The 143,507-nt window shown below is 44.0% G+C and overlaps 4 protein-coding genes and 1 long non-coding RNA gene across 7 annotated transcripts; 2 read left to right on the top strand and 3 right to left on the bottom strand.

The window, feature by feature from the left end:
• Positions 1–6,532: 6,532 nt before the first annotated feature.
• On the top strand, positions 6,533–11,080 carry CHADL (chondroadherin like). Its single transcript, XM_038155847.1, has 5 exons — positions 6,533–6,591; positions 7,613–7,783; positions 7,875–9,536; positions 10,216–10,382; positions 10,721–11,080. Exons 2-5 carry the CDS (start codon positions 7,631–7,633, stop codon positions 10,944–10,946), a joined length of 2,208 nt encoding a protein of 735 aa, XP_038011775.1. The 5' UTR covers positions 6,533–6,591; positions 7,613–7,630; the 3' UTR covers positions 10,947–11,080.
• A 121-nt stretch (positions 11,081–11,201) lies between these two features.
• L3MBTL2 (L3MBTL histone methyl-lysine binding protein 2) lies at positions 11,202–32,065 on the bottom strand. 3 transcript variants are annotated; one of them, XM_038155849.1, is made up of 17 exons: positions 31,954–32,065; positions 30,258–30,525; positions 29,910–30,043; positions 29,081–29,195; positions 28,042–28,121; positions 26,613–26,730; positions 26,160–26,294; positions 25,402–25,490; positions 23,576–23,807; positions 22,784–22,863; positions 22,101–22,205; positions 20,129–20,276; positions 19,221–19,303; positions 17,358–17,592; positions 16,594–16,659; positions 15,541–15,663; positions 11,202–14,739 (listed from the first exon to the last, which is right to left on the bottom strand). In XM_038155849.1, exons 1-17 carry the CDS (start codon positions 32,002–32,004, stop codon positions 14,630–14,632), a joined length of 2,172 nt encoding a protein of 723 aa, XP_038011777.1. In that variant the 5' UTR covers positions 32,005–32,065; the 3' UTR covers positions 11,202–14,629. The 3 variants fall into 3 exon arrangements, with proteins under 3 accessions (XP_038011777.1, XP_038011776.1, XP_038011779.1); XM_038155848.1 differs by having other exon boundaries at positions 29,072–29,195; XM_038155851.1 differs by lacking the exon at positions 16,594–16,659 and having other exon boundaries at positions 29,072–29,195.
• Positions 32,066–37,033: 4,968 nt separating this feature from the next.
• On the bottom strand, positions 37,034–96,883 carry EP300 (E1A binding protein p300). The gene is made up of 31 exons (XM_038155846.1): positions 96,790–96,883; positions 82,253–82,908; positions 73,391–73,567; positions 70,987–71,248; positions 70,105–70,218; positions 68,952–69,188; positions 66,360–66,453; positions 65,896–66,030; positions 65,392–65,509; positions 64,713–64,887; positions 64,243–64,320; positions 63,287–63,396; positions 62,632–62,787; positions 61,133–61,576; positions 60,452–60,640; positions 59,390–59,546; positions 58,722–58,840; positions 57,278–57,517; positions 56,639–56,727; positions 54,143–54,223; positions 51,960–52,016; positions 50,486–50,563; positions 49,375–49,442; positions 48,562–48,712; positions 47,864–48,010; positions 47,331–47,444; positions 45,531–45,696; positions 44,723–44,887; positions 42,520–42,681; positions 41,780–42,061; positions 37,034–40,425 (listed from the first exon to the last, which is right to left on the bottom strand). Exons 1-31 carry the CDS (start codon positions 96,881–96,883, stop codon positions 38,203–38,205), a joined length of 7,338 nt encoding a protein of 2,445 aa, XP_038011774.1. The 3' UTR covers positions 37,034–38,202.
• A 5,273-nt stretch (positions 96,884–102,156) lies between these two features.
• LOC119708887 lies at positions 102,157–112,366 on the top strand. The gene is made up of 5 exons (XR_005259236.1): positions 102,157–103,982; positions 106,103–106,864; positions 107,404–107,742; positions 108,488–108,584; positions 110,804–112,366. It is a non-coding gene; the product is annotated as an uncharacterized LOC119708887 (long non-coding RNA).
• A 13,734-nt stretch (positions 112,367–126,100) lies between these two features.
• On the bottom strand, positions 126,101–136,893 carry RBX1 (ring-box 1). The gene is made up of 5 exons (XM_038155852.1): positions 136,737–136,893; positions 134,361–134,439; positions 128,748–128,818; positions 127,576–127,661; positions 126,101–126,280 (listed from the first exon to the last, which is right to left on the bottom strand). The coding sequence occupies exons 1-5, from the start codon at positions 136,812–136,814 to the stop codon at positions 126,268–126,270; spliced, it is 327 nt and encodes a 108-aa protein (XP_038011780.1). The 5' UTR covers positions 136,815–136,893; the 3' UTR covers positions 126,101–126,267.
• Positions 136,894–143,507: the final 6,614 nt, after the last annotated feature.

Consider the following 143,507-nt stretch of genomic DNA (forward strand, 5'->3'; position numbering starts at 1 on the left):
GCAGGACTATGTCCTGCTGTTCCACACACAATGGCTCCTTTATGGGCTACTTCCTGCTCTCTGTGCTAAGCCCGAGCTCTGACAGGACAGGTATGCCTTGGACTCTTGCAGATTTTAAATGTTGGGTTGTTTGGCTTTTTTAAACACACTTCAGATCTCCTGAGCAACACAAAAGCTTAGCTTGTTCTAAACCCAGGATTTTAAAATTCCCCTCAAGTATAAAGAGGAAAAATTCGTACTTCACTACCTGATACACAAATAAAGCATCCTTTGACTACAGTTTTTGTACGCTGGCAAAATATTAAGATGGGTAATCTGATGCTATTTCCGTGCTAAACAGCACTCAAGCCCTACTATGGTCATCCGGAAACTTGCGGGCTGAAGCAGGGGGTGTGTGAGGGGGAATTACTGCTCATGATCAAAGCAAAGGAGTGCAGTCAAGCAGCAAGAAAGGAAAACAGGAAATTTATGTATTTCCCTTGTTGTTTTAACAAAGCCTGTTTGCTGTGGAAGAAGGAAGGTCTTCGAATTAGGAAATCTCACTTCTGCATTAGGAAACAGCCTCCATCACATCCAGAAGCCTTTCCCAGGATATATTGTTAGATTTTGCCTTGTAATAAATAGAAGAATAAATTTGTGCTTATAGGAGGATATGTATGAAATAAAATATATCTGTGGGATGCCTGTCTGGGATAGTTCCGAGGTTTACCAATCACACACAGGGGCTCGAGAGAAGATTACCTCACTACCTTGTGAAATCACAGGTGGTCACTGAATGGAGTTCTAAATTAGCAGGGGAAGGGACTAGCCACTGTGGAAACCTTGGGCGATTTTGGAACACCCAAGCCGTCAACGGCTGATGACGACTCAAGATCGAGATAACCCAGAACCCGCCTCCCAATGTCTAGTTCCTGTAACCCGAAATTTAACATTCATCTTTTCCTGGAGACTTGTCCATCCAGAGATGGCTTTGTCCGCCTGGAGACAGGCTTCTTCCAACACTGGACAGAGAAAAGAGACTGCATGAATATTCGAAGGAAAAGAAAAGAACAAGAGGAACTTTGCTCTGGGCAAGAAAAATAGTATAAAACCTGGGCTCACCAGACAGACTTTGTGAACATTGGGAGTTCCGATGCAATAGAGGTCAGAACTACGTTCACCCAGCGCTGAGACCCGGGCTCCCCTTTGATTGTGGCTGTCAGAAATTGTATTTCGATTCGCGAAATAAATTCTTTTTCTTTAATTTTAATTTGGCTCTCTCAATTATCAATCAGGCCTTATCGGTTACTAACTATAACACAGGGATTGGAAACCCGTGGGGTGGGAATGAAAGAACTATAAGAAATGTCACACTGGGGAGAAATGGTTGTGAACAATTGAAAAACCAAGAACAGGGATTTTATGGTAAAAAATGGACGGGCCTGCACCATCACAGGACTGCATGGCGTTTCAGTTTGTGGGGGGAAATGCTGAGGTAACTCAGAGGTGACAGCAAGAACTTCAGAGAGGAGGAATGCTGGAATTCCCTGGCATCACCTGGACAGTGCAGGATGAACATTTTGGGGTAAAGTTGAGTTTTATTCCCACTGGACTGTGGCAACAAAAGACGCAGTAATCTGTGGAGGACATTTCTGGTGGGAAAATATGAGGCGATCTCTAGAGGGAAAAACTGTTTGTGGTAAAAGGCGGGAAAAGCCTGAGGTAACTTGGGGAGGACAGGCAGACAAAATTTTGTGATAAAACCTGAGGTAATTTTTAAGGGCCAGAAAGACATTTTTGAGATAAAATCTCAGGTAATCTGCAAGGGACTGGATGAATATTTTTGAGGCAAAATATGAGGTAATCTGTATGGAACAAATAGGGAAGAATTGTGAGGGAAAATCTGAAAGAAATCAGTAGGGACAAAAAGGACATTGGGCATATGTTTTGGAGGTTCTTTTAAGGGCATTGGACATGTTGATATCATCATCATACTTGGCAGTTTGGTTATGGGATATTGGAGCTGCTTTTTTTTGGTGGCATTTCTTCTCTGAGTCTTGTTGTCTTTTAATTTCAGCACCCATTATGCCAGAGCAGTAGTAGATTTTTCTGTCTCATCTCTTCATGCTTTTTCTGTTATCACATAGGAAGAACTTCAGCTTAGCTCGTGGGGTGTACCTTCTCTCCTCATCTAGGGAATGTTTAGGGTTTAGGTTCTAGAATTTCTGATTTGTATTATTGAGATTTGGAGAAGGTCTTCTTTAATTTCTTCCTTGAGTTTCTTGTGATTCTCTTCTATTTTGTTTTCTAATTTTGTATATGTCTTTTTTTAAAGTTGCAATTTTTGCATGTGTTGGGCTATGCACATCATTTACACGTGTTCAGAGCTTTTTTGCTATTTCAAGTTTGGTCTCTTCCTTGTCATCTTGCTTCATTATTGTTAAAGCAGAAATGTATTTTTGTGGCTTAAGTTGTATAAGATTTTGCTACATTACGGATGTACATAGTATTAAGTCCGGATTTACAATGTCTAGGTCATCTGATAAGATAATCTTTGCTATTGCTACTTTTCTTAAGTGTTGAAGCTCTTGTTCTGTGGTTTTTCATTGGGTTTGTTGCATACAGAGACTGCACATAGATATCATTGTGAAACACCTCTCAGGACTCGTGCTCAGAGACTGTGAGAGTTAGCTTCCTTCATTATTCTTTGGTCAATAATTGGATTATGTGACAAGGATCTTAAATGCTTTGCTTCAGTACTCTTCAGAATTGTAGCTTTTTTATAGCATTTTTAAAGATGGACTAACTAACTAACTATTTATTAGGTTGTTGAATGTAATACTTTTTTAGGCTATGAAGGTCCTTTAGGGAAAAGGACTCAATAGTCCTCAATAGACTCTTGATTTTGCGCCAATTTTTGGCTTTGAGGGTCTTTTTTTTTGGATTATTATCATTATTGTCTATTGGTTGATTGGTTTTAAAAGTGTGGTTTTTGTTTGTTGTGGTAGGAGTAACAGTTTTTGGCTGAGGCTCACTGTTTGGTTTAGCTGTGGCTTTAGGCTTACTGTTTGGTTTGGTAACAACTTGAGTAGCTGGAGTGTTGGTTGCAGCTTGAGTGATTGGGGTAGCTGCAGATTTATCTCTCTGCCCCCCTGCTTTTATTTGTTGCTTTACAGTACTTAGCAGTGTGTGATAAGCATAGGATAGGGCTCAGCTTGTTGCAATGTTTTTTTTTCTTTTTGGAGTCATAGTAGTACTTCTTTTTTAGGTATTTCTCCACTTCAGTTGGGTTTTGTATTTGTTTAAGTGGAAAATCTCAGGCTACAGGGTCAGAAAATGATTTCAGGGTTTGGCCTATATCTTCTTATTTTTTACACTAAGAATTTCCTACGCTTGGGACTACTGTTGGGTTAGGAGTCTCATGAGCTCCTCTGGAAATCTCAGTTCTTACTCTAGAGAAGCTGTAGACTGTATAGAGGAAGCTTATAAGATTAAATACTCGGAAGGTGGTATCTTTGGTATTTAGGGGAAATTGAACACTCTCAAAAAGTGATTTAATAGATTTTAAAGGAGAAGAAGGAAAGGAAAGGCTGAAAAGCCTCATCCCCTGCTTTTCTTCTAACAAACTGGGTGCAATTACTACTAAACCTCCAAAGCATGCTATTGGAATTGGGACGCAGAGTAGGGCTAATAAACTATGAACCATACTTAATTTGAAAAGACTTCAGTACCTTTGTAAACTCCCTATAAACCATTATCACTGGGCTCAGTGCAATAGCTATTTTAATCTGTAACCCCCTCTATTATAAAAATTATGTGTTAGGGACAATATTGGAGTTATTTTTGAATAATAATCTTAGGGACCAGAAAGGTATTAAAACTTTAAAAAAGCTTAGGGACAACAAACACACGAAGGCCTTTACTCTGGGAGACATGAATTTAAGCAACATGGCTACTGACTGCTGTATCTTAATACAGAGTAAGCACAGCTAAAATGTAAGCAGTATAGGTTTTTTTTACTTTCTGAGCCACATGTTGGGCAACAAAAATTGTATTTTTTCTGGTTTAGTGCAAATTTGGGACAGAACTTCTGAAGGTTTTTTTTTTAGAAAATAGATTTAAGTGGTTTTAAGTGGTTTGGGAAAGTATTTCTTTAGAGAAAAGTGGAAAAAATTGTTTAACAGGTAAAGCATTTACTAGCATTAAACCCAAATAATATTAAACAATAAAACTTTTTGTTGCTCTAAAAGAGATGACAAATTTAGAAAGTCACTTTTGTGGATTGTAAAGTTTACTCACTCTCTTATTAGTTTCTCTCTGGTGCTGGAAATGCTGCAGACCAGGCTCATCTGGGTGGGCTACAGGTGTGAGCTGCTGATCCTCTTCTGGGTGTTCAGTCTAGAATTGATTTAAATAGGTCTAAGGAAAAGAAAAACTACAGTCTAGGGAAGTTGTCTGCTTTAAATAGCAAAAAACTATCTAAAAGCAAAGCAAAGTCTTGTTTTGCTTTCTGTCTGTCTGCAGACAACACAGTCAAGAAGCAGGAAGGCAAAGGAGGGAGTGCAGTTTCTGAAAACAAACTGCGCACTTTTTCTCTTCTCTTTGCTCTTAGAACTAGTCTTAAAGGTGTAAAACTTATTTCGGGGCTAAAGAGATAAATGGGGATATGAACATTATAAAGTCGTTCTAAGACAATGGCACGGCGAGGGCATCTTCCGGGTGCCGCGGCCGCTTTTGCGCTGGGTGACCTCGCTGGAAGCAAGGTGTGTCTTTGCTGTCGTTGGCCCTTTGCCGTTGCGCTCCTTTGGCTGCCCGGAGAGAGGGGCAACCCCGTGAGGAGAGGGAGAGCCCCTCTCTCCGCACCTCAGGGGGGACATTGAGCTCTGCCGGTCCCCAGCCCAGCCACCCGCCCTGTCAGCAGGCGGGGTCTTTTGCCCAGCCTCGGCAGCTTCCTGCCAGCCGCTGAGCCCTGCCCAGCGTGACCCGCTGTACTCGGGGCACGTCACAGCCCGTGTCCCGGTGCCGGCCCAGGAGCAGCGCGTCGGGGCCCCCGTGCGTTCACCGCAGCGCTGCGGGGGCAGGGCCCATGCTTTCCCCTCCCACTCAGCGGCAGGGATGGCTCCCTAGAGCAGGCTGATCGCACAGAACTTCTCCCTCTTCCCCTCCCTTCCCTGTCGTCCCCTCAGTTGGTGTGAGTGAGCAAGTGCGTTTGCCCCGCGCTTAGTCCCGCTTTAGAAATAGAGCAGGGTAGCTTAGACTTCCCAGGAGGGAAAGAGGAGCTCTGTGTGGTCGCAGGGAGGTCCCTAAAAAATGCACGGGTGGGGAAGGTGCCCAGCCTTGCCCCTGCCGTCTGAGGACGGCACGGAGCCGCTTAGCGGTAGCGTGGGCACCGTGACCCGCCTGTAGCCAGGGTCTGTGCCTAAGCTGCCGGTCCTGCTGGTGACCTGCCAGCGTGCCGGCCCTGTACTCGGGGCACGTGTCACTTCAAAGTCCAGTGTTGAACAGTGAGGTAAGAGCAGCAGGGATGTGTGGCAGGTCTTGGAAGATGCCAGTGTCTCTACTGGGACATATTGGTTCTGGCAGCTGAGATTGTTGTCGGGAGATGGCCACTCTGCTCTCTCTGATGGGGCATGGGACATGAAGGTAGCACACCTGAACTTCCACTCTGGCTGCTGCCCAGCCTACCCTGCTGCCTTCTGCCTGGCTCTTCCATCATCTACTGTGTCCAGGAGCCCCTTTCCCTGGCTTGTCAATGGCCTGTAGAGCAAAACCTCCCTGGTGGTGGCCTGGGCTCTGCTGGAGAACCATGGAGAGGCTAAGGTCTTGTACCAGGCAATGAATGTCACATGTGGCCCTTCCCCAGCCTCCTATTTTGCTCATTTACCCAGCAATGATCTCAGTTGCTTCAACTTCTACCAAGGCTGCTGCATAGGAGAAGGGCTTGAAGTGGAATGAGATACTAGTATCAAATCTTTCAATATTTTTGTAAGGCTGCAGATCTATTCCCATTCCCTGGGAGAGTAAAATAACAGTCTGGAAGGAAAATTAATGCCTCCATGTCCTTCTGTAAGCTAATGATGTCTCATGCAGGCAATGCCAATCCAGCCTCTTCTAAACAAGCAAAAAACCAAAATCAGGAGAGTGGAGGGCTGTAAATGTGGCAGGACTGGTCAGCTGCCTCTCCTTTTGCTCAGGCTTACAACTGCCATTGCAATTCATCTTTGAATTTGGCTGGAAGTCATCTTTCTGCCCTGCAGCTCTGTAGCTCCTGTGAGTAACACAGCCTGGAAAATGAAGGCAGAGCCCTGGAAACAGTGAATGCAAACCCCACATGGGCTTTGCCGGGTTGGTGCTCTCAGCCCCTGGTGAATCGAGGGGGAGGTAATGTCTGGGTTGCTGCCCTCTCTCCAGGGGTGGCTTACCCTTCCTCCCCCCTCCTTTTCCTCCTCCCACGTTTGTGGCTCTGCCTGGTGAGAGCTGCTGGGAAAGCAACACAACGGGGCCCATTCAGTTCTCACTTCTGCAAGGAGAGCAAACACCAGTGCAGGAGCTCGGCAGCTGCTAGACAGGGCAGGGGACACTCTCCTCTCTTCGACACATCTTGAAGTCCAGGTACTCCAAACTCCGGGTGTGTGAACTCTCCAGGTGTGAGGAAGTGATAGCATGATGTCTGGCATGTGGCAGTGCTCCAGGCACAGCATGGGGACTGAGTTTAGGGACATTACATTGGAGGCAGTGGGCAGTGGGTGTGCAGGAGAGGGCTGCCCCAATGTGTGTGTGTGTGTGTGTGTGGGGGGTGGGTGGGTGGGCTGCAGCTGGACTAGATGGGGTGACAGCAGGAGAGCAGTGTTGGTGTCTGGGACCACAGGGGACGATAAGCTACAGTGGGCATGAGGCTGTGCACTACAGTGGCTCCACAAATTTAAGCCTTGCAGACCCCACTGATGCTGTCTCAGAGCTTAGCAGGATGTATTGGTCATATCTGCAGCCTGCTGCCTCCTCTGTATTTCTCCCAGCCTTGGCCTCTCTCTGATACCTTCACCCCAGGGGCTCACTCCTGCCCAGCCAAAACCAACCTCTCCTTCCTGCAGCTAAACAGTGGAGTTCTATTCCAAACACTGCTATGAATAGCTCAGGAGGGAAGCGGGGAGCTTGCAGGGTGGGAGGCAGATGACCAGGATGGTGGAGACATGGGACATTTGCCATTTAAAGAAAGGTAGCAGCTCAGAAATTTGTGTGATCACATTCTCTGGATGGCTACACCTGCTTGCCTTGCAAAAAGAATTGTAGGAGAGATATTGATAGCTTGCACAGACCAAGGCAATCTGAAGTTAGTGATATTTGAAGAAAATGCAGGGCTGGGCTGGGTGTCTGTTTCAAGCCAGCTCCTTGTGAGTGACTGGCTAGCTGTGACGTTCACTTTTCATTCCAAGAATTCCTCCTCTCTTTTTTCCACTCTTGCTCATTTATAACTTGTGAAATCATAGTGTGAGAGCAAGAGAAAGTGAGACAGTGTCACCCACTAGGTGACAGCAGCAGCCCTCTTGGCACATGGGGTTCCAAGCAGGCGATGCTGTTTGGGGATGCATGGGAGCCTTGCCTCTCTCCTGGCCTTACATCTGTCTCTCCCCAGCCACAGGTGTCCTCCAATATGGGGCCATCCTGGGGGCTCCTCCTGCTTGCAGCGGCCTTGGGGGCGACAGCTGCTGCCCGCTGCCCTGCACCCTGTGTCTGCGATAACCTCCGTGCCCATGTCCTGTGTCTCAATGGGAGCCTGACTGCCATCCCTGACACCATCCCAGAGGTGGGGAAGGGGAAGAAAGGTCAAGGGATGGGGAGAAAGATAGGCATGGCAGCCCTGGGGTAATTTGGTGTTTTATTTGTGTGACTGACAGCTCACCAGAAAACTAGACCTTCGGGGCAACAGTTTCACGGTCATCCCAGCGGAAGCCTTCCTTGCTACCCCCTACCTGACACACTTAGACCTGCAGCATTGCAAGGTGGAGAGGCTGGAGGAAGGGGCTTTCCGGGGTCTGGGGAGGCTTGTCTACCTCAACCTGGCCTCCAATGGCATAGCCCTCCTCTACCAGGAATCCCTGGATGGGCTCTTTTCCCTCCAGCAGCTCATTCTGGAGGGGAATCGCATTGAGGAGATACAGCCGGGTGCTTTTGGCCATCTGGGGTCCCTCACTGTCCTCGACCTGAGGGCAAATGCTTTGGTCTACCTCCCAGACATGGTCTTCCAGGGTCTGCAGGTTCTTAGGTGGCTCCGGCTGTCTCACAATGCCCTCCATGTGCTGGGCAGTGAGGCCTTCGCTGCTCTGCCTGCCCTGCGCAGGCTGAGCCTGGACCACAATGAGCTGCAGGCACTACCGGCTGAGGCCCTTGCCAGGCTGGATGGGGCTACTCGGCTAGATCTGGGCCACAACCCCATCACCTATGTGGCTGAGGAAGCCCTGGCCATGGCCTCGCTGAGGCACCTCTTTCTGGACCATGCCTCCCTCCAGGATGTGGCACCCGATGCCTTTGCCCGCAGTCCCCAGCTCCGTATTCTGGACCTCCGGGAAAACCAGCTGCAGGGGCTGCCACCCCTGGCTGGGGCAGGGGGGCTGGTAAGGGTCAGCCTGGATGGGAACCCTCTTCTCTGCTCCTGCCTCCTGCGTCCCTTCCACAAGTGGCTGGCAAGGGCACGAGTACAGGCTGAAGGTGCCTGTGCTGCACCCCCTGCCCTCCGTGGCCGGTCCCTCAACTCCCTGAAGTCCCCTGAGATGAGATGCAGTCGCCTCCGGCCATCCCCTAGCCCCACCGCACCGCCAGAGCAGCCAAGTTCAGCTGGCAGCAGGCGGTGTCCCCGGGGATGCGTCTGCTCCCCTGATTTCCATCATGGGTCCTGTGAGAATAGGGACCTGCAGGAGATCCCTCGGAACTTCCCTGAGGACACCCGCCTTCTCGACCTGCGCCGAAACCCCTTCAGGACAGTGCCACCGGATGCCTTCCCTGGCCTGAAGGAGCTGGTGTCGCTCCACCTACAGAGGTGCAGCATCAGAGTGCTGCACCCCGGGGCACTCCGGGGCCTGGAGAGCCTGGTCTACCTGTACCTCACCAACAACCACCTCTCCACCCTGACGGCTGCTGCCTTTGAGGGGGCCCCACAGCTGGCCTACCTTGACCTGGACCACAACGCCTTCACCCGTGTGCCTGCAGGCACCTTCCGGCTCTTGCCCAACCTCATCTCCCTCCATCTGCAGCACAACGCCATCAGGGAACTGGTGGAGGGCGACCTGGCCGGAGCCAGGGGGCTCCGCTGGCTCTACCTAGCTGGGAATGCCATCAGGCACATTGCCCCAGCTGCCCTGGCTCCCACCAAGATGCTGGAAAAGCTGCAGCTGGAGGGAAACCACTTGTCAGAGGTGCCCACAGCAGCCCTGCGAGGCCTGCCTGCCCTGAGTGAGTTGAAGCTGTCCCAGAACCCCATCAAGCACATGGGGGATGGTGTGTTCCTACCAGTGGCCTCCAGCCTGCAGCACCTCTACCTGGACAACATGGGCCTGGAGCGGGTGAGTGTGTTATGGGACTCCCAAGGGGCAGTGGCACCAAAGGGCATATTACAGGTTAACACTGCCCAGGGCTGGTGGCCCCTACAGGGTCATCCAAACAGACATCCTTGAATTCCCAGGCCTTCAGGAGATGTTCCATAGCCTGGCTGGGAAGCCAGATTTTTTCAGGCTCATCTGTAGCATTCCCTTGCTTCAACCTTGTTCCTGGCTCCCTTGGGAGAAGCTTAGTCCCTCCAGTCCTTAAACACCCAATTTCATTGGGGTCCTCCATTCCCTAAATCGCCTCCTTCCCCCAGCTCTGGCCAGATTTGTATTGCAAGCTGTCCTGCAGGCCTCTCCACTGCTATTATCCTGAATATTTCCATTCTCTCAAGGAAGTGGTGTTAGCAGCACCCTCATAAAAATTGTGTATCTTAACAGCACCCAGGGATCACACTGAGACCTCCTGCATGTGACATTCGTTCTAAGACTGAACAAGAGTCTAATGAGTTCCAAAATGTGATTGAAACTACTTGAATTAATTAACAGTAGTCCCTATTTAAAGAAGCTCTTTTGTGGGGCCACCAGCTTCAGGACAGGTTGTCAGGCCCCCCAAGATGATCAGAAGTGCAGGGGCAGGGGCTGATCTGTTCCCCTGCCTTGATCAGCATGCCCCTGACTAACCCTTTTTCCATTGCAGATTTCCCCTCATGCCTTCACTGGCCTCGGTCCCAAGATCAGAAGCCTCTACCTGGAGAGCAACAAAATGAGAAACATACCTGACATGAGCAACTTCACGGGGTTGGAGATCCTCAACCTGCAGGATGTGCCTTTCCACTGTGACTGCCAGCTCCTTCCGCTGCACAGGTGAGTGCCACAAGGGGGGAGCAGCCTCAGGGATCTGCCTGGGGAGCAGCTGAACCTCCTATGATAAAGGCACAAACTCACAGCACACTGGCCATTTTTGGTCTTTTCCCGTGGTGGTGAGATGTAGCACACATCTGTGTGCAAGGATGGAAGCTGCCTGGGCTTTCTGGGTGTAGGGAAAGCAGCCACAAGCTGGGGTGGGCAAATACTGAGATATTCAGAGGTCACCCAGGTTACCTTGCCTTACTTTGAAGTGATCATCCACTTACGGCCATAGACCTTTGCCCTTTCTTACGCCCTTCCTCATTTCTTTCCCTGATCTTCTACCACATTTCCAGGTGGATCAACAAACTCAACCTCTGCGTAGGGGCCACCTGCGATTCCCCTGCAGAAGCCCAGGGGTTGAAGGTGAAGCTTTCCACCACTTTCCAAACTTGTTCTGGCTGGGGACAAGGCAAGGCTGGGGAAAACAATCCTAACAAGACTAAGGCTGCAAGCAAGCCCAGCAAGAAAAAGAGGTCGGGAAAATCTCCAGCCAGAGGCTTCAGTAAGAGCAGAGCTTAGGGTTTCTTAAGGTGTATAGGACATGTGCTGGACACAACAGGGCCATACCTACAGTCTGGCTAGAGCAGTTTTCCTAGACTCGTCCCCACTATGGAGACATGAATATTGCCCAAGGTGCACAGGAGAGCCTGGTGCCACCAAAACAATGCTGATTTGCCAAAGATGCAGGGTTTGCTTTTGCAGGACACAAAGGCACGTTCCATAGAGTCTGCAGCATGCTTTGGTGATGCAAACAATGAAGCCAAATACTTGCTTCTTCTTTCCAAGGCTTCATCCAGCCATGTGGAAAAGCTGCTATCCAGAAGTTTGGTTTCATTTTGTTTTTGAGAGCATGTTCACAGCTGCCAAAATCATAGAAGAACCCAGAGTGGGACTGCAACCAGCACCATCCTGTAAGGTCCTGCACTGGCACAAATCTTATGCTAGAAAGCTTAAAAATTATTAGTGAAAATGTTGCCCTAATTTCCAGAAGTTCCTCAGAATTAAACCAGATGCACATGGAAGCCTTTTTATTTCCTGCAGAATTCGATCAGTGATCCGTAAGTGATCCCATGATAAACAATGTGCTCAACCTGTTCCCCATGACTGCATAGGTTGGGACCCCCAGACCCCAGAAATTTGCTTACATTGAAAAGGCTCTGAAGGATAAATGTACAGATAAAGATATGTTTTGACTAACTCTGGATTTTGGTGGCCTGGAAAGCAATATGCAAGCCTTGGGCCTCTTCCTGAAGTTGGTCACAGGGCTTTAGGGTACTGATCGTAGACCAAATTTACAGTACAACTGTTAAAAAAATTAAAAACTCAAACCATGCTCCAAGTCCTCTGCAATTCTGGGTTCAAAAGCAAGGAATTACAGAAGCAGACACATAGTGCAGATGTATATCTGTTTTGGAGGCCAGTGCCATAGAGGTTTTGGATTTTGTGACAATGGTGTGTACTTTAATGATTGCAACGTTAGATGGATGGGATCCACCTGTCTGTAACGGGTAAGAGAATCTTTGGCAGCAGCCTGCCTAATTTGGTGAGATGGGCCTTAAACTAAAGAACTCAGTGTAGGTGAGGTCTGAAGTGCTATGGCTTCCTCTGGGGAGTAGATCACACCAATCAGTGCAGTGAAAGATGTTCCTTGACTGTACCACTGAAGGCATTCATGGTTGTGGGTGAATCCTCCTAAAGTCTTTCTTGGGTAATCCAATTGCTTGCTTAAACCAGATGTGAGGGGGACAATTTCAGGTTCTTCCCTGGCAAGCTGCAGGATAGTGAAAAGGTTAGAGGGACAGGGTGGTAGTGAGTCCCTGTGCAGGTGACTTGAAGACACAGGGTAGCAGACACAGTGGAGCACACCTGGAGTCTTACAGAGGTGAGCCAGGGACTCTTGAGGTAACAGAAGCCAGCAGGGATACCAGCAGGGAAATATCTCAAAGGAATTAAGGGGTGTTCCTCTGGGAAGGTGATGCAGCCAACAGCCTGGCCAAGGTGCCTTTACACCAAAGCACACAGAATGGGCAACAAACCAGAGGAGGGGCTGGATGCCACCATGCTGCTGGAAAGTTATGACCTTGTTGCCATTACTGAAACTTGGTGGGACATACTGTGTGACTGGAGTGTGACTATCAATGGCTACGAGCTGCTCAGGAAACAGAAAGGAGGGAGAGGTGGAGGGGTTGCCCTCTGTGTAAAGAGGAGCACTGAGTGTGAAGAGCTCTCTGAAGAACAGCCATGAGCAGGTTGAATGACTGGGGGTAAAAATCAGACACTGAGGCAACAAAAGGAACCTTGCAGCTGGGGTCTGCTACAGCTGCCTGACCAAGGGGAGCCTATTGACAGAGCCTTCTTGCCCCGGTTACAGGAGGCGTCGAGCTCACACGCTCCAGTCCTGCTGGGGGACTTCAGCCACCTTGACATCTACTGGGGAAGTACCAAGAGAGACTTCTGCAATGCATGGAAGATAGCTTTTTTAATTTTTTGAGCCTGGTGGACTTCTGTAAAGCTTTTGACACAGTCCCCCACAACTATTCCCTCCAAACTGGAGTGATGGGTTCCATGGGTGGACTGTTTGGTGGATTAGGAATTGTTTTGATGGTTGCCTGCAGAGGGTGGTCAACAGCTGAGAGTCCCAGTGGTCATCAGTGACCAGCGGTGTCCCTCAGGGGTCTGTATTGGGACCAGTGTTTTTTAATGTCTTCATTACTGACACAGACAAAAGGATCAGGTGTACCCTCAGCAAGCTTGCAGACAGCACCAAGCCGATTGGTGCTCTTCACTCACCTGAAGGATGGGATGCCAGCCATAGGGATCTGGACAGACTCAAAAGTGGGCACATGGAGATCTCATGAGGCTTAACAAGACCCAGTGCAAGGTGCTGCACCTGGGTTGGGGCAAACCCCAGTATCGACACAAGCTGGGGGATGAAGGGATCAATAGGAGTCCTGCCAAGGATTTGGGGATACAGGTGGATGAGAGGCTGGACATGACCCAGCAAGGTGCACTCACAGCACAGAAAGCCAATCAAGCATCAGGAGATCAGTGAAAGCATCAAAAGCAGCATGGCCAGCAGAGTAAGGGAGGGGATTCTCCCCCTCAGCTCTGGTGAGACCCCACCTGCAGTGCTGCATCCAGCTCTGAGGTCCTCTGCACAGAAGAGGACAAAGCTGTTGGAGCAAGTCCAGAGGAGGCCACCAAAATGATTAAAGGGACAGAGCACCTCTCCTATGAAGAAATGCTGATAGAATTGGGATTGTTCAGTCTGGAAAAGAGAAAGCTTCGAGGTAACCTAACTGCAGTCTCTTGCTACCTCAAGGGTACAGAGAAGATGAGACAAGAGCATGTAGGGACAGCACAAGGAGGAATTCACACACAAGGGTTTAAACTGAAAGACAGTAGTTTTAGATTATGTGAGGAAAAAATTCTTTACTGCGAGGGTGGTGAGGAACTGGAACAGGTTGCCTGGGAAGGTTGTGGATTCTTCATCCCTGGAAGTGTTCAAGGCCAGGTCGGATGGGGCTCTGGGCAACTTGGTCTAGTGGAAGGTGCCCCTGCCCACAGCAGGGGTATTGAAACTAGATGAGGATCTTGAAATCTTTAAGGTCCTCTTCCAACCCAAACCATTCTATGATTCTATGAAAAAAGGTCTCACTTCTTCAGCAGGCATCATCATCTCTTTTTGTTTCTTCACCTCTTTCCACTCTTCCTGTCTTGATTTTCTGGGGGTTCACAGCACTCAGACCAGAGAGCACAGCACCAAAGTCCTACTTTGGTGGGAAAGGAGGGGCAGCTCCTTTCCTGATACATCCTGCTCATCATGTTAAACAGCTTGTCACCTCCAGCCAAAGCTAAGAACCCAAACTGGCCTTTTGTACTCTGGCAGCCTCTTTCCTTGTTTCAAGCTCCTGATCCAAAAGGTGTCTTTAAGATCAGGCATGTACAACTACAGCAGCCACCCTGGTCATGCTCTGCAGCACGCCTGCAGTCTTTCTGCTGCTTCCTAGGGCTTATTATTACAAGTCTGCTTATTATTACAAGTCTGGGGGAAATTTTCTTGCACACCAGGAAAGCAGATGCCACAGGGTGGTCTGTTTTAAAGAAGGAAGGCCCTTTTGGTCCTCTGTTTCCCTTTGCCAGGACCTTCCCTAAAGAGCCACAAGGTGAAGCTCCTGTGGGCAGCTGTGGAATGCTCCAGATCAGTCTGTGTCCTCCTGCTTTATGCTGCTGATGGGAATGGGAAGCTCTGTCTCTCCAAATTCTGCATCTGAAGGGTCAATGGTTTCTTCTTTCACCCGCACAGCAATGACTAGCAAGAGACAGAAATTGAGAGGGAAAAATAAGTAAATAAAATCAACCCCAGCATTACCTGCAGCAGCTCCAAACCATCTCTGTCCATGCAGGTACTCAAAATGCCCCAGGCCCTGGGCCAGCCCACTTCCTGAGGGTAACTCACCTCAGGCAGCCCTGTCATGCCACTGCAAATCTATCCACGGTCACAGCAGCAATCAGGATGGGACTAAACCCTAGCAGCATTCAGCTGCTGGCTTCCCAGAACAACTCCTAAGGGATGATGACATCCAAAGCTGATGTCATTAATTTTCAGTCTGCCTGGGTTCACACAAGGGAACTTAAATGAACAGGAGGGACCTTCATGACTCTCCAATCCCCATGCACACAAGGCACCTCACCCACCCTCCTTCCCCCTACTCACGAGGGTTGGCAGGTGACCCAGCTGCTGTTCTGGTCACCACAGCATGAGAGGCTGTGTTTACATGCTGCAACAGCTCTTATGGGGATTGGGATGTGACAGCCACCCCAACATACCCAATTTGCGTCTCCTCCCTGACCTCACACTACCAGGCCCTCAGCAGGCATTAGCAGCATTGAGATTTTGAGCAGTACTTGTCCCATCAAACCTTCTCTGGAGGCAAACCTTTCCAGGGAAAGGAAGCAAATGCTTTCTTCTACTCTCTGGAGGAGTACAGAAGGACATTTGACATGCTGCTGCCTTTTCCTGCCTGGGGGCGCCCATGACTTATTGGCCAAGAGGGTGTACGAGGAGAGAGAGGTGGATGTGGCTGCAGGGTAGAATAACTCATTCCCTTACTCTCATCAGGTGCTGGCTCTGGCAAAGCCTGGCTGGCAGCTTTTGCTTCTCGTTTTGAATTCATGGCAGAAGGCTTCTTGACAGTCTGCTTGACACTGCGGGCTTTGGCAGGTAACTTTTTTCCTTAACAAAGAGATAACAGAGTATGAGCAAAAGTGTATTTCTTTTCCCCTGGAAAATCAGCAACCCTGCTCCTCTGAGAAACCACAGGCCAGGGACCAGCACAACTGAACAGAAAGCTACATGGTCATTAGCTGCCAACTGGTTATGCAACAGAAATGGCCTACTGGAGAAAAATTCTATAGTCATCATCTCAAAATATGCTCCTTCATGTTCTCCTTCATTAACGGCAAGGCACTTCAGCATGTGTTTAACTTCCAAGGAGCAGGTCCTCTTGGAATCAGTGTGGAGTCAGCTTTGCTTACCTGTCTGAGTCTAGTCCTAGGCAATGAGCACATTTGCTGCCAGGTACAGACATTGTAACCGTAATGTTCTGGTTTTTAGCTGACCTTTTTATTTAGGTTGAAAATCTTTATATTCTTTGTATGTTCTTTCCCCTCCACCCCCCCAAGAAGGAATTTCTTGTCTGTCTACATGATTTGCCACAGCTACTGCAACAATGACAACAACAATGACAAGATGAAACAATAAAAGTATTTCTACTGGCCTCTTCAGCCATCTTAAGGCTTTCTTTTCCTCAGCACAAAGCAGGGTTGCTCTCCAGCTACCCTCCAGCTGCAGCAAACATCTCCCTCCAACCATGGACACAGTAGTGAAAGCAGCACAACCTCACACCTGGAAGCAAGTGCCATATGTACCTCGGCCAACAGAAAACAGAGTGCAAAACAGATCCTTCCTGCACACAGCTCTCTGCTCTTTAGGTAACAGGGCAGGTAAGAAGGGTGAAGCTGTGTTGGTAAACCCACAGCCGACTGAGGGCATCCACAGCAAGACAAGGCCTCTCTCTCCTGCTCTGATGGGACATGGACAAGGTTCCTCTAACTGGGCCCAGCCTGCGAGCGAGCGGGAGGGCACTAATCAAACATCACTCACTCTTCTTTCCATAGGGTTTCTTCCTCTTCTTGGGCACCTCCTTGGCCTTCGCTGGAGTTGTGGGCTCTGTCATGGAGACGAGAGGGAAACGAAAGCCAAGTCCCATAACCAGTAGGTAACTGGGATGAAGTGACATAAGCGAGAAACAGATATACCCGTCCCCCCAAGCCAAAGCCCTCTTCCCAAGACAAACAGCTGAGGGGAAAGCAAGGCTCTAGTGCAGTTGCTGTCTGTGCTTCCAGGTGAGGGCCTAGAGTGGCAGGCTGGGGCAGCACAGGGGAGAGAGGCCCAGTACAGACTTGGTAGGGGCAGTCAAGAAACAAGATTCGTAGTTTGAAACTAGAAGGAAAACATCTGCAAAGGTGAGGCAGTGGCCTCCCTGTGACAAGGGAAGGAATGAACTCTTGAGAGGATGCTCTTACCTTTTATAACCAGAGTTAAAGAGTTGATGAGAAAAGGCAGCATGGGGCGAGGTCCTGCTGCTATCTGGCTAAGGTTATAGTTATGCTTAATAAAAGGGAGCTGTGCAGGGATAGGACCACCTGGAACTCTACCCAACTTCCTCAGGAACAATTAATTCTCTGTTGGTGTGGGGGAACAGAACCAATCTCAAAACTCAGGCTGTTTTCTCCCCATCAAGGCGCTTCCCTCTGCCAGCTGCTAGAATGTGGCAACAGAGGAAGATTTCTGGTAGCCAGTGCAAATCAAGGAGGAAGGAAATCTTTATCTCTAACATTAGAATCCACAGTAAAATCTTCACTCACCTGGAACCACTGGTGGTTGAAGCTGGTAGCCTGTCAGCTCACACCACCCCACAGGATAAATGTCTGGAGACTCGCAGTCCACCCACTGGTCATACTCGTTGTCCCAGCCATCAAAATGGATGCTAAGGAGACGTTGGACTACACGCTTCACCGTGGCCACACAGATGAGCCGGGGTTCCATCAGGTCCACTGCCTCCACCTTCATGCCTGCCTTGAAGCCATGGTTGGGACAGTCCTGGGTGCATGAAAATTAAAAAATTAAAAAAGAAAAGCCAAGGCCATTGCACTCAGTCCAAACCCATATCTGGCCAACACCACTCTCACACAGGCTGGCCTCTAGCCTAAAGCAAGCAGACAACAGGCCTGTAGATCCAAAAACCGATCCAAGGCCAGCAATGTCCTCAGTCAATTTCAGCTCAGCCTTTGGAAGCAAGATCCGGATGTGGGGGGAGCAGCAGTTCAGGAACACAGTCAAACAATTACCTGACATACTCCTGGGAAATCAGAAAGACCAGCATAGGCCCAGGTGCTGCAGCAGTTTTGTTGATCTAAAGCAGCTCCCACCCTCCACCCAACACGCCAGCCACACATCCACAGCCACACTAGGGAATCACAGGTGACACTCAGAGGGAACCACAAAAGGCAGGACACTGATGTCCCAACTTGGAGAGTACATACTCCTGGGCCTTTGAGCTCTCCTTAAAGTGCTGTCAGCAAACTGCAGCCCACTAGAGACTGCATGTATTGCATGTACTGCATATTGTCTGTCCTGACTTCAGGAAGACTTTTGACACTCTGCCATAAGAACCTCATAGAGAAGATGATTGAACTATACAGGCTGGGTGCAGATGCAGCAAGATAGACTGAAAACTGGCTGAGTGACTGGGCCAAGAGGATGGTTATTAGTAGCATGAAGTGTAGTTGGAGGCTAGTAAATAGCAGTGTACCCCAGGGGTCAATACTGGATTCACTCCTATTGAACATCTTAATTAATTGTCCGGGTGACATGTCAGAGTATCATGTCAAACCAAGCAGGCTTGCCTGCAGTAGAAAACTGGGAGGAGAGACAGAATATACTAGAGGGTTGTGCTGCCCTCTAGAGGCACCTTGACAAGATGGAATCCCGTATCTGCAGAGGAAGAAGCCCAGGTACCAGCACAAGCTAGGGGAAGACTGACTGGAAAGCAGTGTGGCAGAAAAGGGCCTGGGAATCCCAGTGGACATGAAGATGAACATGGGCCAGGGATGTGCCCTTGGGACAAAGAAGGCTAATGGTAAGCTGTTCTCTGCAGATCAGTGGAAATGATCCTTCCCCTCTGCTTGGCACTGACAAGGCCACACCTGAATTGTTCCCTGGTACAAGGGAGACAGTGGAGAGAGTCCAGCAAAGAGCCAGGAAGATGATGAGGGAACTGGAGCATCTTTTGCATGAGAAAAGGCTGACAGAGTTGTGACTGTTCATCCTGGAGGAGAAAAGGCTCAGGGGTACCTTATTTATGTGTATAAATGCCTAAAATGAGGGTGCAAAGATGGAGCCAGATTCCTCTCAGTGGCTCCCAGTACCTGGACCAGAGTTAACAGGCACAAACTGAAACACAGGAGTTTCTCTGTGAACATCAGGAGACAAGTTCTACCATGAGTGCCAATGAGCACCGACACAGGTTGCTCTCATGGCTGTGGAGTCTCCATCCATCCATCCATCACATGGTCCTGAGCAACATGCTACAGGTGACCCTACTGTAGCAGGGGTGTTATACAAGAAATCATTTCCATCTCTGTGATCTTTTGACAGCCAGAGCAATTGCACTCCTCCTTGCTTATTCCAAGCATCCCTACACATTGTTTCCTCCTGGCAGCACTCACAGTGTTGAAGAGCCGTGATGGAGCAGGTCTTGATTTGGTCTCTTCCAGGTAACGTTCCCAGCTGAATGTCTTTGCTTCATGCCCTGCAGAAGGAAGAAACACTAAGAGGTAAAAAGGCCACTGGTCACTGGGTAGACCAGCTGGGACAAAAGGCAGAGTAGGCAGGAAGGAGGCATAGCAACCAGTTGCAGAACAGGTCAATGAACTTGCATGTACAGCCTGATCTTGGACATGAACCTAGTGCATGGATTCCATGGAGTCCTGCACCCCTCTCTGCAGGCAAATAAAGAAAAAAGCAAGTTGCAGCTCTGAACATCTGTGTCAGCCATAGACCCAGACAACAGAGAAAGGCAAGGACCAGCATCAAGTAGGAAGTAGTATGTTCAAAACACACCACTTAGACCAATCCTTCTTTCTCCATCAGCAGGAACATCGAATGAAGATGGAACAACACTGCACAGAAATGCTGCAACACAGAAATTCAGAGCAGGCCTTTTTGGGTATGGCTAAATGAGGCAGCAAAAACACTCCTAGGGTGATTGTCTCTTAGGAGTTTGAAGAATTACTCATGTCAGATCTATTCATAGAGAAAATAATAGAGATGACTGTGGACACTTAAGTACTGATTCCTGCAGCAATGGCTCTACTTATCCCTTCCTCCTTGTCCTTTAAAAGCTTTTATTCTGTTCAGTTTGGAGATCATATGCCTCTGCCACTGATCTGCCAGGAGCTAACCAAGACTTGGTATATGGGCAAAGCTTAAACAGCCTGGCTCTCTGAATTAGCCGTCTCCCTGAAAAACAAGCAGCCTGGGACCTTGTTTTCATTTATCTGAACCTGACCCCTCTCAGAAACGCACTTAAATTCTGCGTGCAGGTTTGTACCACAGAGCAGAGTCCAAATCTCACCTTTTGGAGGGGTCAGTTCAATGTTGTTCCTCTTACAGAAGTTGGCAGGGAAAATGGCGTGTGAGGAGGCGTGATAGCAGAACCAGTCAGAGCCATCATCAGATGTTGCTCCATCAATGCTGATCATGAGATACCCATCCAAGAGAACCTAGATGGGAGTGAAGGCATGAGTATAGAGCTCTACTTGCTCTGAAGCCTCTCCTCCTCACAAAAGATTCTCTCAGGAGTCCCCACATATCAATCACAATTGCCACTAGATAGTAAAATCCAATGTTACATGCCCCTAACTTCTCCTAATATGTTAGCTAATCCCCAAAGCAGCAAGCTAATCCCTAAAGCAGCAAGTTCTGCAGGACTGCGACCAACACTAAGAGCCTTGTGAAACGACTGTGTGAAAAGCCTTAAATGGTCAGGTGTTTAGGTTCGAATTTATTTTATTGATTCCTTGTTAAGTGGTTCGTTCTGTTGTACCCCATGTTCTCCCATAGTTTACCCCTGGGTTTTACCCTCCCTCAAAGCTGTCCCTCATGCCATTCCCCGCCCCTTGTTCCAGCTCCTTCCCTGCCTGTCAAGGCAACCCAGCCCCTTTTGTTCCCAAACCCTCTCTGCCACTTTAACCTCGGGCCAATCCCTGACTGCAATACCCTTTTGGAATTCCCCCTACTCCTGGAAGCCCCATTGGCCCATGTGACCCATCCTCTCCACCCTCCTACCTCAACTGGCCCCAGACACTGGATGTAATCCCCTCAACTCCTCCTCTCAAGAGACACTATTTTTTAGTTAGTTGATTGCATCCACCCACGGATTTGCATCTGTATAAAACCGTGTATCTGTACACGTGTATCTGCACACTGAAATGCCCAGGGCTCTTTGTTTCTGATCCCTTTTCTTGGAATAAACCCTTCCTTGTGGAACCTCAAGACAAAGAGCCTCCTACTTTCTCCTCTGCCTGGTCCCTGTCACAGCTTGTGTCTGGCACGTAGAGCAAGTGGCTCTAAAGGTTCTGCCTCTGGTAAATCCCCATACCGAGGCAGTTCCCCACTCCTGGTGTGGCGCCGGAGTTCTAAGAGCTAGCCCAGGCTCCGGTAATATGGCACTCAGGAGCTCTGTTCTCCCCCAGAAACACTTAATTAGCAGCCCAAAAACCCTCTCCACCAGCCAGATCATGAATTTTTTACTGGGTAGAAAGGAAGGAGCATCATCCTTGCATTTGCTACTTCATACAGCAACAAGACTTGTCCCATCCTGTCACTCACTGGTAATTAGTGCCTACCAAAGGCGATAGGCATGCCTGTCCCAAACTCTTCCATTTCCAAACCGTGGCTGAAGAGAACATTTCACAGACACAAACAGCTCTCGTAGCATCCCACTGCCAAACTCCAAGTGTCACAGTCCTCAGCTTGGGTTCTGTGAGGGCAAACAGCTTCTTGAGGAAGCAGGAAACGCCCAGATGAATGCTATACTTTCAACATTCAACACACTTCGCTGAGGAAAGCTGGGCAAGGAATTTACTTCTCAACACTAGCGCAAGAGTAGAGCTTACAACCATCAAGAGAGACTAGAGGTAACACGTCCATCCTCATGCCATTCCCCACATGGAGGTTACCTCACAACTCTTCCCTTCTTTCCACAGGGGCCTCTCTATGCACTCTCAGAACTGGAGAACAAATCTTCCCTACTGCATGCCCAAGGGTGGAGAGGGTGGTTGCCAGTCATACACATTGGGCACTAGCTTGCAGACCAAGCATGCTCATCTTCATGCTGTCTGTTAAAGTCACATGGATAACAGCTTGTCAGAACTCTGAGGTAACCCCCCAGTTCCCTCCACACATCAGCTGTCCACCTCTACTGACAGCCCTCTCTGCTCCCCTATGCAAAATCCTACCCAATCTTATTAATTTGAAAAGACCGGAGGAGAAGCTGCATTATCCCAAGCAAACATAGCAGACCCCCTAAGGCTCACTGAACTTACCTTGCAAACAGTGGCCACACAGATGTTGCCCAGATTGAGGGGGTCAATGGCTTCCAGTTTCATGCCTCGCTCAAACCATCCACCTTCAGAATAGACAGCTCGTACCTAAGGGAGACTCTGGTATACCACATGCTGCCAGGGGTATAGGACAGTCCCATGCTGACACCAAGCACCGCAAATGCAAATAGGATTAGAACTTCTTCACTTGGCTCAGCTTGGGAGGGAAAACCAAAAATATTACAAGAAATACAAAGAGGCTGCCAAACCAACACTATGTTTGTGTCAGCAACCTCTTGCCATGGCTCTGGTCAGTCAGAGAGCCAAGCCCAACTGCTGCTCCACAACAAAGCAAGCTTCCTTTTCATCTCAGTCCTTACCAGCATGATCCAGTTCCTTTTTGGAACTGATCTCTCCCATGCAATCCTCTTCCCTCTCCAACTCAAAGCTCCCTTGTTTGCCCTTCAATTGAGTGCTTCAATCTGTCACTGTCCTTTAATTCTTTCAGCTTTCTAGTTTGACATGCTCCTTTTAACAATAGCCTTGACACCCCAAAGACCTTACTGCCCTTAGGTATAAGAAAGACCACCCTCAGCAACCCACATGGCAGCATGTATGCCCAAGCAAGGAAGTGCTATCACTGCTTCCTTCTTTGTAACCCCCACAGAAAGGCAGACTTGTCCTACCTTCTTAAACAGATAGGGCACAGCATCACAGTAAATCTTCCTGAAGGTGGGATGGTTTGCCATGTCATTACGTTTTTCTTCTGCGAGGAATGGAAGAAACACAGAGAGGTAAAGAACCTGCAGCAACTGCAGTAAGGAAATAGACTGGTGATTAACTTTCCTGTGAGAGCTTAGCTGCTATAAAACCTCTCAATATGAGACCATTTAATAAAAAGAACAGGTCAGTCCCTCTACACTACTTATAAAATGGGCTGTGATGAAGGTCTTATTCAAAAGCAGACAGCTCAGCTTCCTGAGAACTACTGATAACACATGCAGCTATAATCACCAGGGAGAGGCAGGAATAGAGACACAACTAAAAGAATCAGCAGAGCTCAAGTCTTGCTTTTTACTTTGTCTTTTACTTTGCCAGAGTAAGCCGATCAACAATTCCTCTTGGTAAAGTCCAGAAAAACACATCCTGATGGCATCCAGTGTTACAGAAGCCACCATGAATTTCCTCAAAAAAGACTACAAACATCTGTCATGTGGCAAAGTCCGCATTCTCACACTAAGGGGACAGACTGTCTGCTTCAGGTAAGAAACCCTACAGTCCCCTGTTGTGACCTGTTATCACAGGGCTTTTATCTATCCAGATAAAAAACAGGAGACACAAAACTAAGCAGACTTCACCTGTTAGGTCTTGAGGCAACTGCCTCACTCCCAGCATGTCAAGGCTGGTGTTAACAGCAGGGTGCAGGCAGCTCCCAGCAAATCAGAAGGTGGCTGCAGTGGTTGATGGCTGATCCTTACCTGTCTTCTTTATGTCATGGCCGACTCTCCGTGACCAGCCCACAGGATGGATGAGGGGGCTCCACATGTGGCACCAAAAGTCATCATCACTGTCACCGTCCTCATAGAGGAGTCTCAGTCTGCCCCCAATCACTGTGTCCACCACTGCCATGCGTGTCTGGGACACATGGTTCTTATCCACCACTTCGACCCGCATGCCCTGCCGGAACGGGTACTTCATGCTCTCTGCCATCTGGCAACAACCAACAGAAGAGGGGAGATCAACCACAGTTCTCCAAACACTTCAGAGAACAGCCTTCCCCACAGACATGCACCCTGGCACTGCCCAAAGCTGACTAGGAAGGGATGCATAGGAGTGGATTCTTTGGGGGGACAGGTAGCTGCCAGCCCTAGACAGGACAGTGTGGTTGGGCACACAAACCCTGGGTCTCCCTTTTGTCATGTGGCCTCATAAGAGCTGCCCCACTCCAGCCCAGCAGCAATGCCCAGCCACCACCTTGTGTGAATGTTCCCAGTGAGAACTTCTGTTCATGAGGAAATGAGTAAGGAATTGTGTGTGCCTTTTTCAGTCATGAAAGAGATCACAAGGGTTTTGAGGCTGCAATTAGTTAGATGTTTAGCTTCCCAAAGTGCAACAGGATTTTCAGTTGACTTCAAAAGAGGTGAGGTTCTTATTTTCACCTTTTTATTCTGATCAGAGGTTGAACTACATGATGATCTATCTCCCACCTCCATATCCAAAGCCAGTTACTCTGCAGACTGACCCAAAGGCACAGGTATGTGGAGTCACTGGCTGCTTTCTGACTTTCTTTGAGACCTTTGGTTTGCTCATGCAGCCTTGTCCTACTCATCCAAAATGTCCAGTGGTGTTTATAGAACCCCTGATATTTTGGAACTGTGATCCCAAGACGCCATGCAGCAACTAGGAAACACAAAATAGATACCCAAACCAGCCTACACCTGAATCCAGAAGAACTTTTAAGCTAAGGTCTTCCCCTTCCACTTCCTGTTTATTAGGTGGAAGTGGAGATACTGAGGGGAGAAAGACAAAAGCAATGTCTGTTTCCCTCCACCACTTCCCTTTCAGCTACAAGCTGGGGCCCAGAAACAAGCAGCTACAAACACCCTCTTAACTTTCTGAGAAGTAACATGGGAAGCACTAACTACATCCAGATCTCCAGCTCAGTATCACCACTTACCTTGCACACAAAAAACCCTATCACCTCCCTTCCTGCCTGCTGTCTCTGGGACTGTCTTCCTTATCTGCCATTTACAAAGCTCCAGGCACAGGAGACCCTCTTCCCTCTAACAAGGGCTAATCTCAGCGCAGGCTACACAAAAACAATCACAAGAGCTAGAGAGATGCCAAGGCCATGGCACTTAAAGGAAGCCCATGCCCTTCTCAGTCTCTGCAGGCTGCTTTGCTACCTGAAGGCAAAGTTTTTTGACTCTCAGAGTTATTCCAAGGCACTGAAACAGGGCAGGGAAACGCCAGGTTGGAGCTGCACTGGCCTCTCCCTTCAGCAAAATGCCAAACCTCATCCCCAGTATTTCCCAGCAGACCATGTGACAACAGCTTTTAAAGCCTGCCTATGACCCAAAGCAGAAACTGTTGTGCTGAGAGGGCATGGAGGCTGTGCCATCCCTTACCCACAGCATCATGAAAGGTATCTTAGGAGCATGTGGAAGCACTCACTGCCCCTGCCCTGCCCAGGTTTCAAGGCACACAAAAGTTGCACAGATCAGAACCAGAAGAGACATGGTGAGCACATGTCTTGACTTCAGCTTCATTTCCCCCATGCAAAACGACAGCCTCCCACGGTTACCTTTATATGGAAATCCACTGGGATGGTCCTAGCTCCCACCAGCTTTTTCATGAGGTAACTCCTCCAGTCAGTGTACTTGGCATGGATAGCTACATATGAGCAGGGAAAAAGTCCACCTTTACGACCAAAATAATTACAGCACCACACCTTTCATCTCTCTGACAGCCCATTAGCACTAAAAGGCCTTCTTCACACTCAGATTCTGTACTCTGTTTTGCCGGCTTGCCCCCACATCTGGCTGAAGGGATCACCATTACAGAACGAACTGGGCAAGCAGACACTCAACTCCACTGATCTAGATGAGGAAGTGGTAATAGAGCAAACACATGAGCCATACCAAGCAAATCTCAGCTTGCCAGAATTCCACTAAACTGGCATCCCTCTCTGAACTGCTAGCTGTGCAGGGACTGGAATCACTGCACTTACCAGAGATGCTGCCCAGGATATAGGACCAAAAAGTTCCCCCAAAGGTCCAGTCACCACGTGGATTAGAAGGAGGAAAAGCTACCTGCATTAGCCCCCACAGGTCTGACATCAGCTCTGCATGCAGCAGCCCCAGGTCAATAATAGGGAGATGCAGAGGGAGCAATCCAAGCAGTCTCCAGCTTCCCAAGCTCAAACTGCTGCTTGTAACTCAAAGCACAAATGGAACCGTAGTCCTCCATGCAGTGGAAACATCTGTCCCTCTGTGCTAGGTATAAACCAAAGCTTCTCCATGCCCAGGCTTATACCAAGGACTCCTCTTGCCCCACACTCACTTTGTGGTGGTACCAGGATTTTGCTGTTGATGGCACACCAGCCAATGGGGTGAATATCCACTGTGCCCAAATTGCACCAGAAGTCATGACCAGCATCATTCTCAAAGCCCTCATATCGCAGAAGGGCCCTGTATCCTGCCAGGACAGAGCAGACAAACAAAGGCATTAGAGGCCAAGAATTTGGCACCACAGGCTTAGTACCCACAGCACGGCCTTCATAGGTTACCAGAGCTTCTCCAGCAACTATTCCTGCAAATTGACCAGCAACCAGAAGAGGAACCACGTGCTGGTTTCCTCTCACTCCTGCACCAGGGTATTTCCTGTTCCAAAATCTCTCAGCAGTTTTAGAGCTCCAAAGAGTGCTGTTTTGCTTCACCAGCTACCCTCAGCTCTCTAAAGCTTCCCTCAGAGCTTAGCTATATCCAGCTGTCAAAGATTACTTTGGAGACTTACCTACAATCTGGATGACAGATGCAATCCAGTACACACGACTGGGGAGCACAGCATCACTGTTCAGCACTTCCACTTTCATACCTTTCACCACATCATCCCACTGATCGAAGAGCGGCACCTGAAAGATTGAGGCAGCCATTGAGGCAGGGAGAGGGAAGTGGAAATCAGAGCAGGGTTTAGGCCCTTCTAGCTTTCAGAGACACGTCTTAGGCAGCTACACCTTCACCTTAGACACAGGCTTGCATGCCTTACCCCTCCTAGATTTGCCAACCTCATGAAATACAGGTGAACTGTCCCACACATCTCACTGGGATGTTCACTAAGGATCCCAAAAGGCAGAATACCATATAGCAATACTTAACTGTTTCACTGCCAGATGTCCTATTATTCCAAAGTAGCTGCTGCCATTCCTCTATGGCATAAAGATACCTAACAATGAGGTACCTAACAATGAGGATACCTAACATGTCTGCCTCACCTATCCTCAAGAAAAAGGAAATGTTATCAGTATTATCAGACAACAACTCAAAAGGATAACAAGTCTTATAAAAATTTGACATGTTGGAGGTGCAGCTACTGCCAGGCCCACATAAACTGAATTCCTCTCTGCACATCACCCCGGGCTGTACTCAGCCATAAAAACTGCAAAATTATCTTCCCACTCTCATCCCTAGTCAGAACTAATTCTGTTTCCAGTCAGCACTAAGCCATCGCTACTGATGCCTGGAAAACAGAACAGATCTTCCCAACAATGTTAAGAGTGAATATAAAAGCAAACCTTTACTTGAAAGCTTTCAGGTACACAATATGGCAAAAATCACATGTGGTATAGTAATTCTACAATTTTTATAAGATTAGTCGATTAGTATACTTATCATATACGGTCCAATTAAAATATTAGTTGGTTAGGTAATAATTCCTGGGGTTCTGACCCACTGGAAGCAGTCCAGAGGTTTTGTTTGCCCCACTTTTGTTATGTCTTGTTCAGATTTTGGCTGGAAAACAGAATGTCCTTGTAGTTGGTTCTGTTCTTGGAATAAGACTACAATATTTCTGAATGTGTTTATAAGGTTAGCTTATTGTTCTACATGCAGGGAAGAAAAATAGGAAAAATACTAGAAGCTATAGCCATGCTTTATCAATCTACAAAGCTACAAATATATGAAAAACATAAAAAGCTAAAAATCATAGGCATCACTACCAGCAGACTTTCTACCAAGTCCCACTCTGCTTCCTTCCCAAAAAACTCCTGGACCTTTTGTGAGACTCCCATTCTCAGCTGCCAGAAACCCCAGTTTCTTTCCTCACATCACCTGGTCTCAATAACCCCCTGCTGGGCCTCTGCTCACCACCTGTCACGGGAGCATGGGGGCCCCATGCCTATGACATGCCCTGTGCGCCCTGCCACGCACAGCAAAGTACAACTCACGTGTTTGAAGCAACTGACAGGAGCTGCCTTGTAGCCGTGCTCCTGCAGGTACTTTCCCCAGTCAAAGCCCAGGACGAGTGCTGCAAGCAGACATGAGAGCAGAAAATCAGACGAGATCACAGAACAGGTACAGAGATCAGTTACCTCTGGACTACAGCCTACAGCCTCCAGGCACTAGGACACAACACACAGGGATTATGCATTCCATGCATTTTCTCTGGTGGGAAACCAGACCCTATGTGAGTGCATGGTCACTAATCCCCACAAAAGGCAAAATATATTATTAATCAGTATTTGCTGTCACTTGCTTTTGGGGGAGCAGAAAGGGCAATAAAAGGGGTCAAATCCAGCCCAGGGCTAAAGCACTCCAGGGAGAGTGCATTCTTTCAGGGTTAAACCACTTCACATTTTGCCTCTCAGCAGCAACACTGCAGGGTCATATCAGCAGCACTTGCTTTCACAGAGGGTGCTGGGAAAATCAGAGATACTAATACGAAAGATTAATCCCACAGTCACTCCTGGTTGCAGGCTACAGCTTTTCTCCAGCAGCAGTCTGCTTGGGGATCATTCCCTGCTGCTGCCATGCCCAGCCCTCCCCTTTTCTCTAACACAGTAAGTTGCTGCTTCTTCAGCTGCAGTGACAGGTTATTGCTCAAAGTGATCAGTGACTGACTCGGGGCAAATATAACTCCCCATGAGCAGTGAAGCAGCAAATGGCTGGGGGAAGCAGGACACCTTTAAGTCACCTTTGCCAGCAGAAGTCAGCACCTCATGGGACTGGGATCACAGAGTTTACACTCCAGGTCAAGTCTTACAGGGAGTGAGGATGAGGCTACAATAGTGGATGGGCAGGAAGAGGAAAAAAAGACATGCCCTGTGTTCTGCCAGCTTGTGTCAGAGCGATCCACACACATAGTACAAGGCAGTGTACCAGAGAGGAGGAGGAGGACTGCAGAGCTTACAGCCCTCAAGGTGTCCCCATTTCTGTGACTCCAGCAGCTGCACCTCCTCACACCTCACCTACACTCACCATCCTGACCTGTCAGTGTCCCATCTGCCAGCTGTCCCGTGCCCTGCGAATGGAGGAAGGCCCCGATCTTGGCTGACCAGGATGCCTTGTGCAAAACTTTAGCTTTCTTTGTTGGTGGTTTCCCCTACAAAAGAAGGAACATTAGAAACATTAATGGCACAGGAGACTAAGCCATCTCCTGCAACTGGGCATTCATCTCTTCCTTGGGACAATTTTCAGGCTACTACAATATTTATTAATGCTCACAGGAACAAGAAACAGCAGGTAAAATACCAGTGTGCCCTTTCTCAGCTGTTAGGGAGCACCACCTTTGGAGCTGTCATGCCTTCTCTGGGGACTTCAGGCAGGAAGAACAAGCCACTGGGAAAATCAGTTTGATATTTAATTAGAGAGGAACCACCTACTCCTACATACAGGCACATCCTGTTTCATCCCCAGGAAATCTCACAGAATTATGGACTCTCTCTGAAGAGCTGGAAGCCTGCCTTCCTAAAGATCAGGAGCACGACTTTACTCCTTAGCTGACCTATACTCCTCAAGATTGCAAATTCCACCAACGCATGACCACTGCAATTGGAGCCACTGCCTCCAGTCTTGGCCTCCCCAATCAGTTCACTTACCTTGGTGACCATCAAATCTACTGTTGTGTTCCCTGTGCTACAGCTGTCTATTCCCTGGCTTAAGAAATTATCCCCCATGCACTCCAGGAGTCTCCTGGACTACCTGCAGCTTGCCATGCTACTTTTTGTAGGTATAGGGGTGGTTGAAGTCCCCCAGCATGACAAGAGCCTGTGAGCACGATGGAGCCTGAGAGCCAGCTGGAAAGGTTTTAACGCACCTGCAGTCTGGCCAGGATGCTGGCCTTTTTGGAATTTGAGGAGTAGCTTCTGGAGCAGGAGACGCTGCAGAAACGTTTGGTCTTGGAGAAGAAAGCCTCCCTGGTGCCCACAATCCCACACATTTCGCACACAGCTGTGAGAAGGAAGGCCAAAAATGTGAGGATTTAGCAGAGTCAATTCACTACAACAACAGAGCTGAGACCAGCTAACCGTCATTGTACAGAGCAGATCCCCCACACAGCCCAGAAAATGCAGTCTGAATCCAAAGCTGCTCCCAAAGCATCCCCAAGGGGCAGCCACGTGCCCTTCACTGCCCCTGAACATGTTTCGGGCAGCACAGGCAGTACCTGGCTCAGAGCCACTGTCTTCTGTGAGCCGGCCTGTGGATGGCTGGTGCATCGGAGAGGTGGAGAGCTCTCCAGCTTCCCGGTCTGCCACCTCATCATCGCTAGACTCCTCCAGACAGGAGCTGCTGTCACTGCCCATGCTGCTGTTGTAGCACGTGAGGCTGTCGTAACCCCCAAAGATGTCCAATTCATCATCCTCCTCATCGTCATCACCTTCCGCCTCCACCCGCTCCAAAGACGAAGTTTTGTGGCAGAAGGCAGACACCAGCTAGAAAAAGAGCCAGTTTGCTTTAGTCATTTTACACGCCACTGCACAATAAACCTGCCTTTGCTGCTGGAGGAGGCCCTCTTGGGCCAGGGAGTGGCCTCAGGGCAGGCAAGGAGTGCACATAACCCCAAAGGCAGGACTCTGAACACCTTCCCCCCACAGGTCCTTTACTGGTATTCCACATGCTGCATTCTGCTTCCCAAGAGGAAAGTGCCACAGGGCTGTTGCTAGATAGAAAGCAGTTTGAGGAGCATAGAAAAATACAGGGCAAAGCACTGCCTCGCTGATGAAGGACAGATGAGACTGTGTCCTTCCAGGCAGTGTTCCTCCCAACACAGCTGCACAGCACGGCAGTGCCACCGTCACAGTAAAGCCAGCAGAGACCTCCAGAATGGAGCACAGGCTGCACATTCCTGCCACCACAGCTCACAAGCCCAGCACAGCCTGGAAGTCAGCAGGACCAACTCAGTCCTGGAGACAGCTCATGTCCTCTGAAAACTGCACAGTCCGCAGCTGACCTCGGTTCAGAAACTACACCAGCAGGATGGCAGAATGTTTGCTAGAGGTTTTCGCCTAAACCCAGATGCCTCCACAGCTAAACATCTTCACTGGCTCTTTGTACTTGCTGTTACAGCAGGAGAGGTGCAAGGCAGAGACTGAAGAAAGAGCACTGAAAAACAGGGTGTCTCAGACTAGAAGAATCTTGAACCAGACTCCAAATAAGCAAAAAAGAAGCTGGGAAAATATGCTAGCAACTCATGAAGGAGCAGTAAGAACTCAGCATCAGCACAGCAAGTGATGGAACAGAAAGGCAGATTCAAACAGCTACATGAGGCAGGAGGATACCGTTGTTCCTCCAAGTGGGCAACAACAAAAAATCAGCAGCAAGCCCATCACCTTCCAGTGCTAAACTCCCTCTGATCCCTGGCTCCTAGCTATCATTATAGACACGTGGACAGGAGGATCAGACTTCATTCACTCACTGCTGTCTCCCCGCATCCTCCCTGGCTTTCACCTAAAACAGACCCAAGGTTCCCAGGTTACTCCCTGAACAAAGAGTTGCTCTCCTGCGGACCCAGGCCCCCAGACAACATTCCTGACGTCTGAAAGGCCTGAATTCCTCTAAAAATGAAAGATTTTCATCGCCTTTTAGTCCCTGTGTGGGTGCATTTTACACCAGCTCGTAGGACGTGAGCTCCATTGCATCGTTACTCTCCCACAACAGGTGAGTGAAACTTGCGGACACGCTGCAAGTCCCCAGGGCTGCCAAGCAAGGGCGGCATCACCCGGAGCCTCCTCGGGAAGCTGAGGGGGACGCAGGGGCCCATCCCGCTGGGATCAGACGGACCCACCGCCGCCCCCAGGAGCAGCCCAGCCCGGGCCCCAGAGAAGCCCACGTCCCGTCCCGTCCCGTCCCGTCCCGCTCACCTCTGCCCGCTCCCCCTCCATGGCTCCCGGGACGCCGCCAGCCCGCCTCATGCGCGTGGAGAGCGGCCCCCGTGAGCTGTGCGTCTGATTGGCGGGAGCAGCGGAAAGCACAGCAAATCAGCGGGGAGCTTGTTCGCGCCGCGCTGCCCGCGGGGCACGACGGGAGCCGTAGTTCTTTCCCCGCAGCCATGGCGCCTCGTGGCGGTCCCGCCCAGGAACGGGCTGGGCCCCGCTGCCGTCTCCCCGGCTCCGTTCCTGCTTTTGGTTCGGGAGTAGCCCACTCGGTCCCAGAATAGCTTGGATTGGACGGTACTCTAAAGATCATCCAATTCGAATCCCCTGCGGAGGGCAAGGTCATTTTCACTAGAGCAGGTTGCCCGGAGGCCCATCCAACCTGGCCTTGAACACTCCCAGGGATGGGACATCCACAGTTTCTCTATGCGGCCTGTGCCAGGGCCTCACCGCCCTCACAGTAAAGAATTTCTTCCTGTATCTAATCTCAATCTGCCCTCCTTCTGTCTAAAACCACTACCCCTTGTTCTGTCACTACCTGCTCGTATGAAAAGTCAATTTTCCTCCTTTTTATAATCCCCCTCCGGGTACTGGAAGGCTGCAGTGAGGTATCTCCAGAGCCTTCTCTTCTCCAGGCTGAACAACCCGAGCTCTATCAGCCTGTCAAGAAGCTTATGTAAAGGTAAGCCCCTGGAGGCAGTTCTATTTTCCACCCTTTTATTTTGCAGTGACTGTCACTGTGTTGATGTTATAGAAAAAAAAAAAAGTAAATAAAAAAAGGGCTGTACTGAGCATTTCTGGTCTTGTATGGGCTTTGTAGTGAGTGGCTGAACAAATGATGTGTGAAGCACAACTGTACAGTCTTAGCTGCAGGTGGGAGTAAAGCAGCATGAAAAAGGTTCATTCCAAAGGCTCACCTTATCCATGGCTTGCTCTTCCAGACAATCCAAAGGCTTTATTTAATATGAGGCTACAGCCTGTTGATATAAACACAAAGGAGTGCCACTATCCATATGAAACACACTGAGAATCCAGGGTAGTGGTCACAGCCAAATTACAGAGGGACAGGTTTGGGGAGCTGGCAAAGCCTGTCTGAAACTTGATCAGCAAATTTCCATAGCATCAGGGATCCTCCACATTCTGGCTTTCCAAACTGTCCTCCAGCAATGTTAAAAATAGAAAATTGCTTTAAAATAATATAGTTAATAATGAAATAAATAATAATGACTATTATTCCCTTGTACATACTGCTAGACATTGCACGGCACGGCAGACAGCAAAGCTGTTTCCAGAAAAGACACAATACAAAATTAAAGGCTCATTAAGTCTTTCTACTGCAATAATCTTTCATGGAACACATTGAGAGCTATAGCTGGTGTGCATCCCCTGCTCCCTTCCCAGAGTGGAACAAGCAGCACTGCTGCCTTGGGTCACACACAGGCTGGCTCAAGGCTTCTTGAAGACTTCAGTAGAAACCACTCCTGTGTTAACACAGAAGCTTAGTCCCCACACCACAGCTCTTCATTTTTCATTGCAGTTCTAAACAAGCATTTTCAATAAATAATAGCATTTAAATGAATTAATTTTAATGTGAATCAAGTTCAACTTGATTGAGGAATACTTCTATTATTTTCAATAATAAAAACTCTGTTATGTAACAATAATCATAACAGTTCTGTAAAGCCAACTCCTTTCTTTAGGGAGAGAACATCACTGACAATCTCAGGTAGCTTAAATCCAACACTTAGATTAGACTTCACTTTCCCATCTCCTTCCCTAGTGCTGTTCTGGGCTTGGTCTGTGTTTTAACATAATCTGCAATAAATATTTTAGAAATATCAGTATCAAAGGGCTGCTGTCAGGTGCAATGACAGAAGGAGCCCCAGCTGCAGTGGGAGGGATTACTGCTGCAGGACAGGGGGCCAGGCTGCTTCCTCAGGCACTCAGCTCCAAGGTGTGCAGCTCTTGTACTTCAGCATCTGCTCTGTCCCTCATTACCACAACATCTTTGAGGAGCCTTGTCTCACTGGCTCTTTGTGCTTGTCTACTGGGACTGTCCTCTCCCCCATGCTCTGGGATGCAGAGCTCATGTTCCACGTCCCCAGGCTTCATAAATTCATCTGCTGCTTATCCAGAGCCTCCTTTTTCAGCTTTCTACTCTGTTATTTCAAAGAGCTCATGAGAATCCTGGTGCTCCAGGGGCCTTTTTTCACTTCCAGCACTAAGTGGCAGCCATTTGGTCACAGGCCTTCCAAATGCTTGTGTGCAGTGGGAAGTGGCACGTGGCTTTAGTAAGGCTCCTCCTAGCTGACACTGTGAAAAACCAGAAGACTTTGAAGGGTTTAATTTTTGTCATGAGCACTGGGAAAGCAACCATTTTGAAGAAAAAGTATTTATAGACATGTAAGCCTTGGCTATACATTCATGGTACTGTCTTTGAAAAATGAAAATAGAGTAGATGAGCTTGGAAAACCAACAAAGAAACAGATGGAATAATAGAAGAAAACCTATTCTGCTTAACCTTTGGCAGAATAATTTTACCAAGGGAACTGTGAAATGAAGAGAGGTGTGTCCTGCACTATGTAAGAACAGGCAACAGCCTACTCACAGGTGGGAGACTTGAGCAGTTGCTGTTTTCCAGATCTCTCTTGTGGGCTGAGGAACTTGCAGAAAACCTTTGTCAGATCATCCTTAACGCTACACTAACGTTCTTCCACATCTACAGCCACTTGCCACTATCACGGTAATTGAGCAGTTTGTACAGTGAGCAAATAATCCCACCCCAGACCCAACAGGCAACCCAGTTAAGGGCACAAATGCTAAGTTAGCCTGTTCTTCCTTGCTATTTTACTACCACATTAAATCTGTCAATATATGTCAACACAACTGTACATATAAATACTAATGAAACAGTAAATAATTTTTGTCCAAATTAAAAAAACTCAAACAAACAAATAAAAAAACCCCAAACCAAAACAAAACCCCAAAAAGCAGCTACAGCCAGTTCCAAGGCTATCCTGACAAGACGAGGGAAGAGTTAACTGCCTAGGACATAAATCTCAGTTTGAAGTGCTTATCCCATCCCAGACTCCCAGGAAATCTGGCTTTTGAGAGCTGAGCTGTGCTGCCTCTCGATCCCTCTACAAGCTTTTCAAGGAAGACATGGGGCACCACCATGTCCTGCCAGGTCACCTTCCGCAGCAGAAAGGGCAGCCTGGACTAGTGAGTTCAGCTCATGGCAGAAGATGTTACACCATCCACAAGGCCTGACACATAATATGCAGTTTACCAAGGTGGAAATCCCTTTACATATCCTTTCCCAAGTCACAATTAAGGGCTCTCTCTCACTGTTCGTGGTGACAGGGGAGAACTGGGCCCACCTGACAGAACAAAAGGCTTGAAATCCTTCAATACAAGCTTAAACTGAGATAACAGCAGGCAGCCTGAGGTATTTTTTCTTTTTTTAACTCATGAGTTTGGAGTTCTTATTTCTGGTGGCTGTAACTCAGGCCGTGTGGTTACAAGCCCCGGCAGTGTGGGTGGTGGTAGACCCAGGTCACGCCTCAGGCTGCCCTGGCTTTCCATCAGCAGGCCTGGTGAGATATCCACTGTATGGCTGCCAAAGCTCTGGTCACCACGACATCGTACTGGGAGCTTGTTTCAGTGCCACACTGGTGTGGGACAGCACAGACACTGAAAAGCAAAAGTGAAGAGGAAATGGAATGAAAGACTCCTTGCTTTCAGGGCAGCAGAAGCTCTGCACTTCCAGCCAAAGGATCAGGGTTGGCAAAGAGCTTTCTTCTGGTAATGACCTTTCAATTCCCGCTACTGCCTTTAGGTCAGGAGCAGTCCATCCCAATGCACCAGGGTAACTGCAGCTGGGTGCAGAGCTGATCTGCACCGTGCCAGCGTGAGTAGTATGAGGTTTAGCCAAGGCCGAATACCAGAGCCCAGGGCTGCTTTCCTTAAGCCGGTCACAAATTTTCCACCCTCTTGTTGAAGGCTTGCCACCACCCCTTTTAAAATACAAGATTCATTGTCCTAATTGTGTTTATATCCAAAGCCCAAGCATTTTACTCCCACGTTTGAAGATCTCCAACACCCATTCACATCGTAATACACCATTACTTTTATTTGGCACTTACCCCCTCCATCATCTTCTACCAGCAGTTTCCTGAGATCAGCTTGTTTGTTTTATCTATCTGGGATCTGCAGATGCGCTGCTGTTCCCAACACAGCTGGCATTACAGTCGTGCTCTGGTCACATCCTTGGTCCCATCTGGGTCTTCCAGGTGCGTAACGCCCCAGTGGTGAGTTACTCCCTAGGCAGCCAGCACTGTATGCCCATGCACATCATAAGGCTGGATTTTGGGAGGCCCTCAATGAACCAGCCACATCCAGCACAACCAGCTTGAGCACAACACGCGGCGTGACCGGATTAACTCCATGTGAGCGCAGCTGTGGGCAGCCCCCAGCTGGGGTCACTGCCCGCGCGCTCCATGGTGACAGCACCTGTGTTCCGGAATGCCTCTGCGTCCGGCAGGTCACCAGATGTGACACAGGGTGACTGGGCACCCGCGCACCATCCCGGTGCAGCACCTGCCTGCAGGACATCCACACAAGCTTACCTCACAAGCTCGCACTTCAGTGCCAAAAGGCGCACAATATACTCCAAGTGAAATAGGATCTTTTAATATCACATATCCAAACAAATAGTTCTCATTTCAAAATGCAAAATAGGTCCTTTGAAGATCAGCTGCTCCCGGGCTGTGTGAGCAGGGCGGGGCACAACTGACTGGCACAACTGTTGAGGTCAGACCTCATTTCTTTGGTAAGATACATGCCGGGAACAACGCGAATGTAGAGTTGTACCAAAAGAGTCCATTTAGAAGACTAATTATTACTCCATACCCCTTATTAGAGATTTGCATTTTAAAACAGTCATATACATTAAATAGCTCTCCGACGTCTAGATAGCAAACATTTGAAGTAGCACATATTCTGCTACCCCCACCATTTTAAGAACAAGCAACACATGTGGGAGAGAAGGGAAACATTAAAAACAGGCTGTCTGTCTCACACAGTTTATTTAACAATAGGTAATAAGAAATCAATTTTAACAGTCTATACAGTGATCGAAAGTTCTTATTTATAAGTAACCAACTTTAATTGCATGATATACAACATTTGAGGGTTTTTTGCTTTCTATTTTCAAGTTTTACAGAAAATGGAAGAGGGTGGGAAGGGGGCATGGGAGAGAGAAAGCAAGCATAAAGAAGAAACCCCAGGGACTTTTTCTCAGGTTGAAATAATCCCGTTGGAATTGTTTCTTACCCTCTTTTTTATGTTTTTTTTTCTTTGTTAGATGTAAAAATAACAAAAAAATTCTTTCAAGAAAACAGAAACCACAATATATATACTACATCCATTTGGCAGCTGCCCCTGTGTATTTCCAAAAATGTTGTCTTCTCTCTACATGTACAAATTACTTTAATACTTGAAGTTTTTTTTTAAGCTCAGACTCTTGTATAGAAAATTCTTGGAGGACAAAAGTAGACTTCAGGAGGGAACTGAGTTATTTAATATTTTTACATTTTTCAAAGAATTGACATATTTCCAACCAAAGAGGAAAAGACTGGTATTTATTTTTATATATATATATTTATATATGTAATGTAGTTTTAAAGCAACATTAACCCCTTTTGTCCTCCGGTTTTAGGAAAGGTTCTCCTGTGTTTTTCTGTTGTTCTGTTTTTTGTGGTGGTTTTTATCGCAGTGACATGAAGAAAAACCAGAATAGGGAAAATGTTTACCATCTGCCTCAGTAAATAATAACTATCAATATTACATATTTTCATTAATTTAAAAAAAAAATAAAACCTATTGGAGGCATGAGCAGGGCATCCTTTGGTGAGCAACCAAAAGACCACCTTACTCCCCCGACCTCCCCAATGCACACGAGGAAAAAAAAAAGCCAAGAAAAAGGACTGGTTATGATTCCAGCCATAACAAAAATATATTCTTTGTACTCTACTGTCCCTCAGGTTCGTTGTCGGTTTGTTTTTAAAACCACAAACTACTGCTGCAGAGTTCAGATGTGTTCCAGGGAAAAACGTCGTTTTAGCTAAGAAAGATTCAAAAAAATTTGTCTTCAGTACAAAAAGTCTTGCGAAAATAAGTTTTTTTAATTTTCTTTGTTTTTTAATTTTTTTTTGCTCCCAAAATGCTACAACGTGTCTAGTGTATGTCTAGTGTACTCTGTGAAAGGTTTGAATTCAAGTCTGAGTTCTCGGAGCTGAGCCCCAGTTCCGTGGCGCTTGTACCATGGAGGCCTGCCATGCCGGCATTGCTAGCAAGCTGGGAAAGCATTGCACTCTGGTCCGGGCTGGCAAAGTGCCCTTGATCCATGGGGTTAGCCTGGGCAGCTACCAGTCCTGGATGTGGGGAGCTGGTCTGCGGGGAGACGTGGTGTGGAGAAGGCTGAGGCTGCATCCGAGGGGATGGGCTGGAATGAGGGGGCTGGGACTGGGGCCGCGGTGAGGGTACAGGCTGTGGAGAACGCACTTGATTGGTGAGCGATGAAGGGAGCTGCTGGCCCTGGAGGTGCGGGGACTGGGCCTGATTGGGGAGCATGTGCTGTTGGGGGCTCATAGGATTGGGCTGAGCTGGGGATCCCATCTGCTGCTGAAGCAGCCTTTGCTGGAAAGCCTGTTGCAAACTGGCTCCTGTCTCTGCACTCATGGCCTGTGGAAGCTGGCTTATTTGTCCCATGTTTCCTTGCTGCATCTGCTGCATGTGGTGCTGCATTCGCTGCTGCTGCTGCTGGGGATACCCGACACCCTGGGGCTGCTGAAACTGGTTGTGGTTGGCCATCCCTGGCCCCAGCGTCGGTCCCGCTCCCTGCTGCTGCTGCTGCTGGTGGCGCTGCTGCTCCATCATCTGGTGCCGTCTCATCAGGAGATCTCGGAACTGGGGAGCCATCCCCGAGTGATTCATATTCATCTGCTGTGCCTGAGGATTCATCCCAGCCATGGCCTGCTGCGGCTGCTGCTGCGGCTGCTGCTGGGGCATGCTGGGTCTCTGCACTCCTGCTTGCATGGGGTTCATGTTCTGCATGGCCGGGTTGGGGTGCACCCCTCCTTGCTGCCCTTGCATGGCCTGCTGCGGCTGGAGCCCCGGCTGGCCCTGCGGGACGCCAGGCTGCCCCGCCATGCCCTGCGGGTTCTGGGACCCCGCGTACTTGGCCGCCCGCTGCTTGATGAAAGCAGCCAGCAGCTGAGGGTTGGAGTGGAGGATGTTAAGCACCTGCTGCTGCTGCATGGGTGAGCTGGGAGACCTGAGAGTCCGCAGTAGGTTTTGTAAGGCCGCCTGGGGCAGAGGTTGTTTGGGCTGAGCGGCGCCAGGTACCTGGCCCATCCCTGGCTGAGGGGCCATATTCATCGGCTGACCTGGCTGAGCTACTGACATCATGGATGGCCTCTGCATTCCTGGCTGCAGCTGAGCTTGGGGCAAGGCTCCCTGCACCCATGGTGGCTGCTGCTGAATTCCTGCTGGCCCCATACCTTGATCTATATGGCCACCGGGACCTCTGCCTATCTGTGGAGGGTTCATTCCCATCGGTGGCATCTGGGGCATCTGGTGCTGAATCGGCCTTTGGAAGATCTGAACCTGTGCCATCTGGCGCTGGGTCTCTGCCGCCCGCTGGATCTGCATGGCCATTTCCACTGCTGCCGGAGGAGGACCCTGAACTGGTGGCTGCGGTGGCTGAGGTGGAGTTGGAGGCGTCACCTGGCCACCTGCCTTGCCCTGGGACACAGCGCTGGGGGGCTGAGTTCTTGGCATGGTGTAGGGTGGCATGCTGTTGGGAGGCGCGGGCTGAGGCTGTGACACAGGCTGGGGCGGAGGCTGGGGTTGCGGGGTCTGCGGCGTCGGGGGCTGCTGGCCCGTCGGAGTCGTCGGCGTGGCCGGCGTGGGCGAGGGCAATCCTTGCTGCTGGCCCGCCACGCCCGTGCGCTGCATGCTCGCCATCCTCCTTCGGAGCATCTGCGCCTGCTGCAGGCGGTGCTGGAGCTGCTGCTGACGGAGCTTGTGTTTGATGTTGAGGCAGAAGGGCACGGGGCATTTGTTCTCCTGGCAGTGCTTTGCGTGGTAGCAGCAGAGAGCAATGAGTTGCTTGCAGATGGGGCACCCTCCGTTGGTCTTGCGTTTGCAGCCTTTGGTGTGTTGGACAACCCGTTTCATCTTCTGACAGGACGGCAGTGAGCAGTTGGCATTGCGACACTGGCAGGCGTGGACCAGAGACTGGATACAGCGCTGGATGCTCAGGCGGCGCGAGTCTCCGGGGCTCTGCGTCGTGGCTGTCTGCTGGTTGTTGCTCTCATCATCAAGACCGAGACCTAATTTTTCCATCTTGTGGTCATGGTTTTTAGTGTTATAGCAGGTGATGCACAGGTCATAATCCTGAAAAGACAACAACGGATGAGTTATCAGTGTTCCTGAAACTCCATATGATAAATGAATGAATGATGTCCTGCCACCTCAACAATTACTCCCAGTCTGTTCCAGGCAAATTATTGCTCTAGGGAAAAATTCAATCTTTTGTGCCATGTTGAGGTACTAGAGAAGGAATAAATCCAAATTATAGCCAGGGAAAGTGCGTGGTGTAAGGGTGTCTGAAAGCTACACAAATATATAAACCTTGAATAACAAGTCGGCTCTGAGCTAGTAAGTCACACATTATTCAGCTGGGCCAGAAAAATCCCAGAAAAATCTCCTTTCCCAAAGGAAAGGAGAAGAACTAAGCAGAGGACAAATAGCTGCTCATCTGCTCCTACTTCAAAAGAAGAGAGCAGGAGTGGCAGAAGCGGTACCAGCTTTCAAAAAAGAATGAAAACTGCATTTTCAGTTTGCAGATGTGAGTTAAACAACAGAATGCTGAAAGAACAGAACACGTTCCGTGAGAGCAACAGCACATAAGTTTGGGTTCCATAACTGATCTTTAAGAAAAAGACCTAAGTTCTTAGGATTGACTAAACCATAGGAAATTTAGAATTTACTTTCCGGTACATACCAAGAAGGTAAAAGCACATGTGTGTGCATTTTTACATATACATATATATATGTAACCAGAGGAAATGGAAGTATCAAATTGTAATTAGGACCAAATCTGAGTCAGTCATTCACTTCCAGCAGGCTAGAAAACTAAGTTAGAAGTCAGATACAATGATAATCCAAGCTTCCAGTGGGCATTGAACCAAACCCCTGGACTCGATCTTCAAACGCACTGCTTTTTGAAACACTTCTGAAGATACAAATGCTGTTTGCAGCATTCTACAGAAACAACAGAGTAGTGAGGGAGTCTCAGGGGTATTGGGATCTGACTTGCAGCACAGCAAAACCTCTGTGCCAGCAAACCAAAAGAGAGCCCTCTTTACAGAAATACTGCTGCCCTACACTTCTGACTCTGGAAGGAAGATGTACACATTGCTCTTCAGAAAAATCAGCCGATCCTACCATTCCAGCTCAAGTCATGGCTACAGTTCCCAATTTGTCAGGCAGCAGCACCTTAAATAAACTACAGAAAACACAACTCTATTTCAGCACTCCACAAGGCAAAAATCACACCAAGCAGCACATTAGCAGAACCACTTGTTAAGGAAAATGTTTTCCCTCCTTTCTGAACTGCCAGCAGATGAGCTGCAGAGATCTTTTTCCATCAGTTAATAACGAGAGATTTGAGAGATCAGTTCAGGTAAAGAGCACTCTGGGCACAAAGATACAGGGGCAGAAGCAGGGAAAACTTTACCAAACATACCTCACAGACAGTGCAATGCCATCTGGTCTCCACATGATGTTTGCACTCGTTGCAGGTGTAAACAAAGCGGTCTTGGCTCTGGGTATGCAGTTCCACCAGCATGCACATGGTTGACCACTGAGCCCTTCGTAGTGAGGAGAACTCCAGGTGCTTGTCTCTAGCAAGGGTTAGGAAAGCATCACGCCCATCCATCAGGTCACATGGAATGAGCGGGTCAGGCTCAATGATGGGGGGCAGGGAGTTGGCTGCAGGGCCAGCAATGAGACGGATGACAAAGAAGACCTGAAAAATAACAAGGCTTAATATGCTAGCACTTATCAAGGTGTTTTGCTCACCAAACTTCATTACAGAGTGTACAGTTCCAGGATCAGCTAACATTCGAATGACGGGCTGCCAGGTGGGGTGCTTGTGAGGCCTGGGAAATCTCAGAATTCTGGGTGCCCTGCAGATTCACTTTCCTCTGAAGAAATAGGAAAGGGGCACTGGACTGAACAGTAACAGTAGAACTGCTGTGGCAATCTAGACTGTTAGGAAGTTCTGCATGAGCACAGCTGCATTTATTCCCACTGCCCTTGCGGCAAAGAGCAGCCAGACTTACTGGTACTGGTCTGTCTGGGTGAGCCACTCAATTCTCTGGCCAAACCCGTATAATTTACAGGGCATGACTCTGTTTGAAGTATCAAAACTCTGTACACTCCTTTACTGAAATAAAAAACATTCCTCATTCAATCAACTCTTACCTCCTTGTGCTTCTCCATAGTGGCATACAGCTTTTGGGAGAGGTCATTGGACACATTGGGCATGCCAGGCTTCTTCTTATTGCCACGACTCAAGCTACTCTTGTTTTTACTTGTCTTCTTATTGTTCTTCTTTTTGGCATTTTTGCTGTCTCCCTTGCTCACCTAGCAATTTTAAAGACATTTTGTGTCAGGTATCTAAGCAACACCACGTCACAATTTTATTATTTTTATATATTCTATAACTGTAGGACAAACCACACTTCACAATCATTTACTCTGAAGACACGTACTAGTGCCCTCAGAAACATTAAATTAACTCTATTAGAATTACTCCAAAAGATATCAAGATCAGCAAAACATACCTCCAAAAATATCAAAAGCATTAGATGCTCAGGATGTAGAAGCAAAACAATATATAATGAAACTTGTTTGTCCATTACAGCTACACACTCTTGGACAATCACCAAGGGGTTCAGTAGATGAATTCTCAATGCAATTCACAAGTAAAAATAACAGCAAGGTGCAATTGATATCACACTAAATAAAGGTAAGGAAGACTTAAACCACTTAGATTTAGTTTGCTACAGCTCTGACAGATTTACTTTTAACAGACTGCATTAAACTGATTTTGGTATGAAGCTGTTGTTCTGAGTCCAAAATGCATTAGTAGTGCAGCTTCTAGAGTGCATCTGTCATACCCTGCAACACTCAAACCAAACAGGTCATCTTAATTTCAGCTATATTCTGTTAGCAATGAACAGTTTATTGCTCGCTGGGATGCTTAGAGAGCCCCTCAAAACCCCACAGCATAAGATGATCAAAGTAACTGTTAGCCAAACAAGCATTTTTCCGAAGCTTAAAATAACTTTGTCAGAATGGAAATTCCCAGTGAACTTGGATGACTATCACATCACTTGACAGTACAGTTTATTATTGCCCCTTCTTCAAGTATGAAACACAGAATCAATAAAGAGTTACAAATATTTGTAATAATAATAAAGTTAAATAGTAATTTACTGCAAGTTGGCTGTATGTCAGGATTTTGGGGCCAAACTGCTGTGAAGTCTCAACTAAATATTGACCAACCTCACACAGACAGTGAAATGATCCTTCACTAGTGGTTTCTGGGTATATTACAGAGATGAGGACTTGAAGCTATACCTTGTGGAAAGCAAACAATACCTTCCTAAAAAATATGTTACTTAATGCAAATTTGATATCATGTTGCCTAATTTCCTGCACTTTGTTTAATCAAAGTCCTTGAAAGAAGGTATTTCAAAGAGCAGCACAGCGGTATCCCATTTTTTAATTGTAACATCAAACCTAACTTTTTTTTGATCCAAAGACCTTCCAGCAAAAAAATTCTAATCCCCCCACAAAAATCTAGTCGCTGATAAGGTGACGAAGCAGCAGCATTTAAAGAGTTAACTAACAAGTACTACTGCATGAGCAAAACTACTACCCTTACCCTAGATTCACCACTTCTTCCATGAAAGTTCAGAGCATCCAAGGATAGGCAGATGCAAGAATTCTATATCTGTTCACTTTCAAACTTATTGCTGAATTATGAGACATCTCTTATTTTTGAGGGTTTTTTGGTTGAACTTGATAACACAGTTGTACATTCTCAAAAATAATTACACAAGACACCAGCAAGAAATTTCTCTAGTTTAAAGTAGCCCAGCAACAGTTCAGCAGTAATTTGTGCTTCAGATCCTCAATGCCTTAAAGCTACCAAACAAACCTATTGAGAGCCAAGTACTAACTCACAGCATTCCATTACTCTCTCAGAACATTCTGCTAAGATTTGTGTTATATCAGCTAAGTTAGAAAGAGTGAGCCACTATTTAAAAGCTAATGCTTAAGGAAAAAACTTCCAAATCAGGCTAAGGTGGCAACATGATCATTGATAACAACTGGATTTCAGCAACAAAATTTTTAACTAGCAGCTGTTTCAACAGAATTGCCTTTGGTAATTAGATAGTTTATAGCCCTGTGAACACCCACTATTCATCCAGATGTACCTTAGTCGTATTTTACCAGCTCTAGTCTATAACTGTAAAATTGAAATTTATTTTAGAGTGAAGAGTGAAAAATGAAAACCTCAGTTAACCAAAGTGCCTTGCGCCCCTCTGTTTTTAATAATTAGCCTTATCTAATCAGAACTTTTACATTAGATCATGAAAAGCAGAAGTATCCTTACATCTGTGCTTTCATTACTAGTGTTTTCCTCTCTCTTCCGTTCTTCTTCCTCTTGCTCTAGTTCCTTAATGCTCTCCTCCAGAACATTAGGCCAGAAGTCCCCTTCAAAGTAAGGGAGCTCCTTTGCACTTGTTAGACGGTCTTCTGTTGCCTGCTTAAATATATCCTAAAAGAGAGCAAGCCCACTTTTGGTTATCACTATTACAAGTCACATAATGAAAGGCAACGTTCTCAATGAGTGAAAAGGCATCAGCAGACTAAACAAATAAAAGCTTAATATTATAATTCATTTTATGAGAACACATTCTAAGTGCAAATTTAAATGTAGCTGTATCCCTTACAGTTTGTCAGATACATTTCAAATATTCCCACTCAGAAGAAAGAAATCATTACTGTGTGCTAGACTTCAATATGCATTCTTACCAACTGGGACAATGTAATCACCATAACCTCAATGTTCATTTAAATCCTTATAATTCCAAAGATTTTACATACTTCTAACTGCATGAGCATCCTAACCCTGCAATTTGATCTCACACAAGAAGATTTTAAGACTCATATATGTTCTTTTGCTCTTTTACAGTATTCCTCAAGAATTTAGCTTGTTCTAAGGAACCATTTCAAGTCTTTTGCTAGAACGATTTCAGAAGCTACATGTTTTGAAGACAGTATGCTTTAACTCTAAACTTATGGTGCTCAATTCACTTAAATCTAATGCAGTAAACACCAAGAATCAAGCACAGTGCGTAGGGCAAGGAAAAAATCAAGACAAGATTGACCAATCTCCCTCAAGAGCACACTTAACACACCTTGTAATCGTGGACGATGCGCTCCGACACAGACTTGTCCAGCATCTTTTTGTACCACTCTTGCAGTCGCTTGGGTTTGGGTATCTTTTGGTCAGGAGGATGGCAGTGGAAGATGTAGTCATCTCCTTCGCTGGGCGGGCACGCCCAGATGTGTCCAGTAGTATACCTGCCGCGGTCAGACAAAACCGGGACATGTGGGCGCTGACAATGGACTCGCGCGCGCTCTCCGCTCTGACACCAGGTGGCGCCACCACCGAGGCTGGCAGCTGTTCCCGGACCTCACATTTCCATCTTTTCACTAATTTTCTAAAATCCAGCGCTGTATATGGAGCACTTACGAGTAAAAGGTGCACATTTTACAGCCTACCTAAAAAACAAGGCCTGACACAACCTGCAACTACTATCTCCCAATTAACTAATGGAAGAAAGACTGAGTCTAGGTGTTTCAGTAGTGAAATCTTGAGACAGAGCAGCAATATTTTTCCTAGCAACATTTTAAAAACAGATTTACTTAAAGAAAGAATTCACTTTTCTATTGTAAATCTTCTGGTTTTTGAGAATCGGTTTGAAAAAAGTTTTAGAATTTTATCTGGGAATAAACAGGCACTGCCAACCTGAGGTATTGGGTCCACAATCAAGAGTACTATTAAGATAGATGACAGCCAATTAGTAGCAGCTGCAGCAAATGTAACACCTAAGATCACTTCTCTATTCTCAGTTCTTCTCTATTAGTTTTTGAAGACAACTCTAGTAGGAAGAATAACCAGTTAGAGAAAAATAACCATCCTTGCCCCACTGAGGAACAGCTCTGCAGAACCCTCCCCAAGCCCTGGGAGCTGTAGCCAGCTGTCATTCCTTCTGCCTGAGGATGGAGACATGACACTGCAAGACCAAGACTGTTCTCCCAAAATGAGAACCTGATGTTGCCCATTAGCACAGAAAATAGCATTAAGTAAAGCTGAGGCTTGAGCTCTATGCAGCAAATGTACAGACTCACAGATAGAAAATAGACAATAAAAAAAGCAGAAAGAGGCCTAATGTATGCTTTTGAAGTAATAAAGAACACACCACCTCACTGAGGTACTGGAGATAGTACTGCTTACCTGCACTTCACCTTCTCTATCTTTTCTCATCAACTGCTTTAAACATAGTCCCTAACAATTTCTCCACAAATAACTTCACCAACTTACACTAGGTACCTTCACAATAGAGTGATGGTTACTTCACTGGCCTTTCTACTTCAGTAATCAGGGTAATTTAATTTCCACCTTTCTTGCTACTGCAATTGTTCTGTGTTCTGTTGTGCTGTCCAAGTATATTTTCCTCTTTCTTTCCTAACTCTTCAGTTTCTCACATTTATAGCTACTCAAGATCTCTTTAGTGGCCATCTACATTTGTTACAGAGTTAGCCAGTACAGACAAAACACACAACTTTCTCCTTATAAACAAGGGTAAGAACTTACTTGCTGGCCCAAAGGAATGACCTAATTAAACCCGTGGCATTACACAATGACAACAACATTTTATGGACCAGAGAAGGGGCTCACTGTTTCTACTTAGACTTAAAAAAGTTTTACATAAATTTGGAAATATCAAAATAGCTGAAGCAGAGGCCTCCCCTGAAAAGCCTGCAATCCCTTCTTCTCGTTTCCTTTTCAACTGTACACAGTTGTTGTGTTATTCTATCAAGGTTTGATACTTGGGCACCATATTCTTTACTACAGGATGTAGTAATTTAATTGGCAGCAAGAACTATTCAGCACAAATGCTGTACAGAAGAAAATGTTATAAGATACTTACCCTAGTTTCTTAACATACTCTAGATATCCAATCAGTATTTCATGATAGACAGCAGTCCTCAAGCATTTAGGGCGGAAGAAATGAACACTGTCAAGGTACGATATATACACTCGCCTAAAAAAAACCCAACAAAAACAGGCATGAGAAAGAGGAGAGATTTTGAAGTAATTCTAGAAGTTTATTAATGTTATTTTATACATCTCATGCATCCATTACAACAGCAATCTGCAATGCATCTGCTCCCAATTTACCTCTAGAAACTTGGCCTTCTTTTGATATCCTAGCCTTATCTCCCTAAAACTATTCAATCCCTTCCTTGAAAACACAGATCAGTGATCCTTGAGGCAACTCTGCCTTCCAGCCAGCATGCCCAGTAAGAAACAACTCAAACATTACAGAAGCTACTTCGTTTCTGGAACATAACAGCACTAAGGGTCTCATATAAGCAACAGAGAAGCTCTATACAGAACTACAGGAGGTTCATCCAAGGGAGAGAGTACCAAGGTAAAACAGACTTTTGTGGGGTTCCTCACCTTTGATTGGGTGGAGGGCAGTCTGAGCCATACTCCTGCACGTGCATCCCAAAGAAGCACAAGTCTACGCCATCAATCTCCTCAAAGGCAAAAAGCGCTTTTGTTCGGTATGGGAAAGACTCTGCCATCTCTCCACTGTCCACGAACCTGCAGAGCAGAGGGTAAAGTGGAACACCAAATATATTCACATATCAGAGACTGCATGTTACTAGGTGAAGGCAACAAAGACAGGGCTACTCTAAGCATAATTTCAGTGTCATTTGAAAGTTAAATGTTTACAGACTACTCAAATATGAGGCACCCACTTTTTACTATGGAAAAGACACTCGTCACAAAAAATTATGATGCTGCTGGAACACCTGTTTGTCACTACTTGGCTGGTGATGAGGTTTTGAATGCAAAAGTCTTTTTTGAGTGGATATTAGAAAAAAAAATCTTCATGAAAAGGACTGTCAAGTATTGAAGCAGGCTGCCCAGGGAAGTGTTTGAGTCACCATCCCTGGAGATATTTAGAACATCTGTAGATGTAGCACTTGGAGACATGGTTTAGCAGCAGCCTTGTCAATGCTAGGGTAACAGCTGGACTCAAGCTTAGAACTATTTTCCAACCTAAATGATTTTATTTAATCAAGTGTATCATGTAAGTACAAACAGCTCCCACTTCTGCAAAAAGAAAGCAAAATTAGAAACGAACATACCTTGCTTTCATTCCTGGTTTTACTTCGACAGTTTTGTCAGATGCGTGTACCACCCTAACTGTGACCTCTCCTGCCTCAGGGTGATTCTGTCGTCTTAGGAACTCATTGACTCTGTTCTCCAGGAAGGTACCAAGTCTTGTAGCTGGTAATCCTGCAGGAGGAAAATACAGCTCTAAACATATACAAAACTGAACTGTTCATATGTAATTTCTCTACTCAGATTTTAGATGAAAAATGACTTTTAACACATGCAGTATGCTAACATAAATTACAGCTTTATCTTTAAACCCTGCCACTTCTAGATGGGGTGAGCTGCTTTTCCCCTGCAGGCACATTTAAGGCTTATACATTATTTAAATGAATAAAGAATCTGTATTTCAACCCAATTTCTACCTTGTCTTAAAAGTCAATCACAATTAAGGTTTCTCCTGAACAGATGTTATTTATTACTTAAACTGGATTACAAAACACTGCTTTCAGACATCTTCACAAGCAGACATGGCATTTGGAAGTATATTCTGTCTAAAAACCCATACTAGCCAAGTTAGTATATCTCCACTTACCAAAAGAATGTACTTCAATAATGAAAGTGCTCTAAAACAGTTTTTTAGCCCTCTAAAACAGAATGTTAACTAACACTACCACCTGTGAATGCAAAGACTTTGAACATTACGGAACTGATGGTCAAAATTGACCAAAAGTATCCTCCTTGAGCTCTTAAAAAACTTAAATAAAAAACAAGCATAAAAAGCCACCTCTTCCCCATTCTTAACATATTATTTAATTTTTTTGGTGCAAGTGTCAGAATCTTACTTTTAGCAGAGAATTTGTTCTCTTTCCTGGTTCGTCCTGTTTTCTTTAGGCAGCCATCACAGACGAAGCTGAAGCAAAAAAAAAGAGCAAGTGAAGTCACCCCAAGTCAGACCACCAAGTTCTCTAGCATCCTACCATTAGAAGCAAAATCTTCCACCAGATCTTATCTGATCTGGAAAATACCATAACTGAAATTTAAAATTAAAGCACAAAGAACAGCCTAACTGTTTCAGAGCTGCAGAGGAGGATCTAAGCTCGAGGTGCTGCATGTCCTATCAGTTGCTCACATCACCACTGGAAAGCCCAGGGAAGTCTCCACTGGCAGGTCTGAGAGTATCAGCTCAAATATGCTTGGTGCAAATAGGCTCAAACTTCTCTCTCTGATGATAAGACACTGCAACACCAAGCATAAGGCTGATTTTTTCCTAAATGCCCAAATACACTGTAGAGGGAAATGATTCTATGACTCTTCTTCACTTACAGGACATCCACCCACTTCTGCAGCCATGTGGATGGGACAACAGAACGCTAAACTGACACTCTTTGGGGACAAGAAACGGGACATTTAAGCTGTTATAAAACTTAATCAACATATAATTTGTCATTATTTGAAAAGTTTTTAAATGAATCAGAAGAAAACACATGTTGATCAAGAACTGTGGAGCATCTAAAGAGAACTATATTTTTTAAATTTAAATTTAATCTGATCACTGAGGTCAAAAAAGTTGATTCACCTGTTAAATCCCTGTTACAAAATTCTTTGAAGATGATGAAGCAGTATGATTTGTAAAGAAAATAGATCAATCTGAAACTGTTACCAGAAGTAAAAACCATCTTTTCATGAAGGGCTAGCATCTCTAAACATAAAAGGCTGAAATGCGCTTTTCCACATGAAGAAGCATTGGAAACAAAAGATGAGAAAACTTGATACACAACACTGTAGGATATACTGTCTAAATTTGATATTATCCTAAAGACTTTAGAAAATTTTCAGGGAATGTAATTTCTTCCATTAAACAGTCTTTTAAATATAACCAATATAAGGAAGTTTACACATGAGCTCTACCAAATAGTAAATATGCTATCTACTTAATAAGGAGAAATTCCTCACCCAGAAGGCCAGATTATCTCATTATGAAGAACACAGATCTGGTGCATTTTTCTTCCACACTCTATACATTCAACAAATCTGTACAAGGCAAAAAAGGCAAAGGGAAGCAAAGGTTAGTAGTATCATTGCTTACTTGTGTATTTTGTAGTACTTTATTAGAGCACTTCTAGCATTTAGGCTTTTGAGTCTATTTAACACAGAGGGAACATCTATGCTGAGAACAGCCTTCAGAACAAATTAAAAACCTGCCAGCTCAAGTCAGGCAGACTGTGCAGGGACACTTTATTACCATTTGCTTGTCTTACCGCCATCCACTCATTTTTTTTCAAGTGAAGCCCTTTTAAGGACAAGATCTCTAAACTGCTTGCTGCTGTAGAGAGTAGAGGAAAATGGATTCACCCATGTCAGAAAGGAAGAACCAGGTGAAATACTTGGCTCTTAGTTGCCCCACTATGCTTGAATCCTGGGGTATATTGCAAATATACTGCAGAAAGGTGGGAAGGAAGAACCAGAAGCAAATACCAAAGTCACCTTCAGAAAATTAGCAGAGATTTAAGGACAATTGAGATGTCACATGATGTAGTTTCCAGATGTTGGTGAATATAATTACCCAAAATATCTAAGGTTGCTTCAGGTATTGGGAAATCTGACTCCTTTTGAATATGCCTGTCTAAGAGTTTGAGACTTTGAATGAATAGCTGTCATCTATGTAGAGCATGTGGTACCACACTGTAAGTTAGGCTTATATTCTAGCTTCACTTTAACAAAGGGAAAGAAAAGTTATGAATCAAGCTACTATTCTCTCCTTCCCACAGCCCTTGTAAAACAGAACTGGCTGACCCTTGTGCCTTTAGAAAGATGGTGTGGGAACAATAAATATCCTTTCTCCTCGTTCATTTGAGAACTGAGATAATGTTTGCAAAACAGCAGCATAGGTGTATGATGCAGGACCATGTAAAACAGCTTCAAAAAACTGCTCAGGAATATCAAGAAAAGCAGCTGAGTCACCATGATCTTAATGTCACTGAATGACTACAGTTCTGCTTTCACAGCAGTACAGAATAACTGGCTGATTCAAAATACAGCAACTTTTCCTTCTACTAAACAGCAACAGCCCTAAGAGCTACTGCCAAATGACTCTAATCAGTTCTGAGATTTGACCATTCACCACAACAGTTTCAAAGCAGAGCTATCTGCATTCATCCTTCTGTTGAATCTACGTGCAAGAAAACAAAATGGAGTCATTTCAGCTCATACATCCAGCGTTAGGTGTTTCTCAAGCACAGCCACAGTGGTTTGCATTCCCAGCACTGAATGCCAGATCTGCTGATTACTGAGCCGCCCCTACCAACTAACAGAGCTACACGAAATGGAAAATATTCAAAGACAAAGCCGATGGTGAATGAATAACATGTATCTTAAAAAGTATTTATAATAAAATGAGGACCATTCAAAGATTGACAGCAATACTTACAGCTCAGGATCCAGTGTATCATTTTTCCTTTTTGAAAACTGTTCTTTGTTTATTGTGCTATGGAGAAACAGGCAATAAAACTCAGTTTTAACACAAGACAACAAACATTCATGCAATACCACATCTATCCACAAACCAAGACAACTTACAAGCAGAGTTTTTATACACTCACTGGCACTACAAGGAAAGTAATTATATTTTACACAGTGACAGACAACTGAAGTGTATGCCACTCCACTTTGTCTGTGGAAAACATTATTTTTCTCTTGTAGAGAGCAACATTGTTCCCTTATTCAGTTTTACTACAGGATAAATATTAAAGCGTGCTGACAATTTAAGTTTTGGATAGGTCTGATCAGTATTTATTGGTGAAAAGACTACTTGATATGCCTCTCGTATTCTGTAGGCAGAATTCCAATTATCTTTGATTACTGAGAAAGGTAGGTTGTCTTTTTCAGATTCCCCTAGCCCTCCTCCTACATCAACTCCAAAGGATAAATTTCAGCTTCTGAACCCTGCAAGCCCAGCCCAGCCACCACTAAACATTATTTCTGCCTTCTCTCTATCAATTTCAAGGCCTAAAATTTCAACTTTTTGACAGAAGTTTTAAACTACCTGGTTCAGAACATACAATACTCAAATCTGTGAGAATTTACCCCAAAGAGTGTTCTGCGTAACATGAGAAGATCAGTATGTCCCTCCCTGAGAAGCAATGACAACTTGCTCACTCCAACTTGCATGAGATTAATTAACCTTCCTATCTCCTCTTATTTCATTATTTTTTCTGAATTGTGCCACCTGCAGGATACTTGAAGCTCCTTATAAAATAAACGATGAAGTTAAATATCTCAATTACCTCAAATTATTCTTGTAATATGGTGCACGGAACTTAAACAGGACACGACATGTATATTCCTACTATGTACTCTGTGACTCTATATTGAATAAATTTTGGATCTTTGCTTCTACTAGAATAGCAATCCATCTATCCCCAGGGACATGAAATGGCCCATTGTACTGACCAGTACACAACATTATTTCTTCCTTTTTCCTTCCAGAAAGGTAGGTCACAGAATCCTAGGATGGTTTGGGCTGGCAGGGACCTTAAGAGATCATCACCCCCTGCCATTGTCAGGAACTCCTTCCACTATACCAAGTAGCTCAGAGTTCCATCCAACCTGTCCTTTAACACTTCCAGTGATGGGGCATCCAGAAGTTCTTTGTGCCATCTATTCCAGGGCCTCATCACCCTCATAGTGAAGAACTTCCTCCTTCTATCTAAATTCAATCTACCCTCTTTCAGCACACTTCAGTACATCATCCCATACTTCCAGTACTGTTCTGTATGCATCCATTAGTGCATCCAGGATCTGGTTCCAAATAAAAGTTAACTCAGTTTGTCCAATTACCAACTTAAACTCTCCCTCTGGCTTCAGACTTTTCCTGAATTCCTCATATTGTTCTACCTGCAGGGTTGTTGCACTCTGTCTTCCTCCAAAGGGATTTCTTGAATAGCTCCAGGAATAACTGCCTGGCACTCATTTGTCCCTCAAGGACTTCCTTAGCCTCGAAAAATTCTGTTTCAAGATCTTTTTGAGGGGAGGTATGAGGAGGATACAGCAAAATGAGAGACTGCGACAACAGTTTGCACCAACATGGTAAAATCCATGCACAGCCTTTTATGGGTCCTCAACGACTGCACAGCCTTTCTCATAGGCAGATGGCATTCCTGTAGTGAAATATTTGTATGGCAAAAGGAGGTTGCCTGCTTCTGGTTTGGATGAAAAACGACCTAATGTTGAATACAAGTTTAATGGCATAGCTAGGGTATAAAGAAAATGGTACATTTGATATTTCAAGCTATGTCTGTTACATGCTTGCCTGCAGACATGGTTCTTTTTCTGCAGTAGAATACTTTCACTTTTTTTTCAGGGAAAAAGCCATTTGCTTCTTTCCCTTCTATTGGTATAGTTGCAATTTTAAGCACTAAGTGCTTATTTTTCACTAGTTCAGTCAGTCCAGGTTTGAAAGACAAGCAAAAGTCCAGACTTTTATGAAGGATGTGTCATCCATCTTCTATTAGCCAAAAAACCTACAGCTGACCCCCCCCTTCCCTACAGAAAGCACTGTAGGCCATGATACAGCTCACGAAAGCACAGCCCAAGCAAACACAAAGAACTCACGTTTGAGGTTGTGATGGGTCATCTCCCAGAGAAACGCTCTCCCCTTGGATTTCGTTGAAGCACTTCTCACAGAAATGATACCTGTCAGCAAGAAGGCCATATTTGGGTGAACTGCTCCGTCCACACAACACAGCCCAAGTCAAGCAACGGAGCCACCAATCACAGCAGGCCAAGGAAGGGACAGGAGCAGAGAGCAGGTCATCAACGGCGACAAGGATATTCAATGATGCAGATTTATGGGCCCCACATTGTGTTTGGTTGGTTTTGTTTTTTGGTTTGGATTTTTTTTTTGCGCAATCAAAGCCAAGTGCAGACAATGACAAGCATGAAGGAGAAATTAAAAAAAATAACACACACACGAACAAAGAAATGGGGGTTTGCAGGACAAAAACAAAAACATAGAAGCAAGACAAGACAACACAAAGCAGAAAGCCAAGGCAAAGCACAGATTAGCATTAAATCTCTCAAATGAGTTCACAAGCAGCAAACGATAAAAACAAATTAAACAAGAGTATTCCATTTTAGCATACCCATACCCTCTTCATTTTAATAATCCATGCCACGTACAGCAAAGAATTAAAATGAGACAGGGGAAAGAGCAGAAGGAAGGAGGAACTGCTACTCTGACTTGTACATCAGCACAGCAGTTCTGTTGGGAGGAGGATCTGCAGGAGATCAATGGAAGAGAGGTAGTCTTCCATCTTAAACGTATAAATGCTAAAAGGTCACAGAATTCTCTCCCAGTTGAAAGGAAAAGCTAAATACCAGAAACTTTAGGAATGATAAAATCTGTCCTTAAAATTCTTACAGCCTAAACTGTCAAACTCCATGTTAACTAACATTAACTAGACACATAATGCTCTACATGGGTATGACTCTGCCATAGCCCATTCTGCACATAGAACAGTCCAGACATCACTAGAGCAAGCATTACAGAGAAAGATTTCATTTTTACTTCAATAAAATAGATATTAATTCAAGATTCTACCCTAGCCTTCAAAAATGTTCTAAAGCTGTGGCTTCTCCGTTATAAGGCATGCTAACTGAGTGCACAAGACAGCTAAAAATAGAAACAAAAAAATTCAAACAAGTCCATTATAAAGCCACACTAATCTATGTTATTAGCAACTGTTCAGCTAAAAAGACATGTCTCAACCTCCTTTGCCAGTTTTCACCTGAGATAATGCAGAGAACAGTACTTCTGGAATTATACATTTCAATCTATAGATATATGCATCTGTATATATGATGTAATCTGCAAGTCATACGTAGGCACCTGTTACAATGCAAACATTCCTTTCTAACATTTGCAAACACATCAAATGTCAGATCTCTGAGCAATAGTCTTTTGGTTCATCTAGTACTTGCCTATGGACAAACATAAGCAGAAGATACTGACATGACAAGCTCTACACTACGTGCAAGTCTAAAACTACAAGAGCTGTTGTGGGGTATTACAGGACTAAAGAAGTAGGAGAAGCTTAAAAACCACCATTTGCTGCTATAAACCTTTACGAAGTTTTAAAAGGTTAAGATGTAACTTGCATAATCTTTGTATGCTTTCATCTGACCAGGTGCCTAAGAAAACTACAATTCTTGGAAAATTTTGGCCTTCAGGTAAAATCCTTCATGTTTTTGTCATTCTGGTTTGCTTTGGGGTTGGTTTTTTTGTTTGTTTGAGGTTTTGGAATGAATGGAGAGCAGGAACTAAAGAAATTGATGGATCTTGGAATTAAGCAGTTCTCTGCTCTAATAGATACATTCTGAAGACAGGCAAGGGAATATGGGAAAGTTAAAGCATGTGTTTGCCTGCTTCTTCCTGCCTCACTTCCCCAGAGATGACTAGCAAGAAACCTCCTTTCAGAAGTCAAGTAAGTTTAAATCCTTTAATAAACCACAAGTAAAAAAGGGCTGTTGAAGGGACAGCATTTTACAGAGCTACTGATAGCTACTGCCAAGACAATTCCCTTTAAGGAACTTTGCGAGAAAAAGCAAGCATCAATCTGCTGAAGATCTGAATACACAGATCTTCCAGTTAAGATGTGCAATACAGAAGTTTGCTCTTCAGCATAAAAATTACAAGAAAAACAAAGACTTGCCAAAACCAATATGTATTATGAACATTAATACACTCTCTGCATAGTCTATTCAGTGTTCTGCATGAAAAACACTGCTGCACAGTAGGAAGTAAAAGCAACAGACTTGTATATATGATTTGTAGGTAACTGAAGATTTAATTAACTGCAGGATCAAAATGTAGTAAGACATCACATTTCTGCAAACAAAGGAGGGAAGAGCAAAGGCTGCAGTGAACTTTAGCTCAAAGAAATCATTATTAGCCCACAAGGCAAACTATTCAAGAGTGCTTCCAGCAAAAAACTTAATCTTAAAACAAAGGTGTACACATATAAACAGGGTGTCTAGGTAAATACATGCATGCCTACAACATGATTGATTGCAGCATGCACAAAACTGCACCAGCTGAGTTTTCCTTACCTGTTCTGGTAACTGTAGTAAGTGGCATCTCGAGGGATCGTGCATAGCTGTTTGCCATAGCAACACAAAGTCTGTGGCGAGAACTCCAACTGCAAAGAGGAATGGGTCCCTTAGTACTCAGACATTTTCACTTGCTCTCCATGGGAAGCAAGTGTGACCCAGACAGTGAACACTTCCACCTTACTCTGTGCACAGATCTCTTTGTACAGCGAAGTGTACAAAGTGCTAGTCATGAAAGACCTCAAGTGGGCTGTTATTTTCAAGTTAAATCTCCTCCAAAGAGAGAAAGCACATCAAAACAAGGGAAACAGAATTGCAATATACAGTGAAATACAGAACTTCTGAAGGAATAAAAACACACCTGTTTAATTTGCAATAGCAAAAGTTTGTCCTAAACAAAATAAGCTTTCTGTTGCTGACTTTTTTCCCCCAAGGGCTTACGTACAAATAGATTATTTAAGGACAAGACAGAATTTGAAGATCCACAAAATGCTTAAATTCAGATTATTCAGGATTGCTAAATCCTGGTAAACTTCAGAAATTTTTGACACACCATAACTGATAACAACTGCAACTGCTATATTTTAGCCCTTTAATTCAAGGAAACAAGAAAAGGACTAAATATATTTACTTTCTTACCTTTCTTCCACAGCAATAACCAAGGCTCTGCATAACTGGGTCAATTTCTTGCTCAAACACCTCTGCCAGTTTGGAACAGTACTTGTACACCCGGGATGTTTTGCGGTTATACAACCAGGCATTATTGAACATGAGCCAGATGTCATCTACATACTGCCATGGTTCCTGATACTGTCCTGTGTCCAGCTTTCTCTTGATAGTAGAAAGATCCATGGGGTTCTTCACTATGTCAAAATAATCCTGCAAGAAAACACAGCACACCAAAACCCTCCTAGAGAACGATGTTGTAACGTGACAGCATGTGCATTTCAGCCTATAAATTCTCATCAAGAAAAACAGGTTCCTCCCTGACTTGACTGTCAAACTGCTTGTGACACACAGAATGCAATCCCTAAGTAATACCATATAATTTCCCAGTGCTTTCTTTTCCTTATTCCTTTATTTCTCAGGTGCTGTCGCTCATTCACAACTAATGAAATCAAATCACTCTAATTTTAATCAGCAAAACAAGTATTAAAAATAGTAGAAAATGCCAATGTTTTTGCAGCCATAGTGATCCAAATACTTACACAACAACATGAATATAAAGCTACTGTTTTCAGTAGCTCAGAAAACCTAACAAAAATAAATAACTTTATTCTGTGATAAAACTTATGTGTCCTCTAAAGAATGCCCTTTTCCAATCCACCACTGATTATGGTGCAACGTCTACGAAAGTCTGCAGAATGACAGTCAATTCAAAGCTTGTTAAAAATATTAGTAAGTGTATAAATGCTTGTAATACAGCAGACCTTGAAATTTTGCAGCATCTGCCTTAAAAAACCCCCATACCAATAGCAAATAAAAACTTTCAGGCAAAAAATACTGCCTGAAGCACCTAAAAAGGACCTACATCTATGTGTTTGTTTATATTTTTTAAACTTGTCTGGACAATTCAGAGTTTAAAAACACAGATCCTTGAATGATAGTTGTCTTCTCAAGACAATTCTAAAACAAGCAGAAAATTTAATGTAAACAAATCTCTAACTTAAATTGTTTCTTCCTTTCCTATAACAAATAACAATCATTAATGGACATTTTTAAGTGGGTTTTATCTGCCTAATTTCCCACATCTTCAGGCAAGATTTATGATGAGAAACAACTATGAAATTCAGCAATAAGAACATCACAACATGAAGCAACAACCATAAAAAGGCCATACAGCACTGGGGTTCTGTTGGTAAATCATTCCAGTGCGTGCTATATCTACTTGTTTAGGAAAAGGAACACAGAACCAAAGAAACTTCCCTAAGTCAGACCGTGTCTGTTTCACTGCCTAAGTTATACCTCCCTAAACACATCAATATGAAAATGTTAAGTCAGATGTAAGCTGTTCTCAAACAGGTATGTCAGCATACAGTAGTTTTGAATTAAAACCAGGAAATTATCTTGCTAAGACACTCACAGGAATTCCTAGTAGTTGGGGATCCACAGGCTGTCGAAATGGAAGAGACTCCGGATCCTGACGGTAAAGTGCCTCCAGTGTTGGCATAAGTGCCTGCCGCAACTCTTCTGGCTTGAAAACTTTGGGAGAACAATCAACATTAGAAAGACAGCAGAAACAGCTGGAAGAAAGAAACCTGCTAGAAAATGTGATGTCTGTGGAAAAAGGACAGACAGACAACGGGTTTAAGGTACTTAAGCAAGGCTTGTTTATACTCTGCAACACTGAGTCCTGAGGAGGATATTAAAATGATCACCTGAAGAAAAGGCAATCATAAGATGACATTGATGAGTAGAGATGGTTCACTTTCCAGATCCATCCCCTCTTGGAGGCCCCACGGAAAAAAAAAATTGTCTACAGAATCTGTAACTGAGTATTTCAAATCTCCACTGTATTGACAATTTTACTACAGCTTAGTGTCTAATTCTAAAGGCTTAAAGAACTTGCCCAAAGCCAATTATAAGCACATGTATTATTAGATATTTTTGTCCAAAAGCCACAAGGAACAATCCATATAAGTACCACATAATCCACTAAGTACCAAAAAGGAAAGCCCAGTTTTTTTTCCTCTGCAGATATTTCTCTAGGGAGATGCAGTGAATTGAAGTAAAAACAGTCTATCTGCTTACTTTTTTTCTTAGACTGCCCAGCTGCTGGAGAAGACTGAGTTGCTGGAGTAGTAGGTCTTTCTTCCCCCTCTGGTACTTCAGTCTTAATTTCAGGTTTCTTTTCTTCTTGCTCCATTGGGTCTGGTTTACATTCCTCCACGACTGGTTCTACTTTAGCCTGGAAAGCAGTTTGGAGACTGTCACTTAAATCTCCTGGCCACCCATCCACATTTCTGTCCTTTAAACCTATCTGTCATGCTGCCCACCCACTCTATCTCCTTTGTAGTCAAAACTTGCCTAAAACTTGAGCAAATGTGTTAGAATGCATCTTTAAACACTGCATAGCAGCACTGACGAGCTGCTAACGACTTCTGAGCTGCAAGTAGAGACACGGGTACCTCTTCAGGCAGTTCTAACAGCCCCTCATACATCAGAGCTGCCAGGATGATGTGACTGGCAGCCACACTCCTGGCTGTCCTCAGTGACAAGTTGCCAAAGCCCAGTAAAGCAGCCCATCATGTACCTATAAAATCATTTAGGTTGGAAAAGACCTTTAAGATTAAGTCCAATATTATGTGGCACTGCCCAGTCCACTGCTATGCCACATCCTAAAGTGCCACCTCTACACATCTAAATACCTCCATGAATGGTGACTCAACCACCTCCCTGGACAGCCTGTTCCAATGCTTGATAACCCTTTCAGTGAAGAAACCTTTACTAATATCCAATCTAAACCTCCCCTGGCACAACCTGAAGCCATTTCCCCTCATCCTGGTATCTGCTATTTTAACAGCTGTGGACTGGCCCGAGTGCATCCTCACACTGGCATTTACCAAAGCAAAGCTTCATAGCTTAGAACCATTATAATGTGGTTTTCTGTGGCCACTGACTTCTATTACCACAATTTCACTAGAAAACACAGACCCTTCTTAAGGAAGAAGACAAAAGGCAATAATCAAAATTGCAGCAGCAGCAGCAGCAGGTAGCACCTACAGCTCTCACTGAATTCTGAAAGGAATGACAGAAAGCATCCTGCAGTACTAGATAAAGGTATTCTACCCAACATCTGGTCAATAATCTCACCTCAGATTTCTCCTCCATTTGCATCTCTGCTTGTTCTGGTTCCCCCTCATCTGTTTTAATCTCCATTTTTACTTCCTGCAAGGGTGGCTGCTGCTGTTCTGGAACAGTCTGTTGAGAGTTCACCTCTGTGCTGCTGGTGGATGGGGGGTTGGATACCTGCCCATCAATGCTCACAGCTGGCTGTGAAAGCTGAGGGAACAAAACACATTACAAAACGGGCTTCTAACAAACCTATTTTCCTTTTCTATGTTTTACCTGTGCTACATTTCCACCGAGTTTAAAAGCACTCTAGTCTTTCCATTTGTTTTCCCTGAAGAATACAGTGGTCCCACAACCTCAACTACTGGAAAACATTTATCAGAGGCATGCACTAGAAGGCCTTGTCTACAGAAAATGGCATTGTTTCTCCTATTGTATAAGCACTATGCATATGTTTAAGTAACCAAAAGCCTCGCCCACATTTCAAAGTGAATTTCGAAACATGTACAAGAATTCAGTAAAATACTTCCTCTCTGGAAACAGCAGATGATCTACAGACTTGTCTTGATGGAAAAAGTTTACTCCCCAAATATAAAAAAAACCCCCTACTTTAATATTAAACATGCCCGGAGCACACAACTGAAAATGAAACCTTACACACAAACATTTGCAGGGAAAGCACAGTTAAAAGGTTTTCCTTACAGGTGTTGTGGGGTGCTGAGGTTGCAGCGGTGCTGTTGGTGTGGGAACAGATGCAGTCGTGCTCTGCTGTGACAAGGGCTGCTGCTGCTGCTCTGCAGAAGGGGTAACTGGAACTGGAGGCTGGACTTGCGGAGGCAGCTGTGCCTGTGGAGGTGTTGGAGTCTGCCTTTGAGGGGGGTGCATAGTTTGGGACTGCGGTCCAGGTGGCATTGCCTGAGGAGCAGGTGTGGGGGCAGCGGTGGCAGCAGCTGCTGCCGCCTGCTGTTGCTGTGATCCCAAGCCTGGGGGCGTGTGGTGAGGTGTTGGGGTTCGGCTAGGTACCGGAGAAGGAGAATTTTGGTGCATGGAAGGCTGTGGAAGAGGCGGGCAGTGAATGTGGCTCCCTTGAGAACCTGGAGCCATTGCAGGAGAGTTCACAGGACAGGAAGCGCTGGTCATTTGTGCCTGTGGGAAAACAGGTACACATTTGCAGTGACTTGGAATAGAAAAGCAAGAGAAATTACTGTCAAATGTCTGCTTTCCCACAGTGTACTTTAAAAATGTGACAAACCATCTGCTTCTCTTTTAAAAACTCCTTCAAAAGCAGAAATGGTCTACTTGATTTATTTTGTTCTACACAAACATAAGGCTGTTTTATAATTTATTCATCTCTCTTAGAGAAGTTTCAACAGAATAACTTATACTTGTTGATACACTTAAAGAATGGCACACCCACACTCCTGGTTCGCAAAACATTTTTTTCTGAAACTGCAGATTTGTACATCCTGAATATGGGACATTGCACCACAGTGAAAAACTGCATTCAAATACACTTAGTGTGCCCATGCCTCCACCCCCGAGATTAGAAACTGAATTTACCATCACAAATAAGTACAGATGTAACTCTACCGTTATAAAATTACAAAAAAATAAAATTGTATTGGTCAAGATAAAAAACTGTAACTCCACAATAATCTTGCCTGCAAACTAGGAAGAAGCATCAATGAGAAGCAAACTGACGTTCCCTACTTCTTCCTGGCCTGAAAGGTTCTTGCTGAAAAGGGAGAGGGAGAGGACAGAAAAGAAACTGCTAGACTGTAAGTTCAGATCTTCAGTAGTGACAACCCTCTTAATCCCCCAAAGCCAGCAACACACAGGCCTGGATAGACATGCCTTTTTAGGACTTATTCTGACACCTCTTAATTTCTCTGTTGTTTCGCTGTTCAGCAAGAGAATCTTAACTACTGCATGCTGAGTCACAATTTCTTCTTTGCTCCATAAAAACAAACCTAAAACAATTCCTCTCTAACACCAAGCCTGAGAACAAGTCAACAATATTTCACCCTTGCCATTCCCAGTGCTACACCAGAAAAACGAAAAGCCTCAATAATGAATTTGGTTGATTATAATTCCAAAAGTCTCTCAAGGAAACGAGTTGTTCTCCATTACTACAAACTGAACAATCATAACCAGTTTATGACAAAGGTCACTGACACTACGTCAAGAAATCAGAAACTTACTTGAGATACTGGTGTCTGATTGCCAGGCTGAGTCATAGGCATGCTCGCTGTGTTCATTCCCGGGGACGAAGCAGGGAACTGAGTCTGTTGTAGAAACTGATTCTGACCAGAAGGCTGGCCAACTCCTGGCTGCTGCATACGTGAAGGAAATCCCATCTGGTGGAAAAGAAAGCAACTCATTTCACACAATGTGCATACACCTTCATAACATTTTCCATAAAAAAGAGAAAACAACAAAACAAAACATTTATCTTGTTGCAGAAGTTGATGCTTGCCACTTATCTGTAGGATACAGTGTAAAAAGTCTTCTTATAGCTCCTCTCAAAAGACAGAATTTATGACGATTTCTCTTATAAGCTAAGTAAAAGGATATTGATTTCAGATTGGGACTCTGACTTGAGATTTATTTTGGTTTCTTATTTTAAGAATGCAACAAAAAGCCACTTCGACTTATTTTTTAGGCAATTCTTATACAAATATCTTATGTATCAGGCAGATCTTAGAGGAGAAGCAAAAGACAGAAACCAAAGGGCCAAGAGAATGAAGAAGTGATGCTTGATTTATTTTCAAATTTCTTTTATTTACTGATTTTATGGAAACCACAGACAAGAGAAGCAAACCTGTGAACTCTAACCTTGAGGGAAGGCGCACTGACCTGGTTCATGGCCCCGGCCTGACTTAGCTGTCCAGGGTGCTGAAGAGGAGGGGTTTGTCGGGGTCCCATCGGTGACAGCTGCATGTTCATCTGGCCAAACTGATTCATTCCTGTGAATTTGTGCCAAAAACACATGTGTAAACCAAGACCTGAAATCTTCTTTAGGCACCATTCAACATTTGGAGAAGAAATGCTGTTTCTTTAATTTTGCTTTCTAACAACAACCTTTCAATCAAAATTGCCTTCTATTAACTAGTTACGTGGAATAAATTTTAAATATAGTGATCGAGTTATCTACTCTTTCAGAATACAGACCAGCTTTTCCCCCCTCAAGACATCTGTTTCCACTGTTATTAAAACTCATTAAGCCTGAGAACTACTGTAACACGTGACAAATACTGATTGTCACACCTGCTGCTGAAGATCAACTTTCCACAGAAAGCTGCATTATTTAATTACGTATTAGAAATTCACTTATTGAATCTCAAACTGTATCTTAACTTCAAGTACTTTGCATGTTGGCTATAGCAGATCTTGAATTTTTAACAAAGGTTCTGCCCTTTTTTTCTGAGCAGTAATTCTCACCACACTCCCTCTGTCACCAATATGTCCTCACCTGAGCTGGCTGGGTTCACCATATTTGACTGATCCCATCATCCTATGCACACATGATCAGAAATTCCAAAAGCATCAAGCTCTTTATTTAACAAAGCAAGCAGCTAATGTGCAGGTCAAAGTTGCAAGACAAAATGGTACTAGTGTTTTATATTTATTACATAGTTAAGTAAGAATGATGCAATATAGATAGCTATTTTCTTAACCAAATGTAAAAACTGCACATGATAGAAGGTCTTTGATGCTTCAGCAAGAGCTGTCCAAATCCAAGATTCCTTTAAAACTCTTTAAAATTTCCTTTAAAAACTTTTAAAAATAGCAAATTTTCTTCAAATATTTACCTGGCTGTGCCTGCATGCGATTCATCATCTGGTTTGGCACATTGGCACGTATCAGGGTAGGGTCAGGAAGAGGACCATCTGCAAAAAAAGACATTGAAATAAGATAGTGTTCTTCAGAAGACCACCAGAATTTATCCACCAAACATTTTAGTGAGAATTACACATTAAAACTCATGAATAAGTGTATGAAGTAAGTGTATACAGTAACTAAACATTATTAAAGAATCTTCAAAGTGTGAGGCAAACTCAAGAACTTCCTTGAAAATAGAAGTACATTCCAGTGACAAGAAATATCCTCTGACTTAGAGTCAGCTTTCAGAAACTGGGGACAAATTTGAAGCATGTTATCAAGGTACAACAATGAACAGGAACTCACAAACCAGTCAGGTACCCATGAATAGTCACCAGACTACTGAAATGACAGTACAGGATTTCCTGCACCAGGTGATCAGTAACCCAAAGGTTCTTACTTGCAGACATTCCTGGCTGTGGCTGTCCCATATTGGGCCCTTGATTCATGGGAGCTTGTGGCATCCCTGGAGCATTTGGGATCATATTTTGCTTCTGCAGTCTGGTTCTTCGCTTCTCCTCCAACTCCTTCTGAATCTTGTAGATCTTCTCTGCTAGCAAGTGATAGTACTCTGCCTGTTGGGGAGGAATAAAAGCCAATAAAGGAGATGAGACACACATCAAAAAATGGCAACTGGTCCCAGTGATTCAAACTTGCAAAGCGGCCTTACAGACACACATTTGGGTTTGGGGTTGGAGGCAGTCTTTCCCTTTGCAGAGACTGTCAGACAGACAGGAAGGGGAAAAGGGGCAATGCTAAGGGCACTGCTCTCAATTATTGGACCAACACCAGATGTTTATCTTCATGTGTCCAACATTGCTCTGGGACAATCATAGTGAAGAGCTTCAACACGGCCTTTAGGGGACTGTGACAAGTCTCAGGCACAGCACATCTTAACTCCGGGCACACCCTGGCAGCAGCCTTCAACTGACTGGTTCCTAGACCACATCCAGCAGCCCCTAAACACTTGTTTCCTCAGTGTGGATGTCCCATCTGTGCTTTCATTCCCCTCCCTCCCCAGTCAGCACAGGATCAAGGTAGAAATACACAGAATTAGACAACAGGGGACGGCATCTCACCCTGCTGTTTGCTGATTCATACATATCCCCTTCCACTTTCCGAGCATATGCCACCAGATTCTCCATACGTCGATCCTTCAGTGCTGCAGGGTCAGGAGTAGGAAATATGGCTTGGACTCTGAGTGGGAAGAAAAAAAATATTAAGGAAATGCACACAAGTGATTAGAATGTTCCCAGACCAGCATTAGCCCCAGTGGTTTGAACACAAAGCAGCAAGCAAATCCACTGACAGACTGCAGCTACTGCAACTTTTTCCAGGGGCAGTAAATGTTTGTAGATGGCTTGAGCATGGAGTGGGAAACTGCCAAGACAACAGCCCCAAACCAGCAGATGCAGCTCCATCTTTCGGCTTCTGCTTTCCCTTCTCCATGTATCCTGACAAAATTCACTCCTTGGCCCTCTAGTTCTGCAAGTCAGGCTTCCTTCTGCAACCCCTCTGCCTCCAATACACCTCTGGGGCAGCAGCTCACCCTACAGGAGGTTGTTTTGATATTAGCTACTCACAATTTATGAACAAGGTGGTTTCGGAGATCCTGAGTAATGTCTTCATGCCACTGCTTTCGAATTCCGGTATTGGATGGTTGAGCTGTTGGCATGGCTCCCAAACTAGCAACATTGGCGCTTTCACTCATCATGGGGCTTCAAAAACAGAACAAGAATTGAGTGCAAAAGTCTAGCCCCAGCTTAATCATCTTACAGTCATAGCCTCTTTTAGAATAATGTTAGGACAAAGCGCTAGTTCAGCCATTCCCTAATCAATGGACAAACTGCAGAAATAGTTGCACACACACACCAAACAACACAGTGAAAGAGTACACGCTGTTCTACCCAAGGACTTGGAGAACTGCAACAAAAGCTACAAAATCCAAAGGGAGAGATAGCCATCAATGGCATTTACTCCACTGTTTATGCAAGAAGTGCCATGAGATCAAAACAAAATCATTGGGGTACAAAGGATTCAAACTTACTTTTGAGAATTCATGGTTGAATGTAACATTGAGTCAGGCAGCAGATTAGGAGGTTGAACTCCTACTCCTCCATTCACTCCCATTGGATTTGCACCTAGAAAACAGAATACAGAAAAAATGAAGAGCCCATTTATCAAACAAAATCAGTAATAACCCTTGTTCAGCAATAACAAGGGTTTAGACTTTCAAATACTTGGACTTTTGTGAAGGGAATTTAATCACCCCTTGCTCTCTTCCCCCTTCTTTCTTTTACAAATTTAGAAAAAGCCCAAGGCACAACACTGGTGACCTCCAAGTGAAGCATCAACCCCATTATTCCTCTGCACATCTTCCTGAATTTATCAACAAATAAGTGATTTCAATTTGCAGCAAATATTATGTTCCAGAGTCCTTACCTGTGACCCTTTAATGAAAGATTCCAACCACTTCTGCTTTTTTGTTTAGAAGCAGTCAGGTACTTTTTCATTGAGAATCTTAGGATATTCACAAAGGCTTCAAAAACTTAAAATATCAGCTACCACCTACATCAGACAAGGTCCCTTCTCACCCACTCCATAACTTAATGATCCTACAACTAACTCAAATGCTTGTAAGAAGGAAAATTTGACAATCCTTTGCAGGAAACACCTCTAAATTTGTTGCGTAACAAAATCTGGTTTTCTGAATCATACCCAGTCTTAATCACCATAAAAACTGTGTGTTTTCTTCACACACTACAGTTACCTCTCAATTAGTAAAGAAAAATGCAGTATATTTCTGTCTGGAGCTTCCAAACAGATCATTTTGTGAAATTGCAAGTAGCATGAAAACCATTACCAAGCTTTACGTGTATTTAGGACATTTGAATCCTACAGAATTTCTATTTTAAGCAAAATTACACACTGCATACAGGAGAAGCCCACTGAAATTAAGTATATTGAGCCTAATACATACCCCTAATATCACAACCAAGTATTAACCGATTTTTCATAAATCTGTTCCAAATCTCCTTACCTTTACTCCTTTTCTTCTTCCCAAACCCACTTTGCCATCTGAAAGCATGCTGGCGTGCAAGACAACAGTCAACCTTCACCTTAACTCTCTTTTTTTTAACTGTCAAAACCCACCACTTGTTTGAGCTACTTAGGACTGCATCTTTTCACACAGCAGTCCTCATCAAATCCTGCTATTTCTCCTAAACTAGCCCCGTTGTCCTGTAGACCATGACCTGGTAATTCCTATCTCACCTGTTGTAATTCCCTCCTTAGCTACCCACTCCTAATAATGAGGCAACAGTCAAGCATCTACACTCTCCATGCTTGTCCTTTCTACACTAAGCTGCAGTTCTTCACACTCCACAAGCTTTTTCAATCCCATTTCATTGGATTTTCTTAGCAATTGCACAAAGAATGTCTACTGTTCTGCAAGGAATGCACAGGCGAAACACTGTTCTGTAATTACATACATAAAAAAATAAGAAAAATTTTGCTTCAGAAAAGACTCTAAGGCACAATAGAAAATCATATTATTTTAATCTAATTGTTTTAAGACTAAGCTCTCAGGACCTTTGCCGTTTCCTCTATTTTCACACACTAGAAGGTAAAGTTTTAGCAAGTCACATGCAATCTGTGAGGGCCTGTCATCTTTAACAAGTCTACTCTACCCAGCAGCCTTTTCCTGAGTAACTCAGGAGTAGCATTCCCTTTGCAGAGCAAAGTAGCATTTGGTTGCAGGCTGCAGTGTGTGTGTTTCTGCACCAATCTCTCATTCTGCACACAAGCTTCTCATGGGACACAGAGGCACAATCACTACAATCCCATTCAAGCTTGTGATAAATCACTACCAGCTCTTCTTTCCTCTTTTCCGCTAAAAAAAGCCACATCTACTTATGCAACTCAAGCAAACAGCTAAGAGTGAGAAAAACTCCTGTGATGTAATCTCAAACTATCAAACTTAGATTTGGTGGTTAAAGATGACTTCACTTGACACCATTGATAGCCAGGTTCTGGTTAACTGCACTTTGAATTTAAATTGTTATCTAGTCCTACGACGTTGCTATACACCACTTAGACAATTTAGAGCTCTGTGAGATCACATGACAGGATTCAGGGAGAATGTCAGTTATTTACCATTTTTCATTCCTTAAACAAACTTTACATATCCGAGATAAAAATGTAAAATGCTGCACTCTGAGTGACAGGGAAGTACCCCTGAATGCTGGCATTCCAATGCCTGCATATCCAATTAAAAATGACTCAATAGTCTGAAACTTGCACTACAGTACAATTATAAAGAAAAAAAACCAACAAAAACAAAAAACAAACAACCCCCAAAACCAAACAAACAAACAAAAAACCAAACTTGAAAAAATTATCATTTTTACAAAGAAACTAGTTTTTCCAGAGAACTTGTTTTCCAGGAGAAGGGCACCTGGGCCCGCTAATGTTCCTGTTCCACTGAGTAAGTTGCTATTTCAAGTCTAAAATATCACAAAGCCCTACCTTTTGCAAATTATCTAGCAGTATTAAGCTAGTGGGTTGAGAAAATTTGCATTAGATGTAGCATGGGGAAGTTGCCTGTAGTTTGCATTTTAACACTAACAGACAGACTTACTCATAGGATTCATAGGGCGCAGGCTCTGGGGCGACTGTCCCTGTTGCTGATTCTTCACTTGAGCCTGGGGCTGTGTCTGCATCTGGTTCCCTTGATAGGTCAGTCCGAGGGCTGCGTAGGCTCTCTCGATGGAGCTGGGGTCTATCTGACTGGTAGTGTTAATGCTGGGCGTTGCCTGCTGCCCCACGCCCACAGAGCCGGTATTGGCAAGTCCCACTGCAGCTCCGCCCAGCAGCGCTGCGAGAGAGACACCGAGTTAGAGAGAAGAGCAGAAGGCAGCCGGAGAGGCCCACCAGAACAGGGACAGACAGAGCGCACTGGCTGCTCAGAACTAAAACTCCTTCTGAAGCATGCACAGAACAGATCTAAAAAACCTGTCACGAAACAGAGAGACAAGCTCTGACCCAACCAGCCAATCCAACATGCTGTTTTCCCTTTGGGCTGCTCAGAGGAAATCCCACTCAAGTATTTAGGACACATCTGCTTGCTTCAAAGTGGAAACAGAGGCACAGCATGTCACAGAGGTTAAAGGCAGAACTGTACATAAAGTTTTCCACCAGCCATTGCAACACCTTTACTGCCCTTTTTCGTTTTTTTTTTTTAGTTTTCTTAAACCAAGAAATAGCTCACATTAGTCATGAGAAGAGGCTACAGTAACATTAAAGTAGGGAGGAGAAAAACCCCACACAGGTAACAAAATGACAACAATTTTGCAAAACATTTTGTCAGGGAGACCAAGGGGACGCAAAGAGAAAGGGGAAGTGACATCTGATGCAAACAAAGACTGAAGACAGAACCAAGTGTCAGGGCTGAAACGACACGACGTGTGTGCGTGCGCAAACTGTCTCCAGAAACCGTCCAGCTGGAAGAAGTAGCAATGAAAAGCCAACCATTTGGCTGAGAGAGCTATGATTTGCTCACCCTTACCCTTACCTTTCTTCTTGATAGAAAAATACAGTAAAGTTAGAAAGCTTTCATAAACACTAGCAATCAGAGCCAGAAAAATACTCTGAGATTAAAACAAGAGAAAAATCCCATTAACATGTTCCCAGGTTTGAGAGCATCACCACTACCATCTGGGTTCAAGAAAGTTTTAACTCCCAACACGCATTTTATGGTTTATTCAACACACAGAATTCCCCAGTAGACTTACATTGCTGATTTCTTTTGTCCCCAGCATTTTTGAGAGGCAAACATACAGGACAATCATGTCTTGTACAATTCTTCCAGTGTGAGATGATTTGTCGGGAAGACGCACAATGTGCCACTGACAAAGAGAAGAAATGAAAAGCATTTACAAAGTGCACCCACTATCTCCACACGCTCATCACAAACTGGGTAGAGAGCAGCATTTTCTCTCAGGGCACACACCTATATCAACAAAAGTCAATAAAGTATTATTGGAAATAGTTCAGCACTAACTAGCCCTGAAAATGTAGCCAGATTTCTTCTAGCACTATTGGCTCAACCAAAGCCTACTCAAAAACCCCATGTGATACACTCAAGCCTATGTCTCCGCAGCTTGAAGGATAACTCCATCTAGCTCAGGTATCAGACAGACTGAGCCAAGCAACCGAGATGTCAACAACTGGCACAATCCAGACAAGCCAAGGCTATCAAAAAGGGAGATTACATTTCAGTAGGATAGAGAGAGGTTGCAAGTGCCCAGCAGCAGTCAAATTCATGGCTTGGTATTGCTTGAGATTCATCTCTTCAGTTTAAGGAAGACAGGCAGACTCCTATTTGCAGATTCCTGGTTTATACCTACCTTTAAAAAAAGGCAGAATCCAAATGATTTTACCATGAGTTATGAAGTTAGGCAAAAGATTTTTACTCATCTCTTTGTTGTATCTTGTCCCCTCTAACTTGCCTAAACTTTAGAGACTCAGAAGTCGTTTACAATTCCCTGTCTTAAGCAAATAAGACAGAATTTCTTTAACTTACTTCCCAAGTCACCTGCTAGTCCATCTCTTTCTAGGAGCCCTTCTCCTCCCTAAAACACTGACCGTATTTACATAACCACTCCCCCACTTACCTTGGCAAGATTTGCCAGCCTGACAGTGTGTCATGTGGTTCAAGACATTCTTCATGGTTCGGCAGTGCGGGAGGTTGCACTGTCGCACCTCCCCGTTGGCCTGTTCTCGGCGCTGACACTTGTGAGCATGCAAGAGGAGAACGAGCTGCTGCTGAATGAGTTTGCGCTTTTCTGGATCTGCTGTCGGTGCTCCAGACCCCATTCCTTGAGAAGCTGCTGGCCCCATCCCAGCTTGCTGCACCTGGGGAGCCTGCTGCTGGCCCTGAAGAAGGTGAAAAAGAAATTCCTGGAAATAAATCTATTTTTGAAAATAATTCATTTAGCAAGTCAACAAGCAATATAAGAGAAAGTCCAATAGGAGAAACAACTACTACAACATTTTCTGATTAAGGAAACAGCCCGCCTATGTGTAGCTCTGGAGGACTCATTAAAAATGCCCCTTAGCAACAGTCTTAGCAATTCTCTTGCCAGCCACCATTTCCTCCTCATATCACTCTATTAGTCCTAGCTCTTGCCTTATCAATAGCCAGCAGACCTTTGCACATGCTCACAGGTTAATTTGCAGTGCTAGACCAACCAGAAAATATTAATAGCATTTAGATCTCAAACGTCATTTTGGATGCTAAAAGTTGCATCCGCAATTCTTGCATTAATGGAAGAAAGTACATTTTAGAATGAATAGGGTTTTCCCTCACAGTAGAGGGAATCTCAAGTTGACTGCTCCTAGAAAAAGAGAATGAAAGGCAAGTTCTGAGAAGCTTTTAACCTTTTTCCATCCACAAACTTGCACATAAGCAATCAAAACAAGCATCTCCTAGTCTCTGCTAGAGATGAAGAACAGCTTCAGGATAATAAACACTACAGAACTAATGTCAGGTATGGCAACATCTAGTTCGTCTTCTCTGCTTCTGTTTATTTGTTCAGAACTCTTTGTATTCCTTTCAGGGGACATTTGAGGAATACTCAAATAAGAGAGGCTCAGGTACTCTGTGCTGCTTGTATCACTACAGTTTAACAGACTTAATTTTCTAACTGACCCTTCAGGTTCCACAGGATGTTTCTGGAGATCTCCAGATCTTTAGACCCCAGCTACCTGTATTTCTAAAGCCCAGTTCTCCTATAGTTCTTGACTACTAGTATTAACCTTTCATTTTACAAGGTGACTTCACTAATTAGTCAGGCTCTCAGGGTCTGTGCATGTTCCAATATCACTGTAACTGCCTTGTTTGCAGCCTGGCATTCTAAACAACAGCTGAGACAGCAACAACTTAAGTTCCTACGTTCAGCTGGGAACCCGCTTCAAAAGTTGTATGCTCTGCACTGAACACAAACTTGACAGCTGGGGTTCTGAAAAAGTTTTGGCTGCTTTTTTATTGATTCATACAACCAACTGGTTTGCTTGTCTTCCAATGCTTCACGCTCAACTTAAAAAACCATTAAATAAAATTCACAGGATGGAGCTCTTCTTAATTTAAAGATACTAATGTTAACTGGAAATGGTTTTTCAGCAACAGTTAGTAAGGTCAATAGATGGACCCTCCATCTATTGGGGTGTGTGGGAGTGAAATTCAAAGCAGGGAAAAACACAACCTATATTCACAAAAATGAACTTGTTTCCTAAATTAAAAAAAAAAGGAAAAAAACAACCAGTAAGACATGTTGCATGTCATACCCCTAACCAATTTAAACTTTGAAAATGAAGCATCAGCTTTAAGCTCAAGCCAGGGAATCTAACGTTAAGGCATAGGGTGAGGGACGGGCTTTACAAGCTTGGGTCATCCACTTTTCCCACCATTCTTACTTCCCCTTTCCTTAAGTCCTGCTGCAATAAGAGTGGAGGCAAAAGGGAAAGGTACCAAGGCTACTACAGTTGCCAGGGAAACACCTCCAGCATCAGGACTGTTGCATGTTCCTGTAATTCACAAGAACGAACCCACAGCTGGGGTTTCTAAGCCCTATCACAGGTAATAACTGTTTGAAAAGGGACTCCTCTCTTTACCAAAAGCATCAGCAAGTACAAGCAGGAAAACAACTCTCCAGACAGAGATAATCTGAGGAGAAGGGGCCCAATACAGCAACAGCAAAAGAAAGGATGGGACAGGAGAGCAGAGATGTCCAAACAGATTGCAAAGCTCATTTCAGCCAAGGAGCTCCATTCCATTTTCCCTGTTAACAGGGTTTGAAGGCCAAAGAGTGGAGATGCAGTTTATCAACACAGAAAGCACAACTCAGCCCTCTCCCTCATATCAGTCTTAGGGTTTGAAACAAGTGCGTTCTGTGTAGATTCCAAGAACATATTCACCCTGGGTAATACAGCTGCAAAAAACTTACAATGTGGCAAGACCAGAGCATATTGCTCCTCTTTACCACAATATTTTAAGAATACACCTTTCATTCTACTTACCATGTTAGGCATTCCTGCCCCAGGAACTGGCTTTTTGTCCATTGGAAACTGTGGTAAGCTGTTCTGCAGTCCAGCTTTATTCTGCATCTGAGGGCCAAGTCCACTGGCTCCAATCTGCTGCCCAGTATTTTGACTATAGGGCTGGCCATAAGGGCTGGGATTGCTCATCATTCCCATCTAGGAATTAAAATGGTAAGGTGTTTAAGTAAGATAGTTTAAATTCTCAATGTATAAGGCAAATTTATACTTCAGAGAAGCAAGAGCGATCACAGCCATGAGCTGGCTGTGATGAACAGTGCTCCTTCATGTTCACAGATTTACTCATCACACAACATTACCATCTCGACACTTCCAGTAAATACAACAAAGCCAACTTCGCAACCTTTGAGATTTGACAGGATGGAAGTGGCCTGATTATTTCTCTACAAAATATTTTTAACAGATTTCTCACTTCACCTTTGTGAATTCTACAAATTTCGCTAATTTGTACCATGGACTACATAATTCTTCCAGACTTGAGTTCTCCCTGCACTTCTTCAGACTCCAAATGGAGACAGATACCATCTTCATTCATATCAGCAGTTTATCCCAAAAATTTCCTACCCAATTGCTAGCACTCCTACAGCTTGTCTCCAGACAAGCATAACAATGCATGTCTGCATTATCAGTACACAAACACTTTCAATTTAACAACACACCCCAGTCATACGTAACACCCCACTGTCACACCAATTCATTTGCAGTACTAGAGGTCAAAAGAGAGGACAGATAGAAATTCTGCAAACAAAACAAATCTACTGAACCATTCACCCACAGGGGAAAGAGATTCATAAAAGCCATATTCATATTCAACAGTTCTAGCACACCAGAATATATCATTTGTTGTCTTGGAACACCCAGAACCTAAATAACAAGAAGCAAACTTGCTAAAGAAGTTGTTTGTCCTCTGACATTTTTTTCCATTCCTTGCATTACCATTTATTTTCCATGGAAATTTGGCCTTCTAGGACCAAAAGAACTAGACATAGAGGACCAGAAAAACTGGAGATTTTTCTTAAGATTACCAAGTTCTCACTATTACTCAGGCAGGATCTTCAAGGAACCATAACTCAAAAACAATGGCACAAAAGTACTTTAAAGAGCTGTGTTGTTTCAACTCAAATTAGCATTTGACTAGACAATGTCCAGTCTCCTTGATGCTCATTGATTCAAAGCATTTTCCTGCATTCAAAGAAGAACATAACTCCATGGTAGGCCTGTTTCTAATCACTTCTACATTTATTTTCAAAGCATCCTCCCCTAGCAGAAACACCTTGTTTCTGCTCACCAAGCTTCTTAAACCTGCACTAGAAGTAACCAACATGCTCTGAGATTACCTGCAATTAGTCACACTTCTCTTTTTCAGGCTGTAACAACCTTCAATCCATTATAATAGCCTTCAGTTTGCATTTACAAAATAAGGCAGGATCAAACTCAAGCTACAGGAAAAGGAATACAAAATTCACTAAAGAACCTGCCACTTTAGACATCTGATATGCACAAGTGAATTCACTTCAGGACAGACCCCCTCCTCCACACATAAGCAATAACCATAATCACACAGCAGTAATTCATTAGAGAGCAATGAAAAGAATCTCTACACATGGCAGAAAAACAAACTATGTAATGATCAAGCAGAACTAAAAGCTTTCCTTTCCACTGCCATGTCTCAACCACAATGAATACACCTATGGTGACCAATGAAGCAGTTGCTGCCAAAACCATGACAGGTAAGACCCAAAGCCTTCCTTCTTCTCCCTCAGACTAGTAAGATCTTATGTGCAAGTTAAGCCAAAGGCAAAGGGAAAAGAAAAGCATTAAGGAGTCAGCAAACACACTTTCAGAAATATTCCCCATCATCACTACTGCCTCAAATTGACGAGCAGGTTTTCAAGGCTTAGTGAAGGCTGACAGTGAGAACTAGTCCCTTAAGAAAACAAGCTATGTTTTCCTGTAAGATAGCCTTATCCCTCTGAGGGAATCTCAAAACTCCAGAGAGAGTTTTGAAAGCAAGGACATCCCCAAAACCATAAATTTCTAAGCAAAGCTTTCAAGTTCATTAACAATCACAGCTCCCAAAGTCAGCTGACACCTGAGAATACACCAAAGCACAGACAAGCTGGCTATTACTATCACCAGCCCCATTTGACTTCTGTAACTTATGCTCCTATCAGCCTTAAAAAACAAACTGAACATTCAGAATTAAAGGCTGAAGGCACATTTTCACAACTTGGTGCCACAGGAAGAAATCAAGACAATTGGAGACTTCACATACTGATATCAAAGGGTTCAGAATAACACTGGCCTTGTGAGCCAGCTCTGTCCTGACTACGGAGTAAGAAACTCAAACCTAGACTTTAAAAGGACACTTTTGCTATGTCACCCAAGACAACTTTCTAATGAAACTCACAGATGAGGTTTCACCAAACCAACATTTATATTTGCAACAAAGCTGAACACAAACTTTATGTGAAGCTTCTGACTTTTTCAAATTATTCATCAAGTTGGCTCAGCACAAGGATCTCTGATGCTTTCTCAAGCATCAGCCAGTGGCACTGTCTGGGGTGCAAGACCAGCCCCCTCCAACAAGGCTCTCTCCATGGCAGAAACAGAGGGCTCCTCTCCCCCTCCACGCTGCTCTGCCAAGGGACCTGCAGCAGAATGCCACATGCTCACAGCTTAGCCCAGCTGCTCCTTACAGGGGTAATACTTTCCCATTTCAGGTTACAGGAGAGGCAAAGACCCGAGAAGCTCAGGTCAGGTTGACAGGCAAGCACACCAAACTAACTCAAAGCCAGATGCTCAAGCAACACCTAAGATGCCAAAAACCAAATTCCTCAAGGTCTCCCCGAACAAATCAGCAGCCATTACTTGATCCAGGTGAGACTGACACCTGCCAGATCCTCAGCTGAACCTCACAGCAAAGCCCCCCAGTTCTGCCATCACAGACTAACCTGACACCAACCACCTGCATGCAACCCTAGACTGAGTCAAGAGAAACATCATTTGGGAGATTCTCCATCTGGCACAAGGTGGCCGTGTGATCCTGCACAAGAAGAAGGAGCATGCTCATGTTATTTGCTGTGACATGTTGAGAAACATGAATAAAAGAAAACATGTAACAGGAAGGAATGTATGGCCTCATGACTACAGAATGAAGATCAAAATCCTGTATAACTGTACCAGTAGGCAACAACCAGGAAGACTGACACACAGTTCATCAGCACATTAATGTTCTTTGGGAGGGGACAGATAAACAAGTGCAGAAGAACCAGCCAAAGAAAGGTGGTGTTAGTACCATTGCATAAGAGAAGTACAAGGCTTCATCTGCAATACAATGCAAAAACATACATGGCTTAATCATAGCTACAAGTCATCAAGTACAACTTCTACTTGCTCTTCCTGGCAATCACTTTCTTTCACTGCCTTTCCTACTTCTCTTCATATTCATCCAAAGTTTTTCTTCCTCTCCTCACCTCACGACTTCCACTTAATTTCATCACGTATGCAAGAAATTGCACACAAGGAAGAACAGACAGAAGTCCAGTTCACAGTAAAGAAGAAGAAAACAAGGAATATCATAAAAGGATTATAATAGAAAGCAAAGGTAGTCTCAAATGATTCTACCTTTTATATACACAATAGAAAACAACTTGACTTTTCTGCATCCAGGGGAAGCAGAGGCTGTCAGTACCAGAATGGTGAAAGTTGTGTATCTCTCACCATGCATGACATGAGCTCAGGAAACATTCTAGTTTACAAGTAGCATCAGACAGGGCTGTTCAGGTACTCCCCGCATCTAACAACTACAAAAGCAGAGGAAATTCCCCAAGGTTTTATTCTAATGCCATGAAACGCATGCATCTTCAGTTCAGAAGAAGGTCAAGTGACTAACTCTGCTTTTAGTTTGACTGTTAATACTATAGAACACAAATTGAAAAGGAATACCTGCTATATAAGTAGCTGTATAAGTATGGACACAGACATTGCAAATATTCTACCTTTCCTCTGTAAGAACAACTGCATCATTAACATTCTAATATTTGAAAGAACAGCTAGATATCAGCATTAGTATTGAACTGTGACCAGTTTTTAGATTTGCAAAGATAACTATTAGCAGATAGTTAGCATATATAAGATAACTACTAGAAGTAAACAAACAGAATTAAGTTTTAATAACATTCTTTCGAAGAATCCAGAATTCACAGTATCAACTGTGTACATCTCTACCACTGAAACTGTAGTGCCTGGTCTAGTTTAAGGCTATACCGATGATATCTAGTATCTTTCCATATCCACAAGTTCACAAGTGAAAGTTAATCAACCTTTCCCAAACAGGAAATTTAGTTTAAGTAAATTTCAGCTGGGTCTTTAAAAACAAGAATTTACTGTACAACACTTTCTAGTGCCATTCTACTGACTGGTAGAGCATTACTGAACTCAAGCATACCCAAACTACATTTTGCCAGTGGTGTCCACTGCATTCTTTCCAAGGACTATTATTGATTATTTTTCTTTGCACTTAACTGCATAGTATTTTAAGATGCCTATTTCAAGACACCAGCATTATGTTGCTATTTCTGCAAGAAACTCCCCATGCCACTCCAGAAACTTAGACTCACTGCTTCATTCTTCCCTCATAAACAAACATTGCTCTCATACTCTGGTGTAAAATAAGCAATTATTCTTTTTTTTTTCCTTAGTTTACCAAAGAAGAGAAAGGCAAGGACTGGAACTCACACTACCCTTTGAATGGATTCATGTACTTGATCATATGGTATGCTTAGTCACAGACTGAACAGTATGGATACAATTACCTGTTGAATCAAACAGCTACAGAAAAACAGAAAGACAACCAAGAACACTGACTATCTACCTAAAATGAGAGACTGAATGTGCTAACACTAAGAAATATCTGATGCTTTTATTTTCTTAATCTAATTTCACAATTTGAAGGTGACATCTTCAATCTCTTCAACTTTGAACAGAAATTTATTGTTATGAAATTTCTTATTGCTCTACTTAGAGGAAGTTAAGGAGATTCTGGCAAGTTATGCTTGTCTTTGTAAAATATTGCCATTGAATCTTCTTCACAGAGGTTAAACTGATAAAGCCAATAATAGCAGAGAGCTTTGCACTTGCTGAAAGAGTAAGCCAAGTCACAGAAAATTACAACTGGAACTAAACATTTCAAGTGAAATGCTCACATAGCAGAAGCAGTAGTAATGCCCTTACTAATCTGAACTGCCTACACATCCACTTCATTAGTGGAGTAAGGGAACATTTCTTGAATCAGACAGGAAATGTAAGTGACCTGAAGGTCAGGTCTATCACTCTGTGGTAGAGCACTGCTATGACAGAAATACATAGAGCAACTTACACACAAAATACCCTCTTCCCCTCAAACAAGGATGGATAGGTAAGACCCTAATGGGGCACTCTCAAAAGAACCCAGTAGAAGAACAAAACAAAGGTTTTAACTAGATAAAATTACAAATGAAGAATGGTTCAAAACCAGAAACATGAACCAGCTTTTAGCAATTCAAGCTTTGCAATAAGTTACCTGATTACATTTAAATCAAAGCCGTAAAACCATCTAGTGAAATAAAACACGTGAAAAATACTTCAATCAAGACAGAACCCAAGCATTACAATCAATGTCCAAAACACTATTTCAAGAGTAAAAGGCATGTCTGTTATCCTCTTAACTTGCACAAAACCAAACACATAGAAAACAAGAAACTATTCAATAACACAAAACTTCTTACAATTCCTATCCCTCCAAACTTCTAACACTTCCTTTCAGGGCAGACTTTCACAGGTATTTTTACGTCTGTACTGTCACCAAAGTAGGATTCACACCCTTCTCTGACAGGCAAGATCAAGCCCTTTAAAAAAATTCCTTCCCTAATATAGGGATATTAGCTTTCCAAATGATGAGTATAAACTGGACCTGAAAAACAATTCAAATGAATTCTTTTTTTAATAACCACCTGAGTTTCAATTTCAGTTAGGTTTAGTTTCTCCACACAGCCTGTCATGCAACTGGCACAGAGACAGCATCCAGACAGAACTGCTTCTTCATAAGTCAGACACTGCTAACATCAGGACAGAAAACTACAGAATGGAAGCATCAGATTGTGACAGAACAAGTTTATGAATAGAAATAATTTACAGACACATTTGGGATTTCAAGTTCTAAAAGTAACATGCCAACTAGAGAGGGTTGGAAGTACATAGATAACAAGCAAAGGAAGTTCCACTCTACTGCTCGTCAGTGTTTTGGGAAGAGAGGAAGAAAACTTCAGTAACTCCACAGGATAACAGAACAAAGCAGAAACACAACCAATTTCACTTTCCAAACTGACTAGCCCCTTGGAGTTCATCTTTCCTGTTAGAAGAGCATAACATTCTTCCAATTACTCAACGTCACAGGAAACCTAAGCTACTCCATACAAGCCATTGCACAAAAGACATCCATTTTACTGGGAGAGAACTCCTGAAGGAACCCTCCCATCACCTAAAGGGGCTGCCTTCGGCAAGCTAACATGAAGTTGAACAATCATAACCAAAGCATCTCGTCTGATTTTTTTTCTTCCTACTGAAGGAGAGCTTCTGGATAACGCGCATTTTTTGTAGCAATGAAGGAAACCTACAGAAATTATTACACCAACTCCCACTTTAATAGCAACACGCTACTAAATTTACCAATTAGAAAAACTGGCTTTTAAAAACAACTGCTCAAGGTCCTCTGTTTTCATCTACTTTTTGAAGATTTGTAGGTGGGAAAACCCAAAAGCAGATGGGTGGGGAGATAAAATGGTCAGACATTACTGTTGTCAGACTTAGCTAACTCTACTGTATGAAGTGAAACACAGGCTCCCTGCCAACAACCAAACCAATTGAAGACATTCCGGAATTTCAGCCTCCATTTCAGACTGTTCTCTCTCATACAACAGTTTCCACTCCTTTATGAGGACTATACCCACTAAACTTAACACAAAAATCTCAAGATTGTTTTATCAGCAATTAAAGAACTCTAAGTATTTTTAACCAGTCTGGGACTATGAAATAAAAAACAGAAGTTATTGTGTGTTTGGCCTGAATAGTCTCAAAAGCATAAACTGTTCTTAATTTACATGTACAGAACTTTTGGAATTTAGGTAAGGAAAGGAAACAATTTAATTTTAGACTAAATTGGTCAAAAGCTTGATTTTTATGTCCTTTCTTTACTTTCAGGCAATGAGTTTATTATAGTGCATAACTCTATTTAGTTCTGATAAGAATGGATGAAGTTGCATTTCATCCAAACACTCAACACATCAATTTTTGACCTCTGAAAACAGCTTTCTGAAGCTTTTTTTTTTTTTTAACAGACAAGGAATAATGAATGAGGTGTTATATAATTCCAATGCAAGAATACTTCAAGCAGCTATATATTTCTTACCACTGTAAGCCACATATAAATTTTTCTACTGTACTAATCAAGCATTGCATCAATTTTCCTATCAGGCAAAAACATCTGAAATGACCGGACCACAGAATCAACTCATTACTTATCAAATATATATATACATACATACATATATATATATACATACACACACACATATATACACCCACACACACCTCCACAAAAGTTAGCACATTGAGCTTAAGCAAGCAACTAAGACCAAAGAATTTCATAATTAATGTTCACAGGACACAAAAGTAATTTCACTTAATATGTTAAAGCATGACAAGACAATTAATACACGGTGTAATTTTTATGTATGTTTCAAATATATTTATAGACTGTTACTTATCATTCCAAGTCCTCCAAGTAGACTGACTTTAGGCATTCAGGAGTAAATTTAGGTATTGCAAAGCACCTTAAAAAAACCTCTCCTCTCAGTAGCCAAGAAACACAAAATACTCACTTAACGTGAACTAAAATACTGAAGTATTTTCTAGGCTTTTGATCAAAACATAAAAAATTGGAGAATACTCAAGTGGCTCCCACTCTAAGCTGACTAATTGTGCATGACAAAAATTAAATTAAAGACATCCTTTTATCCTTAGTTAAACCAGTAGGTCTTCTCTCATCTTTTCAGTGTCTTACGACAAGATTCTTCCAACCTCCTGGATTACAAAAGCACGTTTATTTCCCACCCAGTATTAAAAATATTTTTTTAAGCCTTCTGGTTTACTCTCCAATAGACAAAGCCACTGCAAATTCTAAAACTAGAACTGAGTCAGATTAAAAGTCTTAAGAACCCAACATTGTCTTCAGACATCTACACAAGCGTTCATTCTTTACCAATAACTCGAATACCCAGCACACACAGTGAGTCGAGCACTCAACTCAAACCTGTGCGCAGCTCTCAGCATCTGCTACAGCACAAACACTCAGCTGATCTCAGACAACAAACACTTGCATTAACTGTCATACAGAAAAAAGCAGCACAGCACCTAAAAGGCCCTGATGGATTCCCACCACACTTTCAATACCAGCATCACATTAGATGGAAAAATACAGTTTCAGAGAAAGCATAAAACAGAATAAAATACAATCAGGTTACTTCTCAGTGTAATGGATAATCTGTATTGCCACAGGATTTCCAAAATAGGCTTTTTAATCTAGTCATATTCTTGCTTGTTGAGCAAGATTCAATTTTTGCTTCCTATGACCATCACAAATTCCACTTTAGCAGCATACAAACTATTTAATCCATCATACAGGATTCTTGAAGAAAAAATCCTACAGAATCCACAGCGCAGAGGATTAATTTTACAAAACAAAGTCAATAATGAGGAAAAGAAATTAAGTTTAGCTTGTCTTACCTTGTTCATGGCTCCAGGCTGTGGCCCTCTTAGTCCAGCCTGCCCTCCCATCTGTGGAGTGCCTTGTTGCAGTGTCTCAGCCAACAAGTTGCCAGTGCCCATTCCTGGGTTTGGGTACGGCATATTGGGTCGCCCTCTGCCTGCTCCAATTGAACCGTTCATGACTTGCCCCTGCATCATCCCCTGTCCGTTGCCTGCTGCCAACATCCCAGGATTCATGCCAGCATTCATCCCTGTGTTCATTCCCATGCCAGGCTGGTTAACTGGGCTGTTCACTGTCGGCATCATTGCTGCTGTGGATTGAGCAGAAGGACCCTGGTTTGGTCCGCTTGCACCCATCGCCATATTGGGGGAAGTCAACCCGGCCTGTGCCATGGGGCTTTTCACCATGCTATTTAACATTCCCATTCCAGGACTATTTTGTTGGGTTTGACTGGCCATGCCTTGGCCAGGGCCACCAACCCCCATATTGAGATTTGGGGAGCTACCAGCCCGCAGAAGTTCAGACAGCTGCTTGTGTTTAGAGGCAGCATCTTGTGCCAGGCCAAGGCTGGTCTGCAGCTGATTAATGTCACCGCCATTGGTGAGTCCAAGTTCTGTGGAGCTGATCAGTTCATCTGGCAAGTCATGTTCCAGATCAAAGAGTGATCCAAAATCTGAAAAACAAAACAGAGTGTGTATGAGGTCAGAGAAATATATAGCATCTTGAAGATTCTACTTTTTAATTTCCAGCAAAACTTGATTCTTGTATTTGAGCAAAATTCCCTTATCAGTTGTTACTGAAATCTATCTAATTTGTCAGGATAAAAGTGATTCTAAACTTTATGGAGTCTAAACTAGAGAAAACCATTCTACTGCAGCTTTTTACAATTTGTGTTGAAAGATCACTGGATATCTCAGCCTATGATCTCTCAACTTGAGAATTTTGACAAGGGAGGAGTGAAAAATACATACTGAAATCTCCCAGCGTTAGCCAATGGAATTAAAGAGCAATTACAAAACAGAATTAGCAAGTTGATGGGAAAACACTGTCTTTAAAATTTTTTCTGAACTTGTCACTTTTGGAACAGCAATAATTAACACAGCAATATAACTTTAAAAATGTTTACCGTTTATTAAATAATAAATAGAGGTTTGGCTATAGGGCTTTATGTTGAATTGGGTTCTATGGTGTTTGGTTGGTTGTTTTGGTTTCTTTTTTGGGTAGCTGTTTGGTTTTTTTTATTCTTCCACATACAGTCATTACCAGCATTGAATTGCCAAATTTCATTGAACTTCACTGGACAGCCAGTTTCTTCCCACAACAAATACTGTCAGAAAACAAAGTAACCCCGGAGGGTCCTTGCCACAAAGCTGTGAAAAATACTAGGATGAAAAAACTAATTCCCATCTCAAGAGCCCATGCAAAGCTATCCCCAAGGTAACTAAGTGGTGAAAGACTGCTACTTGGAATATATAGATAGAAGATGACACAGTACCCAACACCAATTTGCTCAAGAGAACAAGTTCCTATGTCTGCCATAGCATATGTACCTTGGTCTATTTAATCTATGGTAGTTAAACCAAAAATAACTTGGAAAGCTTATGGTTTCTGACGTGCATTAATGACGTGAGAGAAGAGCTGGTGTGTTGTTCTCACCAACAACGAGTGTATGGTGAGGAATGCAAAGCTCAAATGCAGCCTTGGCTGCAGTGACCAAAAAAGGTGGAGCTCAAGATGCAAACTTTAGTGGGAAATATTAGTGGGAAAAGACTACAGTGGAACAGCATGTAAGCCAGAAAAGTTCATCAGCATTATGGATCTGTTTAAAATGTTTCACATGGTACTATGCCCAAACTGCAAAACACCTGGACTAACAGAGTTTCTACAACTTCACAAGTGTTATCACTGATAAGATTATGACTTTAGAATTCTGAAAATATGGTATGAGATTAGCAAGAATGCAGGTACACCACAACAGGGATTTTAGCACTCCTTTTACACACTCTACATTACTACAGACCACCAGAGACCGAAAATTTCCATTAAAGAACTTTCAAACTACTACAACAAGGTAGCCCATTCTGCATTATCATATATCTTGTGCTAGAAGTTATGCTTTGCAGGACACACTAAGGACTGATCATCCATTTGCACGACTAGTATTTCTGAAGATTCAAAAGTGAAGGAACAATCAGAAGAATAAGTCTTTGTCCAAGTTCTCTTTCATCTAAAATTATGAATTTGATGTTGTGTGTCAGTAGATTCATCTAGAAACACACCACACACACCCGCATCCCCACAAAAAACCGGAAACAAAAGACTGAAACCTAAACCAACTTAAAATGTTCAGTGTTTAATTTTAACAGTGAAAGAATTACATTTCAATGAACATGGGAAGAGTTAGTGGAAGAGACCCTGAAATTAGAGATCAAGGAAATGGAAAAGGCAATAAAAAAACTGATGATAGCTTAAATCAGCTTCGATTGGCACCTTAAGAAGCCTGTTAGGACAACAGGCAACTGTTGAAACATTACATCCTGAATGCTAATAACCTGACAAAGAGCCCATGAGTGAGGAAGGAGTAAAAGATACAATCAGGAACTCACAAGTTAGTCTGTTGTCCTCAATGATGAACAAACAAAACTGAAACCAAAATTAAGTGACTGGAAAAAACATGACCCAGCACAAAGCCTGTACCTAACAACACAACCATCATGGCACCTCAGACATCTCCCACCAGCACCCACACAGTCCAAAGACCATGTTTTTGACTGTTTCTAGCTGGGCAAAAATTTCTGCTCTTGAACAAACACAACTCCCAGTACAGGGCAAGTCCCACACCAAAAATCCTTGCTTCACCTTTCTTGTGTTCAGACCATTGCATATAAAGCCCTTCACAAAACTAACTGTAAAGTGACTGATAAGTGTTTGAATATGAAAAACTAATTTGTTTTTCAAACTACCACACAGTATTTTCTCAGTAAGACCCATACAGATGATTTCAGATGTAACACCACAAAAGGGCAGTGCAATTCTTGTTTTGAGGGACAAAGATTTGGTCATCCTGACACACAAGAAAATATTCATCTGCTTCTCTGAAGACCTCACTTCCTTAAATTTTCCCTCCTCATAAATGAGGAGATAATTCCAGCTTTAAGGTTTACTGCCCATTACTATCTGGAGCATCCAGGTACAAGCCATCTGAGTTCCTTGGCCTGGTCATTCTGTGACATCAGTGAACAGGAAAGAAATTCTTTTTATTAATATCTTAAAACACAACACAGCACCAGCTACATTAACAAAACCCACCCTCAAATGGAATGGTTGTGAAATAATCCTAATTGGATTCATTCTTTACACCAAAACATCCAAGACATTCAATATAAAACTTTCACATAAAACTAACTAGCTAGGATTTTTAATCCTAGAGAATATACCAGAGACAATTCATTGTAAAAGAATACTGTCAACTATTATCCAGAATTGTAAGTAGTAACTACCAAGAATGCAATATTCTGGTATGAGTTTGCTCTTTTTAGAAGTCTTTTCCAAAAATAAACCTTCAAAGTCTTCTTTAGCCAGTAGATATAGGAAAAAAAAAACCACTTTCAATTGTCTGGTCAGCTACAAAAATTACATTTTTAGTCAACTGCTGGGAGGCAGAAATTTTCTGATACAAGACTGAAACAAAACCTCAAATGACCATAAAGATGAATAGGATCTCGTGTACATATAACAGTTGCAATCCATTTCAGTCTTGTACATGTAACTGATACCCTAAAGTCCACTGTAGAGAGTTCTACCTATGACCAAGCCAAAAACTGTCAAGGCTGGGCCAGGCAGCTCACCAACCATGTGAAAACAAGATCATAGACACTCACACAAGAGACAAAGGCATAGCTTAAGACAATGGTGAGAAGCATCCAGACAGCTGATTGACTTTCCAGTACACTGAGCTCACTGCTACTCTTGCAATCTGTTTCATTAAGGATATGAACAAAGATTTCTCACTAACAAAATCAAGCTTGCGGGAAGGCAGAGGAGGAAGATTAGTCCTGCAAAGGTTTGTCCACTTGATTCATCATCTCTAGAGATCCTAACACAGAAAAACTGGGAGGTAACAGAAGTGACAGTATCTGGTCTAATGCCCAAAACCATCCAGTAATACACTGGTAGGAAGTGTCAGTGGTGGATCTGAATCCTGATGTCAGTAGAGCAGCACAGTGTGATTCCCCATTAGGCTGTTTATGGTATTATTAGTGTATTTTTTTCTACAAGTAACAAGAACATACAGAATGGGTTGCTGCTGCCACCCAAGAGGCAAAGAAAAGAAAGCCTCAAAACAACATCTAAGTAATAGACCTGAAAGTCTTAATCTGTGATCATCTCAACATGCAAAGGCATATCATAATTTCCCTTTAGGAACTGTACCACTACTGAATACTTAGCAAGTCTTTAGGGGAAAAAAATCCCAACAACTTACCCTGGCTACATTAGATATGTAGTGAGAAAACCGAAAAGACAATAGGAGCAGGTCCATCTCTGTCAGTGACAGTTCAGTTAGACTGGATTAAGTAGTATGAACTGTGCCCTAAACTGTGAGAAGGCAACTTCAAAAATCAGTGTACTAACCTGTATTGCATACTACGGATTGAATTCTTGATTTTGGATTCTGCTTCTAAAAGTCTGCCTTTGACAACGTCTAATCTGCAAGATGCAAGGAAACTGCCAGCCTGGGTTGAAAAGCCACCTGGCACCAAAATGGACTTTAAACTAATACATATGCAGAGTGTGCAATCAAAATCCTTAAGTCAATAAGACTTCAATGTCTTATCAAGCGATCAATTTTCAAATTAGCTACAAAGTATTTATTTCAAGTTAGTTTTACTGCAAGAGCACCTGGTAGCACCAGTGATGCAACAACTCTCAAAGCAGGCAAGGCACCAATTTAGGACAATGTTTATAAAGCAGGGAAAATGTATCATTACTAACTACTTAGCAAGGAAATCAGCACATGTTCAGGTGGGACATACAAGTTTCTTTTACATGCTTTCTAGCCTACAGTCAGGATCCCATTATTTTCTCATTTCTGGATTAAGACAACAGACCTTTACCCACCTTTCAGAATAAAACAGGAATTTCTGTCTATATGGAAACTATCTGGTCCTAGCAAATAGGCTGCAGTGAACAATAGTGGTTTTCTAGGAACATCCTCATGTGCTCGAAAACAGCAACACTTGATTCTCACAGGAATGAACCCACAAACTCAAGACATTTGAGCATTCAGTCTTGAGAAAAACTGGTACAAGCTGAAGGAAAAGCATCATGTGTGATCAGCAATGTCTCAAGAACCCTGCATGGCAGATAGGTCAGACAGCTACTGACTCCTGAGCCTACCTCTGTCAGACCAACAGAGGTAAGAAACTCAACAGCTCCTGCCCCTGTTTCCCATTAATCATATTCTGAACAGAGACACACCATCTTCGAAAGCTGCTGAACAGTCACCTTTTTACACAAATGTTTCTGAAGCCCAGCAACCTCTGAGTGGATCAACTTATATCACAGTCATTGGGTTCACAACAAAACAAGCAGACAAGGCTTAATACAGGACACTGAATACAAAGCATGTATGTGACAGGGTTGACAGGAAGCACAGATGATGCTGGACCGCATGGAAAACACAACACCTTTGCCTGCTTTCAGACAAAGATTAACAATAAGGTGCTGAGATCAGTATCTTCCCTGCATGAGGATACAAAAGCTACCCATAACTGAACAGGGCCTACACGTAACAGAGAAAGTGCCCAGAAGATCCCACCAGTATTCCAGAGAAATCAGCCATCCAGGCTTGCAGTCAAGCACCAGCATTACAGGCCCTAAAACACACTGTCTGAAATGCCCTCAAAAAAGAAAAGAAAAAAAAAAAAGGCAAAAAAAGAGCCAGAACTCAAAACATAAAACCAAAAAAGGCAGGACAAGAAAAGAAGACACAATCTCATAGGATAATCCTCAAGTATCCATGAACATGCAGAAACAAAGGTGAAGCACAGACTTGAAACACGGTGCCTATCAAGTCATCAATTCCCAGGGCCTCTACAATGACATAAAATTAAGCTGGACGAGTCCAGGCAGTTTTATCAGGGAAGAAGAAAAAAAACGCAATAAAAAACCCAATCAAAAACCCACATGCCTAAGGAAAAGGCACACATCAACCTGGTAGGAACTTTGCTATACCGCACTTCAGAGATCAGACCATCAAATCCAATAAAAGAGGGGGCTTTTCACGTAGATACTCTACGAAGCCACAACTGTTCAATGGTAACACAAGCTCTGCCAAAACGTTCTAACTTAAAATGTAGAATTAATTTAAATTCACGTACTAAATTGATTTAAAATGAAGGGGAAAAACATCCACACCAGTGTAAGATACCAAGGTCTAGAGTCATCATTGCAGCTACTGCTTCCAAAATCCTCAGACAGCCCTCCCTGTACAACCCTAATGGAGGCTGATCTCTTGCTCAGCAGCAACTGAGAATTCGTGTTCTGTATTACGCTGTTCCTGAAGAGTAACACTCTGCAGCGGCAGACTTCGACATTAATTCTGCTCCCTGTAAGAAAATGGGAAAGTACTGCCACCTTCCTTCCCTGTCAATCCAGAAAAGACCTGAATTTCTTCACTACATCAAGAAACATTGTCATTTGAGGTAAGACAGTAAACAATACAAACAGAAAACATACTAAAAAACCTTATTCAAAACAACTGGAAGACAACAAACAAGAAGGTTCAAAACATGTTAGCACACTATAGTAGCACACAATTTCTGGCATAAGTATTTTAAAAAACAATCAAACATTTATTGATCAAAGTCCAATTCACCATGTGAATAATTCTAATATTAGTTGTAACAACTAATACTGTAACAACTAATACTAACTAAATGTAAGTATTTTACAAGTGTGAACAACAACAAAAAAATCCTCCTAAAGCACCAACAGCATATCATTCAACATCTACTGAAGTCCAGAAAATTAGGACCTCACTCTCTCCATTTTTAACTATCCTAATCCCTATTCAAACATGGTGTCAAACACATCAACTTTTGCTTCAGGAAAATAGTCTCAGTTTTGTGAAGTCTCAATAACCTGCAATTTTAAGACATACTTTTCCCAACGTAATATCAACCAAAATGCCTATATTAGTAGACTCTGATTGATGCATGGTTTTTGCAGCTTCAGAAGAAAATTGCATTTATAACAAACTTTTCAGTTTCATATTCAAAGTTCTTCAAAAAAGCAGTATTCAGAGATACAGATGATAACAGGAGTTAACCACAGAAAACCATAGTGAAAATGCAATGGTTATGAGTCTGGAATATAGAATTGTAAGTGTTCTAGGGAAACAGAAGTGGTGTAATGCTATGGAAAAGACTGGGGTCAAAATTCAGGAATGGGGTATGTTTAAAGATTTAATATTACTTAAGGAGGAATTTTAGAGACATTTTATTTATGTACCTGTTTATTCATGCTAAAACATGCATGTTATACAAAGGCACTAGTCTTGCCATCACTGATAACCCACATAAGATGAAGTTTTGACATTTTAATTTCAAAATGCTAAAGTCACACCATTAACAATTTCCTTGTGAACATGTTGCTATTTACACAAATTTCATTGGGCTACCTTTAACTTGAGTCAGAAGTCTCTAAATTAGTATTACTATTCCCAGGGGCATCTGTATACGCACACAGGACTAGAAAGTTAAGAGAAGTTGGTGGACAAAAACTGGGTACATGCAGATAGGATGGGAACACCCTCGTGCACAGAGCTCACTGATTCATTCTAGAAGCAATTACAAATCCATTTCAAGAAAGGAGTAAAGTTCATTTCATTGTCAAGTTAACTTTGAAATGATGCAATCTGCATCTACAATTACCAAAAAAGTCAAGTCACTTTTCTGAGTTCATTCAACATTACTCCAGAGTAGAAGCAAAAAGCAATGCTGAATTTATGTACCAAAAAAAAAAAACAAACAAAAAAAACCAAAACAACAACCAAGTAAATAAAATAGCAGAAGTCAGCAGATCAGACTTCATTATCTTAAACCAGTAACACCCCAGATTTCCTGGAATTACACTCAGTAACATGTAAAAGGCAGTTTAACTTCAACAAAATTTGTACTGAGCAAGCCATTTATCAGCATTTTGCTGGACTTCTATTTTTTATTAGGATTCCAAAAAGGAAAAAACCCTGAAAATCCATGTCTTTTCATCCATTAAAACAGCAGGAGTATGTTACAGTCTCTTAAAACAAGAGAAATTGTCTATTCTGTGGTATTTGGAAGCCCTACAAAAAAGGAAATAGCAAATCCTGATTCTGCAAGCAGAGAGCATTCAAAACTCTTATCCTTAGATCTCCTAAGGGAATACAACAAAAGATGCAGTACAGAGGTGTTTCACACTATCAAATGGGAAAGAGCTAAATCTGCCCTATCTCATAATGACCACTAACAGAAAATAACCTGTTTTTCAAGGTTCTGTACCTAACTTGCACTTTTTAACAAAAATCTTAGACTGGTCTCCAATTTGCCATGCTTGATGTCAGGTGTGTTTACAGGAACAGCATCAAGCGAGCAACAAGTTACTGCGGTTTGAGTCCATCAGAATTCAACACTCCTGCTAATTTTCTTCAAAAAGATTTGGAAAAAATAGGTGCTTGAAGGAGAATATTCCACATCAATTTTTAAGAGAACTTTAAATACATTCACATGCCAGTCCATTTAAAGAAAACTTGTTGCTATTTAGGAAGAGAATGATAGGTTGTCAGATACTGTTCAGGGGGAGGATCTCTGCCCTATTTGATGTTCTACTTAAAGTTCTACAAATTCAAGGCAGCCACAGAAGTTTTTTTATCAGGCACACCACCATATGCAGAGACAGATGTATTTTACTTCAGCCTGCTGCCACAGTTTAAGTAAAGACAGAAAAACAAAATCCTTGGAGACAGGTGTGCATTGTTTAGTTGTCAGTGAAATCTACACAGCAAAATTACTCCACTTGTCAAATAATAAATCTGAGTGATTTTTGGGTAAACCCTCTCGGAAGGAGCACAAAATCAAGTGATGAGAAAGAGTGAAGTAGTATCGTTACACAGTTGGAACAAGCACTGAAAGGGTGCTCCAGCTAAGCAAGACACTGAGGTGACACACTGGAGATGATCAAATAGCCCACCGAGGAGATGCAGGAAATATACACTAAATCACACAAAATTGAACGTTAATAATAAAGTGGCTTGCTCCAAGTTATAAAGATGAAAAAAAAACCAGAACTCCTACAGCAGGAGTATTTAGCCCCAGTATCTTACTAGACGCATACCCCCAAAAACATATACTAAAACCTAGAGTCTGACAGACCCTTCCCAGATAAAATTTGGTTTTCTACAAATGCACAAGTGACCAGTAATCTGAACTAAAGGCAAGCCCTGCTCTAGGACTGTGAGGAACAAGATGGAAAAATTGGTATTGTTTTTTTAAATCTAGGATTTAAATTCCCAAGTCTTTTCCCAAACAAAGGTTTTTCCCTGCAATATTAAACTTGTGGATCTAGTTTTAAATTGCAATTGTAAACTGGTTTTCCAGTCTCAAAGGCTTTTTATCTGTAAGCGCTCAACGCTCAGTTTTACACCATGGTATGTACGGGCCTCGTGCTGGAGTGAATTTTTTTTTTTTTTTTTAAATAGGTACTTCTTCTGAGCAGTGTTAGAAAGCTACCTAATGTCAGAGACAGAGTCTACATGGTGAAAGACACAAAGAATAGACACAGCAGTTTGGAAACCTACAAGGTTCAAAAGGCTGCATTCTTTTCTTTTAAAAAGACCACTAAGCACTATATGAATGATTGGTTTACCTTTTAAAGAAGTCTCACAGACTTAAATTTTCTTAATTTATATTTATTTCTAATACAGTTACTTTGAGAGCCTGTTTAGCTACACAGCAAAGACACTCATTTTTGCCACACAAGCATCCACCATTGCAATACTTGACTTACAGTATAATCCATCCATCAAATGACATTTTAAAGCAAAACCAGCAAGAAATATGGCTCTTAACAAGAAGAGATGAAAACTTTTAACTGATGGCTGTAAGTTAAAATGTAGCTAATCATTTGGTCTTTAATGTTAGCTAGAAAACAGACTGATGAAAAGTTGTTAATTTTAAATGTAGTATGTACAAACACTAGCAAAAACCACACAGCCCTCGGAAAAATGTAATTGAAAAGAGCAGTGGGGTAAGATTAATACGACTCATTCTGAGAAAAGAAACATCCTGATCCATTTGGAACAAATGAAAGATGAGTATCAGTCAAAACTGCAGTAGTCGAGAAGTTTCATTACAGGTTAGACCTTTGACATGAGGGAGAGTAAAATTAAAAAGGTCAGAAACAGTTCCTGAAAAAAAGGAACATCCAGACTTTACTAAAGATGGATACTTCAAGGGAGATGGAAGATGTGCTACTGCACAGGAAAACCTGTCTTTTGGATATAGGAAACTGAAGAATATTAAGGCACACACCACAAAATACATTCTCTGTCCTTTGATATAACACACATGCCAGTTAATTGTAGAAAACTGACTTCCAGTGTCCCAGCAAGCCTGAAACAATAAGCACTTAAAATCTTTATTTTAGATCTAGCAGACACGATAACACATGATATTATAGAAACACACTGCAGCATGGGGTGTACTCCATTTTTATTCTGTGAAGAAACACAGTGGTTCTGAACCCAGAGCCCAAAACATTCTCTCAGTTCATAGAAAACAGCTTATTTCTAAGCAGGAGGAGAAGTGCATGTGGCAGGGGGGGTAAAAGAGAGAAAACTCTCCTGCCCTGAATATACCACATAGAAATCTGTACACAGCAATTTCACCACACCTGCATTGCCGCAAGTAAAGCTGAGGGTTCCACAAACAAAAAGACACCTCTCGACCCCCCCTTTCCCTCCAAATACCAAAACAAGTGCTTTAAAGCATCCAATTAAAATCTATCTTTATGAACAACTTTCACTCATTTTACGCCAAGAGGGAATTCCTCAGGATGTACTCCGGTTATTCTGTTACAGTAGGGGGACTAATAAGCACCAGTTTGCTATAGTAATGTATAAGAAAGTCTTGCTAGAGTAGGTGCAACATATCAAAAATGTTGCTACCAGTTAAAGGTGAGCAAAGTGCTACATTGGCAATGTAGTCAGTGTCGTCTTCTGTCAATGTAACCCTGCTGCTACTGAAGTGTAACAAGGTCACTGTCTTCACCAAAAGATGACCCCGCTGTCGAATTGTAATGGCCCTCAGAAAACTTAAGGCCCGGAGAAGATACATAGATCATTACCATTCTTCTTTGCAACAAATTTAACACTTAAAAAGAGAAAGGGGAGAAAAATTGCAGAAAAACCTGTGTAGTTCAAGGGAATACCACACAGTCTTGTCTCTGAAATTATTCTAGAGCTACACAACATTAAAGACAAAGTGAGACCACTCAAAAATTCTAATTTATTAGAGGACGCTGAAAGTACCAAGACTTTCTAAACTACTTCAGAATGTTTACTGCAAGATGTGCTACAAACATTCCAGTTTGCATCCTTAAGGTTCAACTGGCATTAATAAAGCCACTTAAAAGCACACAAACACAGTACGTTTCATGGCAAAGCAAATTCTGAGCAGAGATCATATGAACCGTCTGTAACTTTTAAGACAGAAGATGCAGCACTGCAACAAAAGTGGGAAATGCAGCTGTATTTGGCTGCTGCCAATAAATCAAGCATATTAGGTCAATCTCCGCTTACTTCTTTTTAGAAGAAAGCCATCAACATTAGAGTTTGGTACATTCCAGGCCCAGAATAAGACTATCATCCAGGTCTAGAGTGAAAACATGAGTTAGAGACTCCTCTTGGTCTTCAATATAAATATACTTAACATCTGCAAGTTTGGGAATAATGTAACATGAGTCAGCCATCATGTCTACACATCTAACAAACTAACACGTTTCAGATTAAGAAACTAATCAAAAAGTTAACAGCAAAACCAGCACTAAGCACAGCTGCTGCAAGAAGTTTCAACAACAGTGCAAGTGTCTTGCCTTTCTCCTTCTCTCTGATAGTGCTGAGAATCTAATAGTTTTAAAAAGAGTGCTTGTGTAAGTGCATAAGTACCGTGTTACTTATTTCCTATAATTAACCAAGGAGTGGAGATAATACAAGATTCTATAAGTGGAATTCACTTCACGACAGCTGCTTGCACTATTTCAAAGCAAATTTAACCAGCAGATAGGTTAAAAATTTGTAAACTTCAAAGCAGTTTCCCACAACAGAAGTACGACAAGAACTGCAGTCTCAAGCAGCAAATGAAAAAATATAACCCCCAAAATACATTCATTGGTTCATAGGTCGGATTTTATTCACAGAAACATATATTGTATGTCATGTTAAAAAAAACACAGAAAGTAAAACTGTCCCATAATTACTTGGCAATTAAAAAAACCCCCACAAGATTAAGAACTCTTTAATGGTCTTATGTAGCACATATGAAGGGTTTGCACCACTATAAACCTCGGCATAGCTATCAGGTGATGACAGTCCCAATCACTTTGGGAAAAACTGAAACTGTCTAAAACGTACTGAAACTGTCCAGTCCCTAGTATTTCACCAAAACTGTAAAAAGTTCATTTATTAACTATAAGAAAGCTGCCCAGTAAGTTAACAACTAAAGACTAAGTATTCTGTGAGAGTCTGCACCTGGTGAACTGAAATACACTCACAAATTATCCAACCTTTATTTGATCATAAATGTCGGAACTTAGATGTGTGTTCATTTGAATCAAAACGTGCCTTTAACTTTCATATTTTTAAAGTATCTGAACATTTCTCACACAATATTTTTACTTCACCTCTCTAAACAGAGCAAAATAACCACTATCAAGGCAAATTTAAAACGGTTACTATTGAATTAACCACTGTTTTCTAAATTTAGCATAAAAACAGGCAACAAGTTCTAGCCAAAGAGTAGATTCTCTAACCCTCTTCTACACTCTTACTAGAGACCTGTTGATACTATGAAGAGTCATGTACAACACAATACTGGCTGGATTTAATATGCACTAAAAGTCACAAACTTTTCAAAACTAATACGTCATTCACCGAGAATAGAAAATGCAAAATCAAAATTTTGGAGATGATCCCCAGTAGAATCACATCCACTGCTCAAAGACCTGCTATTAAAATCTGGTGTTAATTGTCAAAGAGCTTTTCAGAAAAACAAAACAAAGACCCCAAAAACCAACAAGAAGAAAACACCTCTTCCCTTTTCTTGCCAGTTGTTAACAGCATCGAACAAGAGCACTGGTGCCTTCAAAAATGCCAGCACTCGCCAGACTGACAGGAGGAGGCCTCCGCCATATCCCATAGGTTAATAGGATCAAATGTGAGTTCAAAGAAACTCCTGTAGGACAGGTAACAGAGTATTCTCATAGCAGAATGACACCAAATACTCACCTGCTTCGCAAGAAGCATTAAAAGGCTGAACAGCCCTTTGTTACTTCCTCCCCCCTCCCAGTACAACCAGTTCATATTTGGTAGGGATTGGGATGCCTAAAATTTCCATGCTCTAGCTTGCCTTCCCAGCATCACCAAAGACCTTTTCAGGACTGCAGAGAAGCCCCTTTTCTCTTCACAGCTCTTAAAGTCTACAGGGGAATTTCAGACATTTTGGTCTTGCAGCAAAGAAACGGGAGATGCAAGATTAACTACACTCCATATTGATTCTTAATGCAAATAAGGTGAAATAAAATTTCATCTCTAAGATGATAGGAGTCTCAATAAACCCAATGCCACAAGCGTGGCATCTGGAATTTGTTTGTAGCTGTTTTTCCTAAAGCCAATGGTCTATTTGAATCAGAAAAGCAGTATTTTGGTACACTTCTGCAGGAAGAAGAACGGAGGATTGTAAAAAGTAAATCATATAAGCAGACTGCACATAAGAAAGAAAAAAGAAAAACAGCAGAGAAATAAAATCTCGCGTTTCTAAACAAGCTGTAAAAGAACCCCGTATATGCAAAATAAAATACAAAACCAAGAAACTTGTGCGTTACTTGTACACGTAATTCAACAATAAAGTATACAAAAGCATCGTCTTTAGCACTACTTCGTATTCCTGCAACTGGCATTATGCTTAGCAAGGAGCTCGTAATCGCTACTATTGTGAAAGACACGAAAATGACGAGCTGTTAAGTCCTATCTGCAGCTGATCAAAAGCACAATAAACTGAACAGCTTCGCTTCCAATCACTTCCAAAAAACCAGAAGGGCAAATACATCAGAACACCCTCCCTATGCCATTAACGCGAATAGCTTCAAACGGAGCGAGAACAGGCGAAACAGACGGGAAGGAGAAGAGCAGGCTCGAGCTAGCAGCAGCAAAAGGGAGGAGGAGATTTAGGCAAAAGAGGGGAGAAAAGGGCAATAATTGCGGCACCGAGAAGCGGGGAGGGTCTGGGGCCCGGAGACTGACCTGTGCCGTCGCTGGCGGACACGGAAAGCGCCGGTGAGGAGAGTTTAGGCCGCTTGGCTGAAGGCGGGCCCGGCTCCACCACATTCTCGGCCATTTTTAATTTTTTAGACAATCACTCAGAGCAGAGAGAAGGCGGGGGGTGAACCCCAAAACCTTCACGTTCTTCTGGGGCCCCGAGTCAGGTGAAGAACAACAATAAGGCCGAGAGCGAGGAGGAAGATCTGTCGGAGAAGGGGGGCCAAGTTCCCCTTTTTCTGCTCCTCGGGCTCTGGGAGGGCGGCAGCGGAGAAGCTGGGAGAGGTGGGAGCTGGGGCGGGCGGGGGTGAGGCCTCTTCCCCCAGGCGAAAGGGCTGAACGAAGATGGGAAAAGCAGGTAAAGCCCCCGCCAAAAAAAAAAAAAAAAATTAAAAATGGAGGCTGGTGAATATTTAAATTTTTTTAAGTAAAATTAATCCCGGCTGTTGTGCTGGTGCTTCCTCGCCGCCGCCACCATAATCATCTTCATCCTTCGGGGGGTCTCCTCCTCCTGCTGCCTCCTCACCGCCGCCATCAGCCTCTTCCTCCTCGGCGCCGTCCTCCTCCTCCTCATCGCCACAAGGAGGCGGGCGAAGGAGGGGAGAGGAGGAGGAAAAAAGAAAAAAAGATCACCGTCCTCTAGCAGCGGCTCCTTCCCCCTCCAACACCACCCTGCGAAAAAATACCCACCGCCAGCGACAGGGCTGGGGGGGAGGCGGCGGGGGGAGTGGCACGGCGTGCGCGGGGTCCCCAGCTCCACTCGCTTCTTCCTCGCCCGTCGCTAATGGCTGCAGAAAGGGGAGCTGTAAGGATGAGGAGGGTGAGGATAAGTCCCAGGAGTCTCCGCTTCACATCTTGTTGTGCAGGGAAGGAGGAGGGGTTGTTGTCCTGATGGAGGCAGCACCGATCGCGGGATGGGAAGGTGGGGGGCGGGTTTCAACACCCTTTCTGCCCCCCCCCTTTTTCTCTTCTTTCCCCTTCCTCTTTCTCTCGTTCGCAGTAGCAGGCTGCCCCCCCCCCTCCGGCGCAGGCAGAGGGGCCGATCCCACAGCAGCGGCAGGAGGAGGAGGAGGAGGAGGAAGAAGCCGGCCCCTCCCGCCCTCTCTGCCTACCTTCCCCCTTCCTGGGCGGCCAAGGATGGTGGCAGGGAGGGGGCTGCCTGTCTCAGCTCCCCCCAACCCACGGGCGATGCGGGGCGCGATGAGCGAGGGAGGAGACCCTCGGCCGCTGTTCGGGCGCGGTGGGGACTCCCCCTTCGCCTCCGCGAGGGTGGGAAGGGAGAGAAGAGGTTGGAAGTCGGGGTGGGAGGGGAGGCCGCGCAGCGACCCCTCCGAGAAGAGGATCGAGAGGTAAAATTAAAATAATAAAACAGGAGAAAAATCACGGCGGGGAAGGCCGGGGGATTCGCCCCGGAATAGCCGGGCGGGGGAGGGGGTCCCCGGCGCTGCCCGGCGGGGGGGGGCCGGGGCGGGACGGCGGCAGCGCGGGGGCCGAGCGCAGGCTCCCTACTGCCCCTGCCTGGCGCTCCGGGGGCGTGTGTGCGGAGCGGGCAAAGCGGGGGCGGAGGGCAGTGCGGGGAGAGAGAATTCCGGGAAAAGGAGAAGAGAGAAAAGGAAACAGAAAGAGAGGGAATAGCGAGGGGACGGGCAGGCTGGGGTTGGGGGGGGGGGGGGGCGTCTGGGCTCCTCGCTTCTTTCCCCGTCCCCTGTCCGAGCCCCTGGGTCTCTATGCGCTGCCCTCCCCCTGGCTCGCCCCGTCCGGCTCGGCCTCTCGCTCCCTTCTCCTCCCTCCGTCGCTCACACACAAACAAAATGGCGGCTGTTGTTCCTTCGCTCTCCCGAGCCCTCGGAGGGAAGCGGCGGTGGCGGCGGCGGCCGGAAATGAGCCAAGAGAACACGGGGGCGGGGCCGCCACGGGGGCGTGGCCAGTCCTGCGGGCGGGGACACGGCGGGGCGGGGCCCGGCGGCGCTAGCGCACACAATGGAACGCGGGGCGCCGGCGGGGTGGGGGGAGCGGCACCGCCCCAGCCGCCGTCACGAGACCGCCTTCATCCAATCAGCGCTGGCATCTCTCCGGCCTCTTCCGCAAACTCCACTGGCCCCGCCCCTTAAAGGCGAAGGGTTTTTCCCTTTAAAAAAAAGAAAAAAAAAAATCCTTCTTCCTGCCCCGCCCCACACGCCCTTATCTGTCGGCCCTAAAGTGCGCGGTGTAGGCCTGGGGGAGCCTGGCTGGAGCCTGTGGCCTCCCCGGTCTTCTGTACTACCACTACCCGGTGCCTGCCGCCCGGCCCGGTGGGCTGAGGCGCTGGTGGGAAGAGCGCGGTTCTTTCGCCGCCGCCCTCCTTCCTTCCCTCCCGGCCGCCGGCTCCCGGCCGGTTCCCCGCGGCGCCGGCGGGCGGGGCGCTCCTGCCGCCGGTCCCGGGTCGTGCTGCGCCACAGACATGGCAGCCCGGACCGGCAGGCCCCGACCGGCGAGCAAAGGGGTTGGGGAACGGGGCCCGCACCCCGAGGCCTCCAAAGTGGGCGAGTGGATGTGCGAATCACACAATCGCAGAATAAATTAGATTAGAAAAGGCCTCTGAGATCATCGAGTCTAACCTGTGACCGAACACCACCATGTCAGTCAGACCATCACACCGGGTGCCACGTCCAGGCTTTAGTTAAACACCCCCAGGGACGGAGATTCCACCACCTCCCGGGGCAGCTCCCAATGCCTAATCGCCCTTTCTGTGAACGAATTCCACCTAATCTGGGGGCGCTCTCTACTGCCCATCCCGAGGGTGCCCAGAGCTGCCTCGGGCTCCCGTCGGCGTTACAAAACAAACAAAAACCCCCAAATCGCACACTTTTACGCCAAAGGGTAAATAAGCCCACAAGCCCCGCGCTCTCTGCCAGACCCCCGCGTGTGCCGGCGATGGCGCAGGGCACGGTATGAGGGAACGCGGAGTCCTGACAGCGCTCCCGCCCCTCAGAAGCGCTGTCGCGGGCACAGGTGACACTGGCGCCAGCCCTCTCAGCCCCCGAGCTGTCCCAGAGGTTACGGGCCCGCCACGAGTTTTCCTCAAATCTCTGAGGGCTCATCCGTGAGGAAATGCCCCATCCCGGCATTTCCCTTCGGTGCGTTTGGACTCTGTCGGGCCGCACACCATGACGAGATAGGATGGAAGGGAAATACAGGCACGTGCATGTTTTTGATGGAGAATCAGAGGGGTGTTGATCCGAAACCGGACATTCGCGAGGAGGACTTCCCTTGCCGCTCACCCTCAGGGCTGAGCTCTCTGCAATCCACGTAAGAGCCGCAGCAGGTATTTGGAAAGAGCCTAGACTAAACACAGAATCCATGCTGCAGCCTACAAGAGGAGCCGACAGACAGGAGAAGATTCGCAGCCCTGTAAGTTATCCACCAGCTCCCTCACGTACTCCCACTCTTCAGCTTCCCTTGTTTGGGTTTTATTCTAAGCAAGATTGTTCTTGTCTCCCCCCAGCACGAAAAGGAAAACACAAACCACTCCAAAAATGCCCAAAGATTGGATTAGGCTTCCTGAAAAGTCTTGAAGGCATAGGCAGTACGCTAAGAGAGGTGGAAGGAGCCTTGCAAATGACAAATAAACCTCAGGAAAATAATCTGTAGAGCAGAAAGTATCAGAACTAAAGCTGTCAGGGCTAACAGCCTAAAACTTAACAGCGACACCTTACAAACTATGTTAGTGGTTCTCTCAGGTTTTTTGCCTTTTATTGTTTCTAGATTTCCCAAAATATTTGTTATAGAGGTTTCTTATTACCTCAGTTTTGGTTTTTTTTTTCAGGTTGACTGTTTCCCTTGTTAGTGAAGAAATTTTTTAACACAGCTGAGACTTATTTTAACTTGCTGGCTTTATAAAGATGCTGAAGTGCACATAAATCCCTAAATGCTTTTAGAAGTCAGAAGTCAGGCCCTTACTGAACAACAAGTTTGGAGCAAAGAAAATGTTTGAAATAAGAGTTTTGTGACACTTGTTCCTATCTAGAGACTAGATCCTACCATTCAGTTCACCTGACAAACAAAATTAAGGGTTTTTGTTTTGGGTTTTTTTGGGTTTTTTGTTTTGTTTTGTTTTGTTTTGTTTTTGTTTGGTTGGTTGGGGGTTTTGTTGTTGTTGTTGTTGTTGTGGGTTTTTTTGTTTTTTTCTTGTTGCAGCTAAGCCTCTAGTCGGGCTACCTGTCTGTCTATCCTTGAAAAGGGTTCGGGGTGCATACCTGAACTGTGGGAAACTTAAACTCTTAGATAAATGCTACCAAACCAACATATGTCTTTTGAATGTTAATTATAAGTGATTAACTGATACTTTAGTAAAGCCATAGTTCTGCCTTGCAAGCTTCCTACCCAGTAGAACATCTTAGTTCTTTAGACATTAGAAGGTCATATTCAGTTGGCTTTCCGTATTAGAGATTTAAATGCAAGCTGAAGTATATGGAAAATAAATAGAAAAGAACATTATTTGCAGTATTTTTCTTTAAAAAAATAAAAATAAAAGGAGGAAGAAAAGGGAAAGCCAGGAAAATAGGATTATGACAAATCAAATATGTATATATAAACAATGACAAAAACTCTTTAATGTCTGTTAAGTTTTCTGAAATCACTGCAATTTTCTTAAATGAACCTTAGTACATGCACACAACCCATGACAGATAACATTACTGGAAAGCAATAACAGAACGTAAAGCATACTAAGAAGCAAATTCATAAACCTATACAAATAAAGCCAGGAGGATATTATAATATTAAAAGTAAAACACACCTATTTGTCCAAAAACTTGTCCTCTTTGCTTCAGTTTCCCCATTCTTACAGCAAGGATAGTAATATTTATCCCTTGAAAATAGTACCTAGAAGAATTGATTAGTTCATTATTATCAGTAATTACAGTAGTTGTTATGTACTTTAAGATAACTGGATGAAAGTACCATAAGTCCAGTTAAAATGAGAATCTGCTCAGGAAAGCAATAAGAGAGGAATGCAGAGCCTTGAAGTTTTATCGTGGGATCTTGTTTGGCCTTAGCTGGTAGTTACTGAAATTTGTAAGCATGCCCAGCTGCTTTGAGGGCTACAAAGAACAAGATAAGATCCCTTTGTACTGCAAAGGTCAGTGTGATGCCCAGAGCTCAGCATCCCAGCTTCAGTGACATGAGCAGGCAGAGGAATAATCATCTCCATTGGTCCAGAGGGAGCTGGGACTGTGGCCTTCCCCTTCCAGCTGCTGGATGGAGAAGCAGTGTAAGATCTCAAAGTGACCCAGCCAGCCTCCCCTGCTCCCTAATGCTGCTCAGAAAATCACTTATACTGACTAAAACTTCCCTGCTCCCCCTCAGCAGGATTTGGCCCACAGCCCTGTGGTCCTTCAAGTGTCTCTGAAAGATGTGGACTCTTGAAATGGAAAGCAGGAGCCAGGTACAGGGCACTCCCGTTCTCTCAGTCCTGTTTCTGAGCTTGCAGTTTCCAGCTCTATTATCTTTTTTTCCCTGAGCTTTCCAGGGCTGCTGTTCATGTCTGGCAGGTAACTTCTGTTCCCTAGCTACCTCCTGTCACCACAGCTCTGCTCACACAGCAGCTGGGGAGGGAGGAGGAATGACCCCTTTCTTTGCACCAGCGAGGAGATCTGTGCATGGAGGGTCCTTCCTGGCACAGGTCAGAGGGATGAGGAAATGATTCAAGGCTGCAATTTTTGCAAGTAATGCCAGGGTGCAGCTATATTTCTGGAAAGCAAGAGCCAGCTGTGCCAGAGCAGAGAGCATTGCTCAGCGCAGCATCAACATAAAAACCCAGCAGCGGTTTGATATGAGACAAATTTTATTAAAACCATAAGAAGCAACCATCCAATAGTTGGTTCTTTCTTGCTTTTAGCGTATACATAAAAGAAAGGGCTGGCGTTCTGACAGCAAGCAAAATGCTTTCAGTCCTCGGTCTCAGAAAAACAGGCTTCCTCGGTCACACAGTTTTCAATAGCTGCAAACACAGAGTTATGTTGCTAAATGTTAAGGGCTCAGCTGTTTACCAGAAGAATGTTTCCTCCCTGGAACACATGGTTTTGCTTAAAAGAAGTTCTCCCAAAAACCCCATTTTATTTAATTAGTAAATGCAACATTATAGTTCTAACAAACATGCCATACTGTCTTCCCTTACAAGAGCAAAATAGGAAAAGAAGACAAAAATTGACCTCTCAATTTAAGAGAGGGGTAGAAGCACATTCTGCCTAGGAAATATTGCAGCTTTGAGGTCTGGTGATCTAGAGCCAAATCTCGTGCTTGAAATGTGTGGTACTTTGTGTGTCGTTTCCATGTCCTGGTTCATGCTGTAAGCGCAAATGTGGATCAGAGTGAGAGGCTTGCATGCTCTCCCAGCTTTTACCACCGGCTGGTCAAATCTCTGCCTCTCACTTCCCAGGCTCAGCTCTCCCCTCTGTAAGGGGGAGGTGATCTTACTCCTCCTTACAAAAAGCACACTCAAATCATTAAATAAAAATGTAGTACTCTTGTTTCTTCTAAATGAAATTACCCTGAAATTAATTGCATTTACATCAGCAGTTGATTTATCCCAGAGTATTACCAGGATGCAAGCAAGAGCTTCTAGAATGAAAGTATTATATTTTTAATTAAGGGCCCTTGAACTTGCCACATGCTTTGAGCTTGTGGAGAGTGAAATGGTGGCAAATTTCTGAACAACTCATTCAGCTCAGCAAAGTATTTACGATTATCTGCTAAAAATGATCGTTGTGAGACAGAGCTTAAGCTAACACGGGAAATCTGTGCTGAAAGAATTACAGATATTGTAGCAACCCAAAGGAAGCATACTGTTCACATTCCTCTTACTTCTTTTGACTCTTGTATCCAATGGAAAAGTTCTTGATAAGCTTTATTGCACTGCAGAGGGTATAAACAATGCACTTTGAAATCTGCTGAGTTTAAACCCAAAACTTATCTTTTCATTTGTTTCCTGAATTGTCCCACAAACACAAATCCACTCCACACATGTGTTTATAAAGAGCAGAATACATTTATTACTGCCATACAGTCCCTTCCTTTCTTGGTTTTTTTTTCCTCAGTATTTCTTTTTTTTTTTTTTTACTTGCTAAAACATTCTTCTATATGCTGAACTGCAACATGGTGTTTGATGTCTGCAATCAAACTGCAACAAGAGGGAAAAGGTAACTTTTTTTTTTCCTGCTGTAACAGTTTTTATGTTTCAAGATTTAAAGTGATTTCTTCAATGGGGTCAAGCAGAAATTTATTCTGTGACAGGGAAATGTACTGAATCAAGAGGTTTTTAGTATAGAGGCTATTGGCCTTCTGACAGAGCTAATGGGACCCTGTTGCTCACAGGATAATATGCTTAGTTAACATAAACTGAGCTGATTTTGCAGCTGCCATGTAAGAAAAAAAAATCCACAGGAAATATAGGTCTGATTGTTTTTTTTTTTTTCTTTTTTCTTTTGATGCTTTTCTCTAAAAAGATCTTGTACATTCTTGGCTTTTTGGCAGGAATTCTTTCCTTCTTCATGCAAGTAGAAGTCAATTATTAACCACAAACACCAGAATACAATTGATTATGATGCCACCACTGTGTGTAAAACAATAGGGTTAATCCTCAGTTCCCTACCTTCCTAATTTATACAGACTTATCACTTTTCTTCCCAAAAGTTTCCTTGTGAACCCTCACATTTCATTACCTATGAGGTTTTTTTTAACTTTGGTCTCTTGTAGCAAGGGATGCTGACATCAAGCAATACCAGACATTCAATTCTCATTCCCTGTCTGTCCCTCATGTGACGCCTGGAAGCCTTGGAGAAGGGAGCATCACCCCTGATGGTGCACTGCTGTTAAAAGGCACCAAGAGAGCAGCCAGAACGCAGAAGCTGTGGCAGGCACCCCAGCAGCACACTTTTTCTCCTTGTGCTCCTACATTGCCTCAAGCCCTGGAGAGATCATTTTAGTAGAGCAGAGGTTTATGGGCTGATTTGTGATACTTAGTCCAACCTCTTTTGCCATCTCAGATGCCTTCCTGATTGCAGGACAGACATGGGAGAAGGGTGTACAGGATGCTCCAGATTCAGTGCATTCAGGATGCTCCAAATTCCATGGAGGTGGTCACAAACCACATCAGTGGGGTGTCAGGAAAGGGCCAGTCACCCAGTCCAGCACAGACACCAAAATAAATGTGCAACCACCTGGGAGTAAAACTAAAACCTTTTGAGATGGCTGGACTGGTCATCATTTCACACACCAACAGGCCCCAATGGGAAAGGAAGGTCAAGGTTGTCATGATACTCTGTCAGCAAGGACTTGTTTATCATTCTTTAGAATTGAAGAAACATCCAAGTAGCTTTTAGGGGAAGGTAGAGAGCTTTTCTAGTGGTCGGAAAAGTAACAATTTCAAGGTTGATGTTACTCCTCTGTCCTCAGTGTTTCTGTGACTGCAATTTTGTTGCTAATTAAGAATCAGCTTCAAGAAAGCAAAACACAAAGCTGGAGGTGCACAATCAGTATCACAAAAGGCCAGAAATATTGATTCTTTCACCATGTGATAAATAGGTATTTTGTGCAGATGTTTGGTCCCCGTGTGAAGGGGCTTGGCCATGGGCATTTGCACGGTGCTGCTAGACCAAGCACCAAGCCCAGGAGAAGCTTCTCTGGGTGATCAGGACACTGAGCTCCCCTGGATAGAGAAGAGTCTTTTGTCTCAACTGGAGAAAAAAAGCTTTGTAACATCAACCTAACAAAAAATCCCATTTGCTGCTGCTGCTGCTGCCCTGCGCAGTGAGCACTGGCCCCATGTGGGAACGGACAGAGGGGACTTTGCCTGGCCATGCTGGATGTGCTCCTAGCATGCCTGCTGCCTGCCTCCCCTGGGACATCCTGGGGGTGATGTCCCAAGCAGCTGCTCTGGCAAAAAGGACAGTGCTGCTGGACAAGGGGAGATGCAAAACTTACACCACCGGAGCGAGAGGCATAGTGAAGCGTGGCAGCTGGATGTGTCAGTTGTCTTGGCAGCTATGCAGGGCTTTTTCTTGTTTACTCTGCTAGATGTAGGCATCTGAGCTCCTGCTGAAAAGGAACAGGGGTGTTCAAAGCCTCTTTTGATTTTGCAATTTGCTGGTTCATATGTCTTCCTATCTGTGCCTCTTACAGATACATATGGATAAATGTATATGTATATTTATATACCTCAGAGGTATCAGAATTAAATGTGTTTTATTTTGAATATTCAAGCCATCCCAGCATAGTTAGCTCCTGCAAGAAAATTCTTTAAAAATTATTTTCACCACAGTGAGCATCTTCCACACAGGAGCGCATCAGCTTCCAGAAGGTGAGACGTGTGGAAGATTCCCTGTTGCCATGCAAAGGAACCGAGCCAAGGACTAACAACAGTGGTCTGACTCTACAATACGAAGGGGGAGCACGTCTGTGCTTGCACAGAAGTATCCCACATCAGTGCAAAATAGGCCTGTGGATTCCTCCATCCCTCCTGGGTATTTCAATTAAAAGCAGAGAAGGAAGTCCAAGAAAATGCCTAAAATGGCTTGAGTCCTTCCTCACGATCTGGAAATGGAAGTCTGCGGTGACTAACTCCAGCCCAGCCACCAAACCCCTCCCTCCCCGACTCTGCATTGCTCTGTTCATTCCCAGCTCCTCTCCTGCGTTTGCAAACAGTCGGCAGTGGAAACAGTGAAGCAGCCTGGCTTCGAACGCCAGCACCACACGAGTGGTATGCGACTGCAGCAGGGACCGTCCCCAGCCCATCCCCGTGCCTAACCTAGGAAGAAGTGGTTAAAATCTGACGGGGGCAAGGCTTGATTATAAGCAGAGGAATTACTTTAAAAGAGGTTGCTGCCACGCCTGCAAACAAAGCCCGATTAAATCCTTCCATGGGCTTAAACTGGCTTCAAAACAGGCCTCTAGCAGCTTCTCCAGTTTAAATAAAAATTGAAATGCCTGTTTATAATTTCTAAGCCAGTTCAGATGATGTCTCCTGACTTTCTCACAAAGCTAACAGCAATATTTGTAAAGAACAAAATTAGCTAACTGAATGGTAAGGAAAGCTGCATCCCTTACCCACTCAGAGTTGGTAATATGAGCTTTTTTCTCTCCTTTTTTTTTTCTTTTTTCCCCTCCTTCTTTTTCTGCTTATTCTGTTGTGGTTATGCATTTGACCTACCTGAATTTGAAAGCATCAATCCTGAAAAGAGTTGCCTGGGCACTGGGAGTAGGAACTCATGCTCTGATAGTGGGTTACTCCATGGGCACCAGCCCAGTTCCTTCTCTGTTCTCTCATTGTGTGACAAGCATGAAGTCTCAGCTCTTCTGCTCAAATTTTAAACATCTAGGTGTAAATACCAAGTGATTTTGTGTGATTTCAGCTGTTCATTTCCTTCCACCACCCATCCACCTCACATAAAAGTCTGTTGAGACTTGGTTTTTGTGTGTTACCTATTCCTCAGGAGTGTGTGATCTCTTCGGGTATCCAAGAACTGTGACAATGCAAAAAATAAAGAGCAGTATGGGATGCTTGTCGCCCCAGTTCTGTATTGTTCAAAATCTTACAGTTCAAAATCTTGCTTTCTCTTTCAGTTTAATTCAGTCACAACTTTTTCCCTAAGGACTTTAAGAGTCAGAGCTTTCTGTGCTCGTGAGTGAAGGCTAAGGGAGGATAAATCATCCACTGTGGGCCCCAGGATGCCCTATCTGCTCCTCTTTGGTTGTGAACTGTGGAGAAACACATCCTTGAAATGTTTGACTGCTTCTGAGACAAAGCCTTCCTTGCCCTTCATTCAGCAATGCAGCAAGATCTTTGGGAGACCAAGCATGCCTGGAGATGAGTTTGTTCACAGGGTGTATGAGGTGCTGGCTGGAGAGATGCAGAGCTGAGCTGCTGGCATATGCCCTACCCAAATTTACTCCTGCCCTCAGGTTTGTGACCTCAGTGACTATTTAATAGCATAAACCTACCTTGTACATTCCCTGCAGAGGTGATTAAAAAGGATGATCACATGAAGGAACACCTGAGCAAGGATATCAGTAGATTAATTCATTATTTCTACTAAGCTAATTAAGCATTAAGGCAGATCAATTAAGTGATCACATTGAGATCACGATTAAGATCAAATCAATAAATCAGTAGATTCAAGTGGCTGACCAACAGGTTGTATATCTATCAAAGTGACTTGTGAGGTCGCCACTGAAGGAATTACTTAGATTTTAATCTCGTCTAGGAAGATTTCAAGGAGGAGGCAGAGTCTTTTCAGGCTAAAACCCCAGTGAGCTTTCCAGCAGTGAAGAACATAGGCCTTTGAAAGACATAAGGATATTGAAGGAGTTATCTCTCCTGCTTCAAAGGGGGATCTCCAGTCTTCGGATTTTTTGCCAAGCTGTATGACCCAGGTCATATGGTAATCTTGTTTTCACTGTGTTTGGGGATGTAACGTCACAGGCATCATCGTGGTAACTTTCCTTTAACACGTCCTTCTTAAACCTTAATTTTACTTAAATATGTATTAACATTTATTGTCTATATATACATCCTGTTTCACAAGTGGCCCAGTTTTTCTCCACTGCCGAAGCAGAAGGGGTGGTTAGGTAAGCCCGGATACTTCTGAATAATCTTGTTTTCAGCTCCAAAACCTGCCATCTTAACTAATTTACTACTTTGTTTTAGTGTTCCTCCAAGGGTATTTTTCACGCAAGCACACCTGGTCACCCATTCATACCAACAGAAAAGCAAGAAGAGATGGAATTGATTAATTAAAACAAAGGTAAAAACAAACAGTGTAATTTCATCATTCCTTGAAGGGTTTAATTCGCATGCGTATTTCTTCATTACACCAAGCACAGCACTGAAGGCTTGCTCTGGGCACACAGCCTGGAGTCTGACATGGCCCCAGAGCAGGCTGCAGCCTGCCCAGCCCCGTGAGAGCCTTCCCTCAAGTCTAGCTCATCTTCCTCTGTGTGCGTTATCCAGACCAAAGCAGCATGTTCATGTTTTTATTTTTGGGTAGTGGATGATGTTTCTCTTATCATTATCATTGGTACAGGTATAACTTCTCCTTAAATCAGCCTTGGGTTCACATTGTAGGGCTGTCAGGTCAGTTGTGAGCCCTGGTGCTTTTTGGATGGTATCTGTCATCCAGGTCCCGCATGAGCTGTGTCAGGAAGTCCCACCAGCAAGTGACCTTTGATTTTGCCTGGTCAGTTTTGATCACATATCTGTAATATAAAATGCAGATGTGTGGGAGGAAGCCTTGCCAGTTAAGGTGGAAGTTTGTCTTGCAGCAGAGGTAAAGGGAGTATCACATGCTGTCAGTGGAAGTCTCCCCGCTTTCAGAAGAATACCTGGTGTCCTGCTTAGCACACTTTCTCCTTGGTACAGTTTCCTTGTGCTAGTTCCTCCTACAGTTAAAATATTGTGAATTTATTAATGGAAAAAACTTGGGATGCTAACTTGGGGAATTTTTTTCCCTTACTCTTATGGGTTCTTTCTAAACCTACAAAACACGGTTACAATAATTACTGTTTGACCATTAAAATTTTCTCAGTATTGACTCTACTTTGGGTATATTCTCATTCCACAATGTCCAGTCCAAGCAAGGGTCCAAATGTATTTGAATTCCCAGTTCATGGAGGCCTCAGGCTTGCAGGTAATGTGGTGGAAGGTTTTTCACATTTCTCTGTCACCAATGTGAGTTATAGCATGCCTGAGGCAATATGTGGGCCTTAAAAATAAAAAATTAAAATGCAAAATAAAAGATGCCCTGGTTCTCCTTTTGCAGAGACAGCACAAATCAGGGGGTGAGCTGTGCACAGTGCTCTGATAGAAAGTAATTTCCTGATTTAGGGTGATATGTAGCTAAGGATTTTGACTGATCTCATCTATATGTGTATTCAGTCTTTCAAGATGCTTTAGTAAGCATAGCTGAAATTTGAATATCTTATTTTGTTTTATAAAGCCTCTTTCATATTATTTTTAGGGAGAGTTATCTTTGTTACTTGCAACATGACACTGCTTCGGGTCATCTGCAGGTTTAATCAATCTGATTTTTCAGGCAAATAATTTGCATGAAAGCCATGTACAGGCCTGTGACCAGGACAGATCCCGGCTCACTCTCACTTGGTCCACCCTTTCATTTGGAAAATGAATTACTTATAAAGTCCATATCAGCCCAGGGCTTTGCCACTAGCCCTCCTCTAATTTTATCAAGTGTGTTTTTCTGCCTGGTTTCGCAGGACCTTGCATGAGACTGGGCCACAGCCTGCCCAGAGCTGAGCTGCTGCACCTCTGGAGCTTCTGCTGTTAGTCTGCTTTGGGAGGAAAGCTGCTTGGTGTGGTATGGCTTGGTCTTGACTAATCCAAGTTGGCTTCTCATCTCTTTGTCATCTCCTGGATGTTTACAAATAAATTCATTATTTGTTCTGAAGAGTTACAGCTAGGCTGACTGGTCTATGATTCCCTTGGCTTTTCTTGTCTTCCCTTTTCTCTTCATAAGGAACTTCTTTGGCCTTTTTGAACTTGGGGGGTCCTGGCATATCCATCACTAACTCCCCAAATCAACCACTACTGTCAATTAGTGCTGGGTGAAATTGCTCCTGCACAACGAAATTGAAAACATTTACCTCATCTGTGTGCTCCCTAATCACTGTTTTCTTTCAGGATTGCATCTCATTCCCTTTCTTGGCTGCCTATTTGGCAGCAGTTTATTCACTGTAGGCTGATAATAAAAAAAGTATTAAGGACTTTGACTTTATTGAAAGTATTTATCAATAGCTTTTGCTATTTATTGGGTGGCAGAGCAACCCTTTCCCTTACTCATCTTGTTTTTACCCTGTAAGATTAAGTCTTCTGTGAACGGTGCCCCATGCTGGAGTCAGAAGTGTTCAGTGCTCTTTTTTCATCAGTACATGACAGGGAAGATTTTTTGGAGCCAGGCTGGTTGATTTCTGGCCTCTGTTGGTTTTTAATGTATTTATTTTTTTTAAGTTCTTCAGGGCTCAGTCTCAAATAGAAACTTGGGCTGCTAAAGACACTGAGATCACCTCCCATCCCTACTGCTTGAGGTAAGCCCAGACAACTCAATTGCTGTCCTAAGGCCATGTTTCTGAAGGTATCTTCCCAAGATCCCAAGCTCTCCACATCTGCTCAGTGATTCTTTTAGCAAGGTGGCCAGCAGGAAGGACTCTGTCTGCACAGTCTCCTACCTGGCTCCCTGAAGGGACATCCTCCCTTTGAAGGACAACTCCCAACCTCACTTTCGGGATGCTCCTGCTTCTCCTGGTGTGGTGGGGGTTGGTGATGCTCCTGAAGGCTGAGGCTCCCCTGCGTCCTTTTGGAAGCCCCGTCGCTATGGCGACTGTGTGCAGCTTTATGGTCTGTTTGTTGTCCACCTCTCTCAATCAGACATGCTTCTGGAGCTTTTATATTTTCAGTGATTTTCATTCAAATTCTCTAGTGGGTGGTTTTGAATTCAATAAAGGAATGACACACTGTGATGAAAGACTTCCAAAAATCTGTGTGTTTCACTGTTGCACTGTTTTATTTATTTAATTATTAAAAGAGACTTTTTATTGATTTTCTATTAATTTTGTGTCATTGTCATACTGGTCTGAGAACATCAGAGAGAAAGAGAAAATTTTTTACTTCGCCCCCTGCTTTGGATGCAAAACTCACCAAATTGCTCCCCATGATCCAGCTGGGGTGGCTGTGGCACTGAGGGGAGCAGCAGAGCTGCCCACCTGCTCCCCTGCCCCGATTCTCAGGGGACTGCAGGAGCCAAGCAGGGTGGACCAGAATCCTTAAAGCCTAAAGGCAATTTTGCCCTGGAACAGATCTCCATCTTGGTGCTCCCAACTCAGCCAGGGGATGAATGAAACAGAGGAGCAATGATGGTGAAGCCTCAAGAGTGTGCACAGGGTAAATGCACCATCTTTGCTCACCTGCTTCTTCATCACCAAGGGACATTTCAAACCCTAGTGGTCACTCCTCCCAGCTTATAAGCTAAAGCTTTTACCTACCAGGTCATAGCACTTCTGATTTGATGATTATTTTAATGAAGGATCACAATTTGTATTTGTATCCTTCTTGGCCCATTCCCTCTCCAGGGCTTCTGCCTCTGTTTGTCAGAGAGAGTTTTTATTCCTTGCCTTCTGCATATTCTTCCACCTGCTCTGATGCTTCTATCACAACAGTCCTAGGAGGTGAAGATCTGTTCAGCTTTGACAAATGTTAGCACTTCTGCATTTGATAGTCATATTTTAGGGAGTTATTTTCCTTCAAAGGAATTTATATACCTCTCCTTACCTTTGTTGCATTTCAAAATTGTGCATCTTGTGCTGACATGGGAAGAGCTCTTTGGTTGGGAACTCATGGTTTGCTCTGAAGGTTTGAGATTATCAATGAGGAAATCTTATTTCTCAAAATGTAGTTGAAAAAGAGCTGCCATGGTACTAATAATAAAAATGTATAGACATGAAACCAAGAGATTATTGGGAAGAAAAACTGAATGCTTTCAAACACAGAAAATAAGGACTATGGTTTTAGTTGTGTTTTCACGTAGTTTGATTGCTAGTGTTCATTCATTCTGGATAGTCAAAATAAACTACTTTCTTTTTAGATATACTAAAGTTTTTACTTGGAGAGCATGACTGGATGCTCTTAGATTTGGTGTTCTAAAACATAACAGCATTCCTTAACAAATGTGCTTAAATGGCACAGGATATATCAACAGCAGGTTTTGATAAACCTTTCGGTTTTATGTACAGAACCACAACATTATCAATCTGTTTGGTTGAGTCCCTTAGGAAAAGACCTTTCTTTTTCATCTAGCCCTTGGTGTGGCAATGGGAAGAGGTCTGAGGCAAGGAATGGAGGGCCAGGTTTGCAACCAGGATCTCACAGTAGGGCTCAGTACCTTGGCTCAGTATCAATGTTATGTTTTGCTATAAAGAAAAGGAGGCTGAAAAAACCCTGTTTTACTGTATTTTAGTCTTAGGAAATTGAAAGAACAACAACTGAATTCAGGACAAATCAATCAAATATCACATCATTGATGGCTTTTTATTTATTTTTCTAAGTAACCTGTCTCCAACTATAAAACCAACCATCTTCTGATCACCCAACTTTACTGATGGACCCAGTTTAAAACAGTTTCCAGCTCAATCACAAACCACCATTTAACTGGACTGAGTCACAAACTTACCCTACAGCAGCCCCTCAAATGTCTGTTTTCTGGAGCTACAAGTAGGTCTCAGAGTGGTGTGAGCAGGATATCCAGAAGTGGATGGTGATGCCTCTGGGTGGACAGGCTCTGCAGCTGATACTAATCCCAATTTTCATGGCACAGTGGGACAAGGAAGAGCCCTGGGTATCCAGAAGGTCCTGTGCAAAGAAGAGGAGGACCCATCTCCCAACCACATTGTTTGGCAGCACCTATGCAAAGCAGGGAAGTTGTCTTCAGAGTACTGCCAATAGGAGACCTCATGATAAGCATGTTCAGCCCCTTACTACCCCAAGAGGTATGTTGTTTTGGGGTCATTTATGCAATCAGGACAAAGCAGGGATGAGCTGGGATTCTGAGTTCCTCAGGAACACCCCATGGACATCTTAAACCCCAGGACCAGACAGCAGTCAGCAATGTGGGCAGCATATGAACAGATTGCAGAACTCACTGGGATTATCAGCTCCCTCTCAAGCTCACCCCTACTCTGTGGTTGTGGTTTCTGTCTTCTCTGAGTGACACTGACCCTACAGCCCCTTTTACTTCAGCTGGGATTTATTGCTGTTAGGGTTGCTGAATCCCTCTGCCTCTCCAGAGAATGGGTTATATCCAACAGCAGCAGATTCTGCTCTCAGGAAATTGCACAGGCTCAGGGAAACCCGGAGATGGTTGAGAGACCCTAAAACTTCCCAGATGGAGGTTGCCTCTCCTGTTTTGCTGGTGCTGTCTAGTAAGTCCATGGCAATGTCCTACCATGCCAGACAGGCTCCAGCCATCGTGCTGGAACTGAAGGGAGAGAAGAGTGCTGAGTGAGAAGAGTGCCTGTGTGACTGCTGCTGCTGCTGCTGGATAGAACATTGCGAGGGCACGAGAAAGGCTGTGGGGAAGGTGGTGGGAGGGCTCTGGAGGCGGCACCTGCCTGAGGTTGCAGCAGCTCCGGGGTGATTCATCCTGGACTGGGAGTAATCGGCTGCTGAGACGCTGAGCCCTGAAACTATTTCATCGCATTTAGCATTTCCCGCTATATAGCACACAACTTTGCAAAGGGCTCTCTGCTCACTGTTCGGCTGCAGCAGAGCCCTGAGTCACCTCCTGGTCCCAGCAGCCATGTGTCAGTCCTGGGGAAGGGAGCGAGCAAATCAGATCTTGCAAGAACAGGCAAATTACTTTTGCTTTCTCAATGGAAAAACCCCAAACAAACAACCAAACAAAAAAGAAGATTGTAAGAGGAAGTGAATACTTGAAATAAGCAGGATCCAAAGTGAGCTCCTTTATTACAGAAAAGCCAAAACAATCTACTGGCGTGGTATGGGGGTTGAAAGTGCCTGAGTGATGGCTGCAAAATCTTTCTGTTCGAGAAGATGCACACGCTGATGGCAAAGCAAGTGATCAGAATTTTGCTAACTGCTTGCTGCAGTTTTATCTGACAAAGCTCCTCACTCAGAGCTGAGAAAATAAGTGTCCCCTCAGCAAAGCTCCATGAGCCAGGAGCCTGACACATCCAGGCTCCAATGTGCTCTGAGGAGATAATCCTATAGAGAAGATCTACTGAGAACATTCATCATCATGTGTTTAAAGATGTTTGGTTGCATAAAATATTGGTGGGTTCATTTTCCAAGACAGGCATTTTGCTCACAAGCACCTGGAGAGCTTTATCAGACTCTTTTGTTTCCTTCTCCTCCACCTCAGTCACTGAACTGGAAAAATTCACCCCCAGAAACAAACAGGTAGAGATTGCAGTGATCGCAGCACTCCTGATGGGAGGCATGAGGAGGTGCTCTCGAAGATTATCATGTCCTCCTATCCTGTAACCATCCCTGCAAAAGAGGCTGCAGCAGGAGCCCCCAGGGACAATATGGCACATTTGCAGGGCTCACTGCTCTGTGCTCACTGCACCAGATGCACTCTGCAATCCTCTAGCCTTCAAATCACCTCTAAAGGTGATCCAAAATACCCTCTGCTGGCAATTCAGTGATGGGGAGTCTCCCATCCTCAGTATGAGGTCAAATGTCCCCTATCTTTGGTATGATGTCATTGGTCTGTGAGACTCCCACACCTCTTGGAGTAAGAGAAACCTCTGCCAAACCTTCTACCCCAACAGCCAGATTTATATGCCAGTGAAAGGCCACCCCAGCCATAAACCAGGAAGAAGCCCTTGTAGAAATAACCCTTCTCATTAACTCCTGGTTGAGATGCATGGTGCAGTGCATCTCTTGTTTGATCTACAGCTCCAGCATGTCCACAGACTTCAGCCAAAATCTTGTAGGTGATGTTTTCAAATTTCCTCTCAGTATGATGAAAGACTGAAAGTTTAATTTATAAAAAGAAATAATCTCAGCTCCTGAAGCTGAACTTTCAATTTCATCACCTTGCCCAGGAGCTGGGACCTTGGCACAGATGGATAGTGTCTATCTGTTAATCCAGACCTGAGAGAAGAAAGGAAGAAAAAGCTTGTTGTTAAAGGACTAAAGAGAGAAATAATTTTGGGGGCCTGCTCATATCCAAGACTCAAAAAGCACTGATGCATTGAGGCCTTAAAGTGTATTTTCACAGAGGTCAAGTGCACGTCCCCAGCATGGAATGAGCAGAATAAAAATTGGCATTAAATTCTGTGTGACTGAAACCTTGATTCAGAGTCACTGCAAGTGAAAACCCCAGAGAACATGAAATGCTGTTAGAGTTGTACTACAAGGCTTTGAATTTTTGTTTCTCTACCCCTTTGGTGCATGATGTTCCTGCAATTAATTTAGTCTATGTTTCTAACAATGTGTATGCAGAAGGAGGGGGAGCAAATTGATTTTTGTTTTTCCTTGTATCAAACCAGTATGGCTTGCTAAAGGAAGAGCTTACATTTCAGCCCTAACATATATCTCTGTTACGTTCTGGATAATCCTTGAAAGATACTCCAAAGAGTAGATTTTGGGGAGGAAAAAAAATGCTCCCAGAGGTGGGCAGGAGGACCTATGCACCACTGCTCACAGAAGACAGGTGAGGACGGGGGCCATGCACAGGGATGTTGGATGCTGGCATCAGCAGCACATGACTGCCTGGAGGCCACCCAATGGGATGGGAAATGGCTTGGACAGACAAGGATGAGGATGGGAACTCACTGACAAATTACTTGCGATCTTGCCATGACTCACTACAGAAACTTCCCTACCTCAGCTCATCTTCTTTACACATCTTTACTGGTGACTGATTCGTGGCAGTCTGTTTTTTTTCAAACTTAGAAAGCCACCCAAACACACAAGCACTGAGTAATTACCATACATGTCTAGCACCTAAATAAATAAAAGTGCTTGCCCTGCACTTTTCTGATCCAAAGTGTTGTAGACTCTGAGTAATCACTTCTAAACCTGTGTTACAGATGTTTGTGTTGCTTTCCTGGGCCTGCCAACAAGAAAGCTGAGGTGGAGGATGAGCCTGATGTCCTGGAAAAGCCGCAGAGTCAGACTGAGCAAGCACGGGTGTGGCAGAGCTTTTCAGCTCCTCTTGCTGCACACAGCCTTTTCACAAAGGCAGAGCTGGGACTCGTCTGTATTTCTCTTCCTGCTGTCCTTCTGAACACCATTCTGCACGCAAATGTGCCCATGGACTAAATACCTTGAAGCTCACACTTTCCAGGAGATGCACATTACCTTGTCTTCTTCAAGCCTCTGTATGGCTTATACTGCAGCTGATCCCAAAGCACGAGCAAGAGGAAAAACAGTGGTGGAAATCCAAGAAAAGAAGGAAGCCAGGGCAGCTCTGACAGCTTTTATGTCTCCTCCTAAAGTTGCCATGGACATACACGGATGGGGGGAAGCACGTGTATCCATGTCTGTCACTCACAGCAGTTTGGAATGGGATTAAGAGGACCGAACACCCCAAGCCATTTTCCTGAGTGAGCTGTTGGAGATCTTTGGTGCTGCCTCCCATAGCCACCTCCTGGCTCTGGAAGGCTGGTGGCACCGGTCTCCTCCAGCAGTGCCTGCAAGTGTATGGGAAGCAGACGGAGGCAAAGCTGAGGAAATGGGGAAGTGCAGAGCAGGGTGGATGGATCAAGTGTCCAGAACAGAGAGAGAAAATTGAAATCCCATAGAGGGAACCTTCCTTCTCTTGGAAGGCACTTTGAAGGGCTGTTTTAAAAGATTGATCCAGTGGACTGAAGAAGACATGCTTAAGGTACAAGCGCATATTGCTTTCAGGTATGTTCATGGGGCATTTAGGAACAGCTTGATCTATTTAAGATGCAAAAGATAGTCCAAGATATACTGAAAATTTGGAACAAAACTGAAGGACATTATGTTGTTACAACCAGATAAACAGTCTGTTCCTCTTTCAAAGTTAAGCAGATTTTATTATAGTTATTTCTACATTATATCCTTCTCTTTTGTACTTCAGATGAGTGCTGTCCCCAGAGAATGAAACTCCTCTGTATCCACATGGCTAGGGGAAGCTGCTCAGGTCCAGCTGGGGAATGAAACCTGTACCTGGAAAGAAGATATCCATAAACAGTGAAAATATTTGTCAAAACTGTACAGAGAGCCTTTTAATTAAAAGAAAAAAAAAAAAAAGCAAGGCAAAACAAACCCCAACTTAATTATGTTAGTCTCATGATGAGGAATTTAGCCTACTCTTACTTTACCTGCAGCTCTCCTTTTTCAATGGCTAGGAATGGATATACATATTCAATGCTCACCCTGGTTCCAGAACTGTACTCGGTCCAAAATGTAAAATTGCTTTGTTTAAATGTTCTGTCCTTAAGTCTCCAGCCTTGAAGCTTTCACTCATCAGTGTAGTGCCAGTGTTCAGACCCTGGCTTTCATCTGGAGACAGGAGTGGCAGTGTTTCATCCTTAGGGTGTCAGAGGTTTCCAGTCAGATATTGGACAAAACTCCATTTTTCAAGGAGACTCTCACAAGCTGTTGGAGCTTTCTGAGCCTATTTTGTCCAAGAAAAAATATTTTAGATCCATGATAAGGAGTTTATTTCAGGTCTTTTTCTATTTTGTATGCAGTATTTTAGTTATGGCTTTACCCTTGCCAACACCATGGGCTGCTATTTGGTTGTTGTTCCTGTGAATGAAGCAAATAGTTCTGCATTCCAGCTCACAATAATAACACAGCTATATTCCTAGTTGGCCTTGGCCAAGACAAGCTATTAAAATGAGTTTTGTTTTGTCACGTTTCATGTTCTGAATCATCTTTGGGAAGTGTGGATCTGGTGGAGAGGCACTGAACAGGCAGGAAAAACACTAAGATGATCCTCTCATGCCAGGACCCGCTGGGACAAAAGCAATAATGTTCCTTGTCTCCTAATGCTGTGCAAAGGTGTATGTGGAAAAAGGCTCATTTTTTAATGTGTTCAAAATACAGCCCCTTTTTTTTTTGCCAGTTGTAACTCATAGTGAAATGCCTGTGCTGACTCTCCTCTGTCTTCTGCTGCAGGGAGGTGGGCAGTGTAAAACACAGCACTGGGCTTTATCAAGTGCTTCCCTGTTACAGGAGTAATTCTGTTCTCATTGGGTGAAAAGAAAGTTATTTCATATGACTTGAACTGTGCAGCCTGATACAATCATTAGAAAGCTTTGACTGTGTTATAAATAACTTGTGATACTGGCACAGCTTTGTGCAGGTGCCTCTCTGAAGCTCCTACCTTGGCAGATGCTGCCAGCAGCCTCCCCTAACACGGAGGCAGCCCATGATGGCAGTCACTGGTGGGGATGGTGGGCTGGAGAGACCATCCTCGTGCTCACTGTGTGACGCTGCCGCCTTCTTCTTTGCTGCACATGAGGAAGGCTCGAGCCCTTTCTGCTCCTCACACTCGCCACCCCATGTTCTCCTTGGCACAGGCTCATTGCTTGATTTGTCTAGGGCTGCATCTGTGCCTGGATCCCATAGGACCTCGGTAAGGATCCAACATCACTCATTGCATGGGAACACCTTTTTTTTGAAAGGGACCAGAAAATTTCAAGGCAGTCAGGAGAGAAGCCTTCTCCTCAGCAAAACAAGCTCCTGAGCAGCTGCTGTAACGGCTCATGATGTCAGGTAGTGTTTGAAAGCCAGAGATTTATAATCCAGAGTCACATAAGCTCTATGGCAAATCAAATCTGTGATGGAAAAAAACCCCCTGTAATAAAAAGATTCAGCACAGGAAGTCTGATAAACTGTTAATTTTACTTAGGATAATTGCAGTATTTACATCTAGGTAGCGCTGACAGTTCAAGGCTTTGATATACTCTAATGTGATTTATGGGCAGCAGAAGGGAGCTGGGTTGAGCTCATCATCCCCACCTCAGGCACATCTGCTCTATGTGCAAAGCTCTGATGCCACAATAGATAGGACCGGCCACAGGTGCCTCCTGTCAGAGGCATGACATCTTCATGGGCTGCTGCTCAGAGATGACCAGGGATTATTAAACACTAATGAAGACACTGCAGTTACAGACAGCTTAAAGAGCTTGGCAATGCACTCAAGGGAGTGAGCCCAAACTGGTATTCTGATTCCAGAAGAGAAGTGGGAAAGGAGAAAATAAATGAGGCTTCCTCATCTTCCGGGAGCTCCTTTTAGTGCTTCAGTAGATGGCTGATTAACAGTGGCCTCAAACCCAGGCCCACCATCATCACCTGTAGCTCCATTCTGCCAATGCAACCTACAGCACAGGTGAGGAAATGGCCACAAAACAAGTAATGGCTGAGGTTCTGACAGTGATTTGCGGCACAAATGCTGCAGTTGCTTGTGATTTTGAGGATTTCTTGTGTCCCTCTCCCATGGATGCCATCCTGCCCCTTGGAGGTCTCCAGCTGTAAGCAGGATGAGCCATGTCAGTGAGGTGATGGAGGTAGTCACAACCCAGGACAGAAATATTGTATGAGCACAGTGGTTGCAGAAACACTAAAAACAAATTTTGAGAGAGATGTCATATGTAATATGGGAGCAGAAGGAGCATCTCTGGGTGCCAGTCTCAGGTTTTAAAGGTGGGTGGTGCCTGGACCAAAAAGATACTGTGGTTTGGGTTTATCATCAGCTGACTATTGCCTGAAATGAAGCTGAGGCTCATGGGTGAGATCAGGGGGCATGGGAACAGGGTCTGGGAAATAGGTAAAAATCCCCTGAAGCAAATTCAGCATGGGTCTTTCTGCTTTCTGAATTTTACCCTCCTGGAAGTTGTGTCCAATAGATTCATTTGGATTCATGTTTACCTGAAACATCTCAAGAAGATTCCACATGGATAAAATTATATCTGTCCTAAAATGGCTCAAAAAGGAAGGGATATCTCATTTTTCCTCCTACCTGGGAGCAACACTTCTTTGCCATCTTACCGCCCCATTGGAAAGGCACACGGTGGCACCAAGAGACACCCAAAATATCCACTATGAGGACAACTTTGTGTTGCTTCTCACACAAGTCCCTTTAAGGAGTCTTGGAAGCTTTCTGTAGAACCAGAGGCTCAGGACAATCCTTGCAGAGCTGTTGTCCTTTTTTGCAGACTTTTATCTCTGAAAATTGCACAGATCAGTGATTTATGAATATTTAAATGTTTGGTCTCCACTTAGTTAAGCAGGGAGATGGATGGCCACTCACTCTGCATGGAGCAGCGGGACATGAGAGCCTTGGTACCTGGGGCCATCTCTCATCCCCAAAACCAAACATGAGTAAAAGGTTTTGTGACAAGCATAATGACTTGTACACTGAAACCATGCAAAACTGAACTCATGTTTTACAGAAAAGGCTGCAGCTCTGGGATGGATTTTGGCAAGCACATGCCTCCAAAAATCCACAATACTGACATTTGGTGAAGGGTGGGAGGGGGAGGAGCACACAAAATATCCAAGTCCATGTTTTTCATTAAAAAATCATAATGCTTCATGTCTAAAATATCAAAATTATTCATTTCAATGCATCCAATGCAACTGTGATGAAGAGACTGCTCCCACAGTGTATCACTTCTCTCTGTGAGTGGACAGGAGATGAATGCCCTTTTTGATCTGCATTGAAAATGGTGTCTTCTAGGACATGGGAGAGGAGGGAGGATGAAAAGGATATTAGGCAGGCTGCATGTCAAGAGAAGAAAACTCCCTTTAATCCCCTTCCCAGAAAATAAACATCCATTTGAGATCCAGCACAGGAAGATGAAGAGAACATGAGAGTAAGAACAGCACAATCAGAAGAAAAGCACACATTATCAAGGGCACCATCACAGCACTGGCACTTTGAATTCCCATCCTGAGTTTTGATATCTACCATGCTGGTACATCTGATTCCTTTCCAGAGGAAACTGCTCTGCTGTGTTCCTGGTTTATATGTTGGAGCAGTGAGGTCAGGACTTACCTTTCATGAAAGGACAAAGAAATCAGGTGACAGAGCCATATTCACAGGCATATGTAAAGAAAAGGCAGCAAACAGGCAAATTCCAGGACGCTGCAGTGGAGTGCTAATTTCTAATGGACTTTCAAATGAAACCTCAAATGCCTTTTTTATTTTGCTTTTACAACCAGGACCATTGCTGGGTATGGCAGGATGCAAAGACCTGGCGAGCTACCCCTTCTGTGTACAATGGAGAGAGGCTGGAAAACTGCTAAAAAGGGGAAAGAACAAGCCAATACCCTGTTGTTGTGAAGGAGTCAAGTAGCAGAGAGACAAAACAGAACTTGCAGCACCTTGACTTCTGGGATTGAAAGCAATGTCAGCCCAGGTGAGCCCAAAATCACCTCACTAACCCTCTCCCTCAGGCTGCAGAGGAAGGGTACCACTGGTACCTTGAATCTCCATGGGAACCATATCAGACAGAGGGGAAATAAAAGAGGAGAGCAGAGAACAGACCAGAGTGAGCAGCAGGGAATGGGGAGAGGGCGGTGGTGGGGTGAGAGGCATGTGGAAACCATCCATGCGCCAAGGTGTCCTGTGGCGAGCAATAACAGGCTTACTGCAAAGCCTGCGGCACTGGGAGGAAAACTGAGCAATGTATGGAGCCTGTGGTGGGGGAATGGTGTGTTTCCTCACAGCAGATTAACCCAGCAGCAATATTGGCAGAGGGAGCTTGTGAGGAAAAGCAAAAGCAGGCAAGAAGAGCTTGCTCTTCCCACAGGTTTTGTGGGGAGAAGGTGGTGAGCAAAGCAGGGAGACAAAGGATGCTTCTCTACACCCATCCTCCTCTTCCCCTCCAGCCCCCAGAGGAACCTGCATTAGGAAAATACCCTCAGCAGTGTCACCTCCTGCTCTTTTTCTCCAGACATGGCCTGGGGATCTCTAGGCAGTGATGGCTGTGACCCAGGCTGAGGTGAGCTACCTGAGGTGCCAGTGCCTCCTCTTACATTGCCAAGGAGATCGTCCCCTTGTTGGATAGCAAAGCAGCTGACATAGGGCAGAAGGATGGGAGCTCATGGTGGTCCAGGAAAGGGCCAGCAGCGTGCTGGCCAAGCAACGCTTCACAGGCATCAGCTCTGCATCTTGCACGTGCCTTTCTGCTGTTCCATGACAGCACCACATTCTTGCTGCCCAAATGCAATGTGGGATCACCCCCACATTGACAAAGGGATGATCTTATGTTTGTCATCAAGATGGGGGTAGGCCCCATCTTCCAGAACACCTCCTTGCCTGCCTGACAATGGGAGCAACACAGAGACTTAGTCTTGGTCTCTGCCTCTGCCCATCTCTGAGTTATCTTCCCCCCCATTCCTGGCTGCTCCTTTTTAGCTCAAGGAATGAAACTCAAGGCAGAGTCAGTCAGGGAAGTGGTGTTACTGCCATTCTCTGCCCTGATGCCTTTGGAGGAGGCAGTTTTTCAGAAATAGTACAGATCTTCCCAAGTGGGTGCTCCCCTCCTGGAAGCTCAGCTCTCATTCTGCACAGGCTTTGCTGCAGCTCACACACCACCAATGTTGCTTAGCTCATCTTCACATCAGCAGAGCTGATGTGGTCCCAGACCACTTGGGGATGCCATTAGTTTCTTTATTAGGAGATGGTGGGAGAAGGATGACAGCTGCAGGCCCCTTTCTTACCTGCACACAGACAACTCCACACTCAAAGGTGCATTTTCTCATGTGTGGTTGGGGTTTCACCATCACACCTGACCATGAAGGAGTGGGAGCAGCTCCTGGGGCTCCCGTGCAAGGGGTATTTGCACAAGACCACACAAAGCAATTGCAAAGCTTCCTCATCCCAGCCCAAACAGCTGCATCTCCACAGATACTCCCTCCTTATCTGACTGCGGCAGGAGGACATGATGATGAAGTTCACTCCATAGAGTGTCGCTACAAACCTGGAAAACTGGTTGAGGCTTCAGCCATTTTTCTCAGACACCAGGCATTTTTCAACCAGCAGACTCCTGACAGCCCGGCATTTTTTTAATGTATGGTCTGTAGTGATTTTGACAGGAAAATTCCCATCCATCCCCTCCTACTTCCACGCAGCCCAATGTGCTGTGTCATCGTGGCGTCACATTGTCCTGATTCTGGCATTTCAAAGCAAGACCACTGAGGGATTTAGCACACGAGGCACAGCCAATGCCACGCAGCACCTGGAGCTCATTGTCTCCTTTGCGAAAGGCACAGAAGGAAGTCACTGTCTGGTCATTTTGGCTGCTCTCTGCCATGGCCTGCTCAGCAATGCAGCCTGCTTCAGCTGACAGACTTGTAGAAAGAATCAGAAAAGTCAAAATTACCTTCTGCTCCACAGCAGGTCTACCAGTGATTTGTTTTTCTCTAAGCCAGGCAGCTGCAGGGTACACTGTTCTCTGCAGTTTTAACTGTCATTCTCTCCTGATTTTATTTTCAAATGCAGAGTTCAAATGCATTCTCCATTTATAGGAAGGGTAAATGGCACTGACATAGTCTTTTCTCCCCTGTGCACCCATCTTCCCCACAGGATACTTAGAAACCCTGTGCCCTATTCCTCCTTCTTCCCCAAGAAGCTCTCTGTGTTTTGCAAAAAGGAGAAGCTGTAGTCAAAAATGATTGTTGCTTCAGGAAAAAAGGCAGTGGGAATAAATGGGCTTTCTCCCACATCTAGCAGAGGTGGAGAGGCTGAACAGTAAGTTAGGACAGAGTGAGACCAGCCCGAGCAAGCAAAATTTCCCTGGGGAAATGGGGCACTTTGTGCCCTTGGATAAGAGAGATCTCTTGTACCTTCACCAGGCATTGCCTGTGCCACACAGCTTCTCTCTGAGCTCACTCGCTGAAGCTTTTCCTTGTCTCTCCAAATACAAGCTTTAACACACCACAGAAAACAGAGCTGCCGGCAGCCCTGCGCTGCAGCAGCCATGGCCCATCACCTTTGCAGCGGGGGAAGCGGCAGCAGGGCCACTGCAACCAGCAGCAGCTGAAAAAGGGTTTTCTTTCCTGGGCATGTAAGCAATTGGTGCTTTACACTCTGTATTTTTCCATTTGGGAAAACCAGGTTTGGGACGACACTACAAAAGCAATCTGAAATCAAATTTAACAGAGTTTTACGCACTGCAGCAGAGCAGAGTTTCAAAGGGTGTTTAGGGGAGAGTGCCTGTAGTCAGCCATTAGGAGGGTACATTAAAAAAAAAGGCAATAAAAAATACCAAACCCCCTTGTCTTTCTGCAGGCAGAGCCTTAAGCAAGTGCACACAAAGCCACAGAGGAGAGGAAAACGTTTCTGTCCCCAGCTAAAACAAATATGCTCAGGGCAATATGCACAGATGAAAGAGGAATGAATCAGAATGATGTAGCTGGACCCAAAACAAAGTTCTCAAGGATATAAATTGGTGAGCATCTGGGTACCAGGTCCTGAAAAACCAAACACTGCAAACAAAATGGACAATCAAAACCAGGGACATTTGACATTTCACTCATCTCGACAGGACATTAAATAGGAGTTCAAATTTCAGGGAATGGCATTTAACCTGGATACCCTGTTGCCTGGGTGATACTTTGACCACTGTTGAGATCATCTCCCCCTTCCTCTTCTGTTCCCTTCCTGCCTCCATCACCAAAACTACCCAACAAATCCAGGATAAGCTTTCTACCAAGAAACATGGTAAATAAACTGTCTAGCTATAAACTCTTCTAGTCCTACTTGTTCCTGTTTTCTTCTTAAGGGTGGAAAACAGTGAGCCGTATCATTTCAGAGCAATGACTCCAACTGATAAAATAATCCTGACATTTGCTTGCTGCAGATTAGAGAAAGCCCCAGCAATTACGGAAAACCTACAAGTTTTGGTTCTGTCAATGGCCATCTTTAGCCCCTACACTACAGTACACTAATGTTTAACATCAGCTATCAAATTTTCCATCCTCAGTAACTAGCAAAAAAATGGCATCCAAAGCTGGCATCATAAATAGCCAAGGACAGCAATCTACCATGTCTACCACTGCTGACATAAAGAGGCAGCCTTTTGTAGCAGGAAGAATTTCTTGGATGCTGTTTCAGTTCCCAGCATCTGCTGAGGTTGTTGACATAGAGGGCAAAATTTGATGCAGTGAGGATACCAGGCCATTTGGCAGAGGAGACACCAAACAGAACATTACCACTAGAAAGCAAATAAAGAATTGGTTTGCTTATATAGTGCTTACTTTTAGCTTTCCAGCCAATGTAGTCCATGAATTTCCTGAGTTTACTTTCACTCAACACATGAAAGTGCTTTATGAACACTGACAAAAAGTGACATCCCATTTCTGTTCCCCAAAGCTAAACAGATGGAACTGGGAAGTTAGTGAAAATTTCCTCTGCAGGGAAGGTGGTCTAGTCAAACTCAAGAGCAGAAGTGAGAGAATAGTTTCTAATGATGACACAATCCCTAATTGTATAGATCATCATTTAAACTCTGCTGTAATTAAGCATGTCCACACAAAAAGCTATTTGCATAAACGACTCTTAGCCAGGCCACGTCCTGCACCCACTGCACTACACAATGGAGCTTAACACCGACCTCAGTGAGCCAAAGGTGTGGTTCTCATTTGTGTGGGAGTAGAACCAAACTCACAGTCAAAAGCCTGGCACAGCAAAAAAGAAGCACTCCCCAGCTAAAGAGTTAAGCTTAGTTTAAGTCCCCGGTCTGCAGATAATTCTCCTCCCTCATCCTCTGACTGCCCGCTCCTGAACACAAGACAAAAAACTTTGACAGGAAGCTCCAGCAAGACTTTATTCAATGGTATACAATAGGAAGAAATTAGCATGAAAGAAGAATTGCATACATTACTGACTTTCCAAGTCACTAAAACAAACCCATAGTGACAAGAACAACTGAGTTCGATGACATAACAAGAAGCGTGGGACCATCTCTCTAGTGTCCATACCTGCAAATAGATAATATGTTAATGCTCTTTTAAAAACTACAGTTCATAGGAGTGCTGGTCTGGGTGGATTTATGTTCATTCTACCACAGCATAATTAACATATAAATGGGTGAAATACTGTTAAGGAAATCTTAGGAAGTTCTCCACATTTCACTTCCCCTAAAAGTCTACCCAGACACCAGTTAGAAGAGAGCCTGAGCAATCCACAATACCAGGTGCAAGAGATCTCAGTATCACTTATCTTTTGCCCTGAATCCCACTTCAAATATATCTGGCATAAAGCAAGGCCAAAACTTGTCACAGCCCCAGATTGAGCACACATCAGAAAATATTAATTAATGTCTCTGTTTCTCATGATGCTGCACGTACAATATGAAGTGACCAGCCAGGCAACACGGATTCAGTTTTCATTGTGTGTTCAGGAAAACATCTTAATATCAAAACTATGGTACTTCAGTTGTCATGTCAGTGATGATCTGCACAACTGACTGTCTACCAGAGCCCAAACACAATCCTCAGCACTTATAATACCTGTTTTGCTTTGTTTCAGTCTGGACTCTGACAAGAATTTTTTTTTTAAAGTGGGTGAGGAGAGGGACAATCTACAGTTAAGAAAAAATTACTAGATCAATGATGCAGAATGAAGCAAGTGATAGGCAAACTTCCTAACTATTCTCAATGGACAATTACCTCTCAAAATATGACTATCCCTCAAAAACCCACTCTTGGATCTCCTACTACTATTCTTGACAGGAAACCTTTAAAAAACATTATAAAACAAACAATACAGCAATTATAAATAAATGGGCCAAAGCTGCAGGAATGGCTACACGGACACTTGAATTCCAGATGGTAGGAAATCAGCTGTATTAATCTCTGAGACTATCAGAGTTATAAAGCAAATCATCAAGATAACAGAGGGACCGAATAAGATCCCTGGCACCTCAGCAGAAACACTTTGGAACCCAAGCATCTGAATTCAGGTCATCCTCTAAACCCAAATTGCTCTTGCAGCAGCACAGTATTCACTTGAGACTCTACTTCTAGCTAATTCCATTTCTCTCCTGCTCTCCATTCTTTAGAGAGAATGTCAGTAGAAATCACTGGTTTTTAACAGCTCCTACATACCCACAGCTGTTTGGACTCCCTTCAGAGCTCACTTCGAACCAGGTGACTAAGGAAAGAACCTCTCTGAACAGCAACCATGCCCTCAGACACACCAATCTGACACTGATCATTTATATTTACAGTGGAGAAGTGGACTTTTCATCTTGCAATCTGTGCAGGATACGTACTTTTGGAACTCCCATTCCCTGTTGTCCAGTGGACATACTTGGCGAGTTTTGAGCCAGCGAGAGATGCAGTGAAAGTGGAAAGCGTGCTGGAAGACAAAGGTCAGGTCACATAATTTCAGAATGTATGAATGCACCTCAATGTGAAAACTACCACTGAAAGCATCACAGTAAGAAGAGAGTAGCAAGAGTTTGCAGGCAAAGGTGGGGACAACAGATCAGTCAATTAGCTGGTAAACACCAAGGAATTGATCCACATTTTCAGAGAGGAGGAAACAGTGGCAACTGACTTCTGATGAAGGAGGGAGTGCAGAGTTTAGCAGCTGCTAAAATTGGCAGAGCAGATGCTGATAAGAAGCATAATCAGAAAGAAAAGAGAGGATTTCAGAGTGAGGAGCAGGGATGACATGAATGTATACATGCTGAAGGAAGCTTTCTGTCAGTTTGCAGGAGATACCAGAGCATGAATAAAAACGAATTTGCAAAATTAGAAAAAAAAAATCTCATTTATGTATTTAATAAGGGCAACTGTTCTCTTATCCCATACAGCTACTTAAAACCAACGTTCCACTTGTGGTCACTCTCACACACAATAACATAATACATTTGACATTAGAATATCCTGACATGGTTAAAATTTTTGCCCTTGTCCTCTGCAGACAGAATTGCAACATTTATGGTCCTGTTCCAGCATTATCATGTTATAATTCAATCCCACAGCACAGTAAAGATGGGACTGAGGATCAGGAAGTTATTCCACTATGAAATAGTTTATTTTCTAACTCAGGCCCAGGCTAGCTAAGAGGTATTCAAGTTTGGAGTTAACATGCTAGTGGGACCAATTGATTTGATCTTCCCCCAAAACTGGAAGGAAATCAGCTGGTTTCCTGACTGACTCTTTGAATTAGCCTGCACATAGACAAATCAAGCAGGCTGACATCCAAGTGATCCTATTAGCGGGGGAAAGGAAAAGGTGTAACTCCTAGGCAAACATTTCTCCATCTTTCACTTTCTTCTCTCTCTCCTTTCTACATTCTAGCAAACATAAGGACTTTAAAATTCTTATTTCTGGTGGATTATGTCAAACATGCTACAGAACTCATTCTGTCCCCACATCTTCAAAAAAGGAGGATAACATCACCCCACACACACTCCACAGTAGAAGTTTTCCTTACATTGCAGACGCCCCATGCAACTGTGCACTCCTCAGAGGTAGCCGATGCTTGGTTGGCTTGACATTCTATGCCTGTGGAAATAAAGATTGAACAAATATGCACAGCGGTTGAAGATGTACATGCACATGTACTAATGGGTAGATTCCTTCGTAACAGCAAATGTAGGCAGGGGAGGAGGAGCTCTTTTGTGGTATTTAACACACCAGAAAGGATCAAGAGCTATGGTTTAATGTGTACTGTTTTCCCAAAAGTATCATATCAAAACATACTTAATCCTGATTTCCTCCTTCCTCTACTTTTTTAGTATTCCATAGTTCCAGAGGGCAAGAGTACATAGCTCATCTGCTGGCAACATGTGTCCGTTTCCCAAATTTCAAGGATGAAGATTTTCATTTTTTCCTCTTGTGTTCCGAGAGATGTCTTTTGATGATGAGTTCACAGTACATTTACTTAAATTTCTTACCCAGGTTTCTCTCAATACAAATTCTTATATGTTCCCGTCAGACACTATGTACTTTATATGCAAATTAATTTGCTCATGTAAGGTTCGAGTTTGCCGGTCTTTATTTTATAGTTTTGTGATAGGTAAGTACATCCCAAAATCCACAATAGGAAATACAGTATGGTTTGGACTTTTTATACCTTGGAGCTGAGTACCCAGGAGGATCTCCAACCCTAACTTTTTATGAGTTTGGGTTATGTTTTGGGCTTTTGTGTCAGATGGTGTAGATGAAGGAGATGAAAAAGAGTGAGGAGAGAAGAACAACATTGAGAAAATAAATCCTACAAGCCAGTTCTCCATTATAAAGCCTGAACAATTCACTTCTGTTCCAGTTCAAGAAGAAACTTCAGAAGAAAAGAAGATTTTTCCAACTCCTCCACCATCAGCAGCACAAACCTATAAGACTAACATTTTACTTCTTGCTGAAGGATGCCTTCTTTAGGAGTCAAGCCCAAATGATTTAAAAAGATCTGCTGATAGATGATCAGCTTGGAACTCAATACATGGGCTTGCTGCTTTCTTGTTTTACAGATTTTTTTTTTCCTGGCAAAGAAGATGTCTGAAGGAGCTCCAATTCTCTGTTCACTTTTCGTGTGCTTGAATATGCTTAGAGGAAAAGGAATTTGATTCACCAATTAATTAAAAAACTTTCAAATCCCACAGGTTTGGCTGGAAAATGTGATCTGTACTTGTTCTGTCCCATTCTTCCCTTTCTCCATTTTCATTCATGCTTTTCAGGTGTGGAGGTACACAAAATAAAAGGCCCATTTTTTCTGAGATGCAAGAGATGTCAATTAGCCTTGGTCATGAAGAACTACTCAAAACAAGACTGATGTCTAAAGAAACTCAGTAGCAACAGCTGTTCTGCAAGACTTGAATGAACCTGTATTTATCATATGGTTTACATCAAAGATATTATATACCCAGGAAGTCCAAAGCTCAATCCTTTGCCTCCCTATAGAAGAAAACAAAATCCAGTACTCCAGTCTTAACTCCCAAATCTTTCAATGCATACAGCAATAAAATTAAATCTGCTTAAGAATATGGAAGACGGTCAAGACCCTTGAAGAACTTCAATTACTTTGGATACTTGTATAAAATTCTACACCTGAGATTTTTTGCAACAATTTTACTGTTAGTGCAGTATGAACTCGCAGTCATGGGGCATAGTATGTTAACTTTTAAATATCTGGCCAGTGTCTGTACAGTAACAGATAATGGTGAGAAGATGAGTAGTAGGAAAAGATGAGGAAATTCATCTGAAAGGAAAAAGGTCAAAGAACAAACAAAGTTTAACTCAGAAAACCTCTGCTAAAAGCAAGGAAAATACTCCAGCACACAATATACCTATCTTGTTTCTTCTCTTTCCCTGCTAGAAACAAAATACTGGGCATATTAGACATGAAGTCCATCTAGCCCATTTTTATGTCATTTTGGGTTTTTTTTGGTTTTTTTTTTTTTTTCTCTAAGAGGCCCTAACATTAGAGCTGCATGAACACAATTTTAATTTTCATGGTTTAAAGGACTCTGTATCTTGCCTGGGAGTGAGAAGGAAGAAAGATGGTTACACTGACATTCATTTCAGTGTTACTCAACTTTCACTGACAAACCTAAACTGACAGTCTAAAGCATGACAGTCCCAAAAGTTTAAGAGGATAGATGAACTTTTGTGTAAGTGGCTGAGGAGGTGTTCTCTGGTGGTGATGGAAAGCCCTTCCAACAAGACACCCGGGTTTAGCTCCCTCATCAATCTCACTGGAGACTACTGCTAGCACTGCTACCTTTGACTGCCAAAAAAGGGCTTCCCAAAAGCTGAAGCACTTTCTGGTCTCCTACTTGCTTAATTTCAGAAAAGGACAATATATCAACAAATAAAAAATAAATAAAACACATGGACAATCTCCATCCTAGAATGAAAGCTGATGATCCTGGCTCTTGAAAGAAAGAGAAGCGATTTACCATCTGCTGACCCAAAAGAAGTTGTAAGAGTGAGACAGTAACAGGTACTGGAAGAATACTGAATGACTCTTCTGTTGCCTTGCTTTTCACAGAGTATCTGCAGGTGAGGACAGAAAGAGACAGCTAAAACCTGAAATACCTGTAAATAATTGTGAAAGATGCAATGGAAGCATTTCAACTCAGGGAGTTGCAGAAATGCATCTTATATAATGGCAGCTTCTGAATCTTGGCATTGTAAGAACCAGCCCACTTCCTATGCATTTTCTATTGCAGAAATCACTTGTATGTTTACACTTCAAGAAATAAATCCAAAGCCATTCCATCTAGTAAACATCCTGAGATTCTTCTCTGGATTCTATGCAAAGTATCTATCTTTGTGAAGCTGGATTCATGGTACTTGGCATGTTACCATCAAAGCAAAGGGACAGTATTTTGATGGCACATTTTACACAGCTCAGAGCTATACAGGTCATCTTACTACAATAAGACATTACACATTTTATACCAGAAGATAATCCAACATACTAAACACATGGTTAACACTCCCCAACTTACCATACTGCAGTGACAACACCAGAAAATTAAGCCTTTGAAGAAAGACTAAAGTAAAATCTAAACTGAACCTGTGTCTTTCCAGAGAGGAATGAAACCAAAACACTGAAAATCTACTCATCCCTTCTGTACACTGAATACAAACCAAACTGAGGGCAGGGGGGATCCTTTGAATCACATTATTACCGAGGCATAAGGCACATGCATGGGGAGAACTGCATGACAGCTTAGCACAGATGCCTGACTTTAAAACAGTAACAAACTTTCGTTACCATGACTGGCATTACTTATCACTCTTCTAGTATTTTCCCATTCTAGGTTTCTCCTCATCGCGAGGAGTGGGAGACATTTACATCCTGCATTTTATCAAATCGAATCTTGTGTTGTTCTTCTCTGCATATTCTATTAATTTTTTCTCAATTTGCCATCACTTCACATCTTATGTCTGAAAATCTAATTAAAGGGTTTTTTAACAACATTAATGATCTGTAACAAGGAAGTAAGCAAATCCAGAGCCAACACTGATCTTGGAATACCAATTTAGATATGCCTTCTACTCTGTATGCTGTCAATTTTAGTCTGTCATTTGCACTCCAGGCTCCTCATAACATTGCTCATACAAATTAATAACATGTTATGCTCGAGCAACTCAAAAAGGAAAAAAAAAAACCTATGCCTTTTTCCTTTACCTATAGTTTTTCCTAATCTACCTATATACTCTCAACCCCCCCACACATATTGGTAGGGCTTTTTAAAATATATCTCAAAGAAGTAATAAACAGAATTTATTACTGAAAAATAGCATTTGTCCATTCTCCTTCCAACTCCTCCACACCTCTCCTTCATCCCATATGTCCTATTTGCTATTTATTAAAAAAAAAAGGCAAATATATGAGACTGTATTTGGTCTGTCATGGGAGGTACAATTAGTTTTGAGGCAGACTGATAGAATGAAGCACACCAGCAACTCCTATCTTAAAATACACCCTTCTTATCATGAATAATTATCTTGAATTACAGGATTTTTATATTTATTCTATACATTTGCAAATTCTATAAATGCAACATATGTTCTAATAAGTCTTTGAAATTCCATTTGCCTGTCAGCAAAATGCTTTCCTCTCTAATACATTATAAACCTGAGAGACTAAGTAGTAGTCCTGTGTCCCCCTTCTTTTGAAAATTCTTTCCAAGACAGTACAGGTTAGAGACACTTCAAAAGGAAATCTTTACATTAATGAACATCAATTTCTTTCATAATCCCTGTTCTTTTTAGTGTTATCATTCCCTGTCTAATAACCAATAATAAACTAAAGCATGGATAGGCAGTACCTGGCTCAAAATACAAACATATCTATCCCCAAGAAGAGAAGGGAACCTGCTTAACCCATGTTCAGATCAGTGTGTTATGGTGCATTTTCATTTTATTAAAAAAAAAAAACACCAAAAAACCAAAAATCCCCACCCAAAGCACCCAAACAAAGCTTCCAAAAGTAATTTTGTAATTATTATTTAAAGTAAAATCAGGTACATCCCTCAGCAGCTGTTCCTATGTACTTGAAGTCTCATTTTTCTGAAGTGTTTTATTTCCATGCAGTCTTATTGACAGGAAGTTGCCAATAGTATTGGTTCCAAGGGTGTCCACATAAAACCAAAGTGCAACAAAACTATTCAATGGGATCAGGACAGGCCATAACCAGGTACTGTCCTTGGACCTGGGCTTGTTTTGGGGGGTTCCACCAGCCTCATATTTTAGGAATATAGGCAAATTTCTGTCTGGGGTAGGCTAAAATGTCTTCTGTCCCTCATGATTGAAACAAGATGGACAGTTATGGTGTCAACAGTATTTTGTAATTTTTGAGAAAAAAATGGGTTTGTACTCATTACCAATACTCTAAGGCACTGAAAACAGTGACTTTGTACATGTAGACCTACTTCATGATAGAAATGAACCATCAAAATTTTAAAGGAAAAAAAAAATCAAACCAATACTAAGAATGTATTACTTTTTATTTAGTCATTTGATTACTCTCCTTTGTAAGTGAACAAATAATTTTCTAGGTGGCTACAAAATTCCCCCTGCTATAACATGTACTAAGTTAGTTAGGCAAGGTAGGTTTTATAGAATGAAGAGTCCAATTAATTTGCTGGTCCATGCCTTTCCTTGCCAGACACAGAGAGTGTTACAAGACTTCATCTTAATGAGTGTCATCAAGAAGGTGACACTCGTAGCAACCTTCCCAACTCTGACAGATAATATTTTTCTTTCTAAGCAATGCCTCTCAACCCTGAATAATTTCAGTTTCTCTTTATTATTACTCCTTTTCTCCTTTGTTGTGTTCAAAATACACTCAGCAGCATCATGTCTGTTGATTTGGCATCAAGTGATCCTACCCTTCACAAGAAAAGGGTGAGGAAGAAGCTGTATGGTGAACAGAGGTCACAAAAATAGATCAGGAGACTTCAGCATTGCATAAAATAGAGATTAGCAAATCAATTAGTTACTAACTGAAAGCTTTGCTGAATTATATCCTCAGCTGGGGTAATTCCAACTGTTCATCACATACAAGTCCAAAGTGTGTGCCTCCCCATTTACTTACATAGATCCATGATGTGGTTTCTGCAAATGGCACAGTTATCAACCACAATGTCCCATGCCCACAGAGCTACGGCGTTCCACTGGAGAGAGGGGGGGAAAAGAAAAAAATTGTGATTCAATTTACACTGGACAGAAATCCTCGCTATTCTTCAAGATGCCGTGGACTTTTTGAAATAGAAAAGCTGGGATATTTAAGAAAAAACAAATCTTAGAAGTCCAGAGTAATTCCTCATCATGCGTTCAGGTTACTAGGAAGCAGTGGTACATTCCTCTCACAAACCTCCCAGACACAATGTCTCCTTCCCACTTCAAAAAGCAGGTAACTGCCACGGTCCCCCCACCCTTTTTTTTTTTTTTTTTTTGTGAAACAAATGCAAACATCTGGATTTCTATTCAAGAGCCAATGGAATCCAAGGATGCAATGGTGCATCATGACAAATCCTTGATTCTGAAGGAAAGGACAGCCCCTTGGAGAAAGACCGATTCAGATGCCATTTTTGTTAAGAGAAATCCCCATTATTTGTGGCAGTTCATCTAGTAATCGCCCTTCAGGGCAGTTGGGGTCAAGAACTAAATCTCTAATGCTACTCTCCACTGACTTCTGAAAAATCTTCCCTACAAAAGGTTAATAAGCAACAACCTATCAGCAAGGCTGGATATAAAAATTTCAAAGTACTACCAAATCAACATTTCGACCTTACTTTATATATAAAAAAAAGTAATAGCACTGTCCCATGCTACTGCAGGGGAAAAGTTTGAGGATTTTAGGGTAAGGTATGCAGAAAAACATGGTACCTTTTTATTCTTCCAGACAAAACCCATAATCAGGTCTTCTGTAAACTCAATAAATAAATGGGCCTGCCTTCAACATCCAAAGCAAGGTAATCAGGATAATCTTCATTTACTATTTAAGCAGTATAGATTTTTTTTCCCCTTACATTTTCTCAGTATATATTTGCACTGACTGTACTATAGTGAAACTTCTCTACTGTGCTCCACTTCCATCTCCATATTTTCATTGCTTTCCCTCAGTTTGGGACATTAAAGAAGGAACACTGAGTTCCAAGTATTGATAGGCAGTTTTGGACTTTGATAAGCTCTTCAATTTTTCATTAGTACCAATACAAAAAGTAGTCACAATACTACTAGATCTTTTAGGACATGCACCAGTAGTGATCTCATTTTTCTTCCCAGTCTTCTAACTTCAAGTGTAGCTAGACTTCTGGCCTTCCATTCATCTCTCATGGACTTCATCCACACTTCAATGCAGCTGAGATAAAAGTTCTCAGCACCCTTATCTCTTCCATACACTCCAGCACTTAATCTCTTGTCCCATTATGGTCTTCTCTGATGGCCCACTCACCTGTACTGAGGCATGCAACATGCAACAAAGGTCTTGGTATCTCACCAGGGAGGAGAAATGCCACTGACACATACATGGTGCCACTTCCTACCACTCTCATTATATTTGTCCCTATTTCCAAAGGACAAGCAACTATGTCACCCAAACATTCCTTCTAAAAAGATCCAGGAGTTTCCATCATCACTGATGGCAGCTGCATTTCAAACAAACTCATCTTCAAGCAGGAATCACTGGAAGTGTTTACTGATATTGAGTCTAGGGGCCACTTTTCCTCAAATTATACCTTAGTACAAGCCCACATAATCTAACCCTGCTTCTCTACACCCTGGCGAAGAGCCTCGGACCATCACGGAGACCCAGCTGACAAACTGGGTGGCACTGGACAGGAGAGCGATATTATGGCTGCTCTGAGCGAGGCGGCAAAGCCAGGGTGGCATGAGGACATTTGCTCACTAACACGTTGTTATGGCTCGATTTAAATACGAAGGATTAAAAAAAGGCAGCCACAGCCATTTGCAGAAGGTATTTTACGCAGCACGCGGGGCAGCCCGGGCGGCTGGGCCACAGCGGCCGGGGGTGATGGGGAGGCGGAAGCACTCCAGGGCTGCTGGCCGGCCCGAGCTGCCCACAGGCTCTGGGTATGGAGCAGCCGAGGCCCGGCGGGGCGGCAGCGTCAGAGGGGAGCGAGCGGCGGAGCCCCTTCCAGGGCATCCCCGGCCGGCACGGCCCTCACGGCGCCCCTGCTCCCGCCCCCGCCAGCCGCGCCCGCTGATTGGCCAGCTCCCGCTGCACGTGCGGCGGCCCGCCTCAGCCATTGGCTGGGACGCACGCCAAGACTCCCCGCAGGCCTCGCGCCGCCCCTCCCACCGCTCTGGTGCGGAACCGGGCGCCCGGCTCCGTAAAGGGAGCGGGAAGTCGCCCCCTTCTCCGTCCCGCTCGCTGGCATCAGGCCGGCCCCAGCCCCACCCCCGTCCCTCCGGGAGCTGCCAGAGGAGCGCGCCGGTGGGGTCTCACTTTCTTCACTTCGAAGCGCTTCTTGCCGGCGCCGCTGTTGGTTCCGCTGGGAGTGTCCACATCCATTGCGGCCGCCATTTTGGGTGCGCGAATCGGCCCGTCCTGCTCCGCGCGCGTGCGCGGCGGGGCGGGGCAGGAGGGCCGGAGGAGCGGGGGACGCTGGGAGTGGTCACCTTATGGCCACGCCCCCTGACGCACCGCTCCCGCCTCCCCTCCGCGCCGGCAGGTGCGGGGGCCGTGGGCGCGGTGACGTCACGCGGTGACGCGAGCGCGCTCCTGAGGGCGGCAGCAGGGCGGGGCCGCGCCAGAGTTACCTCAGCGCTCTGCCGGCCGCGCTCGGGCTCTCGGCGCCGCGCCTCGCTGCGATCCCTTGCGATTTGCCTCCCCGCCCTCTTCACGTGAGGGGCTTCAGCCCTCAATAAACTTCTGACTTGTTTTCGCCCATCGTAATCGAGGCAGGACGAGGTGGGCCCGGCGGTGTTGTCGCTGTAGCCCTTTGTTCTCCCGCAGTCCAGTTTTGGTTTTTTTTTTTTTAAAGGAACATGGAATTGCTGGAGACAGGACGCGTCCCTTACGGCTTGCGATTTGAGCTTACAATAGTTAGAATCAGCATGGATTTTAAGGTGCTGCCAGAGCTGCCCATGCCTTGCCTGTTCTGTTGCAAGGATGGAGACGACAGGCACGGGAGCTGGTTCTGGGAGCTTCCTCTGTCTGTACCTTCCCGACGAGGTCACTGGTAGTATTCTCCATGATATGGAAACTGAGGGCAATGCACTCCCCAGAAGGACAACTGCAGGTCTTGAAATTTCCCCCAGCTTTGCAGCTCCCTGGAGATGCCATCTCTCTGCAGAGCCGCCCCTTCTAAATCCATTCGTACACTGTGCCACTCCATGGATGTGGGAAAGAGGAGTTCGTAGAAGCACTAAAAGGCCATTCTCTTGCATAGATACCGCAAGCAATATCTGTACTCTACCTCCCGTCGGTACTTGGGCCCAGCAGCACTGTTCTGGTCTGGCTCCACCTGTCTTGCTGTGTGCATACAGCTTTTTCCTGAGACCCGGTGCTTGCTGGGGTGGGGTGTCTGGCAGTCTCCAAATAGACTTAAACCTAAAGTAGGGACCTGCAGTAAGAACGAGATGATGCTGTCATTGGATGTGTTGGAATAATTTTAATGTTTGGATTGGGATTAGTATTTGAAAGACACATACTGCTTGTGCCTTGACTTACGCACATACCTAAATATTTGCAGCATCAGGCTGAGCCTGAAAGTTGCACAGACAATAAAGGTAAGTTTGAAGGAGAAGAATGCCCTCCCTCATAAACACCCTTTAACGCCTCATGTGGAAAGCTTTCATTTCATTGAAGTGCCCCTTTCCCCGGATGCTGCTTGGTTATGGGGCATCTCTGTTACTATAAATTGCAGCTGCACAAATTCAGGTTTCTGTCCTGTTGCTCCATTTTCAGGACTATTGCAAAGGAGTATTTTGAAAATGGGAGTTGGGTGCTTGAGAAAGTACTTTTCACCTTCAAGAAAATAGCTCTTTTCAAAGCAGAATTTGCAAGATTTCTTATTAATAGAAGCATCAATTCTAACCCTAATTCCTAAATGTGTATGGCAACATCTCCAGTCGGACATTTCTCAGTAAGAAACCAGGACATTGATCAAACATGTAGACTAGGGCATTCTCATACCAGAGGGATGTTAGCATTAATTTTCACTTTAAGTGACTACTGTAGTTTAAATTGTAGTCTCCCCACCTCAGCTGATGTCACCAGGGAGAAGGGGTTGCCAATGGGATAAAGCCATACAGCTATCAATCATGTGGCCTGGATTTATCTTTCTTTTTCTGGCAACAAAAACAATGTAGCAATGCAGATCTCGAGGTAAGTCTTGCTAAAAAGATGGGCATGTTCTTAGAAAAACTAAAAAGATAGCAAACATAGTGCAGGACAGAACACATATTGCATCTCCATGTTTAATTAATTCATATTTACTGATCTGTGTATGCAGATAACATTTTACCTACAAGTGCATTAAGAGATCTCTAGTACACTTTTCAAAGTGAAATTAGTGACAGTATAGTCCTGCACTACATAAAAAGGGCTAAGCTAGCTTCTTTGCTTGAAATAATCTGTTATCTGTTGATTTTAGTGCCATCTCTACTGTCTTTCCTACTAGTAAAAGTGTATCTCCTCAGACCTGTTTTGTCCTCGTAAGGCTGTATGTTTTAAAGAGTTGTGAGGAGCTGCTGCAGGAAGAAAGGCTGCAGCTTTGAAAGGCATCAGTCTCAAAAGAAGTATAGCACTGTGGTCCAAATTACCAGGGATGCTTTGAAGAATGGATCATTTTTCAAATCTCTGGGACATGCAGGGGGAAAAAGAGAAGGCTGCTAAATTGAAAAGGCAGGGAGACAGACTAGGTGACGTGTGACAACTGCTGTGAATATGGTTAGTCCCAATTAAAACGAGACAAGCTCTGTCCTAATTGTCAAAGACTGTTCCTAAAGGCAATGTACTACCAACCTTTCAAAACCAATGTCTTGGATTTTGGTCTCTGCCCTTCTCCTTTATATTCATTCTGTTGGTGGTTTGTTGTTTATTTTTCTACAGTCGCCGACATTATCCTATGTGGGATTTATCCCTCAAATGGTTCCGTCTTCCATACATGCACACTTTGGATGTGTGTTCCTGACTGGACTGCTGTGGGACTGCTCCTGGAGGGGTGGCTGCTTGCAGCCCTGGCTCTGCACCTGCACAGGGACCAGGCAGAAGGCCTGCTGGTGGCCATACTGACACAGCTTGTCTCTCCAGGGCAGAGGGATCCACATGGCAGCGGGAGGCCCCCCCAGTAATGCGGCTCCGCTGGGTTTCGGGGTGTCCCAGCGGGCTGCACTGAATCCGGATAGCTCAGCCCTGCTCAGCACGGCCTGTCCGAGTTCCCGGGCAGCTCCCAGCTGCAGGCTACCTTAGCTAGCTCGAGTGATATCAGCTCTCAGTGATGATCAGCTCATTTGTGATTTCAGCTCTTAGCTTGCTCAGCACCACGGGCAGGCAGACGCAGGAGAGAGAGGAGAAGCGCTGTAAGAAGTTCCACAGGATTGTCTTTATTGGCGGCCTCTGCGAAGGTCTCAGTGACAGCTCTTCTAACAAACTGGGCAAAAGTAGCTCTTTATATAGGTTACAGGGGTTTTAGGAATTGTCTGATAGTAAGGGTCAAAGGGAAGTGACCTGTAGTCTAACAGAGAGATAAGCAAGGGTCCGAAGGCGGAAGAGAGGGGCTTCTAAGGTCCAGTCATCATGACTCGGCATTTCCCATCTTAGGCTGCTGAACGCCAGGGAAGCCTTGCAGGCCTGGGCCTGCTACACCCCATAACTGAGTTAGAAGGAAAATGCAGACAGGAAAGGTGGATTTGCTTAGTCCTCACTGCCTGAGCTGTTTGCATTTGCTGTTTCACAGCTCCAGAGAAGATGAGCAGTTATCATGACTAGTGCTCCAGTGTGAAAGGGTCTTTTTGGGGCACTTGGGTCACTTAGGAAAAGAACTGGTCTGAAAGAGAAATCAGCACTTTCCAACACTCTTCAGAGTGAGACTGTCATGAAAGTAGGAATGGGCCTTCCAAGACTGCCAGGAGCAAAGAGGGGGAAGAAAAGGGAGGTGGCCCTTTTCTAAGTGCTTACAAATCAGGTTTTCTCTTGCCTTTCTCTGTTTCACCCTTTCAGTGCTGCCTGCTTAAGGTATGCTTTCGATGGTGCCCTAAGCAGCATCAAGCAGGAATTACCTAGTATATGGGACCAGTTACCAGTCAGTGGTTGCCATCCAAGGAGCAAAAATCAGGTGCACTTTATTACTTTTTAAAGAACTGTAGGGTTGGCTGGCTGGCTGCCCTCCAGTTGCTGATGCTAGTAAAATTATTTGAGTTGCCTAAGCTGGGATTTCTAGCACCCTTTGCTTTTGGATGCACAAGCCCACAGACAGCACTCACAAATTACTGTTGGGGCAATACTGAATCTATGGTTATTCCGTGTTGCCACAAAACTTTCTCAAAGTTCAAGAAGTAGGCAAACAGCCTCCCAGCAAAGCTCTGTACAAGGCTCTGTAGCATCTCCAGTTGATTCAGTGTGCTTGGCATAGAGAAATCAAATTTAGAGAACAGAGACAGACGGGTACATTAAGGAATATATCCCATAGATTTTTGGACGAGACTGTGCTTGCTTTCTGTGGGAACCCAAACACCTCACCTCTGTGTAGGTTTTCCAGATGATGGTCACATTAAACCCCACATAGTACCCCTGTCTTTATAATCCATTATTAAAACCTCATGAGAGAATGGGAGCCTCCAAACTGGCTAAAAAGAATGGATGAGGTTCTGAGAGAGGAGCAGGTTGTAGCATTTCATGGGATGGTGACTGGTTGTTGCTCTTCCTTTCTCTTGGCATTTTACCTTAAACTGATAGTTAAAATAACATGCAACCATTGTGGCAGCCTGCAGGAAAGTGGGTGCTTGCAAAACCCATGATACCTACTGACTCTGCCCAAACTCCCGCAGAGCCTTTCCTCACACATGGATAAACAAGCAATTGGGGCTGTGCCTGCATGCTCAGCAAATGACACCGTCCCCACAGTGGGCATCTCGGTCCCACACCACACCTAACAATCAGCTGCAGCTGATACAGAGGAGCACGGTCAGGACCGAGGGATCCCAGTATGTTACCGTGAGGATGCTGGGCTGATTCCCTTCCACTTCGAGAAAGGGCTTGAAGGTGCTATGCTGGAGCACCCCTGTGCTCCCCATCTTAATCCTTGCTCCCAGCTAAGGAGCTTTACCTCGGAAGGAATCCGACACCAACCCCACCTCCGTGCCACCCCTTTGCAGTTCCGGGCGTCCAACTGCATACGCTGGTGGCGTCTGGCTGCGCTGCCGCCTCCCGGGAGAAAGCAGCGTGCCGACTTCTGCTCGGGGGAAGGGCAGCGTTCCACAGCCAGCCAGGCTCCCAGCCGGCTCGGGGGGCCCCGGGGCCTGCAGCCTGGGGAGGCAACACGCGGGCCCAAGGTCAGCTGGAGCCTGGGCGCCTCTGTTACTCACAAGGCTGAAGAAGCAGGAGGGTGGGACTGCCTACAGCAACTGAGAAGAAACCCCCATCTGTATACACCGGGAAGAGTAGGAGCTTGGAAGAGAGAAAGAACCTTTAACCTGAGCTGGGATACCAATGAGATGTCAGAGACACAGTAGGATTGTAATTGAGAGAGAGGACAAGCCTTTCAGAGGGTAACTAACAAGAAAGCAGTGGCAAGGGAGTGACCTGAATATCCCAGAGGAACTGCACAAGGTGACAGGGGGCTATAGGATGGTCCAAGTGCAGGAGGCTTCACTATCTGAGTATCAGGTCACAATCTGGATCTTTTTCCTTTTTCAGATAAGAGTTTTCAAAGTGGTTTTATCCATTTAAGGAGCATAAAAAAAAAAAAAAAAAAAAGAGAGAGAGAATGTTGTGATAACTCAATACAAGTTATATTCATTTACTACTGCATGTAAGCAACACTGGAAGATCTGCCAGGCTAATTAGCAGTAGCCAGGAAAAAGCACAAGAGTAACCAAAGTAGTAACACAAGCTTGCCTGCATGCAAATCAATAAACTCCTACTGATTTGGGAAATCCATGAACCTTCAGAAACACGAGGGGAGGCAGTTCCAGACTGCTGTGTGGGAGACACTAAAGCACTGTTTACAGATATTCTTATCTATAGCTTTTCCCTGACAGTCTTGAACGTGGAGAGAGAGAGTCATAAAGAGAGAACAAGCACTACAATCAGACCCAAAAAAATTTAAAAAGAAAGAGGTCTGGAAGCTACCTCCACTGAGTCAAAGATTTTGATGATTTTTGAAAATAAGGTGACAACCATTGAGCTGTAGCTTTGCATTTGTCTTCCTATATTAATTCTTTGTTCTTTTCCCAAGAAATATAGTATCCCAAAATTCCTCCAAAGATCTCCTAATGGAATCAAGTTCCTAACTGCAGCCCCTGCTCAGTAAGACACAATTCATTAGCCTTTGCCATCCTTCTTTGTCACAATAGGAAAGATGCTGCTATCAGTAAAAGCAGTTTGTTGAAGTCCCTGGTAGTTGTAGCAAAGGCAATATTTGACAATTGAAGACTGTGAAGATCCAAGTTTTTCTGTCACTTTTTTGGTGGGTTTTGTTGTTACTGTTGGTTTTGTTTGGTTTTAGACAGGGGAGATGTTGAAGTGAGTTCAGATGTGATTTCAGGGCCAAAAAAAAGACTAATTTTTTATAATTTCTTTTTAGACACAAAGGAATGGGAAAAAAATAGGTGGCCCACAGACAAGGCAATTTCGAGTACAAAAACTACATAGCTATTACAAAAGAGGCCAAGAGTGAGTGAGCCATCAATCCTCTGTCTCCCATACCAGAAGAAACAAAAAGTTGTGGTGCCTAACTCAGATGGTCCTCAGAAGGCAGGATTGACAATGTTTCTGGCATTTAATCACTTTCTGTTATGAATGCCTAGATAAAGACAATTTACTGATCTTAGCCTTGCTCTGGACTTCACTGGAAAGTTCATTACAGCATCTAGGTCAGCAAATCCCACAAGAGATGGTGTCTCTGCCAGTTCTATACTGAACATACCTTGAATGTATCTTGCTGTGTTAAACACAGGTTTCCTCTAATTTCCAAACTCAGCACAACTGGATCTCCAGAACATCAGTTGAAAGAAGGGCCATTTGAGGCAGCAAGCTTTCACTGATCACAAC

Source organism: Motacilla alba, chromosome 1A (assembly GCF_015832195.1).
Source record: "Motacilla alba alba isolate MOTALB_02 chromosome 1A, Motacilla_alba_V1.0_pri, whole genome shotgun sequence".
Lineage (NCBI taxonomy): Eukaryota > Metazoa > Chordata > Aves > Passeriformes > Motacillidae > Motacilla > Motacilla alba.

Coding starts and splice junctions, on each gene's coding strand:
- EP300 (XM_038155846.1), bottom strand. CDS start 96,883: ATGGCCGAGAATGTGGTGGAGCCGGGCCCGCCTTCAGCCAAGCGGCCT. Junction 66,454..68,951: donor GCGCCCTATGAATCCTATGA/GTAAGTCTGTCT, acceptor TCTGTTTTCTAG/GTGCAAATCCAATGGGAGTG. Junction 45,697..47,330: donor GAGTATGTTAAGAAACTAGG/GTAAGTATCTTA, acceptor TGACCGCGGCAG/GTATACTACTGGACACATCT.
- RBX1 (XM_038155852.1), bottom strand. CDS start 136,814: ATGGCGGCCGCAATGGATGTGGACACTCCCAGCGGAACCAACAGCGGC. Junction 134,440..136,736: donor AGCGCTTCGAAGTGAAGAAA/GTGAGACCCCAC, acceptor CCCTCTCTCCAG/TGGAACGCCGTAGCTCTGTG. Junction 127,662..128,747: donor TTGCATGGGGCGTCTGCAAT/GTAAGGAAAACT, acceptor TTTGTCTTCCAG/CACGCTTTCCACTTTCACTG.
- L3MBTL2 (XM_038155848.1), bottom strand. CDS start 32,004: ATGAGGCGGGCTGGCGGCGTCCCGGGAGCCATGGAGGGGGAGCGGGCA. Junction 20,277..22,100: donor GTGTGGCCACTGTTTGCAAG/GTAAGTTCAGTG, acceptor ACTCCCATCTAG/GTTCTCTTGGATGGGTATCT. Junction 17,593..19,220: donor CATCACGGCTCTTCAACACT/GTGAGTGCTGCC, acceptor TCATGCACCCAG/GACTGTCCCAACCATGGCTT.
- CHADL (XM_038155847.1), top strand. CDS start 7,631: ATGGGGCCATCCTGGGGGCTCCTCCTGCTTGCAGCGGCCTTGGGGGCG. Junction 7,784..7,874: donor TCCCTGACACCATCCCAGAG/GTGGGGAAGGGG, acceptor TGTGACTGACAG/CTCACCAGAAAACTAGACCT. Junction 9,537..10,215: donor ACAACATGGGCCTGGAGCGG/GTGAGTGTGTTA, acceptor TTTCCATTGCAG/ATTTCCCCTCATGCCTTCAC.